Source organism: Zalophus californianus, chromosome 14, assembly GCF_009762305.2.
Source record: "Zalophus californianus isolate mZalCal1 chromosome 14, mZalCal1.pri.v2, whole genome shotgun sequence".
NCBI classification, from domain to species: Eukaryota; Metazoa; Chordata; class Mammalia; order Carnivora; family Otariidae; genus Zalophus; species Zalophus californianus.
Window position 1 is genome coordinate 29892019 of NC_045608.1, and position 132977 is coordinate 30024995.

The 132977-nt window shown below is 38.5% G+C and overlaps 2 protein-coding genes across 5 annotated transcripts; one reads left to right on the forward strand and one right to left on the reverse strand.

Moving 5' to 3' along the window:
* Positions 1-31244: 31244 nt before the first annotated feature.
* On the reverse strand, positions 31245-70652 carry RNMT (RNA guanine-7 methyltransferase). Of its 3 annotated transcripts, none has more exons than XM_027576133.2 (11): positions 70608-70652; positions 67734-68196; positions 66259-66394; positions 62217-62342; positions 59822-59937; positions 58685-58866; positions 58005-58169; positions 54630-54747; positions 40481-40582; positions 39095-39128; positions 31245-34992 (listed from the first exon to the last, which is right to left on the reverse strand). In XM_027576133.2, exons 2-11 carry the CDS (start codon positions 68151-68153, stop codon positions 34919-34921), a joined length of 1473 nt encoding a protein of 490 aa, XP_027431934.1. In that variant the 5' UTR covers positions 68154-68196; positions 70608-70652; the 3' UTR covers positions 31245-34918. The 3 variants fall into 3 exon arrangements, with proteins under 3 accessions (XP_027431934.1, XP_027431936.1, XP_027431937.1); XM_027576135.2 differs by lacking the exon at positions 70608-70652 and adding an exon at positions 69092-69214; XM_027576136.2 differs by lacking the exon at positions 70608-70652 and having other exon boundaries at positions 31245-35868; positions 67734-68153.
* A 125-nt stretch (positions 70653-70777) lies between these two features.
* Positions 70778-121533, forward strand: FAM210A (family with sequence similarity 210 member A). 2 transcript variants are annotated; one of them, XM_027577637.2, is made up of 4 exons: positions 70778-71013; positions 110548-111064; positions 116504-116615; positions 120664-121533. In XM_027577637.2, the coding sequence occupies exons 2-4, from the start codon at positions 110589-110591 to the stop codon at positions 120895-120897; spliced, it is 822 nt and encodes a 273-aa protein (XP_027433438.2). In that variant the 5' UTR covers positions 70778-71013; positions 110548-110588; the 3' UTR covers positions 120898-121533. The 2 variants fall into 2 exon arrangements, with proteins under 2 accessions (XP_027433438.2, XP_027433439.2); XM_027577638.2 differs by having other exon boundaries at positions 70799-70898; positions 120664-120897.
* Positions 121534-132977: the final 11444 nt, after the last annotated feature.

Genomic DNA, 132977 nt, shown 5'->3' on the forward strand with positions numbered 1-132977 from the left:
AAAAGAAAAAATTTAAAGAGAAAAAAAACATAGTATTAGAAGTCCTAGCAACAACAATCAGACAACAAAAAGAAATAAAAGGTATTCAAATTGGCAAAAAAGTCAAACTCTCTCTCTTTGCAGATGACATGATACTTTATGTGGAAAACCCAGAAGACTTCACCCCCAAATTGCTAGAACTCATACTGCAATTCAGTAATGTGGCAGGATACAAAATCAATGAACGGAAATCAGTTGCTTTCCTATACACCAACAATGTAACTGTAGAAAGAGAAATTAGAGAATTGATCCCATTTACAATAGCACAAAAAACCATAAGATAACTCGGAAGAAACCCAACCAAAGAGGTAAAGGATCTATACTCTAGAAACTACAGAACATGTATGAAAGAAATTGAAAAAGACACAAAAAGATGGAAAAACATTCCATGCTCATGGATCAGAAGAATAAACATTGTTAAAATGTCTATGCTGCCCAGAGCAATCTATACTTTCAATGCCATCCCAATCAAAATACCAATGGCATTTTTCAAAGTGCTGGAACAAACAATCCTAAAATTTGTGTGGAACCAGAAAAGACCCGAAATCGCCAAGGAAATTTTGAAAAAGAAAAACAAAGCTTGGGGCATCTCGTTCCCTGATTTAAGCTATATTACAAAGCTGTGATCACCAGGACAGCATGGTATTGGCACAAAAACAGAAACATAGATCAATGGAACAGAATAAAGAGCCCAGATATGGACCCTCAAGTCTATGGTCAACTAATCTTTGACAAAGCAGGAAAAAATATGCAATGGAAAAGAGCCAGTCTCTTCAATAAGTAGTGCTGGGAAAATTGGACAGCTATATACAGAAGAATGAAACTTGATCATTCTCTTACACCATACGCAAAGATACACTCAAAATGGATGAAAGACCTCAATGTGAGACAGGAATCCAACAAAATCTTAGAGGAGAACATAAGCAGTAACCTCTTCAACTTCAGCCACAGTAACTTCTTTCAAGACAAGTCTCCAAAGGCATAGGGAAACAAAAGCAAACATGGACTTTTGGGTCTTCATCAAGATAAAAAGCTTCTGCACAGCAAAGGAAACAGTCAACAAAACCAAGAGGCAACCCATAGAATGGGAGAAGATATTTGCAAATGACACCACAGATAAAGGGTTGGTATCCAAGGTCTATAAAGAACTTCTCAAACTCAACACCCAAAAAACAAATAAGCCAGAAAATGGGCAGAAGACATGAAAAGACACTTCTCTGAAGAAGACATACAAATGGTTAACAGACACATGAAAAAATATTCATCTTCATTAGCCATCAGGGAAATTCAAATCAAAACCACATTGAGATACCACCTTACATCAGTTAGAATGGCAAAAATGGACAGGGAAAGAAACAACAAATGTTGGAGAGGTTTGTGGAGAAAGAGGAAACTTCTTACACTGTTGATGGGAATGCAAGTTGGTACAGCCACTTTGGAAAACAGTATGGAGATTTCTCAAGAAGTTAAAAATAGAGCTACCCTATGACCCAGCAATTGCCCTACTGGGTATTTACCCTAAAGATACCGCTGTAGTGAAAAGAAGGGGCACCTGCACCCCAATGTTTATAGCAGCAATGTCCACAATAGCCAAACTGTGGAAGGACCTGAGATGGCCTTCAACAGAAGAATGGATAAAGAAGATATAATCTATATATGTAATGGAATATTACTCAGCCGTCAGAAAAGATGAATACCCACCATTTGCTTGGACATGGATTGGACTGGAGGAGATTATGCTAAGTGAAATAAGTCAAACAGAGAAAGACAATTACCATATGGTTTCACTTATATGTGGAACATAAGGAATAGCATGGAGGACATTAGGAGAAGGAAGGGAAAAATGAAGGGGGGTGGGAATCAGAGGGGAAAATGAACCATGAGAGACTATGGACTCTGAGAAACAAACAGGGTTTTAGAGGGGAGGGGGTAGGGGGATGGTTTAGCCCCAGTGATGGGTATTAAGGAGGGCACGTACTGCATGGAGCACTGGGTGTTATGCACAAACAATGAATCATGGAACACTACATCACAAACTAATGATGTACTGTATGGTGACTAACATAACATAATAAAAAAATAAAATAAAATAAAAATAGATAGCCTAGCAAAGGTGTATTGTATCCCTTCAGAGGTGAAGGCAAACTGCAGCTGAGAGGCTTTTGAAATATGCACTGAACAAAATATATTAACCAAATCTATAAGAGCAAAATATTTATAGGTTGTTGATTGGATAGCATTAGTCATTTTAATAATACTGTCTATTGAGTATGGGGGCTTTAAGGGCTGGGAACCACAGCACTCAGGTTGTAGTCCTCCACCATGAGGCACCATTTATTTTTTTCCAGGTTTAACAATAAGGCACAATTGGGTTGTCACATAGCAGTGGAGATGATCGCCCCTTTTTTAATGATTAAGAATCAAGGATTAAGTGTGAATACTTGAAGGCCTTGTTTTCTCAAACAACTCCCCTACTTTGGGTCATATTAACTATTTTAACTTGGTTGCGGGAGCAATCCATACTAAAAATCTGGGAAATTTAAACAATGCTGTGAGGTATACCTATTTTTTCCCTTTATTTTATATTTAGCTACTTTCCTAAGATTATATGTGAAACAAAATTTAAATTTCATGGGATTCACAGGTATAATTATAATTTGAACCCCAGGATTGATTTGAGTTTATGAGGTTCTGTCAATTGGTGCATTGTAGCAAATGCTAAAATTAATTTAGAACCTATGTTGTAGAGGCACAAAAGCCAATCAGTGGCCTTTTAATCTTCTATGTAAATTATTTTAGTACATAAATTTTGGTTTCCAATTGAGTCAAATTATGGACCTTTGTTTTAATTATTTTATTATATTTATATTTACATATAATTTATTTAATTACCTTCTCCCCTGTCCCCCTCCCATATTTAGGATTTTGTGTGTGTGTGTGTTTTAGCCACCTGAAGCCTCAGTTTTTAGTTTCTGTCTCTAGCTGATAGAAGGAAAGGAGGGGGTGGCAGCAGGTTCTCCCTGGGAGAGAGAGGTCCCTCTCTCAGAATAATCATTTCAGTCCCTCCACCCCTTCTCTTTCCTCTTAATCAAATCTCTTAGAATGGTTTATGCTAGGTGCTAACACTTTTCCTTCTTTTCCTCTTCTTTTTTGCCTCCTGTCTGTCCCCAAACATTTCATCTCCTTTTCTTCTCTTGGGTATTTACAGGATGAGCTCCTGGTGGGGATGAGTGACCTCTGCTGTGAGCAGCAACCTCCCTTTTTAGGGTGTCCCACTCAACCTGGGCTTTACATCCAAGACAGCAATGGTGGTGTCAGCTTTATCACTCAAATATTTTGTTTTGAGCATGAGACCCTTTGCTGTTGATAAGTAGCAACTCTCAAAAGAGCCCATTAACACTGATTGAGTGTTTGGCAATCTTTTATTAATTGAACCACCTCTTTGGGGGTTTTTTAGGGAGCAGGATTCTGATACTCTTTTCCTTTCCCCTTTGTCATTAAACATTGAGCCACTGGTCCTCAGGGGTGAGACCTCTTGTATCCCACTGGGTTAGGGAAAGAATCTCCATACCAGCAAACAGACAACAGCAGAGAAGTTTGTGACCTGAACAAATAACATTTGTAGGGTGCCATGAGGAGGACTCACACTAACCCCACAGATGCCCGAGACACATGAATGAGCATTTAGGTGGAGCACTCTCCCACTATTCTGCAAACAGGTCTAATTATGGCTCAGCAAACTCAGAGGGAAAGAGGGAAGTGATTTATTGAGTGTTCCTAGTTATAATGTCAGCATATAATATCCTGGATACTAGACAGTCTCATCTGAATGACTCAGATGCCCAGTTGCTTGTCAGTGCCCTGTCAGTGGATCAGACTTGTCCCATGACACTAGGAGGATAGTTATTCCTCATCCCTTTTGGACAAACTTATTCCAGAAATGGACGTTGCCAATTACGTATACACACCAGGTACTCTGTCCTGGATCCTGAGTGCTCTACCAACATGGAGAAAAGTGGAGAAATGTGTTGAATGCCCCTGAGTACTCAGTCCCAGATACTTGACACTCCAGCCTGTGTGACAGCTAGAGGAGGACTCAGCTTTTGGAGCTCCTCAATTTTAGGGTTAGGAATTGATGGCAATATCTGACAATAAGCGCCAGCACAGTGCAATAGCCATCAGGCAGCAAGCACCCCAACAGACAGTCGTGCCTTCCTATATTTAAGGGTGTTTCAATCTTGCTCTTGTGACAATTTGAATAGTGTGAGCACCTTGTACAATACAATATACATGGGCAACCTACAACCTCTGCTTATGAATACTTTTCAGTTTAGGCATTCTCTAATTTTCATCAACAAATGCTCTCCAAAAAAATCACTTGAAGTGTATGGAAAAAATGCATATTCCTAGGCCCCATCCTTGACAAATCCACTCAAAGTGTATTGGAATAGGTCCCCTAGCAAATAAAAAGAATGTTTTCCTTTATGCTATTTACCTTAAATGAGGATTATCTAATCTTTAGACATATAGATCACTAAGTTAGAGGTTTGGAGGCAGTTGAATTATTTTTAGTCATTAAATTCTCTGATATTTCAACACAATTAGTTAAATTGTGAGCAATCCATGGCAGTTGTTGAGGGGCTCTTCATTACATGGGTGTTTCTTCAGGAACATGAATGTTTATGTGTGTTCATGCATGTTTTTTACCACTGGTTTTAAGAAATTTGATTATGATGTTTTCTTCATGTTTCTTGTGCTTGAAGTTCATTGAGCTTCTTGGATGTGTGAATTTATTGTCTTATCAAATTTGGAAGACTTTCATCTATTATTTCTTCAAAAGGTTTTTCAGTCTCCCCAGTCTCTTGTTTCTTTTGGAGACTCCAATTACATATATGACCTGATATTGTCCTACAGCTCACTGAGGTTCTGTTCATTTATTTTCATTCTTTTCTTTTTCTGCATTCCATTTTGGATAGTATCTATAGCTATATCTTCAAGTTCACTAATTTTTCTTCTGTAATGTCTAATTTGCCATTAATTTCATCTAGTACATACTTCAGAGATTCTGTGGGTTCAGTTCCAGAATGCTGTAATAAAATGAATATCACAATAAAGTGAGTCAAATGAATTTTTTGGTTTCCCTGTACATATAAAATTTGTGTATACAATATACTATAGTATATTAAGTGTGCAATAGCATTATGTCTAAAAAAATTTTACATACCCCAATAAAAAATACTTTATTGATAGAAAGTGTTAACCATCCTCTGAGCTTTCAGTGAGTCTAATCATTTTGCTAGTGGAGGGTCTTGTCTCAATGTTGATGGTAGCTGACTTATCAGGTTGGTGGCTGCTGAAGTTTGGGGTGGCTGTGGCAATTTCTTAAAACAAGACAACCAAGAAGATTGCCTCATTGACTCTTCCTTTCATAGATAATTTCTCTGTAGCATGTGACGCTGTTTCATAGGATTTTACCCATAGCAGAACTTTTTTCCAAATTGAAGTCCATTGTCTCAAACCCTGCCACTGCTTTATCAACTAAGTTTATGTAATATTCTACATCCATTGTTGTCCTTTCAACAGCCTTTGCCAGAAGAAGATTCCATCTCAAAAAGCCATATTCTTTACTTGTCCATAAGAAGCAGCTCCTCATCTATTAAAGTTTTATCATGAGATCACAACAATTCAGTCACATCTTTAGGCTCCACTTCTAATTCTAGTTCTCTTGCTCTTTCCATCACATCTGCAGTTACTTCCTCCATTGAAGTCCTCCATGAAGGTTGGAATCAACTTCTTCCAAATCCCTGTTCATGTTGATATTTTGACCTCTTCCCATGAATCACAAATGTTCTTAATGACATCTAGAATGGTGAATCTTTTCCGGAAGATTTTCAGCTTGCTTTGACCAGATCCATTAGATGAACTACTGTTGTAGCTATAGTCTTATGAAATGTATTTTTTGAATAGCAAGACTTAAAAGTCAAAATTACTCCTTGATCCATGGGTTGCAGAATGAATGCCGTGTTTGTAGGCGTAGAAACCACATTAATCTCATACATCTCCATCAGAGCTCTTGGGTGACCAGGGCATTATCAATGAGAAGTAATATTTTGATGGAAATCTTTTTTTTTTTTTTTTCCTGAGCACTAGGTCTCAATAGTGGCTTGAAATATTCAGTCAACCATGTTGTAAACAGATGTGCTGTCATTCTGGCTTTGATTTAGCATAATTCTTAAGGGCCCTAGGATTTTCAGAATGGCAAATGAACATTAGCTGAAACACGCCAGCTGCATCAGTCCCTAACAGGAGAGTCAGCCTAAACTTTGAAACTTTGAAGTCAGGCGGTTTAGCTCTGAAAGTCCAACATAACATCTTCTAATATAAGACTGTTTTGTCTACATTGAAAATCTGTTCTTTTGTGTAGCCACTTTCATGAATTATCCTAACTAGATTTTCTGGATAAATTGCTGCAGCTCTTTTTACTTTTCTTCCCCTTTTACTTTTATGTTATGAAGATGGCTTCTTTCCTTAAACTTCATGGACAAGCCTTTTCTTGTTTCAAACTTTTCTTCTGCAGCTTCCTCACCTCTCTCAGCTTCTTAAAATTGAAGAGAGTAAGGACCTTGCTCTGGATTAGATTTAGTTTGCTAATATTTTGTTTATGATTTTTGCATCTTTGTTCATGCATTTGATTGATTTGTAATTTTCCTTTCTTGTAACACCTATCAGGTTTGGTATCAAGGATATACTGGTTCACAGGGAAGTTTTCTTTCTTTTCCTATTTGGTGGAAAGATTTGTGAGAGATTGGTATCATCCTTGAGATTTATGCATGATTGGCATTATATCTTCCTTAAATGTGTGACAGAATTTCCTGGAAGCCATTTAGGTGTGGTGTGTGTGTGAGCACACCTGCATGTGTATGGACATGTACATTTTGAATTGTTATATCTTTTCCATGAATTAAAACTTTATAATTATAAATAAATTTCTCTATCTTTAGTAATGCTTTTTGCCTTAAAGTATTCTTTGTTTGAAATGAATATAGTTACTATAGGCCAGCTCTTTTAGTTTACATGGTATAACTTGTTCCATCCTTTCAACCTTCCTGTGTCCTTATATTTAAGGTGAGTCTCTTCTAAGCAGTATATCATCTTTTAAAAATCTTGTCTGATAATCTTAGCCTTTAACTGGAGCATTTGTTCTATTTACATCTAACATATTTCCTATGTAAATCTATGTCTGATAATTCCACTATTGGATCCCATGTGTACTGTTTATATTATGTGCTGCTCATTTTTGATTGAGTACTGGACATTGTGTACGAAAATTATGGAGATAATTCAAGGCACCTGCTGATGTTATCTTCCTCCAAGGGGAATTTGTTTTTGCTTCTGGTGGTCTGTTTGGCTAGAGACACTAAATATTCAAAATAATCTTTTTTTAAAGATTTTATCTATCTATCTATCTATTTATTTATTTATTTATTTATTTATTTATTTGACAGAGAGAGACACAGCAAGAGAGGGAAAACAAGCAGAGGGAGTGGGAGAGGGAGAGGCAGGCTTCTCGCCAACCAGGGAGCCCAATGCGGGGCTTGATCCCAGGAACCCAGGATCATGACCTGAGCTGAAGGCAGACGCCTAACCAACTGAGCCACCTAGGCTCCCCTCAAAATAATCTTTATCTGAGTAGGATTTGAGATAATTCGGGTCTAAGTTTAAGATTTTGCTGGTCTATTTCTTTCTAGTTTACCCTTATTCCTAGGCTGTAGCTCTTCAGGGTACTAATGAAAAGTGGGGAGTAGTTGGCTACCTAACACTCATTTTTGGTTGGCCCTAAACTCCAGTTTCCTCCAAGCCCTGTGAATCTTTGAAAGTTCTGCTCAGGTTTTCAGCCTCTCAGTGGCCTAATCCAGAATTTCCAAGTGCTCTGGGGCAAAAGCTATTCTAAATGCAGGGCTTACTTCTCTGGATTTCCTCCTTCTCTCATATCTTGGACCCATAACTTTCCCATGGTTCAGACATTTAAAAAAATATTTGTCCAGCATTCCTAGTTCTCTGTAGAAGAATTGTTCTGAATCTCCTAGTCTGGCATGGTACACATAGAATTCTTCCATCACATTTTATGTGAGATAACAAATCCCTTATTTTTTAATCTATATCTCTTTGGCTTGTCTGTTACTTGCTACAAAACACACCCCAATATGTACAAATGCCCTTTGAAGAAAGTACTCTCAGTTTAATAAGTTTGAGAAATACTATGTATTCATTTCTCCATTTAGAAATTCATAATATACATTACATACTAAAAATCAATGAAAGAAAGTTTGTTTAATACTCTGTTAAAGAAATTATATGAAAAACAATCTTTTAAATAAAATCACCAACTAAATCCCATGGAATTAAGATTATCTTACATTGGCTTGTTAACTACTTTTTTTTTTTTTAAGCATAAAAGTTAACTCTTTCCGGGGAATTAATCTGACTCCCATTCAGAGACTAAACTCCATCTTAGTACTCATGGAACTACATATGATTTTTTCGTGTTTGTTTTTGTTTACTTGTTTGTCTTTTTCATTAGACTAGTGCCCCTGAGGGATTTGGTTGGGGGTGCACCTTATTTAGTGTGGATCCAGTGTCTGGCATTTTAATTTGACATTTAATAATTCTTGACAAATGAATGATTCAGAATAATTATGAGACACAATAGCTCTTTGGACAGATGAACTACAAGGATGTGTTTGAGGTCAATCCTAAAAGAGAGGTTCTTAAATCAGTAAATCCATGGAGAAGCTTCCCCCTGGTCTGTGACCCTCCTCAAATTGCAAGCAGAATTTTTTGTGAATAGGCTATTTGGTCTGCAGGGCCCTTCTCCATCCATATGGCCTTTCCTCAGTTCCTTCATTTGGATTTCTTTTTTTTTTTATTTTTTAAAATAATTTTTTATTGTTATGTTAATCACCATACATTACATCATTAGTTTTTGATGTAGTGTTCCATGATTCATTGTTTGTGCATAACACCCAGTGCTCCACGCAGAATGTGCCCTCTTTAATACCCATCACCAGGCTAACCCATCCCCCCACCCCCTTCCCCTCTGGAACCCTCAGTTTGTTTTTCAGAGTCCATCGTCTATCATGGTTCATCTCCCCCTCTGATTTCCCCCCCTTCATTCTTCCCCTCCTGCTATCTTCTTCTTTTTCTTTTTTTCTCTTAACATATATTGCATTATTTGTTTCAGAGGTACAGATTTGTGATTCAACAGTCTTGCAAAATTCACAGTGCTCACCATAGCACATACCCTCCCCAATGTCTATCACCCAGCCACCCCCTCCTTCCTACCACCCACCACTCCAGCAACCCTCAGTTTGTTTCCTGAGATTAAGAATTCCTCATATCAGTGAGGTCATATGATACATGTCTTTCTCTGATTCACTTATTTCACTCAGCATAACACCCTACAGTTCCACCCACATCGTTGCAAATGGCAAGATCTCATTCTTTTGATGGCTGCATAATATTCCATTGTGTATATATACACCAAATCTTCTTTATCCATTCATCTGTCAATGGACATCTTGGCTCTTTCCACAGTTTGGCTATTGTGGACATTGCTGCTATAAACATCGGGGTGCACGTACCCCTTCGGATCCCTGCATTTGTATCTTTGGGGTAAATACCCAGTAGTGCAGTTGCTGGATCGTATGGTAGCTCTATTTTCAACTGTTTGAGGAACCTCCATACTGTTTTCCAGAGTGGTTGCACCAGCTTGCATTCCCACCAACAGGGTAGGAGGGTTCCCCTTTCTCCACATCCCCGCCAACATCTGTCGTTTCCTGACTTGTTAATTTTAGCCATTCTGACGGGTGTGAGGTGATATCTCATTGAGGTTTTGATTTGGATTTCCCTGATGCCGAGCGATGTTGAGCACTTTTTCATGTGCCTGTTGGCCATTTGGATGTCTTCTTTGGAAAAATATCTGTTCATGTCTTCTGCCCATTTCTTGATTGGATTATTTGTTCTTTGGGTGTTCAGTTTGATAAGTTCTTTATAGATTTTGGATACTAGCCCTTTATCTGATATGTCATTTGCAAATATCTTCTCCCATTCTGTCGATTGTCTTTTGGTTTTGTGGACTGTTTCTTTTGCTGTGCAAAAGCTTTTTATCTTGATGAGGTCACAATAGTTCATTGTTGTCCTTGCTTCCCTTGCCTTTGGCAATGTTTCTAGGAAGAAGTTGCTGCGGCTGAGGTCGAAGAGGTTGTGCCTGTGTTCTCCTTTAGGATTCTGATGGACTCCTATCTCACATCTAGGTCTTTCAACCATTTTGAGTCTATTTTTGTGCGTGGTGTAAGGAAATGGTCCAGTTTCATTCTTCTGCATGTGGCTGTCCAATTTTCCCAACACCATTTGTTGAAGAGGCTGTCTTTTTTCCGTTGGACATTCTTTCCTGCTTTGTCAAAGATGAGTTGACCATAGAGTTGAAGGTCCATTTCTGGGCTCTCTATTCTGTTCCATTGATCCATGTTCCATCCCCCGCTTAGCCACTGGAGCGACATCCCTCAGTGGAGCCGTGTTCTAAAAGTTCCGATTTTGTGCTCCGCTGCTCTATCACTTGCCAGAAGTGGCCGACGGAGGCCCCCTCCCCAGCCATCTGTCCTCCCGAATATCGCCTCGGATTCACTTCTCCGCACGTCCTACCTTCCAGAAAGTGGTCGCTTTTCTGTTCAGAGAGTTGTTGCTATTCTTTTCTTTGATCTCCTGTTGAGTTCGTAAGTGTTCAGAATGGTTTGATCCCTATCCAGCTGAATTCCTGAGACCAGATGAAATCCAGGTCTTCTACTCCTGCGCCATCTTGCTCCGTGTCCTCTAATACTATGTTGAACAATAGTGGTGAGAATGGGCATCCTTGACATGTTCCTGATCTTAAGGGAAAGACTCTCAGTTTTTCCCCATTGAGAATGATATTTGCTATGGGATTTTCATAGATGGTTTTTATGAAATTGAGGAATGTTCCCTCAATCCCTATACTCTGAAGAGTTTTAATCAGGAAAGGATGCTGTTATTTTGTCAAATGGTCTCTCCACATCAATTGAGAGGATCATATCATTCTTGTCTCTTCTCTTATTAATGTGTTCTAGCATATTGATTTGCGAATGTTGAACCACCCTTGTATCCCTGGTCGTGATGGATAATCCTTTTAATGTGCTGCTGGATCCAATTAGCTAGGATCTTGTTGAGAATTTTGGCATCCATATTCATCAGGGATATTGGTCTGTAATTCTTTGATGGGGTCTTTGCCTGGTTTGGGGATCAAGGTAATGCTGGCCTCATAGAATGGGTTTGGAAGTTTTCCTCCTGTTTCTATTTTTTGAAACAGCTTCAGGAGAATAGATATTATTTCTTCTTTGAATGTTTGGTAGAATTCCCCTGGGATCCATCAGGCCCTTGTTTTTTGGGAGGTTTTTGATTACTGATTCTATTTCGTTACTGGTTCTTGGTCTATTCAGATTGTCAACGTTTCATTGAGTCATTAATCTCTCTCAGTATGATCCCTTGGGCTTTATTTTGTTTTTCCCCATGCCTCCTCAGTTCCTTCTTTCTATCATCTTATGTTCTAGCTCACTAATTCATTCTTCTGCCTCGTTTACCCTGGCAGTGAGAGTATCCAGTTTAGACTGCATTTCATTCATAGCATTTTTAAGTTCAGCCTGATTAGATCTCATTTCTGCCCTTAGAGATTCTATATTGTCGCTAATATTTTTCTCAAGCCTACATATCGACTTCATAATTGTTACTCTGAAGCCTATTTCTGACATCTTGCTTATATCCGTATCCATTAGGTCTGTGGCAGAGGCCACAGTCTCTGATTTTTTTCTTTGTTAGGGGTTCCTCCTCTTAGTCATTCTCTTGAGGGGTGGTTGAGGGAATGTACAGAGTCCAAAGTATTAACCACAACCCAAGCAAGATGCATCTGTTTTATAGGGACTTTAGGGTTGTCCTCCTTTTGTTCTTCCAGTCTGTCTTCTGGGGGAGGGGCCTGCCACACTGTTACTCAGGCAACCCTGTTTGGGCAGAGCTGCCCTGCCCCCTGTGTATTGGGGGTGATGGGCTCAGTGAAAACCAGTTTTGGGGTGCTTTTGTTCTCTGGAGGCTTTCCCTGGTGGCTTTCCACATCTCTTCCAAGAGTCAGAGAAGAAGTGACCACATCCAAACTTCTGTCTCAGAACAGAGAGATCTAAGTCTGATCTTCACTGAACTCTCCAGGCCACACTGTCTCCATTTCTGTCTGTGTTGCTAAAAACCACAGTCTCCTAGGTTGTGAACCCCACAGCAGCACTCCCAGATGTCGCTCCCAGGGCCGGGCATGTCTCTGCATTTTGTGTTTCTAAAACTGCAAGCTGTCCCAATTCACATGCACGCACGCACACACACACCTGCAAGCTCCAGGTTCCTGTCTGGGGGTTTGCCTTATAGTCCTTTCCCCCACTGTTACCGGTCTGTGAGTCTGTGCCCGGTCCCCAGCATGGGAGGCTTTTGTGCTCTGGTGTTATCGCACCTTCCCAGTGCAAGTTTATGGAGGCCTCCTCCCCCTTCTGTTTATCTTCCCATATCTCTATGGAGGTTCCCTCCCCATTCTGTTTATCTTCCCATATCTGCCCCAGTATCATGGCTCCCCACTTCATACCTTGAGACCAACTGCTGGAGATATTCTGTCTGTAGAGACACAGATATAACTTCTTACAACTCAGGCTGATTTCGTGGGTGTTCAGAATGGTTTGGTAGATATCCAGCTTAATTCAGGGGACCGGTTGAAATAGGGTTCCTTACTCCTCCGTCATCTTCTTTTCCTCCCTTTTTTTACATTTTCTAGTATAAATTATAAACTTCCTATTAACAAAAACCAAGTCTTTTACTTTTAGAGTAATCTGATCGCACAACCAATTGCTCCACATGGTCCAGGTTGTTGTAAATATTTTAGGTTTTATGGGCCACATATGGTCTTTGTTGCATATGCCTTTAAAATTTTTTAGCAGTGGTTTGCAGACCCCTATCTTGCCCCTCTTGCCCCTTTGCAGTTAGTTACCCACAATTTTCATCTTCCAGCCCCAAGCAACCATTAATCTTCTTCCTGACTCCATAGCAGGGGTCTGCAAACTGCTATTATGGGCCAGATCTGGCCTGTGGTCTGTTTTTGTAAATAGTTTCATGGAAACACTATTTTGTAAATAGTTTCATGCCTGTTCATTTATGTTCAGTCTACAGCTGCTTTCTCCCAACAACTGCAGAGCTTAGTTAAAACAGGTTGTATGGCCAACAAAGCCTAAAATATTTACTACATTGCCCTTTACAGAAAATGTTTGCTGACCTCTGTCCAGGCATTTGCCTTTTCTGGCCACTTCATGTGCATGGAATCACACAAAATATACTCTTCTGCATCTGATCTCTTTGATTCACCATACTGTTTTTGAGGCTTATCCATGTTGTATTATGTATAAGAAGTTCATTCTTTTTTATTGATGAATATTCCATTGTAAGAAAACACCACTTTTAGCTTATCCATAGTTGATAGACGTGTGGATTGTTTCCACATTTCAGCTGCTATGAATAATGCTGTGAATATTGACATAAAAGTCTTTTGTGTGGACATATGTTTTCATTTCTCTTGGGTAGATACCTAGGAGTAGAATTTCTGGGTCATATGGTAAATTCATGTGTGACGTTTTAAGAAATGTCAAACTGGGGTGCCTAGGTGGCTCAGTCAGTTAAGAGTTTGACTCTTGATTTCAGCTCAGGTCATGATCTCAGGGTCCTGGGATCAAACCTTGCATCTGTGCTGGGCACAGAGACTGCTTAGGATTTTCTCTCTCCCTCTGTCCCTTCTAACCAACTTCCCCCACCTGGCAACCACCTCTAAAAAAAAAAAAATTCAGGCTGCTTTCTAAAATGGTTATGCTGTTCTACATACTTACCAGCAACATATTAGGGTTCCCTTTTTACCACATTCTCCCCAACACTTGTTATTGTCTGTTCAATTTGGTAATGCCATTCTAGTAGATGAAAAGTGGTACCATGTGGTGGTTTTAATCAGGATTTCTGAATGACTAATGGCCATTTTTCCTGTGTTTTTTAGCCATTTGTATGTCTTCTTTTGTAAACATCTGTTCAAACATTTTGCCCGTTTGTAAACTGGATTGTTTGCCTTACTGAGTTTTAAGAGTTCTTTGTATATTCTGGATCCAAGTCATTGGTCACAAATATGATTTGCAAATATTTTTCCCATTCTGTAGGCTACAAATTTCCTTAATTGTATCTCTTAATGCACAAAGTTTTTAATTTTGACAAAGTCCAATTTATCAATCATTATTTTAATGGATGTTTTTGGTATCATATCTAAAAAATCTTTGCCTAACTCAGGGTCATGAGGACTTTCCCCTCCGTTTTCTTCTGAAAGTGTTATAGTTTCAGTTCTTAAATTAAGTCTTGAATCCATTTTCAGTTAATTTTTGCACATGGTGTAAGGTAAGTTAAAATCGTCCCATCACCATTTGTCAAAAAGACTATCCTTTTCTTACATGCCTTGGTATCTCTCTTGAAAATCAATGGACTTAAATATGAGTTTATTTTTGTACTCTACATTCTCGTCCATTGATGTGTATGTCTACCTTTATGCTAATGCCACATTATCTTGATTACTGTACATTTATAGTAAATTTTGAAATCAAGAAGTGTACATCCTCTCACCTTGTTCTTTTAAAAATTTGATGCTGGAGGAGGAGGGAGGTAAGATGGTGTAAGAGTAGGGGACCTCGTTTCATCTGGTCTCTTGAATTTAGCTAGATAACTATCAAATCATTCTGAACATCCATGAATTCAACCTGAGATGTAAGAAAAGAATATCTGGAACTCTACAAGTAGAAAAGCAACACTTTTTGCAAGGTAGGAGGTGTAGAGAAATGAATCTGAGGGGAGATACCAGAAAATAAATGGAGGAGGGGAGGGAGCCTTTATAAACTGGCTACTAGAAAGTGATGTAGCTCCAGAAGGCAAAATCAGAATCCTTAGAAATCTGTCCAGTAAGAGCTATCCCTGTCTGAAAGGCACTCAGGGGATGAAATGGGCAGATTTCTAGGTGGGACAGTGTGGTCTCAGGATCCCTGGGAGTCAGAGAATTAACGTGAGTGCCTGCATTGGTAGAGTTTCCAAGCAGGGGAGCAGGGGAAACTGGTTATGGTCAACAGGCCAGGAAGGGCTCTCAGCTCTGTTCACCAGAAACCAGGAGCTGGGCTGATGGGGTGACTGCTCCCTGCCTGGGGACACTGAAGAGGACTGGAATGCCAGGACCCTCATCCATCCCATGGAAGGGACAGATCAGGTGCACACACGACTGGGCAACAACTCTCAAGATGGTGGCCCTGGACAGGACAGTGTGGGGCGACCCTCTGCCATCCTCTGGAAAGGGCAGAGTGGGTAGGCACAAGATCCAGTGTCAGCACACTGCAGGAGTCTGCAGAGACAATCCCAAAATTGTAAAGAAAACAAAACATATACATTCAAAAATAAAATTGAATAGAGTGAACAGAAGCCAAAATGAAGAATATATCTATAAAATGTAAATGTAAAAAAATGAAAGTTAAAAAAGAGACAGACAATCTACAGAAACAGGGACTTTACAGGCAATACAATGACACTAAATTCATACCATTCAATGGTTACTCTGGATGTAAATGGGCTAAATGCTCCAATCAAAACATACAGGGTATCAGATTGGATGAAAAAGCAAGACCCATTCATATGCTGTCTAAAACAGACTCACTTTAGACCTAAAGACGCATCCAGACTGAAAGTGAGGCAGTGGAGACCATTTATCATGCTAATAGACCTCAAAAGAAAGCTGGGGTAGCAATCCTCTTATCAGACAAATTAGATTTTAAACCAAAGACTGTGTTAAGAGATGAAGAGGGACACTATCATACTTAAAGGATCTACCCAACAAGAAGACATAACAATTATAAATATTTTATGCTCCTCACTTGGGAGAAGCCAATTATATCAACCAATTAATAACCAAATTAAAGAAACATATAGATAATAATATATTAATAGTAGAGAACTTTAACACCCCACTCACAGCAATGAACAGATCATCTAAGCAGAAGATCAACAAAGAAACAAGGGCTTTGAATGACACACTGGACCAGATGGACTTCACAGGTATATACAGAGCATTCCATCCTAAAGCAACAGAATACACATTCTTCTTGGGACGCCTGGGTGGCTCAGTCCGTTAAGTATCTGCCTTTGGCTCAGGTCATGATCTCAGGGTCCTGGGATCCAGCCCTGCATTAGGCTCCTTGGTAAGTGAGGAGCCTGCTTCTACCTCTGCCTGCCACTCCCACTGCTTGTGTTTGCTTACTCTCTTTCACCCTTGTTCACTCTCTCTGACAAATAAATAAATAAAATCTTAGAAGAAAAAAAAGAATATGCATTCTTCTCAAGTGCATATGGAACTTTCTCCAGAAGACATCACATACTGGATCACAAATCAAGTCTCAGCCAATACCAAAAATTGAGATTCCCTGAACATTTTCAGACCACAGTGCTTTGAAACTGGAACTGAATCACAAGAGGAAATTTGGAAGGAAAATAAATACTTGGAGGTTAAAAGGCATCCTACGAAAGAACGAATGGGTCAACCAGGAAATTAAGAAGAAATTTAAAAATTCATGGAAACTAATGAGAATGAAAACACAACTATTCAAAACCTTTGGGATACAACAAAGGTTGTCTTAAGAGAGAAGTACTTTGCAATACAAGCCTCTCTCAAAAAATTTTAGAAAAATCTCATATACACAAGCTAAATTTAAACATAAAGGAGCTGGAGAAAGAACAGCAAATAACGGCTAAACCAAGCAGGAGAAGAGAAATAATAAAGATTAGAGCAGAAATCAATGAAATAGAAACCAGAAGAACAGTAGAAAGGTCAGAAACCAGGAGCTGGAAGCTTCAACGAAACCAGAAGCTGGTTCCTTGAAAGAATTAATAAATTGATAAACCTCTGGCCAGACTTATCCAAAAGAAAAGAGAAAGGACCCAAATTAATAAAATCATGAATGAAAGAGGAGAGATCATGACCAACACCAAGGAAATACAGACAATTCTAAGAGAATATTATGAGCAAATGTATGCCAACAAATTAGGCAATTTGGAAGAAATGGATGCATTCCTGGAAACTTATAAACTATCAAAACTGAAACAGGAAGAAATAGAAGATCTGAACAGACCCATAACCTGCAAGGAAATTGAACCAGTAATCAAAAAACCTCCCAAAAACCAAAAGTCCAGGGCCAGATGACTCCCCAGGGGAATTCTACCAAACATTTAAAGAAGAAATAATACCTATTCTACTGAAGCTGTTTCAAAAAAATAGAAATGGAAGTAAGACTTCCCAACTTGTTCTATAAGGCCAGCATTACCCTGATCCCAAAAGCAAAGACCACATCAAAAAGGAGAATTACAGACCAATATCTCTGATGAACATGGATGTCAAAATACTCACCAATATACTAGCCAATAGGATCCAACAGTAAATTAAAGGGATTTTTCACCACGACCACGTGAGATTTATTCCTGGGATGCAAGAGTGGTTCAAGTTTCACAAATCTATCAGCATGACACATCACATAATAAAAGAAAGGACAAGAATCATATGATACTCTCAACTGATGCAGAAAAAGCATTTGACAAAACACAATATCCTTTCTTGATTAAAACTCTCCACAGGGATGCCTGTAGCTCAGTAGTTTAAGCATCTGCCTTCAGCTCAGGTCATAATCCCAAGGTCCTAGGATCAAGTCCCACATTGGGTTCCTTGCTCAGCGGGGAGTCTGCTTCTCCCTCTGCCTCTGCCTGCTACTCCCCCTGCTTGTGCTCTCACACACACCCTCTCTCCCTCTTTCAAATAAATAAAATCTTTAAAAAAAAAACTCTCCACAGTGTAGGTATAGAGGTATAGGTATGTAGGTATATACCTCAATATCATAAAAGCCATCTACAAAAAGTCCACAGTGAATATCATTCTCAATGGGGAAAAACGGAGAGCATTTCTCCTAACATTCGGAACACGACAGGGATGCCCACTCTCGCCTGTTGTTCAACATAGTACTATAAGTCCTAGCCTCAGCAATGAGACAACAAAAAGAAATAAAAGGCATCCAAATAGGCAAAGAAATCTTTGCAGACGACATGAGACTTTATATGGAAAACCCAAAAGAGTCCACCCCAAAATTGCTAGAATCATACAGCAATTCAGCAATGTGGCAGGATATAAAATCAATGCACAGAAATCAGTTGCATTTTTATACACTGTAACAATGAGACTGAAAAAGAAATTAAGAAATTAATCCTATTTACAATTGCACCAAAAATCAAGATACCTAGGAATAAACCTAACCAAAGAGGTAAAGGATCTGTACTTGAAAAAAAGCTCAGGTCATGATCCCGGAGTCCTGGGATCGAGTCCCACGTCGGGCTCCCTGCTCAGCAGGGAGTCTGCTTCTCCCTCTGACCGTCTTCCCTCTCGTGCTTTCTATCTCTCATTCTCTCTCTCTCAATTAAATAAATAAAATCTTAAAAAAAAAAAAAAAACTAATCTCTGGACGCCTGGGTGGTTCGGTTAAGCAACTGCCTTTGGCTCAGGTCATGATCCCGGAGTCCTGGGATCGAGTCCTGCATCCGGCTCCCTGCTCAGCGGGGAGTCTGCTTCTCCCTCTGATCCTCTTCCCTCTCGTGCTCTCTATCTCTCATTCTCTCTCTCTCAAATAAATAAATAAAATCTTAAAAAAAAGAAAAGTAAAACTACAGAACACTTATGAAAGAAATTGAGGAAGACACAGAGATGGAAAAACATTCCATGCTCATGGATTGGAAGAATAAACATTGTTAAAATGTCTATATTACTCAGAGCAATCTACACATTCAATTCAATCCCTATCAAAATACCATTGACATTTTTCACAGAGCTGGAACAAATAATCCTAAAATTTGTATGGAACCACAAAAGACCCTGAATAGCTAGAGGAATGTTGATAAAGAAAACCAAAGCTGGGGCCATCACAATGCCTGATTTCAAGCTATATTACAAAGCTGTGATCCTCAAGGCAGCATGGTACTGGCACAAAAACAGACACATAGATCAATGGAACAGAATAAAGAGTCCAGAAGTGGACCCTCAACTCTACGGTCAACCACTCTGCAACAAAGCAGGGAAGCATACCCAAAGGAAAAAAGATAGTCTCTTCAATAAGTGGTGCTGGGAAAATTGGACAGCCACATGCAGAAGAATGAAACTGGACCATTCTCTTACACCATACACAAAGATTTTAAAAAATGGTTGAAAAGTCTCAATGTGAGACAGGAATCCATCCAAATCCTACAGGAGAATAGGCAGTAACCTCTTTGACATCGGCCACAGCAACGTTTTTCAAGACATGTCTCTAAAGGCAAAGAAACAAAAACAAAAATGAACTACTGTGACATCATCAAGCTAAAAGGCCTCTGCACGGCAAAGGAAACAGTCAACAAAACTAAAAGGCAACCTATAGAATGGGAGAAGATATTTGCAAATGACATATCAGATAAAGGGCTAGTATCCAAAATCTATAAAGAACTTCTCAAACTCAACACACAAAAAACAAATAATCCAGTTAAGAAATGGGCAGAAGACATGAACAGACACTTCTCCAAAGAAGACATACAAATGGCCAACAGACACATGAAAAAAATGCTCCACATCACTTGGCATCAGGGAGATACAAATCAAAACCACAACGAGATACCATCTCACATCTGTTGGGACAGCTAAAATTAACAAGAAACAACAGGTGTTGACAAGGATGCAGAGAAAGGGGAACCCTCTTCCACTGCTGGTGGGAATGTAAACTGGTGCAGCAACTCTGGAAAACAGTATAGAGATTCCTCAAAAAGTTAAAAATAGAACTACCCTATGATCCAGGAACTGAACTACTGGGTATTTACTTCAAAGATACAAATGTAGTGATCCAAAGGGGCACTTGCACGCCAGTGTTTATAGCAGCAATGTCCACAATAGCCAAACTGTGGGAAAGAGCCAAGATGTCCTTTGACAGATGAATGAATAGAGAAGATGTGGTATATATTACTCAGCCATCAGAAATGATGAATACTTTCTATTTATATCCACTTGGATGGAATTGGAGAGTATTATGCTAAGTGAAATAAGTCAATCGGAGAAAGACAATTCTCATATGGTTTCACTCATATGTGGAATATAAGAAACAGTGCAGAAGATCATAAGGAAAGGGAGGGAAAACTGGATGGGAAGAAATCAGAGAAAGAGACAAACATGAGAGACTCCTAACTATGGGAAACAAACTGAGGGTTGCTGAAGGGGAGGTGGGTGGAGGATGGGGTAACTCTGTGATGGGTATTAAGGAGAGTACAAGATTTGATGAGCACTGGGTGTTATATGCAACTGATGAATGGTTGAACACTGCATCTGAAACTAATGATGTACTATGTGTTGGCTATTGAATTTAAATTTAAAAAAAATGATGCTGGAAAAATTTTTGAACCTCGGTCTTTTCATTAATATATAATTTAGGATTAGTTTGTCAATTTCTGAAAAAAACACTCACTGGAATTTTATAGGGATTGCATTGAATCTATAGATCAATTTGGGGTAAGTTGTAATCTTAACAATATTGAGTGTCTCAATCCATGAACGTGGACTCTTCACTTAGGTCTTTAATTTTCCTCAGCAATATTTTGTTGTTTTCAGTTACAAACCTTACAGTTTTTTGTTAAATTTTTTCCTATTTTATTGTGAACTGAATCTTTTTAAATCTCATTTAGTTGTTCATTGCTAGTACACAGAAATACAACTGCTTTTTGTATATTGATCTTGTATCATGTAACTGCTGAACTCAGAACTTTTTTATGTGTGTGAATATTTTAGGATTTTCTCTCTATAGTTTTCTGCAAATAAAAGACAGTCACTCATTCTTTTCCAATGTGGGTGTCTTTTATTTCTTTTTCTTGCATGATTACACTTGTTAGAATCTCCAGTATAACATTAAATAGAAGTGGTGAGAGTGAATATCCTTGTCTTATTCCTGATTTTTATCTATCTTCATTAAGTATGATGTTAGCTGTGGGTTTTTATAGATGCCTTTCATCAGGCTGAAGAGGTTTTCATCAGGCTGAAGAGCTTTATTATGAGGGATGTTGGATTTTTATAAAATACTTTGTCTATTGAAGTGATCATGTGGCTTTGTCTTTTATTCTATTATATGGTGAATTATATTAATTGATTTTCAGATGTTAAGGCATCTTTGCTTTACTGGAATAAATCCTACTTAATCGTGTTGTGTAATTCTTTTTATACACTGCTGGATTCTGTTGGCTAATATTTTGTTGGGGATTTTTGGATCTCTATTCATGAGATGTCGGTCTGTAGTTTTCTTCTGATGCCTTTTACTTGCTTTGGTATCAGGGCCTCATAGTAGATAGGGTGAACTCCCTCCTCCTTTATTTTTTTTTAATTTAATTTAATTTTATTGTTAGTCACCATACAGTACATCATTAGTTTTTGATGTAGTGTTCCATGATTCATTGTTTTCATATAACACCCAGTGCTCCATGCAATACATGCCCTCCTTAATACCCATCACAGGGCTAACGCATCCCCCCAACCCCCACCCCTCTAAAACCCTGTTTGTTTCTCAGAGTCCATAGTCTCTCATGGTTCGTCTCCCCCTCCGATTTACCCCCCTTCATTTTTCCCTTCCTTCTCCTAATGTCCTCCGTGCTATTCCTTATGTTCCACAGATAAGTGAAATCATATGATAATTGACTTTATTTGCTTGACTTATTTCATAGCATAATCTCCTCCAGTCCCATCCATGTTGATGTAAAGGTTTGGTATTCATCCTTTCTGATGGCTGAGTAATATTCCATTGCATATATGGACCACATCTTCTTTAGAAGGATTTGTGAAAGATTGGTATTGTTTCTTAAATATTTTTCATAAAAATCACATTGAACCCTTCTAGGCTTACATTTTTCTTTGTGGGTCGATTTTTTAAGTACTTAATTATTTTACTATTCAGATTCCCTATTTTTAAAGTCAGTTTCAGTATTTTTGTCTTAGTAGGAATTAATTGGTCCTATTGTTCATATTACTCCCTTATAAACCCCTTAAATGATTTTCTCTATGGTTTCTGCTATTTCATTGATTTTCACTCTTATTTCCTTCCTTCTTGCTGTGGGTTTAGTTTGCTTTATCTTCCCATCTCTATGCCCCTCTAGTTACTTAAGTGGAATCTTAGGTTACTGACTTAAGATCCTTTTTTTTTTTCTCTTTCCCAATATAGGTTTTTATAGCTATACATTTCCCTCTAAGTACTGCTTTAGCTTCATCCCATGCATCCTGATGTGTCATTTTCATTCAGCTCAAAATATTTTCTGATTTTCCTTGTCATTTATTTTTTGAGCTGGGCTATTTAGAATGTTTTTTCGTTTAGTTTCCAAATATTTGGGGATTTCCCAAATTTGCTTCTGCTGTTGATTTCTTTTTTTTATAATTTTTATTGTTATGTTAATCACCATCATTACATCATTAGTTTTTGATGTAGTGTTCCATGATTCATTGTTTGTGCATAACACCCAGTGCTCCACGCAGAATGTGCCCTCTTTAACACCCGTCACCAGGCTAACCCATCCTCCCACCCCCCTCTCCTCTAGAACCCTCAGTTTGTTTTTCAGAGTCCATTGTCTCTAATGGTTCGTCTCCCCCTCCAACTTACTCCCCTTCATTCTTCCCCTCCTGCTATCTTCTTCTTTTTTTGTTCTTAACATATATTGCATTATTTGTTTCAGAAGTACAGATCAGTGATTCATCAGTCTTGTACAATTCACAGCGCTCATCATAGCACATACCCTCCTCAATGTCTATCACCCAGCCATGCAATCCATGCAACCCCCCACCACTCCAGCAACCCTCACTTTGTTTCCTAAGATTAAGAATTCTTCATATCGGGCGCCTGGGTGGCTCAGTCAGTCAAGCGACTGCCTTTGGTTCAGGTCATGATCCTGGAGTTCCGGGATTGAGTCCTGCATCGGGCCTCCAGGTCGCCGGGGAGTCCACTTCTCCCTCTGACCCTCTTACCTCTCGTGCTTTCTATCTCTCATTCTCTCTCTCTCTCAACTAAACAAACAATATCTCTAAAAAAAAAAAAAGAATTCCTCATATCAGTGAGGTCATATGATACCTGTCTTTCTCTGATTGACTTATTTCACTCAGCATAACACCCTCCAGTTCCAACCACGTCATTGCAAATGGCAAGATCTCATTCCTTTTGATGGCTGCATAATATTCCATTGTGTATATACACCACACCTTCTTTTTCCATTCATCTGTCGATGGACATCTTGGCTCTTTCCACAGTTTGGCTATTGTGGACATTGCTGCTATAAACATTGGGGTGCATGTACCTCTTCGGATCCCTACACTTGTATCTTTGGGGTAAATACCCAGTAGTGCAGTTGCTGGATCGTATGGTAGCTCTATTTTCAACTGTTTGAGGAAACTCCATACTGTTTTCCAGAGTGGTTGCACCAGCTTGCATGCCCACCAACAGTGTAGGAGGGTTCCCCTTTCTCCACATCCCCGCCAACATCTGTCGTTTCCTGACTTGTTAATTTTAGCCATTCTGACGGGTGTGAGTTGATATCTCATTGAGGTTTTGACTTGGATTTCCCTGATGCCGAGCGATGTTGAGCACTTTTTCATGTGTCTGTTGGCCATTTGGATGTCTTCTTTGGAAAAATGTCTGTTCATGTCTTCTGCCCATTTCTTGATTGGATTATTTGTTCTTTGGGTGTTGAGTTTGATAAGTTCTTTATAGATTTTGGATACTAGCCCTTTATCTGATAGGTCATTTGCAAATATCTTCTCCCATTCTGTCGCTTGTCTTTTGGTTTTGTGGACTGTTTCTTTTGCTGTGCAAAAGCTTTTTATCTTGATAATGTCCCAATAGTCATTGTTGCCCTTGCTTCCCTTGCCTTTGGCAATGTTTCTAAAGAAGTTGCTGTGGCTGAGGTCGAAGAGATTTCTGCCTGTGTTCTCCTTTAGTATTTTGATGGACTCCTGTCTCATGTTTAGGTCTTTCAACCATTTGGAGTCTATTTTTGTGTGTGGTGTAAGGAAATGGTCCAGTTTCATTCTTCTGCATGTGGCTGTCCAATTTTCCCAACACGATTTGTGGAAGAGACTGTCTTTTCTCCACTGGACATTCTTTCCTGCTTTGTCAAAGATTAGTTGACCAGAGAGTTGAGGGTCCATTTCTGGGCTCTCGATTCTGTTCCATTGATCTATGTGTCTGTTTTTGTGCCAGTACCATACTGTCTTGATGATGACAGCTTTGTAAAAGAGCTTGAAGTCTGGAATTGTGATGCCACCATCTTTGCTTTTCTTTTTCAATATTCCTCTAGCTATTCGGGGTCTCTTCTGGTTCCATACAAATTTTAGGATTATTTGTTCCATTTCCTTGAAAAAAGTGGATGGTATTTTGATGGGGACTGCTTTGAATGGGTAGATTGCTCTAGGTACCATTGACATCTTCACAATGTTGGTTCTTCCAATCCATGAGCATGGAACGTTTTTCCATTTCTTTGTGTCTTCTTCAATTTCCTTCATCAGTATTTTATAGTTTTCTGAGTACAGATCCTTTGCCTCTTTGGTTAAATTTATTCCTAGGTATCTTATGGTTTTGGGTGCAATTGTGAATGGGATCGACTCCTTGATTTGTCTCTCTTCTGTCTTGTTGTTGGTGTATAGGAATGCCACTGATTTCTGTGCATTGATTTTATATCCTGCCACTTGACTGAATTCCTGTATGAGTTCTAGCAGTTTTGGGGTGGAGTCTTTGGGTTTTCCGCAACAGTATCATATCATCTGCAAAGAGTGAGAGTTTGACTTCCTCCTTGCTGATTTGGATGCCTTTGATTTCTTTTTGTTGTCTGATTGCTGTGGCTAGGACTTCTAATACTATGTTGAATAGCAGCGGTGAGAGTGGACATCACTGCTGAGTTCCTGACCTTAGGGGAAAAGCTCTCAGCCTTTCCCCATTGAAAATGATATTCAGTGTAGGTTTTTCATAGATGGCTTTTATGATATCGAGGTATGTACCCTCTATCCCTATACTCTGAAGAGTTTTGATCAAGAAAGGATGCTGTACTTTGTCAAATGCTTTTTCTGCATCTATTGAGAGGATCATATGATTCTTGTTCTTTCTTTTGTTAATGTATTGTATCACGTTGATTGATTTGCGGATGTTGAACCAACCTTGCATCCCAGGATAAATCCCACTTGGTCATGGTGAATAATCCTTTTAATGTACTGTTGGATCCTATTGGCTAGTATTTTGGTGAGAATTTTTGCATCCGTGTTCATCAAGGATATTGGTCTGTAATTCTCCTTTTTGATGGGGTCTTTGTCTGGTTTTGGGATCAAGGGAATGGTGGCCTCATAAAATGAGTTCGGAAGTTTTCCTTCCATTTCTATTTTTGGGAACAGTTTCAGGAGAATAGGTATTAATTCTTCTTTAAATGTTTGGTAGAATTCCCCTGGGAAGCCATCTGGCCCTGCGCTTTTGTTTCTTGGGAGATTTTTGATCACTGTTTCAATTTCCTTAGTGGTTATAGGTTTGTTCAGGTTTTCTATTTCTTCCTGGTTCAATTTTGGTAGTTGATACATCTCTAGGAATGCACCCATTTCTTCCAGGTTATCTAATTTGCTGCCATAGGGTTGCTCATAATATGTTCTTATAATTGTTTGTCTTTCTTTGGTGTTGGTTGTGATCTCTCCTCTTTCATTCATAATTTTGTTGAGTTGGGTCATTTCTCTTTTCTTTTTGATAAGTCTGGCCTGGGGTTTATCAATCTTGTTAATTCTTTCAAAGAACCAGCTCCTAGTTTCGTTGATCTGTTCTACTGTTCTTTTGGTTTCTAGTTCATTGATTTCTGCTCTGAGCTTTATTATTTCTCTTCTCCTGCTGGGTTTAGGCTTTATTTGCTGTTTTTTCTCTAGCTCCTTTAGGTGTAGGGTTAGGTTGTGTATTTGAGACCTTTCTTGTTTCTTGAGAAAGGCTTGTATTTCTATATACTTTCCTCTCAGGACTGCCTTTGCTGTATCCCAAAGATTTTGAACAGTTGTGTTTTCATTTTCATTGGTTTCCATGAATTTTTTAAATTCTTCTTTAATTTCCTCGTTGACCCATTCATTCTTTAGTAGGATGTTCTTTAGCCTCCATGTATTTGTGTTCTTTCCGACTTTCCCCCTGTGAGTGAGTTCTAGTTTCAAAGCATTGTGGTCTGAAAATATGCAGGGAATGATCCCAATCTTTTGGTACCGATTGAGACCTGATTTGTGACCTAGGATGTGATCAATTCTGGAGAATGTTCCATGGGCACTAGAGAAGAATGTGTATTCCATTGTTTTGGGATGGAATGTTCTGAATATGTCTGTGAAGTCCATTTGGTCCAGTGTGTCATTTAAAATCGTTATTTCCTTGTTGATCTTTTGCTTAGATGATCTGTCCATTTCAGTCAGGGGGGTGTTAAAGTCCCCCACTATTATTGTATTGTTGCCAATGTGTTTCTTTGCTTTTGTTATTAATTGCCTTATATAATTGGCTGCTCCCATGTTTGGGGCATAGATATTTACAATTGTTAGATCTTCTTGTGGGATAGACCCTTTAAGTAGGATATAGTGTCCTTCCTCATCTCTTATTACAGTCTTTGTTTTAAAATCTAATTTGTCTGATATAAGTATTGCCACCCCAGCTTTCTTTTGGTGTTCATTAGCATGGTAAATGGTTTTCCACCCCCTCACTTTCAATCTGTGTGTGTCTTTGGGTCTAAAATGAGTCTCTTGCAGACAGCATATGGATGGGTCTTGTTTTTTAATCCAATCTGATACCCTGTGTTTTTTGATTGGGGCATTGAGCCCATTTACATTCAGGATAACTATTGAAAGGTATGAATTCAGTGCCATTGTATTGCCTGCAAGGTGACTGTTACTGTATATTGTCTGTGTTCCTTTCTGATCTATGCTGCTTTCAGGCTCTCTCTTTGCTTAGAGGACCCCTTTCAATATTTCTTGGAGGGCTGGTTTCGTGTTTGCAAATTCCTTTAGTTTTTGTTTGTCCTGGAGGCTTTTTATCTCTCCTTCAATTTTCAATGACAGCCTAGCTGGATATAGTATTCTTGGCTGCATGTTTTTCTCGTTTAGTGCTCTGAAGATATCATGCCAGTCCTTTCTGGCCTGCCAGGTCTCTGTGGATAGGTCTGTTGCCAATCTAATATTTTTACCATTGTAGGTTACATATCTCTTCTCCCGAGCTGCTTTCAGGATACTCTCTTTGTCTCTGAGACTCGTAAGTTTTACTATTAGATGTCGGGGTGTTGACCTATTATTATTGATTTTGAGAGGGGTTCTCTGTGCCTCCTGAATATTGAGGCCTGTTTCCTCCCCACATTAGAGAAGTTCTCTGCTATAATTTGCTCCAGTATACCTTCTGCCCCTCTCTCTCTTTCTTCTTCTTCTGGGATCCCAATAATTCTAATGTTGTTTCGTCTTATCGTATCGCTTATCTCTCGAATTCTGCCCTCGTGATCCTGTAGTTGTTTATCTCTTTTTCTCAGCGTCTTTATTTTCCATCATTTGGTCTTCTATATTGCTGATTCTCTCTTCTGCCTCATTTATCCTAGCAGTGAGTGCCCCCATTTTTGATTGCACCTCATTAATAGCCTTTTTGATTTCGACTTGGTTAGATTTTAGTTCTTTTATTTCTCCAGAAAGGGTTTCTCTAATAACTTCCAAACTTTTTTCAAGCTCAGCTAGTATCTTTAAAGTCATGATTCTGAACTCTAGGTCCAACATCGTACTAATGTCCATATTGAGTAGGTCTCTGGCTGATGGTAGTACCTCTTGTTCTTTTTGCTGAGGTGATATTTTTCGTCTTGTCATTTTGTCCAGAGGAGAATAGATGAATGAGAGAACAGAATGCTCACAGGTTAAGAACGTCTCCAGCAAATATACTCTATACAAATCAGAAAAGACCCGAAACCAGGGGACAAGAAAGGGAAAGAAAGAAGAAAGAGAAAAAAAAAAAGGGAAAGGAAAAAGATAAAAACAAACAAAAACAGAACAAAAGAAAACCAAAAAAAAAAAACAAACAGAATATGATCAAATATGATCAGGCTAGTGCATAGATCAGTGCCACACACTAGATTTTGGGAGTATTTTGGTCTCCCAAAGTGCCTGCTAAAATTTTAAAGGAAGAAAGACTTATATATGTACAAAATAAGGGTTGATACAATGAAGGGATGGAAGATGATAGTAAAGATGAAAATTATAAAAGATTTTATAAAAGGAATTGATAAGATAAGAAGTTGTTTTTAAAAAGAAAGATTTAAAAAAAAAGAAAAAAGAAAAAGAAAAGGGAGAGAATGTGATCACGGAGGAGACTAGAACAAAGCCATACACTAGTGATTTAGGGTATATTTTGATCTGTTAGAAGAAACTGTATCTCAAAATTTTAAAGAGAGAACAACTTATATATATATGCCAAAAATAAGGGTAACTACTATGAAGGGATAAAAATATGACTCTAAAAATGAAAAATAAAAAATGTTTTTTTAAAAAAGGGATTGATAAGATATTGGTTGAAAAAGGGAAAAATAAAAATTTAAGAAAGTTAAAAAAATTAACTTTGAAAAACTAATGAATTATGGTAAGAAAGCCATGAATTCTATGTGTAGTATTCCCCTAGCGCTGGAGTTTTCCCATTCTCCTTGATCGGTAAACTTGGTCTTGGCTTGCTGGCTGTTCGTGCTGGTCTTCTGGGGGAGGGGCCTGTTGCCGTGGTTCCCAAATGTCTTTTCCGGAGGCAGAATTGCCCTGCCCTTGTGAGTCCGGGCTAAGCAAGCTGCTCGGCTTTGCTCTCAGGAGCTTTTGTTCCCTGCAAGCTCTCAGTACAGCTTGGGAGGACGAGGGTGAAAATGGTGGCCTCCCAATCTCCGCCCGGAGGAGCTGAGAACTCAGGGCCCCGCTCCTCAGTGCGCCCCCAGAGAAAAGCAGTCACTCCCGACTCCTCGGTCTCCGGCCGCACTCCATGCTCACCCGGCCTGTGACCCAGCGTTTTTATCTCTGGCACCCGACCCCGTGTGGAGTCTCCAAACCCAGCAGATCCCTGCGGTGCGCTCCTGCGCTGCTCCTCCCGGGGAAGGAAGGGGAGTCTCCCCGGCTCTGCCGCCTGTTGGGTCCCTGCTGGGGAGCCGTGCCCCGACTGGGCCGCAGATCACAGTTTGTGGCAACCCCGAGCTGAGAGCCCGCCCCACGGCTCCGTCTCTGCAGCCGGCTTACCCGCTCCGATACCTGGGAGCTCTGGTGCACTCAGGCACCTCCGGTCTTTCTGTGACCCCGAGGGTCCTGAGACCACACTGTCCCGTGAGGGTTCCACCCCCCGCTTAGCCACTGGAGCGACGTCCCTCAGCGGAGCCGACTTCTAAAAGTTCCGATTTTGTGCTCCGCGGCTCTATCACTTGCCAGAAGCGGCCGACGGAGGCCCCCTCCCCCGCCGTCTACCCTCCCGAATATCGCCTCCGATTCACTTCTCCGCATGTCCTACCTTCCAGAAAGTGGTCGCTTTTCTGTTCAGAGTGTTACTATTCTTATCTTTGATCTCCTGTTGAGTTCGTAGGTGTTCAGAATGTTTGATCCCTATTCAGCTGAATTCCTGAGACCAGACGAAATCCAGGTCTCCTACTCCTCCGCCATCTTGCTCCGTCCCCCTGCTGTTGATTTCTAATATAATTCTACTGTGGTCAGAAGAAATGTTTTGTATGATTTTAATCCTTTTAATTTTATTGACATTTTTTCTATGGTCTACTCTGGAGAGTATTTCATTTATCCCTAAAAAGAATGTATATTTTGCTGTTGTTGTGTGAAGTGTTTTATAAATAACATTTAGGTTATGTTGGTTAATACGGCTGTTCAAATCTTTTCTAACTTTATCAGGGTTCTCTTTTAAAAACATAAAATAACCACATTGATATAATCCTCTTGTGGTTTTCCACTGACTTTAGAATATCCAGGTTTCTTCCCACTCCTGCCTATGTCTATGCATTCATCATGTATCATTCTTCACTTTGTTCAACCTAATTAACAAGCTAAAACTACCTTTGTTTCCTGTTACTGATATCAAGATCCATTACAAAGATAATTAAGATAATGTGGTATTGATGCATGCATAAATAAGGTGACCCGTGGAACAGAACAGAATTTAGAAACAAATGCAAACATGTATGATTACCTTAAATGTGACAAAGATGAAAAACTGTGGTTTAGGGGGAAAATATGTTTTTTCTCAGTAAATGATGCTGGGAGAGCTGGAAATCCATAAAGGGAAAACTACTTCAAACCCTACTCACACTATTAACAAAAACAAAACAAAACAAAAATCAGTATGATTTCAGATTTAAAAGTCAACAGTGAAACATAAAAGATTTTAGAAGAAAACATAGAACATCTTCATGATCGTGGAATAGACAAACATTTTTTAAGCAAAACATGCCAACTATGAAAGAGAACATTGGTATATTATATTAAAATAGCTTCTTTTCATATGTTATTTATATATATATATTTCAATACATTCTCTCAATACATTCAACAAATGACATGCATCCAGAATAGATATATTTTTGAAAACCACAAGTCAATACAAAAGATAGTCCATCCAATAGAAAAGTGGGCAAGAACCTGGAGACATGTAACAAGAGGATAGTCAAAAGGCAATAATTATATGTAAAATGCTTGATCTCATTAATAATCAGTAAAATGAAAGCTAAAGCCACAACGAGATACCACTACATGCCTGCCAAAATAAAATGAAAAAGACAAGACACTACCGAGTGTAGGGCAATTGGAACTTTGGAAAACTGGCAGTATCCAGTAAAGTGGAACATATGTACATACTGTGACCCTGGAATTCCACTGTTAGGCAGAAATGAGTACCTATGTGCACCAAAATTCACGTACTAGAATATTTGAGGCAGTACTATTAATAGTTCCCAAACTGGGAATGAACCAAACATCCATGTGATAAATATATGGTTTATTTATGCAATGGAATACTATACAGCCATGAGAAGGAACCACGTACAAATACATGCGACAAAAATCTTACAAACATAATGTACAGCAAATAAACCAGGTACAAGAGAATACATACTATTTGATTCCATTTATATTATGTCCAAAAACAGACAAAACTAATCTATGTTCTTAGAAGTCAGACAGTGGTTACCCTTGGGGAGGTAGTAAGTAGAAGGGAACATGAAGGGGGCTCCTGCAGGGGGTGGTAAGTTTGTTGATTGAAGTGATGACTGTATTTGTGTTCCATTTGTTAAAAGCCAACCTGTGTGTGTTATACTTCAATTAAAAGTTAAAACAAAATGATTTGCCTCTGCCTGGGTAATCAACTCAGACTGAAGAAATGATTCCTTCTCTCTTGGCCTCTCCCTTTGGCTATAGTCACACTTGTGCTCCCACCTCTTGGTACTTCCCAATGGTGAGGGTGGGAAAAGAACCATCCCCCACCCCCTAAGATGCAGATTAAACTAGATTTGCTATAGGACTGCTTGCTAAAGGAGCAGGTCTACCAAAATGTGAAGTCAAAGTCTATCTTTGCCCTTCTGCCTGTTGATACTTTTTACCCTTGGTCCCTAAGTACACTCAGATGCCCTCTTGCTCTCTCTGCCCTAAAGCCTCTTATGCAGGATGGATTCTCCTCTCAGGGGACACTTAAGTATCAAAGGTTGTTTTGGGTTTTTTTTAAGATTTTGTGTGAGAAAGAACACGCATGTACAGAAGCGGGGTGGGGGGGGCAGAGGGAGAAGCAGGCTCCCCTCTGAGCAGGGAGCCCAACACAGGGCTCGATCCCAGGACCCCAGGACCATGACTTGAGCTGAAGGGAGACACTTAACCGAATGAGTCACCCAGGCGCCCCAAAATAAGTGTCAAAAGTTTGAATCAGAAGGTTGGAGCACCAACCAGTTAACATATCAAGTTGTGAGTAGCGAATGGGTGAGAAGAGGGGTATAACGTGAGATTGGATTGCAGGCCTAACTTGTGGGATATGGGTATTCAAATCTTGGCCCTGCCTTGGGCAACTTTGTACTCTCTGTGCTCAGCTCCATTATTAAAACAGGGATAACAGTGCTTAGCTCATATAGTTATAAGGATCAGAATGAATTAACACATATAAAAGATTTAGAAAAATAACTGACCTAAGGAGCTTAATAAATGTTGTCAATCTGGCTTTATCCAAGCAAGGTATGCTGTCCCCCAAGGAAGCATGGCCCAGGATAAATCTAGGGAGCAGAGGGCTGTGGGGCTAACCCAAAAGTCTTCCAAATTGAGGAGGGTACTTTTGGATGTCCAGCACTTGCTTAGTATTGCAGTTAAGGAACAGGAGCCCATGCCTCAGGATTACATGGGAGCAGAAGAGAAATTGAGAAGGTGAAGAGCTGGCTGTCCCCCAGCCTAGTCACATATATCACTAAATAAATAAGTGTAAGAGCCACTACACCAACTGCCTTCAAGGAATCAGGAATGTTGCTCTGTCAGAGGGCAAAAAATGAAGAAACTTATCAGTTATGTAGTATTTGACATAACACCATCTAGGGAGGTGGTAATATCATATACCTATGCTTTCTATTTGACCAAAAGGCCAGTAAATACCACAGGCATTTTGGTACAATTATTATAGGGCCCTGGTCCCTGGATCTGGCCTTACTTTGAAGACCCAGAGATGTTGGCAGTAACTGGCTCACAATACATACAAAGCCTGAAGTGGACAACAAAGTCAGTTTATCAACAATGAAAAATAGTATTCAGTAGCTAGAATATTCACACTGGCAGACCTACACAAGAAACCACATCTTCAATAGGATACTTGAAGACTTAGCAAAATAACATAAATTAAGCTAAGACAGACTGAAGAATACATCCCCATAAGAGCTAATGCGACTGGAGATCTGGACCTCTGATAGCTGACAATGCTTTTTCTACTTCTCCACTGCTGACCAACATTGCACGCTGCCTCAAACCCCATCACTTTGCACACCTCTGATGCCCTATTAATGCTTAGGCAACAATCACATCTCCTCAATTTTCAAGTTTGGGGATAAGGTAGGCTAGGAAACTCTACTGGTAATCTGCCTTTTGGAGTCATTATGCACATTAGTTAACAGAAGTCAAAGTCTAGGCCCAAAGAATTCAACTTGAGCATTGTTATACCACAATCCAGCCATGTTCCCAGACCAAGCCTCCCAGTCCACAGATTGTGTCCTCTCTACAAATGGCTGGTTTGATCTTCATTTTTTTTCATCCTTGGAGGACAAACTGGAGTGCCTGTGTTCACTCCCACAAACTTCACATCATTGACCTGATAGTAAAGAGCCATGCCCCCCTCATAAGAGTTACAAGTCTTGAATGGAAAATTCCCAAACACTGAGACTGTGGGTGTGGTGGTAGGGGGGGGGAGTGTGTATCCTCCCAGCTTTTACCTTGGTGATGGGCAGGATCCACCTTTTCCTAAAAGTTCTTCCTGAGTCATTGCCTAGACACTTAGCTGCAGCAGGAAGGCATCCAGGAGTGAAGAACAGAGGTGGCTAAGAGAACAATAAAGCTCAAGCACAAGGGCAATGCCAGAACTCTGCATCCTCTGGGTGCAGCTCCATATACCTTCTGTACACACAACAGCCTCGCTCGCTGCGAGTGAAGACATTGGCTCAGTCCACTTGGGTTTCCTTTACTCCTTTCCACCCCTTCAGTGAAGGCCCCGGGGGACTCTACCTTCCTTTTCTGCTCTGTACTGTCACCAATCACTCCATCCTTCAGGGGATCCTTCTCTCCCACAAATCATCCATGGGGTGGAAAGAGCAAGAGTCTAAAAATGTTTTATTAACTTGCTTAAAATTGGCTAAGACCATTAAATGAAAATGATGATAGGAAACAATAAAGAAGCCACATCCTCTATCAAAATACTTTCTGGAACTTCCCCCAGAATTAAAATTAACCTGGGTGTGTTTCTAAAACTAAGAGCTCACCATTCCTACCGCCCAGCACCATTACCAAACCTTTGTTAGCTAACGGCAGCCACCATAGTCAGAAATACTATTATTTCCCCAAATGACGTATGGCAAACCACCACTAAGGCTTTAAAAAGACTTAATTTTTGTAAACTGGTAACAGTTTGGAGATTGACAAGTTGCACAAGAAACAAATTAGGTAACCCGTGTTCTCTTGTTAAAAGGTCTATTATTCTAACATCATGAATAATCAACATATATAAACAAATTAAGAAACCTCACGTTTTAAACAAATACTCTGGATAATTACAGAAAGTAATGTCTTTTAAATCCATGCATAAATAAATGATTTTTAGAAGAATATGCAATAACTGCTCTGCTTTCTTCTTTGTAAGTTTTTCACTACACCTAAACACTGGCAAGTTTTTTAAACAGTAATGTAAAGTAAGGACAACAGTTCACCTAGGTGTCAGTTTTGGAAGAGGAGTCAAGCAAGAAGCCAGGGCTGAAAAAACGGTTAACAGTTCTGAAATGGCAAATACAAATTCTGAGTGGTGATGATATGCTGCATCCTACTGCACAAAGTATGATCTTGTAATAGAAGAGCAGGTACTGCTTCTCTCGGGGCTGAAGGGGAGTAAAGGATCTACACAGCACACAGTGCCAGTAAGCTCTAATGTCAGGGAGAATTCATCTGGTCTGCTTTTCGGCTTCCTTTAGTCTCATCCTTCTGTTGCAGTTCCATACATGTATCTGAGGAAAATGTGCAATAGGTTCGTATGGGACAGGTTTTCAGTAAATCGTGGAAAAACAACTATGGCATTTTTGTTCAATGAAGAAAGGGAAATCTGTCTAATTACATTCTTGATAACCAGAAACATTAATTGCTATGGAAGGAAATTCTTAAGATAAAGCCCCTAAAATCCAAAACAATTTTATGCTGGCATATAAAACATTCTAACCTGTTCCAGAATTAGATCATATTAGCAAATAAAGTAGTTAGTATTTATAATGAAATGTAATAACTGGCTAAAATTCTAGGTAAATAACTTTCATGGCCATCTAAAATTTTGTTTTAAACTTACAACTTTAGTGATATATATTGAACACATTCAATTGTACAGAACACAATCCATTTAATCCTGAAAAACACTATATGACAAAACTACAGAAATGAGCACAAACCCCCACAAACCTGTATGCTCCCTCATCAATTCTACAACTGCAATGAATTTAATACTGTAAACAAACACTGAACAAATCAGAGCACTGTGGAAAGAGTTCAGCAGCTCTAACAAGTCATAGTATAATTCTTATGCACTAAGAGAGTAGTGAGGCAAATGGAATTCTTAGAACATTACTTAAAAATAGATTTTTAAAGACAAAGGTCCCAACTCATTCTTATATACACACACAAAAGTTCATCTGTCATAGACAGCAAATGTTGAATTTATACACTGGAGTTTCCGGCAGCATCCTGCACATTTAGAATACTTAAAATAAACAAACAGAAAGTTGTCAAATCTAGGATGGATCATTCAAATCTGTACAGGATGGGACATAGCTGTCCTGGTGCTACTGCATATGTGGCTCACTGCTGCTTCTCAAATGCAAAAACCAAGTAAATACCTAAAAAGAAAATAATAAAAATTAGAGTTTGGTTTCTCATATCCATAGGCTAAACAGAACAATTTCAGTCCTGTTTGGTATTGGTGAAAATTCTCAAGCTTCTGAAGGGAAAAATCCCATTATTTCTAAGAGTTCTCAATTATTTTGAGTCATACTTAAGCAGATATGGGGTCATAGCTGTTTACCTGAAAACAAATATCCACTTACTATAATACTCAGTGACATTATAGCTCTTGAGAAAACCAATTTAACAGCTCTAAAAATCTCTAAAAACAGTTTGAGATAAGAAAAATTAAAAGTATAAAGGCAAAGAAAATTAAAACTAAAAAGTCTTATAACTTAATTCTTTTTATCTGGAGCAAGACAGGTAGAATAACTGCACTACCATGATTACTTCGGCATGGTTATCTAGATTTTCTATTCAGGGGGGAAAAAAACTAGTAAGAATTATAAGGAACATATACAATGTGCAAGTTAAAATTCATCCAATTATCCAACTGCTGTATTGTAAGGACTGATAAGGAAAGTGAGGGAAAAGCTACATGATAATTGTTGCTTAGAGATATTTATCTGGCCCCAACAGTGATATTCCATTCCCAAGAATACTCTCCCTTAAATATGATTTCCTGCTTTGGCATGTGTTCACGCAAAGACATCTAAGTGCATCTATGGTTCCTCATTCTGGATCACCTTGAAGTTCAAACCTATTATATCTTCTAATAAGACACTAATAGATTTTATGGTAAGCAAACACCTGAAACAATGACAAATCCTCAAAACATCACGAGGATGTTCAGTGTGTACGCTAGGACATTCAGTCAGCAAGTCAAGATAGTAGGCCATGTACCTCTGTGTCCTCCCTTCTTGAGTTAACTTTTGAATGGGGTACAGATGAATGACTGCAGACCCTGTAAAAACCTCCCAATCCTCTAGCTTTTTCCTCAACCTGTCCAGGAGTATCACACCAGTCCTTCCAAAATGCTACTTTGGTAATGCTATTGTCTGTTCCTTATCTACCAGTTCCCAATTTCTTTTAGGAGAAATGAAACATTGCTGGCAATAGATAGATGAACAGAGGACAGTCGGGGTGATATCAGCATGGTATATTCTTCTACAAGACAAGAAAGCAAAGCAGTCCAAGACATTCACAAGTATGTTACAAGACTTACAAACAGCCAGCATTATTTAGCTTGGCCCACACTCCAAGCGATCCTTCTGCAGTCTAACCTTGGCAAACACAACCCAAACACATTGGTACCTACTGCAAACAACCCAGCAGTCCTCACCTGCCCTAAATCTAGGGTCACTTAAAACCACTAAGATGCAATGTTTGAATTCAGATCAGCAATAAATTTCTTTTCTTTCTAACTCAAACATTCTGAAAGTCTCAATCATATAAAATGCCTTCCGTGCAGGCATATCAACTGGGATTTAAAGAATTAAATCTTGAACCACTTCTGAAAGCAAATCGGCAACAATTCTCTACTTTCCTTTCACATTTAAAGAAACTTCTAGAGGAACAGCAGGTTCTGGTAATAGGCGCTTAATGATTAGACCAGTAGGAGTTTGAAGTATAGCTTCTTGAACTTGTTAGGCTTTGACACCAGGCAAGATACTCTCCAGTCCAGAGTCCTCCAGCTTAGAATAGTGTAATTCATGAAAGAACACACTGATCCAGACATGCTAGATCCTGGCTGCAATGTGACCACTGTTCCTTTCCTACTGCTTTTCACATCTCTAACCCATCTCCCTCCATGGTCTGGGGGGCATCTAATTCATCATCCGCATGCTACCACTAAGTCCACACTAAGGTACAGAAATACAGTTCTAAACTACAGCTGGTACCACCATCACTACCTGTGACCAAAGCTGTTTTCCTTACATCATACTTTGGGACTGGCAGGCTATCTAAGACAACTGTCCCATCTCCAGTCTAGGAAAAGTAATGAAATGTACAGGTTTAGGCACACATTTCCCGGTCTGTTGGTCCTCTAATCCCATTTCCACTAAGGGTAGCAATATTCTGAGACAGATGGGCTCAACATGTTGGCTCTATTTGTGTTCTTTCCTTTTCCTCTCTCACCAATTCGGCAAGTCCTAAGAACAATCCTTTCACACATGAGGCCATGGTTACTAGTATGAATCACCTGGGTTAGCTCTGTGACCTCAGATAAGTTATTGAAGTGCTTTCCTATCTGTGAAAAGGAGATATTAGAAAAGGTAGTCTACCCCTAAATTTGTGAGGATTAAATGAGTTACAACATATTAAAAGTCTCCAGTCATGCTTGAGCACATGTTAAATACTCAATTATATCAAGTATTACTATTTTCCAGATTTTTACTACTTTTCCTTAGGCTCTCCTTCATCTTTTTTCCCCATTATAGAAATTTCAGCACTTAAAACAGTTTGCCTAGTACTGCATTTATTTGTGTCTGCTTCTTCCATTAGACAGTATACATCTGGAAAGTAGAGATTACAACTGTTTACTTTTTTTTATCCCCCAAAACTCTTTCACAGAACTTTTCACAATACTCAACATGGATTATCAAATGGATTGTCCCTGATTACCACTTACGCCTTCAACACAATCAATAAATACTTAAATGAACAGGGGGAACTACCTTTTATGTCCTCAGGGCAGCCATATAAGGGTATTATCGTCATCTTAACAATGAGGGTCTGGGCTTTCACTTCCTCAACATCCACGGACTTCACAGATTTGCCAGGCCTCTGACTTCTCTTCCAAAGACAGGCACCTCACTTCAGAATGTCTCCATACCAGGCCCTTCCCAATCACACATCCCTCTAAAATATCCTGCTCATTGCTGCTTCACTAAATGGTCCAGTACTTATTAATTATGTTTTTGTTGTCAACATCAGAGTGGCTAAAAACAAAATACATGGTGGTGTTCTATAAGCCAAAATTTCCAACAGAAATCTGAGGTAAATAGCAAATACAGATGGCTACGTAGTAATGAGTAGGCAATGAAAATGTTTAAGAATGCTCACGGAAGTTTATATTAAGGAACATCCTGCATATATTTTCTCTTGGCACTAAACAGCTGTGCAAGAAAGGGGGCGTTAGACATACATAGGGATTCTACGTCAACATAAACATATACACCCTAATATGTGTTGGAAAAATTCCAGAGTTTTCAAATTATAACGATCACTCTGAAACGATCTTTGAAAATGTCAGTAAATCTATACTGATGATATACTCACTTGTGGCTTCCCACTCTGACTTACTTAAGGTTCCCTGAAATTAAAAAAAAAAAAAAAAAAGAACATTTTAGATTGAATATGGAAGTACATAAATGCATATTTTTCAATACTGGACACAAGTGCCCAAACACCCCTACTTCACTATAAATACAAGTTGACCCTTGAACAACACAGGTTTGAACTGTACAGGTATACTTATATGTGTATTTTTTTCAACAAACACAATACTGTAAATGTGTTTTCTCTCCCTTATGATTTTCTTAATAACATTTCTCTGGCTTATATTTTTGTAAGAATACAGTATGAAATACATATAACATACAAAATATGTATTAATTAACTGATCATGTTATTGGAAGGCTTCTGGTCAACATCTGGCTATTAGTAATTAAACTTTCGGGAAGTTAAAAGTTATAGGCTTACTTTTGACTGCACGGGGAATCACCCCCACACTGTCCAAGGGTCAACAATACACACAATTTACAGTTAATATTATTGTGATCTAAATATGTAAAAGAAATCAATGAGATTTTAATGTCATCCTCTGAATTCTGCTCTCCTGCCTAATTCTCTAAACCACTGATTCTCAACCAAAGGGTGAATTTGTGTAAAGGGGGTATTTGTGCATGTCTATAATGGGAAAAAGCATCTATCATATAATTTAACTTGGAAAATGAAAAAATAAAAAAGCCTATCTTGAAACATCCAATAGCATTATAGGAGGAAATAAGATTTTTGTGTTTTTACAAAGGAATCACAAAATCCGTATCATTCAAAGGAAATAAATTCTGTTTAAAATAGTTACCAAAATATTAAAAAACATATTGACATAGTCATATATATGCTGCTTTGCACATGCACTAACAAGATAGAGTAACTAATGTAATTTTGAAGAAGTGATGAATGTAAATGATAGTCTAAGATGTCAGCAGAAATGTTATGTAAATATCTGTAATTTCTATTGATAACAAAGTCACAGCTATACCTAATACCATTGTGATACTATTGCACTCTTAATTAAAGAAAGTGTGAACTTCCATGCAGAAGTCAGTGAAAATGGAGATGTAATTTTTCTTCACGTAAGTTCATGAGCCCGTGAATTTTATCTATGGAACATGATGAGTCAGCAGTGCCTAGGTTAAGACATAATGATATAGACAAAACCTCTCCATCCAAGCTTGTAACCTTCTCCCCACCCTTACTGCCTCAGATATAGCACTCCATTCTCAGTATTGAAATATTTTATTTTCTATTCTATGGTTCTAAAAAGGGGGAAAAGACTAACATATATCTGATTTGTAAACCAATGAAATAATTTCGTAGGTTTCCATATAACATAACCTTTCTTTTCGTTTTCTATAAAACATGCTATACATGAAAACTTACCAAAGGTAACCTTACTTGACTGTTCTTCATGTACTCTACTGCATGTTCATAGTCACCCACCTTCTCGGAGGCGAGTTTGGAATTCTCGTTTGCTGGATACGGCTAGGGAAGCAAGTGAAATTCCTAGTTAGGAAATTAAATGAAACTTGCAATTCAGATATAAAAACACTAAGTCACTAAAATAAAATAATTAAGAAAAAAATCCTTAAGTATTATTTTAGGAATATAACTATACATACTTTTGAAATATGAAAAAAAAAAAGGGAGACAGGGATCCTCTCCTAACAAAGTAGCTGTTATCGATACTCAACTTTGATTATAATCATAGAATATTTACAGTTGCACAAAACTACCATTTATTTAATCACCTCCAAGGACCACTTAGCAGCAAACACTTACATCTCCCTGGCTCCCAGTGAAAGACTTTTTCTGTTATAACACAAAACTGAAGGAAGTTATTATCAAAAGAGCTAAATATTAATTTAAACATTATGGTGATATATTAGCCATCAGAAGCACGAACAGAAATTAAGAATAATACAAATGAAAAACTCAAAATCCTGGGGGAAGATGGTGATGGAGTAAGAGGCTCAGAGGCTCACCTCATCCTGTGAATTCAACAAAATAACTATCAAATCATCCTAAATACCCCAGAAATCAATCTGAAGACTGGTAAAACAAACTCTACAACTAAAGGTAGAGAAGAGGCCACACTGAAGAAGGTAGGAAATGCAGAGACATGGTTTGGGAAAAACAGATTGTGGCCACTCTGGTGGGAAGGAAGCTGTAGTCGCAGGGAAGGGTGAGAAACACACAAACACACAGGGGAGCATACGGGGAAAACAAATCCTCATAGTATTTGGCTTGGAAAGTGAGAGGGCCTGAATTTCCTGAGTTCCTGCAACCAATGGGGCTTAAAGCCTGGTCACTGTGCGTGGCTCTAGGAGAGCACTCGGAGGAGGACATTGGGGCTGCTATTGGACAAAAGGCAGGGCAAACAGTCTGCAGACATATAACATGGAAACAGCAATCTGAAGAATGCCTGGGGCACATAGGGGGAAGGTTAGTTGGTCATCTCGGAGCATGCCCCAGAGAGACAGCAATCAGAGACCCCCTCCAAGAATAAAGGAACTGGCTGGCACCATTTCCCTTCATGGTTCCTCAGCATAAACACCAGCCATCTGCAGGAACCAGTGCTCGTGAACACTCACTACCTAAATTGCTTAAGACAATCCCGACCCTGCTTACACTCTGGTGGAATGGCCCTTCCCAGGCACCCTTGCCTCAGTCCCAGTGTGGTGGGCCTCCTTCCACAGAAGATGGGCCCAAACCCCTACCCACACCACATCTCCCTACCTAGGAGTTTTGCAGGGCCTCAGTTCCAGCAGCAGTGGCAAGAAGTCCCATTTCACAAGCAGACAAGAGCACACCTTGATAAAATACACATTCAAGCCAGGGAACAAACACTGCTCACAACAGGCAAAAGCAGCCTCTACAGATGACTCACCTAAAGGACAGAGAGACCAGGACACAATAGCAGAGCACACAAAGCACATGCTGGAGACACTACTGGACACACCAGGCCCTGGGGACCAAAGGGCACTACATGGCAGAGTACTACAGGACCTCTCTTCATACAGCCATTATCCTCAAGAACAGGAGATGCAGCTAACTTTCCTAACACACAGAGACACAGACAAAATGAGAAGACACAGGAATCTGTCCCAAATGAAAGAACAGGACAAGCCCATGGCTGGAGATCTAAGAGAAAGAGATATAAGTACATGCTTGATGGAGAATTTAAAGTACTGATCATAAGGATACTCACTTGACTTGAGAAAAGAATGGAGGACATCAGTGAGACCATTAACGCAGATAAGGAATAACACAGAGATAAACGACTTAAGAAACGAAATGAGAAATATGCTTGATGGAATGAACAGCAGGCTGAAAGAAGCAGAGGAACAAATTAATGACCAGAAGACAGAGTAATGGAAAATAATCGAGCTGAACAAAAGAGAGAAAAAAAGAAATATATAAAACAAGAATAAACTTAGGGAACTCAGTAACTCCATCAAACATAATAACATTCATATTATAGGAGTCCCAGGACATGAAAAGGGGCAGATAATTTATCTGAAGAAATAATAGCTGAAAACTTCCCTACTCTGGGGAAGGAAGCAGATATGCAGATCCAGAAGGCATGAAGAATCTCCATCAAAATCAACAAAAACAGATCCACACCAAGACATGCTGTAATTACACTTGCAAATACAGTAATAAAGAAAAAATATTAAAAGCAGCAAGACAAAAGAAGTCATTAACTTACAAGGGAAAACCCATAAGGCTAGCAAGGAGATTTTTCAACAGAAACTTTGCAAGCCAGAAGGGAGTGGAGTGACATACTGAAAGTACTGAATGGGAAAAATAGGCAGCCAAGAATACTCTACCCAGCAAGGCTATCATTAAGAACAGAAGGAGAGAATAAAGAGTCTCCCAGACAAACAAAACTAAAGGAGTCTGTGACCACTAAACCAGCCTTACAAGAAATATTAAAGGGGACTCTTCAAGTGGAAAGGAAAGACCAAAAATGACAATGAAAGTAGAAAACACAAAAGCAGTAAAAATGAATGTTTCCGTAAAAACTCAGTCAAGGAACTCACAAAATAAAAGGATATGAAATAGGACACAATATACCTAAAACCTGGGAAGAAGGGGAGTAAAGAATGGGTTCAAACTTAAACAACCTTCAAATTAATATAGACCATATATGCAGAAGATGTTATATACACACCTAATGGTAAGCACAGATCAAAAACCACTAATATGCAAGGAATAAAGAGAAAGAAATCCAAATATATCACTAAAAAAACCCAGCAAACCATGAGAGGAGGAGGAGAAAGGATCAGGGAAAATCTGAAACAAGCACAAAACAAGCAACAAAATGGCAATAAATACCTATCAATAATTACTTCAAATGGAAATGGACTAAACATTCCAATCAAAAGACATAGGGTAACAGAATGGATACAAAACAAGACCCATCTATATGCCACATATAAGAGATTCATTTTAGACCTAAGAACACCTACAGACTGAAAATGAGAGGATGGAGGGGCATCTGGGTGGCACAGTCCATTGAGCGTCTGACTCTTCGTTTTGGCTCAGGTCATGATCTTGGGGTCCTGGGATCAAGCCCTGCCTCAGGCTCCACACTCAGCATGGAGTCTGCTTGGGATTCTCTCTCCCTCTCCCTCTGCCCCTCCCTGCCGCTCATTCTCTCTCTCAGTAAAATAAATGAATAGATCTTAAAAAATAAAAAGTGAGGGGACAGAGAAACATTTCTCATGCAAATGGATGTAAAAGGACATGTCCAAAAAGGACAGTGAGGGCAGTAGCAGTACCTGTATCACACAAAATACATTTTAAAACAAAGACTGTAACAGGAGACCACAAAGGGCAGTAGATAATAATAAAGGGGATAATGCAACAAGAAGTTGTAACAATTGTAAATATTTAGGCCCCCAACATGGGCGCACCCAAATACATAAAACAGTAACAAACATAAAGGAACTCATTGATAACAATACAATAATAGGTTACTTTAACACCCCACTTATATCAATGGACAGATCATCTAAACAGAAAATCAACAAGGAAACAATGGCTATGAATAACACACTGGACCAGATGGATTTAACAGATATACTCAGAACATTCTATCCTAAAACAGCAGAATACACATTCTTTTCAAGTGTACATGGAACATTCTCCAGAATAGACCACACAGTGGGCCACAAAACAAGCCTTAACAAATTTAAAAAGATTAAAGTCATACTATGCATCTTTTCTGACCACAATGCTATGAAACCAGAAGTCAGCCACAAGAAAAACTCTGGAAAGACCACAAATACAGGGAAGTTAAGTAACATGCTACTGAACAATGAATGGATCAACCAGGAAATAAAAGAAGAAATAAAAAAAGTACATGGAAACAAATGAAAATGAACACACAACAGTCCAAAACCTTTGGATGCAGCAAAAGCGGTTCTAAGAGGGAAGCTTATAGCAATACAGGCCTACCCCAAGAAGTAAGAAAAATCTCAAATAAACAACCCAACCTTACATCTAAAGGACCTAGAGAAAGAACAACAAATGAAACCTAAAATCAGCAGAAAGAAGGAAATAATAAAGATCAGAGCAGAAATAAATGATGTAGAAACTAAAAAAAAAAACAAAAAACAAAAAAAACTGAACAAAAGGCAATGAAACTAGGAGTTGGTTATTTGAAAAAAAATCAATAAAATTGATAAACCTCTACCCAGACTCATCAAGAAAGAAAAAGGACCCAAATAAATAGAATCACAAATGAGGAAGGCAAAATAACAACAAACACCATAGAAATACAATTATAAGAGAACATTATGAAAAACTATATGCCCACAAATTGGACAACTCAGAAGAAATGGATAAATTCCTAGAAACATACAACCTACCAAAACTAAAAAAGGAAGAAATAGAAAATTTGAACAGACTGATAACCTGCAAAGAAACTGAATCAGGAATCAAAAGACTCCCAACAAACTAAAGTCCAGGACAGATGGCTTCCATGAAAATTCTATTAAACATTTAAAGAAGAGTTATATCTATTCTTCTTCAACTATTCCAAAAAATAGAAAAGGAAGGAAAACTTCCAAATTCATTCTACGAGGCCTGCATTGCCCTGATACCAAAACCAGATAAAGATACCACAAAAAAAAAAAAAAAGAACTACACGCTAATATCTCTGATGAACATAGATGCAAAAATCCTCAACAAAATACAAGCAAACCAAGTTCAACAGTACATTTAAAAAAATCATTCACCAGGATCAAGTGGGATTTATTCCTGGGCTGTAAGGGTGGCTCAATATTCATGAATCAGTTCTGAAACATTACATCAATAAGTGAAAGGATAAGAAACATATGATCATTTCAATAGATGCAGAAAACGCACCTGACAAAGTACACCATCCACTCATGCTAAAAACCCTCAACAAAGTAGGTTTAGAGGGAACCTACCTCAATAGACTAAAGGTCATATATGAAAACCCAAAGCCAACATCATCCTGAGGGGAAAACTGAAAGCCTTTCCCCTCAGAGCGCAGGAACAAAACAAGGATGTCCACTCTCACCATTTTTATTCAGCATAGTACTATGAATCCTAGCCACAGCAATCAGACAAAAAGAAAGAAAAGGCATCCAAACCACTAAGGAAAAAGTAAAACAAGAAACAGACTTTTAATTATAGAAAACAAATGGATGGTTACCAGAGGGGAGACGGGTGGGCGGGATGGGTAAAACAATGGATGGGGATTAAGGAGTGCGCTTGTCCTAATGAGCACTCAGTGATTAAAATGAAACTTAAAAAAAAAAATACAGATGAAAAACTTGAGTCAAAAGAGAAACCTGTGAGTTCAAGAAGATAAGGAAAAAAGGGGAGGAGCAAGATGGCGGAGGAGTAGGAGACCTGGATTCCGTCTGGTCCCAGGAATTCAGCTGGATAGGGATCAAACCATTCTGAACACCTACGATCTCAACAGGAGATCGAAGAAAAGAATAGCAGCAACTCTCTGAACAGAAAAGCGACCACTTTCTGGAAGGTAGGACGTGCGGAGAAGTGAATCCGAGGCAATATTCGGGAGGATAGATGGCGGGGGAGGGGGCCTCCGTCGGCCGCTTCTGGCAAGTGATAGAGCCGCGGAGCACAAAATCGGAACATTTAGAACTCGGCTCCACTGAGGGACGTCACTCCAGTGGCTAAGCGGGGGTGGAACCCTCGCGGGACAGTGTGGTCTCAGGACCCTCGGAGTCACAGAAAGACCGGGGGTGCCTGAGTGCGGCAGAGCTCCCAGGTATTGGAGCGGGGAAGCCGGCTGCAGAGACGAAGCCGAGGCACGGGCTCTCAGCTCGGGGTTGCCATAAACTGTGATCCGCGGCCCAGTCGGGCCACTGCTCCTCCAGCAGGGACCCAATAAGTGGCAGATCCGGGGAGACTCCCCTTCCTCCCCCAGGAGGAGTGGCACGGGAGCACACCGCAAGGATCTGCTGGATTTGGAGACCACATGGGGTCAGGTGCCAGACATAGAAATGCTCGGTCACAGGCCGGGTGAGCACAGAGCGTCGCCGGAGACCAGGGAGACGGGAGTGACTGCTTTTCTCTGGGGGCGCACTGAGGAGCGGGACCCCGAGTTCTTGGCTCCTCCGGGTGGAGATTGGGAGGCCACCATTTTCACCCTGGTCCTCCAAAGCTGTACCAGAACTTGCAGGGAACAAAAGCTCCTGAGAGCAAACCCGAGCAGCTTGCTTAGCCAGGACCGACAAGGGTGGGGCAATTCAGCCTCCGGCAAAGACATTTGGGAACAATGGCAACAGGCCCCTCCCCCAGAAGATCAGCAAGAACAGGCAGCCAAGACCAAGTTTACCGATCAATGAGAACGGCAGAACTCCAGCGCTAGGGGAATACTGCACATAGAATTCAGTTTTTTTTACCATGATTCTTTAGTCTTTCAAAGTTAATTTTTTAAAACTTTTTTTTAAGTTTTCTTTTTCCCTTTTTCAACCATCTTATCAATCCCTTTTTTAAAAAATGTTTTATTTTTATTTTTCATTTTTAGAGTCATATTGTAGCCCTTTGTAGTAGTTACCCTTATTTTTGGTGTATATATATATATATGTTGTTCTCTCTTTAAAATTTTGCCTTCTAACAGATAAAAATATAACCTACATCTCTAGTGTATGGCTTTGTTCTACTCTCCTGCCTGATCACATTCTCTCCCTTTTTTTTTGTTTAAATTCTTTTTTCAACCAACTTCTTATCAATTCCTTTTATAAAATCTTTTATAATTTTCCTCCTTACAATCATATTCCATCCCTTCATCGTATTAACCCTTATTTTTGCACATATATAAGTTTTTCTTTCTTTAAAATTTTGGGAGACACTTTCTTCTAACAGACCAAAATACGCCCAAAATCTAGTGTGTGGCACTGATGTATGCACCAGCATGATCATATTTGATGATATTCTGTTTTTTGTTTTGTTTTGGTTTGTTATCTTTTTTCTTTCTTTCTTTCCCTTCCTTTTCCCCCGGTTTCAGGTCTTTTCTGATTTGTTTATGTATATTTTCTGGGGATGTTGTTACCCTGTTAGCATTCTGTTCTCTCATTCACCTATTCTCCTCTGGACAAAATGTCAAGACAGAAAAAATCACATCAACAAAAAGAACAAGAGGCAGTACCGACTGACAGGGACCTAATCAATATGGACATTAGTAAGATGTGGCAACTAGTTCAGAATGATGATTTTAAAGATACTAACTGGGCTTGAAAAAAGCTTGTAAGTTATTAGAGAAACCCTTTCTGGAGAAATAAAAGAACTAAAATCTAACCAAGTCGAAATCAAAAAGGCTATTAATGAGGTGCAAAAATGAAGGCTCTCACTGAGGATAAATGAAGCAGAAGAGAGAAATAGTGATTAGAAGACCAAATGATGGAAAATAAAGAAGCTGAGAAAAAAGAGAGATAAACTACTGTATCATGAAGGCAGAATTCGAGAGATAAGCGATACCATAAGATGAAACAACATTAGAATGACTGGGATACCAGAAGAAGAAGAAAGAGAGAGAGGGGCAGAAGGTATAGTGGAGCAAATTATAGCAGAGAACTTCCCTAATTTGGGGTAGAAAACAGGGATCAAAATCCAGGAGGAACAGACGACCCCTCACAAATCCATAAAAATAGGTCAACACCCCGACATCTAATAGTAAAACTTACGAATCTCAGAGACAAAGAGAAAAATCCTCAAAGCAGCTCGGGAGAAGAGACAGGTAACCTACAATGGTAGAAACATTAGAATGGCAACAGACCTATCCACAGAGACCTGGCAGGACAGAAAGGACTGGCATGATAACTTCAGAGTACTAAACAAGAAAAATATGCAGCCAAGAATACTACATCCAGCTAGGCTGTCACTGAAAATAGGAGAGATAAAAAGCTTCCAGGACAAACAAAAAGTAAAGGAATTTGCAAACATGAAACCGGCCCTTCAAGAAATAATGAAAGGGGTCCTCTAAGCAAAGAGCCTAAAAGCAGCATAGGCCAGAAAGGAACACAGAAAATATACAGAACAGTCACCTTACAGGCAATACAATGGCACTAAATTCATATCTTTCAATAGTTACCCTGAATGTAAATGGGCTAAATGCCCCAATCAAAAGACACAGTCTATCAGACTGGATAAAAAAACAAGACCTATTGATATGCTGCCTGAGAGAGACTCATTTTAGACCCAAAAACACCCCCAGATTGAAAGTGAGGGAGTGGAAAACCATTTACCACGCTAATGGACACCAAAAGAAAGCTGGGGTGGCAATCCTTTTATGAGACAAATTAGATATAAGAGATGAGGAATGACACTATATCCTACTTAAAGGGTCTATCCAACAAGAAGATCTACAATTGTAAATATCTATGCCCCTAATGAGAAGCAGATAATTATATAAGCCAATTAATAACAAAAGCAAAGAAACACATTGACAGCAATACAATAATAGTGGGGGACTTTAACACCCCCCTGACTGAAATGGACAGATCATCTAAGCAAAAGATCAACAAGGAAATAAAGACTTTAAATGACACACTGGACCAAATGGACTTCACAGATATACTCAAACATTCCATCCCAAAGCAACGGAATACACATTCTTCTCTAGTGCCCATGGAACATTCTCCAGAATTGATCACATCCTAGGTCACAAATCAGGTCTCAACCGGTACCAAAAGATTGGGATCATTCCCTGCATATTTTCAGGCCACAATGCTTTGAAACTAGAACTCAATCACAAGAGGAAACTCAGAAAGAACTCAAATACATGGAGGCTAAAGAGCATCCTACTAATGAATGGGTCAACCAGGAAATTAAAGAAGAATTAAAAAAATTCATGGAAACCAATGAAAATGAAACACAACGGTTCAAAATCTTTGGAATACAGCAAAGGCAGTCCTGAGAGGAAAGTATATAGCAATACAAGCCTTTCTCAAGGAACAAAAAAGGTCTCAAATACACAACCTAACCCTACACCTAAAGGAGCAGACAGAAGAATAGCAAATAAAGCCTAAACCTAGCAGGAGAAGAGAAATAATAAAGCTCAGAGCAGAAATCAATGAAATAGAAACCAAAAGAACAGTAGAACAGATCAACAAAACTAGGAGGGGGTTCTTTGAAAGAATTAACAAGATTGATAAAACCCTGGTCAGACTTATCAAAAAGAAGAGAAATGACCCAAATCAACAAAATCATGAGAGAGAGGAGAAATCACAACCAACACCAAAGAAATACAAACAATTCTAAGAACATATTATGAGCAACTATATGCCAGCAAATTAGATAACCTGGAAGAAATGTATGCATTCCTAGAGATGTATCAACTACCAAAATGGAACCAGGAAGAAACAGAAAACCTGAACAGACCTATAACCACTAAGGAAATTGAAGCAGTCATCAAAAGTCTCCCAACAAACAAAAACCCAGGGCCAGATGACTTCCCAGGGGAATTCTACCAAACATTTAAAGAAGAATTAATACCTATTCTTCTGAAACTGTTCCAAAAAAATAGAAATGGAAGGAAAACTTCCAAACTCATTTTATGAGGCCACCATTACCTTGATCCCCAAACCAAAGACCCCATCAAAAAGGAGAATTACAGACCAATATCCTTGATGAACACGGATGCAAAAATTCTCACCAAAATACTAGCCAATAGGATCCAACAGTCCATTAAAAGGATTATTCACCACGACCAAGTGGGATTTATCCCTGGGCTAAAAGGTTAGTTCAACATCCGCAAATCAATCAACGTGATACAATACATTAACAAAAGAAAGAACAAGAATCATATGATCCTCTCAATAGATGCAGAAAAAGCATTTGACAAAGTACAGCATCCTTTCTTGATCAAAACTCTTCAGAGTATAGGGATAGAGGGTACATACCTCAGTATCATAAAAACCATCTATGAAAAACCCACAATGAGTATCATTCTCAATGAGGAAAAATTGACAGCTTTCCCCCTAAGGTCAGGAACACAGCAGGGATGTCCATCACCACTGCTATTCAACATAGTATTAGAAGTCCTAGCCACAGCAATCAGACAACAAAAAGAAATCAAAGGCATCCAAATCGGCAAAGAAGAAGTCAAACTCTCACTCTTTGCAGATGATATGATACTGTATGTGGAAAACCCAAAAGACTCCACCCCAAAACTGCTAGAACTCATACAGGAATTCAGTCACGTGGCAGGATATAAACTCAATGCACAGAAATCAGTGGCATTCCTATACACCAACCAGACAGAAAAGAGAGAAATTAAGGAGTCGATCCCATTTACAACTGCACCCTAAACCATAAGATACCTAGGAATAAATCTAACCAAAGAGGCAAAGGATCTGTCCTCAGAAAACTATAAAATACTCATGAAAGAAATTGAGGAAGACACAAAGAAATGGAAAAACGTTCCATGCTCATGGACTGGAAGAACAAATATTGTGAAGATGTCAATGCTACCTAGAGCAATCTACACATTCAATGCAATGCCCATCAAAATACCATCCACTTTTTTCAAAGAAATGGAACAAATAATCCTAAAATTTGTATGGAACCAGAAGAGACCCCGAATAGCCAGAGGAATGTTGAAAAAGAAAAGCAAAGCTGGCGGCATCACAATTCCGGACTTCAAGCTCTATTACAAAGGTGTCATCATCAAGGCAATATGGTACTGGCACAAAAACAGACACACAGATCAATGGAACAGAACAGAGAGCCCAGAAATGGACCTTCAACTCTATGGTCAACTAATCTTCGACAAAGCATGAATGTCCAATGGAAAAAAGGTAGTCTCTTCAACAAATGGTGTTGGGAAAATTGGACAGCCACATGCAGAAGAATGAAACTGGACCATTTCCTTATACCATACACAAAAATAGACTCCAAATGGTTGAAAGACCTAAATGTGAGACAGGAGTCCATCAAAATCCTAAAGGAGAACACAGACAGCCTCTTCGACCTCAGCTGCAGCAACTTCTTCCTACAAACATCGCCAAAGGCAAGGGAAGCAAGGGCAAAAATGAACTATTGGGACTTCATCAAGATAAAAAGCTTTTGCATAGCAAAAGAAAACAGTCAACAAAACCAAAAGACAAGTGACAGAATGGGAGAAAATATTTGCAAATGACATGTCAGATAAACGGCTAGTATCCAAAATCTATAAAGAATTTACCAAACTCAACACCCAAAGAACGAATGATACAATCAAGAAATGGGCAGAAGACATGAACAGACATTTTTCCAAAGAAGACATCCAAATGGCCAACAGACACATGAAAAAGTGCTCAACATCGCTCGGCATCAGGGAAATCCAAATCAAAACCTCAATGAGATATCACCTCACAGCAGTCAGAATGGCTAAAATTAACAAGTCAGGGAAGGAGAGATGTTGGAAGGGATGCAGAGAAAGGGGAACCCTTCTACACTGTTGGTGGGAATGCAAGCTGGTGCAGCCACTCTAGAAAACAGTATGGAGGTTCCTCAAAAAGGTGAAAATAGAGCTACCCTACAATTCAGCAATTGCACTACTGGTTATTTACCCCAAAGATACAAATGTAGGGATCCGAAGGGGTACGTGCACCCCGATGTTTATAGCAGCAATGTCCACAACAACCAAACTGTGGAAAGAGCCAAGATGTCCATCGACAGATGAATGGATAAAGAAGATGTGGTATATATACACAATTCCATCAAAAGGAATGAAATCTTGCCATTTGCAACGACATGGATGGAACTGGAGGGTGTTATGCTGAGCGAAATAAGCCAATCAGAGAAAGACGTGTATCATATGACCTCACTGATATGACGAATTCTTAATCTCAGGAAACAAACTGAGGGTTGCTGGAGTGGTGGGGGAGGGAAGGGGTGGCTGGGTGATAGACATTGGGGAGAGTATGTACTATGGTGAGTGCTGTGAATTGTGTAAGACTGTTGAATTACAGACCTGTACTTCTGAAACAAATAATACATTATATGTTAAAAAAAAAAAAAGATGAAGATAGCAGGAGGGGAAGGATAAGGGGGGGAATCGGAGGGGGAGACGAACCATGAGAGACAATGGACTCTGAGAAACAAACTGAGGGTTCTAGAGGGGATGGGGGTGGGGGGATGCGTTGGCCTGGTGATGGGTATTGAATAGGGCACGTTCTGCATGGAGCACTGGGTGTTGTACGGAAGCGGTGAGTCATGGAACACTACATCAAAAACTAATGATGTAATATATGGTGATTAACGTAACATAACAATAAAAAAAAGAAGATAAGGAAAATAATCCAGCCTCCAAATTATGGGCAGTCTCCATCATATTTCACACACACACACACACACAGCACTTTGTTTTTAAGGCTATGTTGGCCAAATGTTTATTCAGATTACATCAAGCACTATTATTAATCCATTTCAAGTAGCATCCCCTTATGTATTAAGTGCACTGCTTTGTAATACATGTAAATCAAAACAGAATGAATTACATAGAATAAATATTTTTAACAACCATCTACTCTACAAAGGTTATATATTCTTTGCAATTCCTTTGTCTTTTTATAGCAAACCAGGTATCAAGGAACCACTTTAAACCTAGATCTTCCTGATGAATTTTTAAGAAAATGATCCCGAAATGTGTATTTCGTTATCTTCTCTTTTCTTTCTTTATATGTATCCTACAGTAAACTCAGATATTAGAAATTTACCTGTTTGCTGTTTAAGTACATGTTTTTGTACATGCAAGGCACCAAGAATGACAACCTACAGGCATGTGTGTGTGTGGTGATTTGTACACACACACTTTTTCTAGTTTTTTCTTCTCCCTCAAAAAAACAAGCTTCTCCTGCTAATATAAAGCAAATACAAATATTCTTAATTCTAAAATACAGGAAATACAACCAATGAAGAATGTAACATTTTAGTGGTTTCAAAAGATAATTTAGGATTTAAAAAGGACCCTTCCACTCCAAACTGAGAAAGTTGTATGGATGCAACTACAGCAGGAGACTTTTGTTAAAAAACCACCTATAAAAAGTAAAGAAAATATGAAGGTTAATAGCTTTGTGACCTTGAACCAGTCATGTATCCTCTCTGGGCCTCAGAATGCCCATTTTAAAATACGGAAGGTGACTGTTCTGCCTACTTTGTGGGGTAATTAGCAAAATAAGTAAACGTATGCTTAAAGTAGTTTAAAAAATATTCTAAGTTGAATGAACTCTCTAAAGAAGTTTAATGATCATTTGATTAGTATGACACTGTTGATCAAGAATAAAAATGTTCACTATTTTAGACCTAATTAAATACTGAAAATGGACATAAGGAAAACAAACTAGTCAATGGCTATCCACTATATTTAAAACTTCTCTTGAAGCTGTCATTGCTGCAATTAGGGAAAGCAGGAAGGAGTCCAGAAGCAGGTCCCAGCAACAATGTAGTCTAAAAGACCAGAATCTTGCTAGATAGCAAAGAACAAAATTAGTCATGGTATGAGCTCAACTAGGACCCTGGCCAGAAAGATTTTAAATTACTAATGTGTAACGAAAGGGCAATATTGTGAGGAAGTAGTGCAATAATATACCCCAGGGGACATTTGGTAATACTGTCTGGAGTCATTTTTGGCTGTCACAACTGGGGGCAGGGGTGGTACTAAAATCTAGTGCATAGAAGACGGAGATGTTGTTGAACATCCTAGTGTGAATAGAACAGCCCCTCACAACAAAAAAATTAAAGTCCCAAATGCCAATAGTCCTGAGGTTAAGAAATCCTATTAAAAAGCCGTGCTATCTAGAAAATAGAATTTGATGACAGCACCACTCATTCATTCATTCATTCAAGTTTTTCCTGAGTACCCACCAAGGTAATGTTCCGTAATGAGCTCTGTCCTAGGTGCTGAAGAGTCTAGAGTGGTTCAAAATAATGTGTGATTTATATAAATACTGAGCATCTAGATAGCCTTAAAAGGAATCTCAGAAACAGTCAAGCAAGTTTACCAAGATATGGAATATTTATACCTTTTCTAAATACCAACCTCCAGGGCCTGCATTCGTTTTAACAGCATTTTATTTTCGTTGTTCTTAATCTTTTCTTCATAGAATTCCAGAAATGTTTTTTTGTAGACTAGTTTCATATTGTACTTCTTCGCCATTCTGTCCAAAACAGATTACTTAATGAAAACATTTCCAAAATATTTATAATTCCTCTAAAGTTTACTTTCACACAACAGTGACAATGTCTGGGCATCACCAAAAAAGCTCATTATAAATTCACAACAGGATGATACAAAATGAATGAAGAGTAACATACCAATAATTACATCTATACATAACATGCATCCTAAATCTCAGTGAGTCACAGAAAACTCTATTACTGTAACAAATAGGTCAGGAAGTAAAATGAAAGGCTATGAGATGGGGATGAATAGCTATAAGGAACACTTTTCTATTAATTCCATTTTATTTAACTTGATCCCTCACAGTGGCATTAAAAACAGCTGCCATTCCTTCTTAAAATATTCTCTTTCATCTCTTGGGTTCTCTGGCAAGATACACTATTAATTTTTATACCATATCTTAGGCTGCTTCTTCAGTTTTACAAATTTCTTTTACCCTTCTAAATTTTAATATTCTGAAGAGTTCGGCCCAGAGCATTACTCATTTTCCCTTCCCTGACTTCACACAGCATGCCAACAGCTATCTGTAGCTCAGCCCTTTCATCACACTCATTTACTCCACTGCTAGATATCTCCACCAGGATGTGTCACAGGTATTCTCTACCTTTCCAAATCAAGGCTGAACCCCACTAGATTGTTCTGCCAATCTTTGCTATTTCAGTAAATCTATCTAATGATTCATGCCAGAAACCTCAGAGTTCTCCATGCCACCATCCTCTTCCCAATGTTCCACACAACACTACGTCCTCTGTTTACCTAAAAATATTCTTCAAATGGTTCTTCTTAACCGTTCGTTGGCCACCATCTTGCTTTAATTACCACCACCACTCAGCTATACTACTTCGCTTGTTTCCCTACTTTCATTCTTACTCTCCCCTCAACGAATTTTCCAACTGCAGCCAGACTGAGCTTTCAAAAAATACATACATGTCACTTCCCTCATCTACACCTTTCACTGGCTTTCTAGCACACTTAATAGGACACAATTCAAAAGCCTTTTGCATGGCCTCTAATGAGGTCATCTATAAAGAAATGGTTCGTTGAAGCGCCCGGCTGGCTCAGTCCATACAACCATACAGCATGTGACTTGATCTCCAGGTCATGAGTTCAAGCCCCACACTGGGCATAGAGTGTAATAATAAAATAATAAATAATAATAAATAATAATAATAATAATAATAATAATAATAATAACAATAATAATGCTGCCTCATCTTGAGCCACTTGGGCCCTGATTCCTTACAACCCACACAATGGTTTTCCTTCAGCTCATTCACATATACTGCCCCTATACCTGGAACATTCTCCCTTCTAGTCTACTGGCAAACTTCTTTTCATCCTTTAGATGTTGACTTAAACATCACTTCTTCACAGATGGATTCCTTAAATACTCAGTTATCTTAGGTCTCCCTGTTATACTCTTTTTTTTCTACTGCATTTGCCAAAGTTTATAGTATCTGTATCTGTTGACAACATAAGGGGGCTGGGGATGATCTCAGGTAGCAGGTAAAGGAGATGAGGGGAAAATAACTCTGAAAGGGTCGATGAGAAGGCTTATGAGGTGATAATGGGGAAAGGACAATGAAAAAGAATATATCTGAGAGCCACTGGGATATGTATGTAAGAGGCATATGTAAGGCAGTGCTCCCCATGATTTGAATTAGCCCTTCTTGGAAAGACAACATGAGTAGAGTCTCTTTTATTCTAGGGAGTTCATTTTCTACCATCTCCAAAATAAGCCTTCAGAAATAAAATCAAGTTTTACACCTGAGAAATACCATAATTACAAAGAACTAAGACTCAATTTGACCAATTTGAATAGGTTTGCCACATAAAAGCTAATTATGTATTTGCTCAGTTTCTTAATAAAAATGCAAAAGGGCATCTCAAAATCCTATGCATTTTCAGATCCTGTCTCATTGAACGTATAACTGTCTTAGTAAATAATTAAAAAAAAATTTAGATATTATAGTGATGACTTGTAACTTTACATGTGCATCACCATCAAGCAAATTAAGTAGAAAAGATTGCTAGTGCTTCCTAGCATTTAAAAAAACTTTCATTATGGGGCACCTGAGTGGTTCAGTTGGTTAAATGTCCAACTTCTGATTTTGGCTAAGGTCATGATCTCAGGGTCTGCAATCAGCAAGGAACCTGCTTGAGATTCTCTCACTCTGCCTCTCCACCATGGCCAATAAATAAATCTTAAAAAAAAGAAAAAGCTTTCATTATATCCTTTATCTTTTTGGGCCTACTCAAATTACCAACTTTGTTAACCAAAAACACCAAGCTAACATACTAAACACATGTTAGTTTAATTTAGAACATTTAATTTCTCCTTTTATAAAGGTGAAGAGCAGAAACATTTCATAAGTTTACTAATGTTAAGGGGAAAAATGATTTAAATTTTTAAATTTTATAGTTTATTGTATAAAATTTTTATATATTGTAGAATCCTAAAAGTCTTTTATCTATAATTTTATAACCTGACTGAGGCACAATTCAAATAATCACAAACTCAAAATAAGCAGCAAATAAAGCTCTTCTCTTTCCTCAGTTAATAAAAGACTTCTGTTTTTAAAAGTAGGAAATCAAGTCTGGTCAACTGTGACATGGCCTTATGACTCTTCCATTTTCCCTCTAAGGGAAACCCTAAGACCCAGGGGTCTCATAAGGCCTTGAAGCCTTATCTGATGAAGCCTGGTACCCCAACTTTCCCTGTGTCTGTAGTCTACTAGGACACCTAGAACCAGGTGCATGAGTGAATACATTCTTTTTGAATCAGGATTTTATTATCAACACTGCCTATGAGACACAGGCAAGTTCAAAGCTACAGTAAAATGTAAAACAACTTTTAATACCTATCCTCATCAAAGGAGGAGCTTTGCTTTATGAAGACTCATCTTATATTACCAAAGTTACTAACTGCTTAAAAAAACAAAACTTTCACTATTTGCAACGTCAGGTATTTTCTGCCACAAGATGAAGGCAACAGACTCCCTTTCTTACCTACAGGATAAAATAATTCCAAGGATGAAAGAAAACTAAATAAGCAAGGCTGTAAGAGGCTATGGCATAAACCTGAATTTGAGGTTAGTCTTTTTTTTTCTTTTTACAAGGCTACACTTTTTCTTTGGGTTGCATTTAAAATAAGGAATGAGCAGAAATACTAATTTTTTTCTTTATTTCTCTTAAAGCATAAAGAGAAGAGTAACAGATTAATGACATCCTTACTCATTTAGCAATGGAAAATAGACCAAGAATTCAGGGACATCCACAACACCTTCCAAGTTGAAGTCATATTTGCAGCCAAATAAAGGATAATCTCCTTTCTTCTGAAACTTCACAGTATATATCTCATTCCCAAATGATTCTGTTTCTGAGGCTTCAAGGCGTCTTCTATTAAAGGTTATCCCCAAACCAAAATAAAAAGATTAGTTATTAGCTTAGACTTATTCTGATCAGATTATGCATGTGAAAAAACTACAGGATGCAATTTTTAAAAGATACCTGATCAGCTTTTTAACTGGATTTGAGCTACTTTTAAGAAGCAGTACATTAACAGATCATTAACAATCTCCCAACTAAAATTAGGCTGGAAATAGGTTTCACTATCATGACTACTGGCTAAGTCTTTGAGTATCTGATCTGGAGTTTGTGTAGCACTATAACCTCTGGCTGCATATAGCATCGGTCTCCAATTTACCAGTAAAAATGTTTTAAAGATTCATCTGTAAATCTATCTTTTGACCTTAAATGTTGAATATCTACTGAAATATATTATCAAAGTACTTCAGCCCTTATAAGATCAACATGACATGTTTTATAAACTCTATTTCTGATAAACATTTGCTACTTTAAAATAAGCTTAATTCTGAGTATCTTATAAACCACAATATATTAAAAGCACTTACATCAGTTCAAAGCTATTGGGAGTGGTACCAATAAAATAGCCTCCAGGGCTCAGTCTCTCACAAGCATTTCTGAGCATCATGTCAGCCTGCTCATAGGATTCAAATGAATAATGACAGACAAACTGACAACTGCAGATGTCAAAGCACATTTCTGGGTCACGAAATTTGTTAATCAAAAGTTCCTGAAACAAAATTAAATATTAAAAAGGGTCAAAATTTTGAAGTTCACTGCAATATAAAAACTTTTTACTAAGTTAATTTCTAGAATTAGGGTCCTTAAAATAAAAGTAGACATGCCCTCCCAACCACCTATCCTTTCTCTCATTATGTATAATGAGGTCCACAATGAAATGATCTTTTCTTTCTGGTTCAACAGAATTTGATTTCCATCTTCACAGTAATTTAAAAACTAGGATGAAATCATGTTTCAAAATTTATCAACCAAATATGACATTTAAGAGTTGATGCTTTTATTTGGCTTTACTTCAAAGCTTAAGTAAAATGTTGTCGAACAATAACTTTGATTAAAAAAAAACAAAACACAAACCTGGCCTTTGGGACACTTTTTAAAAGTGCAAAAGTGTTTTTAAAGGTTTCCAACATTCTAGCAGTATACTACCACTTTTCCGCCTCACTTTCACAACTACAAACAAAATGCGTAGGATTAAAGATATCCCTAATAGTTTAACGAGTTAATGAGTCAGACAGAGCATTAAAGCTTAAGGTGAGATTTTCATTATTAAGTGCCTCCGTAGTTCTTACACTTCATAGTTGTTAAGAAATTCAGAAACAAGTGGAAAATTCAAAACATCAAATCCTAATAAATTACAAGGTAAACAAAATGTAAATTCAGTTCTATTTTAAAACAATGGAAAATAAATCTTGTCTGAACAGAAAAGCAACAAATGATTTATAAAGTTCAAATTATTAAAAACAAAAAACTCCCAGAAGTACTCAGTGGGTCATTTAAGGAAATTTATCATTAATAGAATTTCTAGCTGAAACTGAAAGTGCGTGTCCTGAGGTTTCTAGTCTTTCAAAGTACATTTTAAAAGAACTAACTGCTTTTTAAAACGCATTATTCACCTGAACTAAAAATATTAAACATAAATTGACAAACTGAAAAAAATTCTGTACCTTTGAACAATCAGCAGTTACAAATTCCGCATTGAAAATATATTCATTATCACGACAACGATTTTTCATGTCCTCATACCGTTGCTGACACTGTTTGACAGAAACATCAGCAATATCTGGAAGGGGGACAGGAGTTAGTAACTGGCGACAAAGACCCACAGAGATAAAATGTAAATGCAAAGATGGCTCAAATCTAGACAATAATCCTAACTGATACACTTTAGCATGAAATCTATCCTTAGTAAAAGCAAAAAGGTTCTATTTCCTTCAAAAGAAAGTATCTGTTCCAATGCAAATGCTGTATTATTTTTCAAAAGGATTAAAAGCTTTCTCAAAAGGCACGGATAACAGAAAAGTTATATCATGATTTTTAAATGCTTATTCCAAGTTAAAAGCAGAAAGTTTAGACTCCAATTTGAATTATAAAACTTAAACTATATGGCCAACTTTGAAAATATCAAGTTTATTTTTTCTTAATAAAAAGTTATTTGCTTTTTCCTGTATTGAGATTTGCAACGATGGTACAAAAGCAATGGAAACCAGAACTGCCACCTTATCATGCATACAAGGTAGTAGTGCACCAAATGATACAGGTAATACTTGATATCTTCTTCACCATTATAAACTAGCATGGGAGAAAAAAAAAGAACCCAATTTCATTTAAAAATGTTCTTGATAAAGCAGTAAAACTTGATTTTAGTAAATCTTGGCTCTTTTTCAATATTCTGTGTAATGAAATGGGAAGTAACAGAACATCTGTGCTACCTAACAAAGTCTAAACAGGACTGGTGTGACTGTGCTGTGAGCTGTACTAGCCACTTTTTTTCACAGACAACTGTTTTCACTTGAAAGAACGACTGAGAAACTGGTTATTCAGACTTTGTAATTTGGCAGACATTTTCTTGAAAATGAACAAAGTGAGCCTCTCACTTCAAGAAAAATAAAAGACAGTATTTGTTACCAATGATAAAACTTGAGATTTCCAGTGAAATTATAATTTGAAACACTTGCATCTACCACCATGGGCTGGGCATCTTCCCAATACTTAAAACTTTTCTGACTGGTGGGAACATTAAAAAAATGTGATTTCTTGATGTCAACATTTAGAAGATCTGCATAACTTTAGTGAGAGTTATTTTCTAAATATTACAAAATCTTGCAGGACAGAAGATCCATTCAAAGCACAAGACAGACCAATGGATTTAAATATAACAATACAAAAATTTCACTGACACAGATTCAGATGCCACACTGTAACTACCTTTAAGGAACTACCACCTGTTGTGTTTGGATACAGTATGAAAGATGAATCTGCTCAATTATCTGAAAGGACTGTTAAAATAGACCTTCATTTTAAAACTACTCATCAAATAACACACCTCAACACAGTGAATGCAGACACAGGTGTGAAAACCCAGTTGTCTCCTATTATTCCATACGCTAAAGGTATTTGGAAAAATATTTTTAAAGTGCCAGTCTTCTCGCTAAACTTTATTTTTTAATGAATAAAAATATTTTTTTAGTTCTCAATTTTAATTTCTATAATCAATAGCTATCGCCACATACACAATAGCTTTCTGTGATCCTCAGTCTTAAAAATAAGGGTATATAGTGTTCATAAAACCAAAAAATTTGAGAAGTGCTAATTTAGGTAACTCACAGGTGGTGCTATGCACTTCACCTCACTGGAAGAATATAACATCTGCTTGTCCCACTTTAGTGTTAAGCCTGACCAGTGGGTTCAGGTGCTTGATTCATTCAGTTATTAAATTCCTATCAACCTTTCTCACCTAATACTTTTAGCAACTTTTTATGATTGTTGCTTAGATCTATTATTTCATCACGGGTGAAAAATAGTGATTTTCATCATTCCTACTGCACTTACTCATTTTGATTTTTTAATAGAGTGGAATTTCCCTTTTCAACCATTTGGTCACCTTGAAGTACAGTTCACATAGAGTAAGGAAGATACCCCAACCCTTACTTTATGAATTTCAGAATGATGAGTAAGTTTCCTAGCAACCTCCAAGGGTGAACAATGAGTTTTTTTCCTTTATTTGATATGTTTCAATCCACTGAAATCACTATTCTTTTTCATAATGAAACTGTCCTATCTTTGGCCAGTGGAAGTTTCAAGTTTGTGCTTTAGACATGACCCCATCTTTGATTACCTCCTTCCTTTTAGGGAGGACAGGTTATCCCAGGCTAATTAACTATATTGTGTAACACCATCAGTAAAGTCTCAAAACTTGTTTAAAAAAACACAAATCTCACACATAGCCCCAGATACCTTCTTATAAGATATTTTAGTGTCACGTGATACTGAGATTCTGTTTATTTTCCAATTACCTGACTGATCACAAATTATTCTTGCCCATATCATTATTTATCTTACCTGTACAAACTAGCTTGTTAATTCTTCCCTTTTTCCATTTGAGCAAATCGCCACCTTTACCACATCCCAGGTCCAAAACAGTGATATCACGTTTTTTCTTCTGTCGTACCTTTTCTAAAAATTCCCCTAAAAGAGAGAAATATAATAAAAAATTACTATTTCTCCATTTTTACTATAGCATAAACTGTTATACCTAATAACCTACTGACACCTGTCTGACACTTCCTATAAGCTATTACATGTTCATTCATATAGTTAATTCATAACTTTTGGTGAACATTTCAAAATATGACTAAGAGTTAGTTGACCTGATCCTCTAGCATTATAGATTAAAGAGTATATGTCTGATATTTTAGAAAGTTCAGACAGGTTTTTGAAGGTTACTTTTAGAATTTGACTCAACATTGAATAGCAGACATTTTAAATTCTAATTAATACAAGATTCAACAATTGTTCATAAGAAAAAAAATTACTCATAATTTTTGTAGTTTTCTCTTCCTAAAAACTAAACATTTAGTTTATAATATACCTAACTAAATCAAAATGATTATGGGATCATAAGATTGCTTGACTTTTATAAAACATGTCAGGCTTACCACCAAAACCAATACAAGAACTAGTCTAAAAAATATACATACCTCTTAATTTTACTGTGACCAAAATTCTTAAACACTCTAAAATAACAAATGAAATCTTTCATCCCAATCTAACAATCACATTAATAACCAACGAATAGTATCATAGGACCCCGTACATCAATAGCCAAATGGTTCAAATATTAGCTAAAGGCATATTAGTATTCTTAGACAACTGAAGTATTCAGCAATTCTAAAACCTGATACAATACTGAATCGTAGATCTACTCTTCCCGTCTTTATTACTATGAGTTTAACACTTCCTATTTCATGTGTGTACTATTTTGACTGCTAAAATATTCACGGTGAGCATGGGTGGCTCAGTTAAGTTAAATGTCTGCCTTTGGCTCAGGTCATGACCTTGGGGTCTTGGGATCCAGACCTGCGTCGAGCTTCCTGCTTAGCGGGAAGTCTGTTTCTCCCTCTCCCTCTGCTCTGCACCCCCGCCCCCACTCATGCTTTCTCTCTTAAAATAAATAAAATCTAAAAAAACACAATTCTGTATGAATATTTCTGCCTTTCACTGTCCATAGGATCTTAAAGTAATTTCAACAGAAGCACAAGTGTTCTATATTTAACATTCTGCTATAAATCTTAAAAAAAAAAAACCGGCATAACCAGAGTGCCCGGGTGGCTCAGTTGGTTAAGTGGCCAACTCTTGATCTCAGCTCAGGTCATAATCTAGGGTCCTAGAATCGAGCCCCACGTCAGTCTCCATGCTCAGTGGGGGATCTCTTGAGGATTCTCTCTCCCTCTGCCCCTCCCCCACCCATGTGAGCGCACACGCATGTACTCTCTTTCTAAAATAAATAAATCTTAAAAAAACCCCAAAAACAGCATAACAAATAATATGGAGTAAAAAAACATTGTAAAATCTCTCTATTTCCAAACAGTAAGACTAGTAAGAGGGAAAATCATGAAACATTATTCAAAGATATCTTTATCACATTCAAGAATAGTACTCAAGTAGTTACTAAGCTGTAAGTACCAACAAGAAAGAGAAAATGAATGACAAAGAATGGGCACTGAGAAGAGAAAGGGAAAAAAAGCCAGAGAGGGAAGCTGGCACAGACCACACCGATTACACAAGGACCAGAAAGACAGGTGCAGATAGCAAAGCGCCCAATAAGAGAGTTGCTGGAACAGCTGAAGGAGGAAAGAATAGCACAAATATGTGGAGAGAAAAATTTTTTGCTAAGTCTGACTTAAGACTTTTTTAAAAATGACCTGTTACCCTGATTATAAAAATAATACAACTAATGATGTGAAAAATATGGTTGAACTTAAAATATTTATTCAATGAATAAACACATGAATAAATGACCCATCAGAAAAAATACCCTAGAGGCGCCTGGGTGGCTCAGTCGTTAGGTGTCTGCCTTCGGCTCGGGTCATGGTCCCGGGGTCCTGGGATCGAGCCCCGCATCGGGCTCCCCACTCAGCGGGGGGCCTGCTTCTCCCTCTCCCACTCCCCCTGCTTGTGTTCCCTCTCTCGCTGTGTCTCTCTCTGTCAAATAAATAAAAAAAAAAAGAAAAAATACCCTAGAAGTTATCTACATTACTGAGGATGATGAGAAAAACAAAAAGAAATTAGGACTAGGGTCCATAGATTACCTTAAAAGTATAGACTAAAAATGCCATAATACTAACCTTAAAAATAAAAGGGGAGAGGTTGACAAGCCAACATTCAATTACCCTAGCTGAAAACTAGCAGAGACAAATAAATCATATTTCTGTAATAAAACATGAATATTAAAAAGTGAGACAGAAAATATTAATGTGTTCGAAATAATGAGCCTAGTTCCCACTCCCAATACTATTCAGAATGAATAATGTATCTTTAAAAATTAGTCAATTATTGGGGCACCTGGGTGGCTCAGTCAATTAGGCAACCAACTCGATTTCAGCTCAGGTCGTGGTCTCAGGGTTGAGGGATCGAACCCTGTGTGAGGCTCTGCACTCAGCAGGGAGTCTGCTTGAGACTCTCTCTCCCTCTGCCTCTCCCATTTGTGCTCTCTCTTTTCTCTCACCTTTGCTCTAAAATAAATAAATAAATCTTAAAAAAAAAAAAGGCATATTATTAGGGCACTTGGCTGGCTCAGTCTGCAGAGCATGTGACTCTTCATTTCAGGGTTTTAAGTTCAAGCCCTATGTTGGGTGTAGAGATTATTTTTAGAAAATCTTTAAAAAAAATAAGTAAAATAAAAATTAGTAAATTATCATCAAAACTAGTAGAAAGTACCCATAACTAGCACTTTATTCTTTCTAGTGTAATCACAAAAGCATTCTCACTTTTTCTGAGGCTGACTTTTAAAAAAACAAAACCACCCAAAATCTTACTGTGAAAAACTTCAAAACCCACTGGCTTTTAAAAATTCTCTAAACTCGGGATGCCTGGGTGGCTGTCGTCAAGCATTCGCCTTCCGCTCAGGTCCCACAAGGGGCTCCATGCTCAGTGAGGAGCCTGCTTCTCCCTCTGCCTGCCGCTCCCCTGCTTGTGCTCTTTCTCTCTCTGACAAATAAATCAAATCTAAAAAATAAAAAAGAAAAATTCTCTAAACTCACATAAGGAATCCGACTACTTAATATAAGATATACAGAGCAATAAATATATTCTGAATCATATTTCCACCACTGACTTCCATTTTAATTTTAAAGATGAGTTTCCATAAATAAAATGTTGGCTCCAAAAAGTTGAATGTCTTCATCAAGCCTCAAAGTAAACTTTTATTTCTCCCTAGACACTTTACAAGAAAAACAAGTTCAATGAAAAATCACATGACCTTCTGCCTCATTAAAGGCCTAGAGATGAAAAATCATGACACTGCCCATTTTCTTGACTTAATAGAAGCTGAATACTTAATCCAACATTATGTCACTGTTCCAAAACTATTAGAGTAAAATAGATTACTTAATAGCACTAGATAATCTTAAGTATAAAAGGAGCATACTTTTTTTTTTAAAGATTTTATTTATTTATTCATAAGAGACAGAGAGAGAGAGAGGCAGAGGGAGAAGCAGGCTCCCCGCTGAGCAGGGAGCCCGATGCGGGACTCGATCCCAGGATTCTGGGATCATGACCTGAGCCGAAGGCAGATGCTTAACCAACTGAGCCACCCAGGCGCCCGAGCATACTGCCTTTTGAAAGCCTAATTAACTTATGAACTTAATATCAATTAAACTCTCATAAATACCTTATGTAGTCCAAAAGTAAATATGAAAAGAATTATCTCAAAGGTCTAGTTTTAATTTTTGCTCCAGTTTTACGAAGTCAAGACTTGATAATTAAGTGAATAGGAATTAAAGACTTAATAGTTTAACATATGAATAAGCATTTGGGGAAAAAAATGAAACATAAGCTGAAATAAAAAACTCCAAACTATAAATCAAAAATCAATCAATCATACCAATGAGGACGCTTTTCATCCAATTATTAAAGTTTCTTAGGTAAAAAATACGACTCTGGCTACGCTTCTCCAAACCAACTTCTTGTAGTTCATTATAGTGGGCAGCCACTGCTGAACTATGTCCCTCTTCTAAGTTCTGAAAATAAGAGAATGGAACAAAATTAAGGATCAGAATATGGCAAAAATAAGCCTAAAAGACCATCTGACCTATATAAGGATAAAATACTAATGAAATTGGTAAACTTCAATAAGCAATGGCATTGATGACAGAAATCCTACTAATTATAATCACACGTAAGATTGTTCTCCCCTGTTCCCTATTTTTAAAAACATCTCTTGGTTTAAAATTTTCATCTCGATCTTTCATCTGTATAATTTTGGTGTCAATATCTTAATAAAACCAGTACTCTTCCAGAGTTCTGATTTATTCAATTCAATAAATGTCAGTCAGTGCATTGGGTTCCTACAAGAGAATAAAATAGGAATAAGTTATATTATTATATAAAACTGATGTAAGCACTAAATGAGAATACACACACAAAGGAATGAGAGCTCATTAAGGTATGTTCAGGGTCGATGTTTTTTGTTGTTTTTTCTTTTAATCTATTCCAACAGTTTCCATTTGTGTTACCTACCTAAGACACCAAGCATTCTGCAAAAATGCCACGGTAGGTAAAGGGCTTCAAATTCCCACACTTATCTGTTCAACCGAAGTGCTTCATCATTTACCCATCTTACTTATCAGGTTTAATATTTTTACTTGGAAAAAAGGGTTCTGCTGCTAGTAAAGTTTGAAACTGTGTGTCTAATACAAGCTCCTCTCTGTTACAAGGATTCACACCCTACCAATGACAAAGGCCTGGCCTAACCCTTTACTCTTTAGGACTGATGCCAGAATTTTTACTCATTCACTTAAGTACTCCTTCCATCCAAATTCATATTCTGCCTCAGATTCCTTCATAATATGGTATTGCCAGATGAAAATAACTTGCTGTTCCTTGTTCTATACTCTCCATCCTAAATATCAGGCTTAAAATTGTATGTAACTACCCCAATGAGAAGCTGGAAACAATATAGTTAAAGGAATCACATTAAAGCTGGGTGTAATGTTGAAATTTATCTTTGAAATCATAATCTCTATTATTTCTGACACAAGAAAGTGATGAACACTAATAAAGGGAAAAAAGTATATCAACTGGAACTTACACTTGTTTTTAAAACACTGAAGAAAAGCAAACTATAAAAACTAGCTTTCAAGTTTCTAGTCAAATAAGAGTTCTTAAATAAAAATTATCTCGATTAGAAGTTTCACCTAAATAAAAGCAACTAAATTGCAAGAGTTAAAAGCCTACTCTATCTTAAGACATTATCTATTACAAATAGAACATTCTTAAGGTTTAAGATTACGTAAAAAACATTATTTCACAACTGCTCCACACATTCCATTAGAAATAAAAAAAATACATTCAACATACTTTTTGCTTTTCAGGAACATCTTCAAGTTCTATTTTTCTCTTTTTCTGTGTGCCATCTCCAGTAGAAGGTTCATCTTTTGGAAAATCATCAGTTTCCATTCTTCTTTTCCTTGAAATGCCTTCATCATCACCAGAACCTTTTTCCTCTGAGACAATTTCAGCATCAAGTTTTCTTTTCTTGGTTGGAGTATCTTCCCCACAACTAGAACTTTCCTTTATAAGATCATCTTCAAATTCCATTTTTCTCTTTTTTGGTGTGTCTACTTGTCCACGGATAGGAGCCTTTTCAGAAAGCCCAGTCCCAGGAGTGGTTGTGTTTTCATTAATACTGAATGAAGACTCTGTTTCCAAATCTATTGATGCTTTTGCCTCTTCAAGAGAGATCTTTTCACACTCCTCTGCTTTTGCAGAATTTTCCATTTTTTGATTACTTAAATAGATGGTAAAACTTCATGAACTAACACTGGAATGGCAAAAATTTGATGTGACTTGTAAACACTAATGCTGAAACTTCAAAACAATTTTAACCAGAAGCTGGCCATTTAATTTCAGTAATCAACTAGGAGTTTAAAAAAATCTCATTATAGAGAGAACACTGAAAACATTAACTGACATACATTACAGATGAATCTCTGAATATGTTAATATGGAAGTACTAATTATAATCCCTAAACACACATAAAGATCCTATCCATAAAAGTCATTACTGGCATTGAAACTGACAGATGAGGTGGGGGGGGAGGGTGGAAAGGTATTACACTAGCACTAGTTCCATTTCTATTCTAACCCTTACTTTATAGCCTTGGAGCCCCAAGCTATAATTTTATAGCCCCAAATTGTGAGCTGGACACTATAACAAACTTGTACAGACACAGCAAGATATTTTAAAATTTTAAGGGAAACCCTGATATTTGACATCTGGAAGATATCACAAATACAGCTTCAAATAGAGCACAGTTTCAACTGAGTAGATTACACTACATTCCTTTCAATGATACCAGAACTTTGCAAAGCTGAGATTTTGGTGGCACCACATGAAATCAGTGTGAAACAGGAAATGAAGTTGGCAATGTCAAATCTGATTTCAAAGCTTGAGAAATTGTACAGTACCCAACAGATGTACACATCCCATTAGCAAGCACTCATGGTTAACTAAGAATTAAACACAAACATTATTTTTTCCTTTCAACTTGTGTATTATTTTTAAATAAAGTTATTAAGACATAAATACTAAATTCTTTGGACTAAACTATTTACTAAGTGGAACCTGTTGGGTATTTCTTCTGACCTAATGATGCTTGAAAAAAAAAAATTCAGAGACTAAAGGCACCAAGAACAGGAAAAGTCTGGGAACCTACAGTTAACTTCTGGAATCCTTATTTCATAATGGGTGCCAGAATTAGAAAGTGAGGACAGTAGACAGCTTTGGACACGAAGTTTCAAGACCCAGTCTGCAACTTAATGACTATTAAGTCTCCTTCAAATGTTCACAGGCCTATGTGTAAAACGGAAGGGAGAGAGAAATAAGTGAACTATGGGACAGGAGCTTATTAAGTCGTTTGACAATTTTACTATACTCCTACTACAGAGGATCTCAAAAAGGCACTATGTGGTTAGTCTTCAAGAAGGTTACAATCTATATACCACTTCTAAAATGTTAGGCTGTATTAGTCAAACCAAATGGAGAAGGGAGAGCAAAAGTCCAAAAATTGGTGAGATTCAGCAAATTCAAAACCTGAAACTTATGAAGAGGTGAGGGGAAAGTCTTTTGAGTGAAAAAATAGAATAAGAAATAAAGTTGCTTAAGGGAATGGGTAAAAACAAGTCACTATAAACCAGGAAGGATTTCAAGGGCTATTAGCTTTCACTACCCAAGGTGTAGGTAACAAAATACCAAGACATGCCAAACTAGGAAGAACTGAATCAGAGGGGGGTAAAAAAAAAAACACCCAGAAATGTAATTTTCAGAATAACAATTTAAAATGATTATGTAATAATACTGGCCACCGAATTATCAAATGTCTGGACAACTCTATTACCACAGATGGGATGCCGTAAAAAACATAATCGATTCGTCAGAATAAATCTCACAGAATTTCAAAGGACCGCAGAAATGGGTAACAAGGATAAAAACTGGGCATCAAAGTGCAAAAATGAAGAACTCCAAACTAAAGAGAGTTGCCCCTCAGAATCCTCGAGGAAGGAGCTTAAGGTAATGATTAAACTGACACAGAGATTGTAATACATTAAATATCCAAATAGGCATTTCGACCCGGCTTTCCAGTCACACCTCTGAGGCAGGCCCCGTCTCCATTTCAGTTTCTCAAAGAACGACCGAGCCCCTAGGACCCCCAGGCTTAACCTCAAGCAGGATAACCTCTACACCCTGAGCCGCCAGCTAAACGGGGGTCAACTCGGGAGGCCTAAGAGAACGCAACAGAGGCGAAAAGGGAAATCTTCAGCCAAGATCACCCTCTTCCGTCATTGGCGCGGCCTAGCTCTTACTAAACCTTCGGCTCACGTTTCCAATCCGCCACTCAAGACTCAAGACAACACAGACGCTTCTTCGGATCCGACAATCCCTCCCCCAGCCTGCCTTCTCGGCACCGCTGAGGTGCCTGAGACAGTTCTTAGGGCTGCTCCAGACTCCGGCTCCCTCGGTCTGAATGAGCAACAGAGCCCGCCGACTCCCACAAGTACTCCCCACTTTGCTTCGGGTTGGGTGCACAATAAACCTCGAGCGACCGGTACTGAAGGAACAGGACTAGCGCGAAGTGAGCCCATGATAGGAGCTGGAGTGCCCCTTCTATCGCGACGGCGACGGAGGGCCTAAAAACAAAAAAGAATGGCCAGAGTTCCAGACACCACACTTACCGACACAGCCATCCACGGTTCTGTTTGCGGAAGCGGCGGTCGGCGCCACGCGTGTGTTGTTACGCCACTTCCGGGGAGGGGACGGGTCACGTGACTCCACTCTCGGCTGCGATTGGAGGGTCTCTCGACCTTCGCGCCGGAACTACGAGTCCCGTCGTGCTGCGCGCTGGGGGCCTACTGAGGGACGCGCGGAGCCGCACGGGCAGTGGCAAGCACGTTGTTAGTGGGCGCGGCTGGCGGGCCCGGGGGTGCCGGCGGTGGCGGGGGTCAGCGAGCGTTCGCCTGAGCCCCGTGAGTTCCGGCACCCTGACCCACGCTTGATCAGGTCACTCTGCTGAGTGAGCATCAGAAGAGCTGTCTTTCGGCCTGTGCGGCGAGAAACGGCGTGGCCTCAATTTCCTAAGAGGTAGCGAAGGCCCAAGACCTCTAAGGAACTGCGCGGGGGGGAGGAGGGTGGAGGGATCGAGAGGGCACCTTCAACCCGGTGCACGTTGGGGAGCAGAACCAGGGCGCGAACCCGACACGTGCCCCGCGCCCCCCGCTGCTCAGGCTACGCCGGGGAATCCGTCTGCGGGGCCGGGGTTCTCCACACTCGCCCGCCCGCCACCCCTGGCAGCCGAAAGAGGTCACCCCCGCCCTTCTCTGGCAGGCCTGTGGCTCGGCAAATACTGTTTGGGGGACTGTTTTTCAGCTTTCTGCTTTGTAACCCTTCACCCTCTGCTCTTCCCTACGTCAGAGGATGGCTGAGGAGGGTCCTGGGAGCCCCCGCCCTGGGAGCTGTTTTAAAATTGAGTAACATCTTACTTCTTAGGAGCTGGCAGGTCATTCTTTATTGCTGTATTTGGGAATCCCTGCCATACCTCCCTTCAAGAAGGCCATTTTCATCTATCAGATTCTGGAGAGAGGGGGCAGCCCATCACTATTCTTGAGAAACGCTATAGTATTATTATTGTGTTGGCTGGACTTTGGTATGGGATGGCTGGGGGAGAAAACGCACTTTGTCCATCCCCTCAGATTTCCACTAGAGAGTCCAAGGCATTTACTGTACTGAAACTCGGAAGCTCCATAGTTCAGGCCTTTCATCCCGAGACGTAGGGTCAGAACTGTAACTGTGAACTAAGGTTATTGATGCGTGTATATTTTAACGTTGTTGTGCCTCAGCGCCTTGCCACCTTCTTGGCGTAAAAACAGCGTGATTAGATTTACCGTTCATTTTGAATTCTTTACCAAAATTGATCCCATTAAAAGCAGTTTTGAAAACGTGTTTCACTGGCCTTCCTACTTCTCAATAGGTATTTATATTAATGAGACTTCGCGTTGGGAATGGCAACATTTGCAGCCTGTAGTTTACAATCAAGTCACTTCCAAATTGTGGGAATTAACATTTCTGAGGTTCTTGACCCTTTATAACTTTGGACCAAGAACGAGGCCTATTTTTAACAAATGAGGATGAGCCGTCAATTTCAGATGACTGTGCCTGTACTTTTTATTAAATGCAAAGAGCTGTGTTGAGAATTAATTTCAGTTCATGAATATTGACAACTGCAAAGAGGTATAGGTCCTAGAGATTGAATGTACTATATACATATCTATCCACTAGAACTAAGCAATGACAGCACATATTTGCTGGTTCTGATGCTAAAGTTTCTTGAGATAATTGCTGTGGTAATTTTAGGAAAAATGAATCTAATTTTGACTTTTTAAGAAATTTTTTTCATTAAGTTAAAAGCTTCTTAACTATGTGTTTATATAAACTCCACCATGGATTAATATCATGCATGAGATGTATAGAGATCACATCTTATGATTTTTATCAAACTTAAAGTAATGCAATTTGACTTGAGAATTGAAGAACTCTTGAATGTAGTGGTAGTGGAAGGAGTGAATGGGCCAGATAAAAATGTTTTAAAATTACTGTTGATGTTATTTTTCCCTATTACTTGAGTAATATCTGGTTTTCTGAAAATTGAATTAAAATAATAACAAATGTTTTGATACCTTCTGTGTGCCAGACTAAGTGCTTTACATATTGGAACTCATTTAATTCTTACGTAATCCAGTGGGGTCGTTGCTATATTATTATTATTATTATTATTGTTATTATTTTATAGATGAGGGGTAAGTAACTTGGCCAAAGTCAAGCAGCTGGGAAGTAGTGAACGAGGATTTGGACCAAGGCAGGCTGGCTCCAGAGACCAGACTCTATGCCAATAATGAAATAGTGCCTGCTGGAAGACCAGCCTTAGAACTGGAAGTTGGCTGCCATATAATAGATTTTCAGAAAATTTCTTGATACTTTCTGATGCTTGGGTTATTATGTTCAGAGAGAAAATAACTCGATAAAGATGATACCGTGCTAGAATGTGAGTTCCAATAAGGCAAGGATCATCATTTTGTTCAGTGAGTGCCTTGAACAGTGGCTGGGATACCTGGGTGCTTACTGAATGAATGAATTGCCAAGAAAAGTTTTAAAAATTCTTTTTTTTTTTAAAGGACATAGAGAATTTATTTCAGTCCATTTATAAGATTTCTTTATGCACTGTTTTCATTATATGGCTCATTATTCGCCCAGCCTGCTTTGGATTCTCCTGATTTGGATTATACTTTTGTCAGTGAGAGAAAATGGAGTGGTAACTTGCAAGTTTTCTAGTTAAAGTAAAGGTAAGCAACAGAATCAGTAGACACCATCCCTCTTTTAAAGTCATTAGTTTCCAAAGTGACAGCACTCAGAAGTGTAATTTTAAAGTGTGATTTCTGTTGTGCAGTTGAAGATCACATTTTTTAAACATAAAAATTTTTTAAATGTAGATACAATCTTATAGCTTCCTAAGCATGATGGTATTCTTGGAGGTAGGAGAGGTGGTTTATGGAAGGTTTGTATCTCCAGTCTTGGAGGAAGGGCTGTTCCTCCAGTCCACTCACCAAAGTGGTCCTACTGGAATTTTACTGCCTTTTTGGAGCACATAGGTATTCTTGGTCAAAAAGTTTTTGGTATAGTTGAAAGTAAGATTTATTTGAGAAATCTAACTTCATTATGTGTGATGGTTAGTTTTATATGTCAACTTGACTAGGCTATACGACGTAGCTATTTAATCAAACACTAATCTAGGTGTTGTGATGGTGTTAGAAGATGTGGTTAACATCTGCAATCAGTTTGCTTTAAGTAATGGAGATTACCCTCAATAATGTGAGTGGGCCTCATCCAATCAACTGAAGGCCTGAATTTTAAACTGAAGTGTCTCAAGAAGAAAAAATTCTTCCTCAAGCCTATAGCGTTGATTTCTGCCAGTTTCTAACCTGCAAATCTGCCCTACACATTTCAAAGTTGCTGGCCCCCACGATTTTGTAAGCCAATTCCTTAAAATAAATCTATTTAGATAAGTAATCAAATAACAGTTTTCTAAGACATAGAAATAAATATCCATTTACCTAAATATAGATCAACCTAAAGACAGATAGAGATATATGTATATATTTTTTCCTGTTGGTTTTGTATCTCTGAAGAAACTTGTCTGATTCAGAGTTTGGTGCTCAGAGTGGTTCTAGAGGAACATATTCTTAAAGATTAGTTTTCTTAATTGGTTATGGTGTTCTTGGACTGGTTCCCTAATCAGATTAGATTTAAAGGCACTGATTAATGACTATTTCCAGTGGTGAAAAGGGCACTGATAGCCCATGATATGATGTGGCAATAGAGATATGCAAAGTGCAGAACATTACCATCTTATGCCAAGTATATATAAAAGATAAGATTCTTGATGGGATGATCACATATTTGATGACTTAAAACATTTTGTCGAATTAACAAGTGTAATGAGACTGACTGGTTGCTGACTGCTCACTGCTAACTATGCTGGAGAAAGGGGGAAGAAAATGATGAACTCAGGTCTTCAGATTCCCAGCTCAAGCTCTGCGTAAATAACCTGAAAGTCTTTATGTCTGCCCTAAAGAAACTCATCTCCTGTAGATGCAGAGCTGAGATTGCTGAAAACCAAACCCAGAGTCTCATCCTGCAGAATGGTTGAGTTACAATGCAAAATGAATTCCCCATCCAACAGAGTATCTGCTGTTAAAATAAGGACATTGATTGAGAAGGAATGCAAACCTCAAATTTGGAATGGGGTACGGAGCCCCTAAATTTTTTTAAATTTTATTATGTTATGTTAATCACCATACATTACATCATTAGTTTTTTTTTTTTTTTTTAAGATTTTATTTTTTGACAGAGAGGGAGACAGAGAGGGAACACAAGCAGAAGGAGTGGGAGAGGGAGAAGCAGGCTTCCTGCCGAGCAGGGAGCCCGATGCAGGGCTCGATCCCAGGACCCTGGGATTGTGACCTGAGCCGAAGGCAGACGCTTAACGACTGAGCCACCCAGGCGCCCCTCATCATTAGTTTTTGATGTAGTGTTCCATGATTCATTGTTTGCGTATAACACCCAGTGCTCCATTCAATACGTGCCCTCTTTAATACCCGTCACCAGGCTAACCCATCCCCCCACCCCCTCCCCTCTAGAACCCTCAGTTTGTTTCTCAGAGTTCATAGTCTCTTATGGTTCGTCTCCCCCTCAGATTCCCCTCCCTTCATTTTTTCCTTCCTACAATTTTTTTTTTTTTAACATCTAATGTATGATTTGTTTCAGAGGTACAGGTCTGTGATTGATCAGTCCTACACAATTCACAGCACTCACCATAGCACATACCCTCCCCAATGTCTATCACCCAGCCACCCCATCTCTCCCACCCCCCACCACTCCAGCAACCCTCAGTTTGTTTCCTGAGATTAGGAATTCCTCATATCAGTGAGGTCATATGACACATGTCTTTCTCTGATTGACTTATTTCGCTTAGCATAATACCCTCTAGTTCCATCCCTATCATTGAAAATGGCAAGATTCCGTGGGGGTTTTTTTGATGGCTGCATAATATTCCATTGTATATCTGTACCACATCTTCTTTATCCATTCATCTGTTGATGGACATCTTGTGAGCCCCTAAATTTTAATCCATTGTCTTTGCCAGCAAAAGCAGCCCTTCCACTCCTCTTTGACTATTTAACCCTGCTTTGTGTGAAGTACCTATAATGGCCTTTCTAGAGATATTTGCCTTGTAGGACATAGCTGATTCTCCCTAGGAACTATCCCTACTACCCTTCTTTGCTGCTCTCTGTTTCTTTTTTCATAGCAGTTATCTTCTAACATCCTATATAATTTACTTATTTATTGTGTTTACTACTTAGTGGTCCCACAGGACGGATGAACCTATCCCCCTCTTCCCTTGAAAATTGAGCCAAAGTTATTAGGGGTGAGTTTTCTCAACTTTAGCCTTCCCACTTCCGAAGTTACCTGCATCCACACCCATTTCAGAATCCCTTAACTCCTTTCTCAGAAAGGTCCTAGCAGGCCCTCAAAGGGTGGCTACAGAGTGTGTCCCATGAGGAGGTGTGCTGCACTCTAAAACCCACTTTTTTTTTTTTTATTTATACACACAGAAATCTGGGAAATTTTTGTGGGGTTGGATATTAAAGGTGTGGGATAATGGTGGAAGGAACATGTTGGACCAGGCCAAATTTATTGATATAGGAACCACTAAGCAAAGATTCTGGATTCACTGTTATAACTTGAGGGATTAGGAAGGGCTTCTGACAGTTTGGTTGGTTGGCTGAAGCTTGGACCAAAAGGTGACCCATGCTTCATGAAGTTAAAATACCAGACCTGCCTTGGTATACTATAGAGGAAGGGATCCAAAGGCATAGGGAGATTGGAATGGTAGAGTGGATTTATCATGTAAGCCCAGCTCACCCACTCTGGGAGGGTCTAGAGGAGATACCTTTCACCATGACAGTGAGAAATAAATTTATGAGGGGAGCCCCAGCATCCATGAAGAACTTTGTGATTGCTCTTCTCTGGGTCAGAAATTACAGCAGAAACTGCTGCCACTGAACTAGGGATCCTTAAATACAGTGAGGTTAATAGGAAATTGAGCAGATATTACAGAAAGACCTATTTTCTTAATGGCATATCTTATATGCTGGAGGAAAGAAGCCAGAGGGAAGGAGAATAGCAGTAGAAAAATACAAGGAAAATGTGGTTGAGCAGAGTCTTGGAAAACAGAAAGAGGTTAGATCTAGAACACAGGTGGAGGACTGAGTTTCTTTTCTGAGGAAGGAGTTAAGGGATTCTGAAATGGGTGTGGATGCAGGTAACTTTGGAAGTGGGAAGGCTAAAGTTGAGAAAATTCACCCCTAATAACTTTGGCTCATTTTTCAAGGGAAGAGGGGGATAGGTTCATATGTCTTATAAGTCTTTACTTACAAGTCTGTCTTTACTAAGTAGTAAACAATAAATAAGTGAATTATATAGGATGTTAGAAGATAACTGCTATGAAAAAAAGAAACATATAGAGCAAGATAAGGATGATTGGGATGTTGGGCAGAAAGGATTGGAAGTGGTATTGTGATTTTAAATAGGGTAGTCAATGCCATTTGAAAAAAGACTCATAGGAAGTGAAAGAATAAGCCAGGCAGACATCTGGAGAAAGACTATTCCAAGCAGAGGGAACAGCTAGTGCAAAATTCTTACAGTGGCTTTTTTAGCATGTTGGAAGAGCTGCAAAGGGGGGCCAGTGTGGCTGGAGCAGAGAAAAAGATAGTAGGCAATGCATTCAGAGAAGAAAAGGGAAGAGATATGTGGGGTATTGTAGATGATTGTAATTACAGACTTAAACTTTTACTCTAAGAGAATTTGTAGAGTTTTAAACAGGAGAGACATGATTTTATGTATCTTTTATATTTTATCATGGGCTGAAAATAAAACATAAGAGATTTTAGGACATTGGGAAAGGTATGGAATGGTCATTGAAAGGAAAGGGGAGAGGAAGCTGATTGGATCAGGAACCACTGTGAGTTGTCATATAACATTCACAGCCTTTCTGAAATAAGATGTACCCTCGATATATGTTGGGTACTAATTTACTCAATTGTGTGATTTTTGTTAGTGCTCGGCTACGAGATACAGTTGTAGGAAAAACAGATAGATGGACTAGCTCAAGATTAGATATTGTGGGCTGGTATTTGCAAATGGACAAAGTAGTCATGCAAGTAATGCACTGGAGAATTGAGGCTGGTTAAAGACTTCTGAATAAACCAGGAGGAGCTGTTAGATTTTAAAGAAAAAGGAAGGTAGGGTGGAGTAAGGCCCTGGAACTGGAGCCCAGAGTCTGAGGGAGTGAAGGCTGTAAGTAGAAGAGGCTGCAGGGAGTGGGATAGCGTGGTTTCAGGATTTCAGTTGTGGAAAATATCAGATGACTTCAAGGTGGAATGCATTGCTAAAGAAGCTGGAATTTTGCCTGGGTCACCCAAGTGGAGTAATGATAAAACTTTAGATGAAGGAAGAATATGAATTTGGTTTGGCCAGGTCAACAGATGAGAAGGTAAAGAAGGAAAGCTAGAACTAATTATTGTTATAGCATCCTAAATGCTAGACACTTAACATTTTATCTTATTTCATCATCATAAATACCATAGTATAAAAGTGTAATTAACCCCACTTTAAGGATGAAGAAAAAAGCTAAATAAAGTAATGCCAGAAAAGGCTGGAACTCAGATCTTTCTGACTGCAAAGGCTGCATTTTTCCCATTGCAATGTAATAACACCTGCCAGACCCAGAAAAGAAGGGAATGGAGGTGGAACCATGTAGATTCTGGACCAGTGTTACCATTAGAGATCACCCTGGCTTGCCTTATGAAATTTAGATCCTCTGAGAAGACAAAAAGACATAAACATTTTGTGTAAATGAATATGTTTATGTAGTAATTTTGGAAAAATCATTGATTTTCTGTATCAAATAAATGATACATTTGACATTTAAGACTGCTCTGGAATCAGTGAATTATTAATGAAATTCCTTGGGAATTCACTAGGGGGCATAACTTAACCTTTCCTGAAGATTAAGAATTTAACAATGGCTCCATCATTGCCACAGCTTTTATATATATGTTGCTCAGTTCTTGTATTAGCGCAAAAGCAGAATAGGTTGAAGGAGGTGGATTATATAATAGAAATTAAATTGAAGGTATCAAACTTGTTGAGTAGGAAAATGCTGTACTATGAACTTGCATGCGTTTACTTTTTCTAAGCATCAGTCAAGGTGTGATTAAGGCAGATTGAAATGAATAAATTAGAATATTTAATCTGTTGAAAGAAGAAAATTTGGTGGTAATTGAGAGTTTATATAACTAGAGGCAATTCTTTTCTTCATTTATCCCTTTAATTATGTTCCAACCTAATGAGTTCTACAATTTACCCCTTCCTCATACCTGTGATTCAAGTTAAAGCTATATTAAGTATCAGTTGTATTTGGCAAGGCCACAGTGTACTTTAAAAAAAAAAAGTTAATGGATTTTATTTTTTAGAGAAGTTTAGGTTTACAGAAACATAGAACAGAGATAGTACAGAGAATTCCCATACTATCCACCCCTACCCCTAGTTTCCCCTGCTATTAACATCTGGTAATAGTGTTGTACACTTGTTAGAATTGAAGTACTGGTATTGATACATTATTAGTGTACATAGTTTACATTAGAGTTCACTCTTTGTGTTGTACAGTTAGTTCTATGGGTTTTGACAAATGTATGGTGACATTTATCCACCATTACAGGATCATGTAGAATGTTTTGCTGCCCTAAAAAGGCCTGGTGCTCCACTTAATCATCTCTTCCCTCCCCTACCCTGCAGCCTCTGGAAACCACTGCTATTTTTACTGTCTCTATAGTTTTGTCATTTCCAGAATGTCATATAGTTGGAATAATGCAGTATATAGCCCTTTCAGACTGACTTCTTTCACTTAGCGACATGTTTCCCTCCATGTTTTTTCATGGTTTCATAGATCATTTCTTTTTATCACTAAATAATATTCCTTCGTATGGTGGTACCTCAGTGTGCTTATCCATTCACCTATTCAAAGACTTCTTGGTTGTTTCCAGGTGGGGACAGTTATGGATGAAGCTGCTATAAATGTTTGTGTGCAGGTTTTTGTGTAGACTTTTCAACTTACTTGGGTAAGTACCTAGGAGTGCTATCGCTGGAGCATACAGTAAGCCTATGTTTAGCTGTCTTTGAAACTGACAAACTGTCTTTCACGTTGCCTATTACCATTTTGCATCCCCACTAACAATGAGTGAGAGTTCCTGTTCCACATCCCCACCAGCATTTGGTGTTTGTTAGTGTTTTGGATACTAGTTATTCTAATAGGTGTGTAGTGGTATCTCATTATTCTTTTAATTTGCAATTCCCCAGTGACAAATGATGTTGAGCATCTTTTTTTTTTTTTTAATTTTATGTTATGTTAGTCACCATACAATACATCATTAGTTTTTGATGTGGTGTTCCACGATCCATTGTTTTCATATAACACCCAGTGCTCCATGCGGTACGTGCCCTCCTTAATACCCATCACCGGGCTAACCCATCCCCCCACCCCCCTCCCCTCTAAAACCCTGTTTGTTTCTGAGAGTCCATAGTCTCTCATGGTTCATCTCCCCCTCTGATTTCCCCCCCTTCATTTTTCCCTTCCTTCTCCTAATGTCCTCCATGCTATTCCGTATGTTCCACAAATAAGTGAAACCATATGATAATTGACTTTCTCTGCTTCACTTATTTCACTTAGCATAACCTCCTCCAGTCCCATCCATGTGGATGTAAAAGTTGGGTAATCATCCTTTCTGATGGCTGAGTAATATCCCATTGTATATATGGACCACATTTTCTTTATCCATTCATCTGTTGAAGGGCATCTCAGCTCATTTTGGCTATTGCGGACATTGCTGCTATGAACATTGGGGTGCATGTAGCCCTTCTCACTACATCTGTGTCTTTGGGGTAAATACCCAGGAGTGCAATTGCTGGGTCGTAGGGTAGCTCTATTTTGAATTTTTTGAGGAACCTCCACACTGTTTTCCAAAGTGGCTGTACCAACTTGCATTCTGGCCAACAGTGTAAGAGGGTTCCCGTTTCTCCACATCCTCTCCAACATTTGTTGTTTCTTTCCCTGTCCATTTTTGCCATTCTAACTGGTGTAAGGTGGTACCTCAATGTGGTTTTGATTTGTATTTCCCTGATGGCTAATGATGATGAACATTTTTTCATGTGTCTGTTAGCCATTTGTATGTCTTCTTCGGAGAAGTGTCTTTTCATATCTTCTGCCCACTTTTTGACTTGATTATTTGTTTTTTGAGGTGTTGAGTTTGAGAAGTTCACTATAGATCTTGGATACCAGCCCTTTATCTCTAGTGTCATTTTCAAATATCTTCTCCCATTCTGTGGTTTACCTCTTTGTTTTGTTGACTGTTTTCTTTGCTGTGCAGAAGCTTTTTATCTTGAGGAAGTCCCAAAAGTTCATTTTTGCTTTTGTTTCACTAGCTTTTGGAGATGTATCTTGAAAGAAGTTGCTGTGGGCGATGTCAAAGAGGTTACTGCCTATGATCTCCTCTAGGATTTTGATGGATTCCTGTCTCACATTGAGGTCTTTCATCCACTTTTGAGTTTATCTTCGTGAATGGTGTTAGAGAATGGTCGAGTTTAATTCTTCTGCATGTGGCTGTCCAATTTTCCCAACACCATTTATTGAAGAGACTGTCTTTTTTCTATTGCATATTTTTTCCTGCTTTGTCAAAGATTATTTGACCATAGAGTTGAGGGTCCATATTTGGGTTCTCTATTCTGTTCCATTGGTCTGTATGTCTGTTTTTGTGCCAGGACCATGCTGTCTTGGTGATCACAGCTTTGTAATATAGCATGAAATTGGGCAACGTGATGCCCCCAGCTTTGTTTTTCTTTTTCAGCATTTCCTTGGCGATTGAGGGTCTTTTCTGATTCCATACAAATTTTAGGATTGTTTGTTTCAGCACTTTGAAAAATGTCATTGGAATTTTGATCGGGATGGCACTGAAGGTATAGATTGCTCTGGGTAGCATAGACATTTTAACAATGTTTATTCTTCTGAGCCATGAGCATGGAATATTTTTCCATCTCTTTGCGTCTTCTTCAATTTCTTTCATGAGTGTTCTGTAGTTCCTAGAGTATAGATCCTTTACCTCTTTGGTTAGGTTTATTCTGAGGTATCTTATGGTGTTTGGTGCTATTGTAAATGGAATCGTTTCTCTAATTTCTCTTTCTACAGTTGTGTTGTTAAAGTATAAGAAAGCAACTGATTTCTGTGCGTTGATTTTGTATCCTGCCACATTACTGAATTAGTGTATGAGCTCTAGTAATTTGGGGGTGGAGTCTTTTGGGTTTTCCACATAAAGTATCATGTCGTCTGCGAAATGAGAGAGTTTGACTTCTTCTTTGCCATTTTGAGTACCTTTTATTTCTTTTTGTTGTCTGATTGCTGTTGCTAGGACTTCTAGTACTATGTTGAACAATAGTGGTGAGAGTGGGCATCTTTGACGTGTTCCTGATCTTAAGGGAAAGGCTTTCAGCTTTTCCCCATTGAGGATGATATTTGCTTGGGTTTTTCATAGATGGATTTTATGAACTTGAGGAATGGTCCCTCTATCCCTATACTCTGAAGAGTGTTAATCAGGAAAGGATATTGTATTTTGTCAGATGCTTTTTCTGCATCAATTGAGAGGACCATATGGTTCTTCTCCCTCCTCTTATTAATGTGTTCTATAACATTGATTGATTTGCGAATGTTGAACCACCCTTGCATCCCGGGGATAAATCCCACTTGGTCATGGTGGATGATCCTTTTGATGTATTGTTGGATTCTATTAGCTAGGATTTTGTTGAGGATTTTGATATCCATATTTATCAGGGATATCAGTCTGAAATTCTCCTTTTTGATGGGGTCTTTGCCTGGTTTGGGGATTAAGGGAATGCTGGCCTCATAGAATGAGTCTGGAAGCTTTCCTTCTGTTTCTATTTTTTGAAACAGCTTCAGTAGAATAGGTAGTATTTCTTCTTTGAATGTTTGGTAGAATTCCCCAGGGAATCCATCAGGTCCTCAACTCTTATTTTTTGGGAGGTTTTTGGTCACTGCTAAAATCTCGTTACTGGTTATTGGCCTATTCAGGTTGTCAGTTTCTTCCTGTTTCTGTCTTGGCAGCTTATAGGTTTCCAGGAAGACCTCCATTTCATCCAGATTGCTCAGTTGATTGGCATATAGTTGTTGATAATAATTTCTAATAATTGTTTCTATTTCCTTGGTGTTAGTCGTGATCTCTCCCCTTTCATTCATAATTTTATTAATTTGGGTCCTTTCTCTTTTCTTTTGGATAAGTCTGGCCAGTGGTTTATCGATCTTATTAATTCTTTCAAGGAACCAACTTCTAGTTTTGTTGATCTGATCGACTGTGTTTCTGGTTTCTAATTCATTGATTTCTGCTCTAATTTTAATTATTTCTCTTTTAATGCATGGCTTAGGCATTGTTTGTTGCTTTTTCTCTAGTTCTTTAAGGTGTACAGTTAGTTGGTGAATTCGGGATTTTCCTATTTTTTTGAGTGAGGCTTGGATGGCTATGTATTTCCCCCTTAGGACCACCTTTGCAGTATCCCATAGATTTTGGACCAATGTGTTTTCATTCTCATTGGTTTCCATTAATTGTTTAAGTTCTTCTTTGATTTCCTGGTTGACCCAAACATTCTTGAGCAGAGTTGTCTTTAGCTTCTAAATGTTTTAATTTCTTCCAAATTTTTTCTTGTTATTTGTTCAGTTTTAAAGCATTTTGGTCTGAGAATGTGCAGGTAATAATCTCAGTCTTTTGGTATCAGTTGAGACCTGATTTCTGAGCCAGTATGTGGTCTATTTTGGAGAAAGTTCCATGTGCGCTCAAGAAGAATGAGTATTCTGTTGTTTTAGGGTGGAATGTTCTGTAAATATCTATGAGGTCCATCTGGTCCAGTGTATCATTCAAAGCTCTTGTTTCCTTGTTGATTTTCTGCTTAGATGATCTGTCCATTGCTGAGAGTGGAGTATTGAGGTCTCCTACAATTAACGTATTGTTATCAATATGACTCTTTTTTTTTTTAAATATTTTTTTTATTTATTTATTTGAGAGACAGAATGAGATAGAGAGAGTACATGAGAGGGGGTAGGGTCAGAGGGAGAAGCAGACTCCCTGCTAAGCATGGAGCCCGATGCGGGACTCGATCCCGGGACTCCAGGATCATGACCTGAGCCGAAGGCAGTCGCTTAACCAACTGAGCCACCCAGGCGCCCTCAATATGACTCTTTATTTTGGTTAACAGTTGGCTTATGTAGATGGCTGCTCCCATGTTGGGGGCATAGATACTTAGAATTGTTAGATCATCTTGTTGGATAGAACATTTAAGAATGATATAGTGTCCTGTGTCTCTAACTACAGTCTTTAGTTTAAAATCTAATTTGTCTGATATAAGAATTGCTACCTCACCTTTCTTTTGAGGTCCGCTGGCATGGAAGATGGATCTCCATCCCTTCACTTTCAGTCTGGATGTATCTTTAGGTTCAAAATGAGTCTCTTGTAGACAGCATGTGGATGGGTCCTGTCTTTTTATCCAATCTGCAACCCTCTGCCATTTTATGGGAGCATTTAGGCCACTCACGTTGAGAGTGATTATTGAAAGATATGAATTAATTGTCATCATGTTGACTGTGAAGACATTGTTTTTATAGATTGTCCCTGTAAATTTCTGTTGTATATCACTCTTGGGGTCTTTCTCCTTTTATAGAACCCCCTTAAATATTTCTTGCAGGGCCGGCTTAGTGGTCACATATTCTTTCAGTTTCTGCCAGTCTTGGAAGCTCTGCATCTCTCCACCCATTCTAAATGACAGCTTTGCCAGATAAAGTATTCTTGGCTGCATGTTCTTCTCATTTAGTACTCTGAGTATGTCTTGCCAGGCCTTTCTGGCTTGCCAGGTCTCTGTGGATAGGTCTGATGTTATTCTGATGTTCCTCCCTCTGTATGTAAGGAATCTCTTCCCCCAACTGCCCTTAAGATGGTTTCCTTGTTTCTAAGATTTGCAAGTTTTACTATTACATGCCAGGGTGTGGCCTGTTTTCCTTGATCTTGGGAGGCGTCCTCTCTGCCTCTAGGATGCGAATGTTTCATTCCCCAGATTAGGGAAGTTCTCAGCTATGATGTGCTCAAATACATTTTCTAGTCTTCTCTCTCTCTCCATTCCCTCCGGGATTCCAATTATTCTGACATTGGTACGCTTCATGGTGTCACTTACTTCTCTGATGCTATTTTCATGAATTCTGAGTTGTTTTTCCTTGGCCTCCTCTTTTCCCTTTTTATCTATTATATTGTCTTCCAGGTCGCTTATTCATTCTTTCGCCTCACTTACCCTAGCTGTTAGATTATCTAGATTGGATTGGATCTCATTGATAGGATTTTTAAGTTCTGCCAATTCAGCTTTCATTTCTCCCCTTAGAGACTCTATGTTGCCATTAATTGATTTCTCCATTCTAGCCATTGTCTTCACAATTGCTCGCCTGAATTCCATCTCTGACATCTTAGTTATATCTGCATCCATTTGTAAATCTGCAGCATAAGTCATAATCTCTGAGTCTTTTCTATTTTGGGGGTTCCTCCTCCTAGTCATTCTGTTGATGGGTGTTTGAGGGAAGGAATAGAGTCCAAATTATTGACCAGAACCCAAGCAAATGCACCTGTTTTCTTGGGACCTTAGGGTTGCTGGCCTCTTGTTTTCCCAGCCTGTCTTCTGGGGGAGGGGCCTGCTGCGCTGTTACTCAGGCAACCCTGTTTGGGCCGAGTTGCCCTGTCCCCCTGTGGCAGAGGATGGGCTCAGCGGGGATCAGTTTTGGGGGCTTTTGTTCTCTGGGGGCTTTCCCTGGCAGCTTTCCGCGTCTCTTCCGCGAGTAAGAGCAGAAGAGACCGTTTCCAACCCTCTGCCACAGAGCAGAGAGACCGCAGTCTGTTCTTCAGTGAGCTCCCAGGCCACACTGTCTCCGTTTCTGTCCGTGCTGTTATAAACTGCAGCGGCCTGGGTTGTGCACCACTTCACAGCACCCCCAGTCCTGCCTCCAGGTCAGGACACATCTCTGCCCTTTGTGCTTCTAAAACTGACAGCCGCTCCCTGTTCACACGCGAGACCCCGCCGCTCCGGGTTTCTGCCCCAGGGGCTGCCCTAGAGTCCTTTCCCTGCCTCTACCGGTCTGCGAGCCTGTGCCCCATCCCCAGCAAGCGTGGCTGTCGCTCACCAGCGGTGTAGGATCCCCACGGATAGGCTCCCTCCCACTGCCGTTTATCCTCCTATATCTGCCGGCAGAATCAGGGCTCACCGCTTTGTACCTCAAAACCAACCGCCTGCGATATTCTGTTTGTAGAGATCCAGATCTTCTTACATTACAGGCTGGTTTTGTGGGTGTTCAGATTGGTCTGGTAGATATCCAGCTCAATTCCAGGGACCAGTTGAAATAGGGTTCCCTACTCCTCCACCATCTTTCCTTCCGCCCGAGCATCTTTTTTTAATTGAGATATAATTGACATATAACATTATTTTCAAGCGTACAACATAATGATTCAACATCTGTCACCACATATGTCTTTCTCCCCAGCCTCTGGCAACCATCAGTCTGTTCTCTATACCTGTGAGTTCAGATATCTTTCTTTTTTAAGATTCCACATATAAGTTTTATCATATAGTATTTATCTTTCTCTGTATTTCATTTAACATAATGCCATTAAGATCCATCCATGCTGTTGCAAATGGCAAAGTTTTATTCTTTTTATGGCTGAATAATTTTCCATTGTATTTGTATACCACATTTTTTTTTAAAGATTTTATTTATTTGAGAGAGAGAGAGGGAGAGAGAGAGAGCCCAAGAGGGGGTAGGGTCAGAGGGAGAAGCAGACTCCCTGCTGAGCAGGGAGCCTGATGTGGGACTCGATCCCCGAGCCAAAGGCAGTCACTTAACCAACTGAGCCACCCAGGCGCCCTGTATACCACATTTTTTAAATCCATTCATCCACTGATGGACACATAGGTGGCTTCTATGTCTTGGCTATTGTAAATAATGCTGCAGTGAACATGGAGGTGCATATATCTTTTTGAGTTAGTGTTTTTTTTTTTTTTTTCCTTTGGATAAATACCCAGAAGTGGAATTGCTGGATCATATAGTAGTTCTGTTTTTTGAGGAACTTCTATACTGTTTCCTGTTGTGGCTGCACCAATTTACATCCCCACCAACAATGCACCGCACTTTTCTCCACATTCTCGCCAACACTTGTTTTTCTTTCTTTCTTTTTTTTAAATAATAGCCATTCTCACAGGTGTGAGGTGATTGAACATCTTTTCAGATGTTTATTTGCTGTGTATCTTCTTTAGTGAGATGTCTGTTCATATCTTTAGCTCATTTTGTAATTGTTGAGTTTAAAGAATTATTTTTGGACTTTAGATACAAGTCTTTTATCTGGTATGTGCTTTGCAAATGTTTTCTCCCCATTTTATTCTCTTAATAGTGTCTTTCATTAGAGCAGTTTTTAAGTTTAATAAAGTCCAACTTACCTTTTTTTTTTAATGGATCCTGCTTTTGGTGGTGTATCTAGCAAGTTATTGCCATACTCAAAGTCACTTAGACTTTATTCTGTGTTTTCTTCTAGAAATGTTATAGTTTTGCATTTTATATTTATGCCTATAATGCATTTTGACTTAAATTGTGTGAAAGGTTTAAGGTCTGTGTCTATGTTCACTTTTTGCATGTGGACATCTGGTTGCAGTACCATTTGTTGGAAAAACTATCCTTTCTCCATTGAATCTCTTTTGCACCTTTGTCAAAGCTCAGTTGACTATATATGTGTGCATCTCTTTCTGGACTCTGTTCTGTTGGTCTGTGTCTTTGCTTTCTCCAGCACTACACTGTTTTGGTTATTGTAGCTTTATAATAAGTCTTAAAATTGAGTAGTGTATCAGTGTTTTTTGTTTTTTGTTTTTTTTTTTTTTTTGGTCTTATTGCACTAGCTAGGAATTGCAGTACAGTGTTGAATAAGAGTGGTGAGAGAGGACATCCTTACCTGGTCTTAGAAGGAAAGTGCCCAGTCTCTTTCCTCTTAAGTATCACATTAGCCATGGATTTGTTGTAGATGTTCTTCATCAGATTGAGGAAGTTTCCCTGTACTCTTAGTTTGCTCAGAGTTTAAAAAATCATGAATGGGTGCTGGGTTTTGTCAAATGGTTTTGTTGCATCGATCCATATGATCATATGATTTTTCTTTGGCTTGTTGATATGATGCATTACATTGATTTTCAACTGTTCAATCATTCTTGAGTATCTGGACTAATTTCACTTGGTTTGGTGTATAATTTTTTTAAACATTGATGGATTGGATTTGCTAATATTTTGTTGAAGATTTTTACGTATATATTCACAAGAGATATTGGTTTATAGTTTTCCTTACTTGGATATCTTCATCTGGCCTTGGTCATAGGCTAATGCTGGCCTCATAAAATGAGTTAGGAAGTCTCTCTTCTTCCGTTTTCTGGAAGAGATTGTAGAGAATTGACATTATTTCTGCCATAAATATTTGATAGAATTCACTAGTAAAAACACCTGGGCCTGGTGCTCTCTTTTTTGGAAAGCTTAATTCTTATTCAATTTCTTTAAAAGATACAGGACTATTCAGGTCATTGTTTTCTTCTTGTATGAGTTTTGGTAGTTTGTATTTTTCAAGGACTGGCTCCATTACAGCTAAGTTACCATATTGGTGGGCATAAAGTTGTTTACATTATTCCTTATCACTTTCTAAATGTCTGTGGGTCAGTAGTCAAGACTCCTGTTTCATTTCTGATATTAGTAATTTGTGTTTTCTCCCTTGGGAAACCTAGGGAGATATTTTTCAGAGAACCAGATTTTGGTTTTGTTATATTTTCTATTGTTTTCCTTTTCAGTTTCATTGATTGTTGCTCTGATGATAATGGTGATGTCTGCTTGCTTTAGGTTTATATTCCTCTTCTCTTTCTAGTTTCCTAAAGTGAAAGCTTATCTTATTAAGTTTACATCATTTGTTTTTTCTAATATGTGCATTCAGTGCTACAAATTTCTCTGTAAGCCTGCTTTACTGCACCCCACAAATTTCAATAAGTTGTATTTCCATTTTTAATTCAAAATATTTTCAAACTTATTTTTAGGCTTTTTTGACCTATGGATTATTTAGAAGTATGTTGTTTAATTTCCAGGGGTTTTCCAGCTGTCTTTCTGTTAGTGATTTCTAGTTTAATTCCATTATGGCCTGAGAATATATTTTGCATGATTTTTATTCTTTTAAATATGTTAAGGGGTCTTTTATGGCTCAGAATGTGGTCTGTTTTGTTGAACGTTTCATGTAATAAGCTTGAGTAGAATGTATATTCTGCTGTTGTTGAATGGAGTATTCTATAAATGTCAATTAGATAAAGTTGATTAATAGTTTTTAGTTCAACTATATCCTTAGTGATTTTCTGGCTGCTGGATCTATCAAGTACTGACAGAGTGTTGAAATTTCCAATTATAATAATGGAAATGTCTGTTTCTACGTTCAGTTCTGTCAGTTTTTGCCCTGTACTTCAATCTTCTTTTATCAGACATATACATGTTTAAGATTGTTATGTTTTCCTTATGTTATCATTGCATTATTATTTATTATTAAATACCTCTCTTTTTCACTGATAAACAAGGAATTTGCAAAGTCTGCTTTGTCTGAAATTAATATAGCTACTCTATCTTTAAAGAAAAAAATCAGTGTTAGTATGGTATGTTTTTCTCCATCCCTTGACTTGTAACCTAACCTGAGTCTTTATATTTAAAGTGGGTGTTTTTTTAGACAAAATGTAGTTGGCTTTTTTTTAATTCTCTGACAATTTGTCTTTTAATTGGCTTAATAACCTACCATGTTTGCAAATGTTTTTTACTCATTGCCATTGTTCTTTCTTTTTCCTTTTTTTTGTCTTCTGTGGCTTTAACTGAGAATTTTATATGAATCTATTTTATCTCCTCTTTCAGTGTATCAATTGCACTTAAAAAAATTTATTTGAGAGAGAGAGCGTGTGCTCAAGTGCGGTGGGAAGGGGGCAGAGGGAGAAAAGGCTTAAGGACCCTGAGATCATGACCTGAGCTGAAACCAGGAGTCCAACGCTTAACTGACTGCACTACCCAGGCGCCACTCAATTGCATTTTTAAAATAAATTTTTAGTGGTTTCCCTAAATTTTATAATATACTTTTATCTCATCTAAACCACCTTCAAATGATACTAAAATATTTCATGTGTAGTTGGAAGTACCTTACCATGGAGTATTATCATAGAGTATTCTCAACTCCTTGTAACAGTGCTATTATTCACTTAATGTGTTACTAGTATTATTAAACAGTTAATTCTAGATCAATTAATAATTTAAAAAGATCTTATCTTTGTTGAGCCTTCCCTGTCAATCTTTCAGGTTTTTTTTTTAATTTAAATTCAATTAGCCAACATATAGTAGTACATCATTAGTTTCAGATGTAGTGTTCATTGATTCATCAGTTGCTTATAACACCCAGTGCTCATCACATCTTGTGCCCTCCTTAATGCCCATCACTCAGTTGCCCCATCCCCTCCAACTCCCCTTCTGTAACCCTCAGTTTGTTTCCCAGAATCCAGAGTCTCTCATGGATTGTCTCCCTCTCTGATTTCTTCCCATTCAGTTTTCCCTCCTTTGCCCTATGGCCCTCCACGCTATTCCTTATGTTCCACATATGAGTGAAAGCATATGATAATTGTTCCATCCATGTTGATGTAAATGGTAGGTATTCATCCTTTCTGATGGCTGAGTAATATTCCACGTGTATATGAACCACATCTTCTTTATCCATTCATCTGTTGAAGGACATCTCAGCTCTTTCCACAGTTTAGCTATAGTGGACATTGCTGCTATGAATATTGGGGTGCAGGTGCCCCTTCATTTTACTTCATCTGTATCTTTGGGGTAAATACCCAGTAGTGCAATTGCTGGGTCATAGGGTAGCTCTATTTTTAACTTTTTGAGGACCCTCCATACTGTTTTCCAGAGTGGCTGTACCAGCTTGCATTCCCACCAGTACTGTAAGGTTTCCCTTTCTCCACGTCCTCACCAACATTTGTTGTTTCCTATCTTGTTAATCTTCATCATTCTGACTGGTGTGAAGTGGTATCTCATTGTGGTTTTGATTTGTATTTCCCTGATAGCAAGTGATGTGGAGCATTTTTTCATGTGTCTGTTGGTCATTTGTATGTCTTCTTTGGAGAAGTGTTTGTTCATGTCTTCTGCCCATTTCTTGACTGGATTATTTGTTTTTTGGGTGTTGAGTTTGATAAGTTCTTTATAGATCTTGGATACCACCCCTCTATCTGATATGTCATTTGCAAACATCTTCTCCCATTCTGTAGGTTGTTTTTTGGGTTTTTTGACTATTTCCTTATCTGTGCAGAAGCTTTTTATCTTGATGAAGTCCCAGTAGGTCATTTTTGCTTTTGTTTCCCTTGCCTTTAGAGACCCATCGTGCAAGAAGTTGCTGCAGCCGAGGTCAAAGAGGTTGCTGCCTGTGTTCTCTAGGATTTTGATGGAGTCCTGTCTTATATTTAGGCCTTTCATCCATTTTGAGTTTATCTTTGAGTATGGTGTAAAGAATGGTCCAGTTTCATTCTTTCACATGTGGCTGTCCAGTTTTCCCAAACCATTTAATGAAGAGACTGTCTTTTTTCCATTGGATATTCTTCCCCACTTTGTCAAAGATGAGTTGAACATAGAGTTGAGGGTACATTTCTGGGCTTTCTGTTCTATTCCATTGATCTCTGTGTCTGTTTTTGTGCCAGTACCATGCTGTCTTGATGATCATAGCTTTGTAATATAACCTGAAGTCAGGCATTGTGATGCCCCCAGCTTTGTTTTTCTTTTTCAACATTCCTCTGGCTAAATGGGGTCTTCTGTGGTTCTGTACGAATTTTAGGATTGTTTGTTTCAGCTCTGTGAAAAATGACAATGGTATTTTAATAGGAGTTGCATTGAATGTGTAAGTTGCTCTGAGTAGCATAGATATTGTAACAATATTCTTCCAATCCATAAGCATGGAATGTTTTTCCATCTTTTCGTGTCTTCTTTAATTTCTTTTCATAAATGTTCTATAGGTTTTAGACTACGGATCCTTTACCTTTTTGGTTAGGTTTATTCCTAGGTATCTTATGGTTTTTGGTGTATGGTAAATGGGATCGATTCCTTAATTTCTCTTTCTTCAGTCACATTGTTACAGTGTATAGAAATGCAACTGATTTCTGTGCATTGATTTTGTATCCTGCCACATTGCTGAATTGCTGTTTGACGTTCTATCAATTTTGGGGTAGAGTCTTTTGGGTTTTCCACATACATATAGTATCATCTGTGAAGAGTGAGAGTTTGACTTCTTCTTTGCCAATTTGAATGCCTTTTATTTCTTTTTGTTGTTTGATTCCTGAGGATAGGACTTCTAGTACTATGTGGAACAACTGGTGAGAGTGGGCATCCCTATCATGTTCGTGACCTTAGGGAAAAAGCTCTCAGTTTTTCCCCATTGAGAATGATATTTGCTGTGGACTTTTTGTAGATGGCTGTCATGATATTGAGGTGTGTTCCCTCCATCCCTACACTCTGGAGAGTTTTAATCAAGAGAGGATGCTGTGTTTTGTCAGATGCTTTTTCTGCATCAATTGAGAGGATCATAGGGTTCTTGTCTTTCTTTTATTAATGTATCACACTGATTGATTTACAAATGTGAACCACCCTTGCAACCCAGGAAGAAATCCTACTTGGTCGTGGTGAATAATCCTTTTAATGTACTGTTGGATCCTATTGGCTAGTATCTTGGTGAGAAATTTGTCAGCCATGTTCCTCAGGGATGTTGGTCTGTAATTCTCCTTTCTGATGGGGTCTTTGCCTGATTTGGGGTTCAAGGTAATGCTGGCTTCAGAGAATGAGTTTGGAAGTTTTCCTTCCATTTCTATTTTTTTTTTAATTTTTATTGTTATGTTAATCACCATATATTACATCATTGGTTTTTGATGTAGTGTTCCATGATTCATTGTTTGTTCATAACACCCAGTGCTCCATGCAGAATGTGCCCTCTTTAATACCCATCACCAGGCTAACCCATCCCCCTACCCTCCTCCCCTCTAGAACCCTCAGTTTGTTTTTCAGAGTCCATCCTCTCTCCTGGTTCGTCTCCCCCTCTGACTTACTCCCCTTCATTCTTCCTCTCCTGCTATCTTCTCCTTTTCCTTTTTTCTTAAAATATGTTGCGTTATTTGTTTCAGAAGTACAGATCTGTGATTCAACAGTCTTGCACAATTCACAGCGCTCACCATAGCACATACCCTCCCCAATGTCTATCACCCAGCCACCCCATCCCTCCCACCCCCAACCACTCCAGTAACACTCAGTTTGTTCCTGAGATTAAGAATTCCTCATATCAGTGGGGTCATATGATACATGTCTTTCTCTGATTGACTTATTTCACTCAGCATAACACCCTCCAGTTCCATCCACGTCGTTGCAAATGGCAAGATCTCATTCCTTTGGATGGCTGCATAATATTCCATTGTGTATATATACCACACTTTATCCATTCATCTGTCGATGGACATCTTGTCTCTTTCCACAGTTTGGCTATTGTGGACATTGCTGCTATAAACATCGGAGTGCACGTAGCCATTCGGGTCCCTACATTTGTATCTTTGGGGTAAATACCCAGTAGTGCAATTGCTGGATCGTATGGTAGCTCTATTTTCAACTGTTTGAGGAACCTCCATACTGTTTTCCAGAGTGGTTACACCAGCTTGCATTCCCACCAACAGTGTAGGAGGGTTCCCCTTTCTCCACATCCCCGCCAACATCTGTCGTTCCCTGACTTGTTACTTTTAGCCATTCTGACGGGTGTGAGGTGGTATCTCATTGAGGTTTTGATTTGGATTTCCCTGATGCCGAGCGATGTTGAGCACTTTTTCATGTGCCTGTTGGCCATTTGGATGTCTTCTTTGGAAAAATGTCTGTTCATCTCTTCTGCCCATTTCTTGATTGGATTATTTGTTCTTTGGGTGTTGAGTTTGATAAGTTCTTTATAGATTTTGGATACTAGCCCTTTATCTGATATGTCATTTGCAAATATTTTCTCCCATTCTGTCGGTTGTCTTTTGGTTTTGTGGACTGTTTCTTTTGCTGTGCAAAAGCTTTTTATCTTGATGAAATCCCAATAGTTCATTTTTTCCCTGGCTTCCCGTGCCTTTGGCGATGTTTCTAGGAAGAAGTTGCTGCAGCTGAGGTCGAAGAGGTTGCTACCTGTGTTCTCCTTTAGGATTTTGATGGACTCCTGTCTCACGTTTAGGTCTTTCAACCATTTGGAGTCTATTTTTGTGTGTGGTGTAAGGAAATGGTCCAGTTTCATTCTTCTGCATGTGGCTCTCCAATTTTCCCAACATCATTTGTTGAAGAGACTGTCTTTTTTCCACTGGACATTCTTTCTTCCTTTGTCAAAGATAAGTTGACCATAGAGTTGAGGGTCCATTTCTGGGCTCTCGATTCTGTTCCATTGATCTATGTGTCTGTTTTTGTGCCAGTACCATACTGTCTTGAGGATGACAGCTTTGTAATAGAGCTGGGAGTCCGGAATTGTGATGCCGCCACCTTTGCTTTTCTTTTTCAATATTCCTCTGGCTATTCGGGGTCTCTTCTGGTTCCATACAAATTTTAGGATTATTTGTTCCATTTCTTTGAAAAAAGTGGATGGTATTTTGATGGGGATTGCATTGAATTTGTAGATTGCTCTAGGTAGCATTGACATCTTCACAATGTTGGTTCTCCCAATCCATGAGCATGGAACGTTTTTCCATTTCTTTGTGTCTTCTTCAATTTCTTTCCTGAGTATTTTATAGTTTTCTGAGTACAGATCCTTTGCCTCTTTGGTTAAATTTATTCCTACGTATCTTATGGTTTTGGGTGCAATTGTGAATGGGATCGACTCCTTAATTTCTCTCTCTTCTGTCTTGCTCTTGGTGTATAGGAATGCCACTGATGTCTGTGCATTGATTTTATATCCTGCAACTTTACTGAATTCCTGTATGAATTCTAGCAGTTTTGGGGTGGAGTCTTTTGGGTTTTCCACATACAGTATCATATCATCTGCAAAGAGTGAGAGTTTGACTTCCTCCTTGCCGATTTGGATGCCTTTGATTTCTTTTTGTTGTCTGATTGCTGTGGCTAGGACTTCTAATCCTATGTTGAATAGCAGCGGTGAGAGTGGACATGCCTGCCGCATTCCTGACCTTAGGGGAAAAGCTCTCAGCTTTTCCCCATTGAGAATGATATTCGCTGTAGGTTTTTCGTAGATGGCTTTTATGATATTGAGGTATGTACCCTCTATCCCTATACTCTGAAGAGTTTTGATCAAGAAAGGATGCTGTACTTTGTCAAATGCTTTTTCTGCATCTATTGAGAGGATCATATGATTATGTTCTTTCTTTTGTTAATGTATTGTATCACGTTGATTGATTTGCGGATGTTGAACCAGCCTTGCAGCCCAGGGATAAATCCCACTTGGTCGTGGTGAATAATCCTTTTAATGTACTGTTGGATCCTATCGGCTAGTATTTTGGTGAGAATTTTTGCATCCATGTTCATCAAGGATATTGGTCTGTAATTCTCCTTTTTGATGGGGTCTTTGTCTGGTTTTGGGATTAAGGTAATGGTGGCCTCATAAATTGAATTTGGAAGTTTTCCTTCCATTTCTATTTTTTGGAACAGTTTCAGGAGAATAGGTATTAATTCTTCTTTAAATGTCTCATAGAATTCCCTTGGGAAGCCATCTGGCCCTGGGCTTTTGTTTCTTGGGAGATTTTTGATGACTGCTTCAATTTCCTTAGTGGTTATAGGTCTGTTCATGTTTTCTATTTCTTCCTGGTTCCATTTTGGTAGTTGATACATCTCTAGGAATGCACCCATTTCTTCCAGGTTATCTAATTTGCTGGCATAGAGTTGCTCATAATATGTTCTTAGAATTGTTTGTATTTCTTTGGTGTTGGTTGTGATCTCTCCTCTTTCATTCATGATTTTGTTTATTTGGGTCATTTCTCTTTTCTTTTTGATTAGTCTGGCCAGGGGTTTATCAATCTTGTTAATTCTTTCAAAGAACCAGCTCCTAGTTTCGTTGATCTGTTCTACTGTTCTTTTGGTTTCTATTTCATTGATTTCTGCTCTGATCTTTATTATTTCTCTTCTGCTGGGTTTAGGCTTTATTTGCTGTTCTTTCTCCAGCTCCTTTAGGTGTAGGGTTAGGTTGTGTATTTGAGACCTTTCTTGTTTCTTGAGAAAGGCTTGTATTGCTATATACTTTGCTCTCAGGACTGCCTTTGCTGTATCCCAAAGATTTTGGACAGTTGTGTTTTCATTTTCATTGGTTTCCATGAATTTTTTTAATTCTTCTTTAATTTCCTGGTTGACCCATTCATTTTTTAGTAGGATGCTCTTTAGCCTCCATGTATTTGAGTTCTTTCCGATTTTCCTCTTGTGATTGAGTTCTAGTTTCAAAGCATTGTGGTCTGAAAATATGCAGGGAATGATCCCAATCTTTTGGTACCGGTTGAGACCTGATTTGTGACCTAGGATGTGATCAATTCTGGAGAATGTTCCATGGGCACTAGAGAAGAATGTGTATTCCATTGCTTTGGGATGGAATGTTATGAATATGTCTGTGAAGTCCATTTGGTCCAGTGTGTCATTTAAAGTCTTTATTTCCTTGTTGATCTTTTGCTTAGATGATCTGTCCATTTCAGTCAGGGGGGTGTTAAAGTCCCCCACTATTATTGTATTGTTGTCAATGTGTTTCTTTGCTTTTGTTATTAATTGCCTTATATGATTGGCTGCTCCCATGTTCGGGGCATAGATATTTACAATTGTTAGATCTTCTTGTGGGATAGACCCTTTAAGTAGGATATAGTGTCCTTCCTCATCTCTTATTACAGTCTTTGTTTTAAAATCTAGTTTGTCTGATATAAGGATTGCCACCCCAGCTTTCTTTTGGTGTCCATTAGCATGGTAAATGGTTTTCCACCCCCTCACTTTCAATGTGGGGGTGTCTTTGGGTCTAAAATGAGTCTCTTGCAGACAGCATATCGATGGGTCTTGTTTTTTAATCCAATCTGATACCCTGTGTCTTTTGATTGGGACATTCAACCCATTTACATTCAGGGTAACTATTGAAAGGTATGAATTTAGTGCCATTGTATTGCCTGTAAGGTGACTGTTACTGTATATTGTCTATGTTCCTTTCTGATCGTTGCTGCTTTTAAGCTCTCTCTTTGCTTAGAGGACCCCTTTCAATATTTCTTGGAGGGCTGGTTTCGTGTTTGCAAATTCCTTTAGTTTTTGTTTGTTCTGGAAGCTTTTTATCTCTCCTTCAATTTTCAGTGACAGCCTAGCTGGATATAGTATTCTTGGCTGCATATTTTTCTCGTTTAGTGCTCTGAAGATATCTTGCCAGTCCTTTCTGGCCTGCCAGGTCTCTGTGGATAGGTCTGTTGCCAATCTAATATTTTTACCATTGTAGGTTACATATCTCTTCTCCCGAGCTGCTTTCAGGATTTTCTCTTTGTCTCTGAGACTCGTAAGTTTTACTATTAGATGTCGGGGTGTTGACCTATTATTATTGATTTTGAGAGGGGTTCTCTGTGCCTCCTGGATTTTGATGCCTGTTTCCTTCCTCACATTAGGGAAGTTCTCTGCTATTATTTGCTCCAATATACCTTCTGCCCCTCTCTCTCTTTCTTCTTCTTCTGGGATCCCAATTATTCTAATGTTGTTTCATCTTATCGTATCACTTATCTCTCGAATTCTGCCCTTGTGATCCTGTAGTTGTTTCTCCCTCTTTTTCTCAGCCTCTTTATTTTCCATCATTTGGTCTTCTATATCACTGATTCTCTCTTCTGCCTCATTTATCCTAGCAGTTAGTGCCCCCATTTTTGATTGCACCTCATCAATAGCCTTTTTCATTTAGACTTGGTTAGATTTTAGTTCTTTTATTTCTCCAGAAAGGGTTTCTCTAATAACTTCCACGCTTTTTTCAAGCCCAGCTAGTATCTTTAAAGTCATGATTCTGAACTCTAGGTCCGACATCGTACTAATGTCCGTATTGAGTAGGTCCCTGGCTGACGGTACTACCTCTTGTTCCTTTTGCTGAGGTGATTTTTTTCGTCTTGTCATTTTGTCCAGAGGAGAATAGATGAATGAGAGAACAAAATGCTAACAGGTTAACAACGTCCCCAGCAAATATACTGTATACAAATCAGAAAAGACCTGAAACCAGGGGAAAAGAAAGGGAAAGAAAGAAAAAAGAAAGAGAAAAAAAGAAGAAAATAAAGATAAAAACAAAAACAGTACAATACAAAAAAAGCAGAATATGATCAAATATGATCAGGCTAGTGCATAGATCAGTGCCACACACTAGATTTTGGGCGTATTTTGGTCCTTTATAAAAAATTGCCTCCTAAAATTTTAAAGGAAGAACGACATATATGTACAAAATAAGGGTTGATACAATGAAGGGATGGAAGATGAGTGTAAAGATGAAAATTATAAAAGATTTTATAAAACGACTTGATAAGATAAGTTGTTTGAAAAAAGAAAGAAGATTTAAGAAAAAAAAAGAAAGAAAAAAGGGAGAAAATGTGATCAGGCAGGAGACTAGAACAGAACCATACACTAGTGATTTAGGGTATATTTTGATCTGTTAGAAGAAACTATCTCAAAGTTTTAAAGAGAGAACAACTTATATATATATATGCCAAAATAAGGGTAACTACTATGAAGGGATAAAATATGACTCTAAAAATGAAACATAAAAAATGTTTTTTTTTTTTAAAAAGAGATTGATAAGATGTTGGTTGAAAGGGAAAAAGAAAAAAAAAACAGTTAACAAAAATTAACTTTGATGAACTAATGAATCATGTTAAAAAAAAGCCATGAATTCTACGTGCAGTATTCCCCTAGCGCTGGAGTTCTCCCGTTCTCCTTGATCGGTAAACTTGGTCTTGACTTGCTGGCTGTTCGTGCTGATCTTCTGGGGGAGGGGCCTGTTGCTGTGGTTTCTAAATGTCTTTGCCGGAGGCTGAATTGCCCCACCCTTGTCGGTCCGGGCTAAGCAAGCTGCTCGGGTTTGATCTCAGGAGCTTTTGTTCCCTGCAAGCTCTCGGTACAGCCTTGGAGGAACAGGGCAAAATTGGTGGCCTCCCAATCTCCACCCGGAGGAGCTGAGAACTCCTGGCCCCGCTCCTCAGTGCGCCCCCAGAGAAAAGCAGTCACTCCCGTCTCCCTGGTCTCCGGCCGCACTGCGTGCTCACCCGGCCTGTGACCGAGTGTTTCTATCTCTGGCACCCGACCCCGTGTGGAGTCTCCAAACCCAGCAGATCCCTGCAGTGCGTTCCCGCGCCACTCCTCCCCGGGAAGGAAGGGGAGTCTTCCCGGCTCTGCCGCTTGTTGGGTCCCTGCTGGAGGAGCAGTGGCCCGACTGGGCCGCGGATCACAGTTTATGGCCACCCTGAGCTGAGAGCCCACGCCTCACTCAGCTCCGTCTCTGCAGCCGGCTTCCCCGCTCCGATACCTGCTTGCTCTGGCGCACTCAGGCACCCCCGGTCTTTCTGTGACCCCAAGGGTCCTGAGACCACACTGTCCCGGGAGTATTCTACCCCCCGCTTAGCCACTGCAGCGACGTCCCTCAGCGGAGCCAACTTCTAACAGTTCTGATTTTGTGCTCCGCGGCTCTATCACTTGCCAGAAGCGGCCGACGGAGGCCCCTCCCCCGCCGTCTATCCTCCCGAATATCGCCTCGGATTCACTTCTCCGCACGTCCTACCTTCCAGTAAGTGGTCGCTTCTCTGTTCAGAGTTGTTGCTACTCTCCTGTTCGATCTCCTGTTGAGTTCGTAGGTGTTCAGAATGGTTTGATCCCTATCCAGCTGAATTCCTGAGACCAGACGAAATCTAGGTCTCCTACTCCTCTGCCATCTTGCTCCGCCCCCCCCCATTTCTATGTTTTGAAACAGCTTCAAAAGAATATGTAATAACTCTTCTTTAAATGTTTGTTAGAATTCCCCTGAGAAGCCATCTGGCCCTAGACACTTGTTTGTTGGGAGATTTTTGATTACTGCTTCAGTTTCTTTGCTGGTTATAGTTCTGTTCAGGTTTTCTATTTCTTCCTCTTTCAATTTGGTAGTTTATGAGGTTCCAGGGATGCATCCATTTCTTCCAGATTGATTAATTTTATGTTGAGCATATATATGTTGAGCAACTATAGTTGCTCATAATATGTTCTTAAATTGTTTGTATTTCCTTGGTGGTGGTCTTGATCTCTCCATTTCATTCATGATTTTATTAATTTGGGTCCTTTCTCTTTTTTTTTGATAAGTCTGGCTAGATGTTTATTGGTCTTATTAATTCATTCAAAGAAGGAGATTTTAAGTTCATTGATCTGTTCTCCTGTTCTTTTGGTTTCTATTTCTTTGATTTCTACTCTAATCGTTACTATTTCTCTTCTTCTGCTTGGTTTAGCCTTTATTTGCTGTTCTTTCTTCAACTCCTTTTGTTTTAAGTTTAGCTTGTGTATGTAGGACTTACCTAATTTTTTGAGAAAGGCTTCTTTTGCTATGTACTTCCCTCTTAGGACTGCCTTTCCTGTATCCCAAAGGTTTTGAACTGTTATGTTTTCATTTTCGTTTGTTTCCATGATTTTTTAAAATTCTTCTTTAATTTCCTGATTGACCCATTCATTCTTTAGTAGGATGCTCTCTAACCTCCAAGTGTTTGAGTTCCTTCCAAATTTCCTCTTGTGACTGAGTTCAAGTTTTAAAGCATTGTGTTCTGAAAATATGCAGGGAATAATACCAGTCTTTTGGTACTGGTTGAGATCTGATTTGTGACCCAGTATGTGATCTATTCTGGAGAATGTGCCATGTGCACTCGAGAAGAATGTATATTCTGTTGTTTTTAGCATGGAATGTTCTATACAGATCTACGAAGTCCATCTAGTCCAATGTGTCATTCAAAGCTCTTGTTTCTTTGTTGATTCTCTGCTTAGAGGATCTGTCCATTGCTGTGATTTGGGTGTTAAGGTCCCCTGCTATTATTCTGTTATCAATGTGTTTCTTTAATTTGGTTATTGTTTTATATAATTGGTTGCTCCAAAGTTAGGAGTATAAATATTTATAATTGTTAGATTTTCTTTTTGGATAGACACTTTAAGTATGACATAGTGTTCATCTTCATCCCTTACTACAGTCTTTGGTTTAAAATCTAATTTATGTGATAGGAGGATTGCTTCCCCAGCTTTCTTTTGAGGTCCATTAACATGAAAAATGGTTCTCCCTCACTTTCAAGGAAGTGTCTTTAGGTCTAAAATGAGTCTCTTGTAGACAGTATATGGATGGGTCTTGTTTTTTTATCCAGTCTGATACCCTGTGTGTTTTGATTGGAGCATTTAGCCAATTTACATTCAGAGTAACTACTGGAATGTATGAATTTAGTGCCATTGTATTATCTGTAAAGTCCCTGTTTCTGTAGACTGTCTCTGTTTCTTTCTGATCTCTGTTACTTTTGGACTCTTCACTTAAAGGATCCCCTTTAATATTTCTTGCAGGGCTGATTTAGTGGTCACAAATTCTTTTAGTTTCTGTCTGTCCTGGAAGCTCTTTCTCTCTTCTTCCATTCTGAATGACAGTCTTGCTGGATAAAGAATTCTTGGCTGCATGTTTTTCTCATTTAGTACCCTGAATATACCATGCTAGCCCTTTCTGGGCTGCCAGGTTTCTGTGGCTAGGTCTGATGTTAATCTGATAGTCCTCCCTCTGTAGGTTAGGAGCCTCTTGTCTCGAGCTGCTTTCAGGATTTTCTCTTTTTCTCTGAAATTTGCAAGCTTCAGTATTATATTTTGGGGTGTTGATCTATTTTTATTGATTTTGGGAGCAGTCCTCTCTACCTCTTGGACATGAATGCTTGTTTCCTTCCCCAGATTAGGGAAGTTCTCAGCTGTGATTTGCCCAAATAGACCTTCTGGTCATTTCTCTCTGTCTTCACCCTCAGGCACCCCAATAATTCTGATGTTGGTATGTTTCATGACATCACTGATTTCTCGAAGCCTGTCTTCCTGCACTATTAGTCATTTTTCTCTCTTTTCTTCAGCTTCCTTCCTTTCCATCAACCTGTCTTCTAAATCACTCTCTCTTCTGCCTCATTTACCCTGCCTGTTAGAACATCCAATTTAGACTGCATCTCAGTTATAGCATTTTTAATTTCGGCCTGATTAGGTCTCATTTCTGCACTAAGAGATTCTCTAGTGTCTTTTATGCTTTTTTTAGGCCCAGCTATTAACTTTATAATGGTTATCCTGAATTCCAGCTCTTACATCTTACTTATATCCATATCAATTAGATCTGTGGCAGAGAACATTACCTCTGGTTCTTTGTTTTGTTGTGAATTTCTCCTTCTAGTCATTTTGCCCAGAGAAGAATGGATGAGCAAATGAGCAGAATCAAAAATATTCACCATGACCCAATCAAAATACACACTAGACAAATCTGAAGAGATCAGAAACCAAAACAGAAGAGCAAACAAAAACAAAACAAAAAAGGGAGGTGGAATCTAATATCACAGGGTGGACGAAACAGGGTGATCTACTTGTTCCTGAGAGAATTTTGGTCTATGTGTTAGAAGACACTAAATCCCAAAATTGCAAAGAAAGCTAACTTGTATATATACAAAAATAAAATAGAAGAGTGAAAAAAAGGTCAATAATAAGCATATATCTATAAAATGTAGGTGTAAAAAGTTAAAAAGCGACTTAAAAACAAAGTGTTGATAAAGTAAGAAACTAGTTGAAAAGGGAAAAAAGAAATGGGAAATTTTAGACTGAAAGATAAACGAATCATGAGAAAAAACCTTGAGTTCTATATACTATTTTCTCCTAGTGCTAGAGTTTTACAGTCTTGGATCTATAACCTTGTGCACTTGTTCTTCCAGTTGGTCTTCTTGGGGAGGGGCCTGCTGTGCTGCTTCTCAGGCATCTGTACCTGGGTGGAGTTGCCCTGCCCCTTGCCAGGGGGCTGGGCTCAGTGTTAGTTGTCCTCAGTGTGGCTTTTGTTCCCTGAAGGCTCTCTGTACCTCTTTAGAGGATCAAAATAAAAATGGTCGTGCCTGATCTCCAGCCCCAGAGCCAAAAGATCACGGTCCCCTCTCTTCAGTAAACCCTCTGAGATAAATGATCTTCACTTTTGTGTGTGCCAAACTCTGCAGACTCCTGTGGTGTGTGTTGACAGTGATCCTCCCGGGGGCTGTCTGAGGGTCCCCAGTTACTGTCCTTTGTGGGGTCCTGCTGCTGAGAGTGGTCAAGGGATCATGCGTGGACCTGCTCCACCCCTCCTGGGGGACAGCTAAGTGTCTCCATACCGTCCTTTCTAGGGCTGCCACCCTAAGAGCTGTTGCCAGGTTGTGGGCGCACCCATTCTGCTCCTCCCAGGGAATGGCAGATGGTCCCTGCATTCCAGTCTGTTGCAGGGTGCCCAGTCAGCGGTCACCCGATCAGGCCTGGGTCGCAGTTTATGGCAACTAGAGCTGAGAACCCCCTTCTGGGCTCCCTAACCGTAAACCAGTTTCCTCATTTCACTGCTTGGGTACTCTACTGGCTCAGGCACCCCCGTTAGTTCTGTAACTCCTGGAATCCTGAGATCACACTGACCCACTTAGAATTCTGCCCCTTTCATCCCCTGAACACCTTTCAGGCAGGGATATCTCTCACTGGAGCAGATTTCTGAGAGTTCCAGTTTTGCCTTCTGGGGCTATATTACTTTCCTGTAGCAGGCTTATGGAGGCTACCTCCCCCCTCCATTTATCTTCCAATATCTGCCCTCAGATTCACTTCTCCACACCTCCTAGCTTGCAAAAAGCAGTCGCTTTTCTACTTGTAGAGTTCCAGGTATTTTTTCTTACATCTCCAGCTGAATTTATGGTTTTCAGAATGGTTTGATAGTTATCTAGCTAAATTCAAGGGACCAGATGAAACAAGGTCCCCTACTCTACTGCCATCTTGCCTCCTCCTCCTGCAATTTCTAACCTCAGTCTTTCTTTTTTTATATAGAGCCTAGTTTCTATGTTATTTCCTTCTTGAAAGTCAAGTCTACTGGCAGTGAATTCCTTCCATTTTTTTGATAGAACCTTTATTTCTTCTTTTGATGGATAATTTTATTGCATATAGAATTCAAGTTTGATGGTTTTTCTGTGCACGCTTTAAATATTCGCTTTATTCTCTTGTGTGCCTGGTTTCTGTTGAGAAATTGCCTCTACCTTAATCCTTGTTCCCCTCTAGGTAAGGTGTTTGTTTTTTGGGTTTTTTTCCCCCCCTAGCTTCTTTCAAGGTTTTCTTTTTGTCTTTGATTTTCTGCAACTTGAATATGATATGCTCAGATATAGGTTTTAGATAATTATCCTACTTGGGTCTCAGAGCTTCCTGGACCTGTGGTTTGGTGTTTGTTAGGAATTTGGAAAATTCTCTTTTACACTTCTTTCTCTGTTCTCCTTTTGGCATTCCTGTCGTGTGTGTTACACCTTTTAAAGTTGTCCCATATGCTTGGATGTTTTATTCTGTTTTTATATGTGTGTTGGTCAGGAGAGAAGGGTTCATTTTTTTTTTCTCTTTGCATTTCAGTTTTGGAAGTTTCTGTTGGCATCCTTTCAAGCTCACCAATTCTTTCCTTGGCTCTGTGGATTATGAGTCCCTTAAAGGCATTCTTCATTTCTGTTAGACTGTTTTTGTTTTGTAGCATTTCCTTTTGATTCTTAAGAATTTCCATTCTGCTTACATTCTGTGTTGTTTACTTTTCCCATTCAAGCTTTTAACATATTATAGTTATTTTAAATTGACAGGGTTAATTTTTAAGTCCTCAAAACTTCCGAAGTTGACGATGCTACATTGATTTTAGAAGTCATTTATTCGAAATAAATTAAGTCTTTTAAAAACTAACAAGTTGTTGACATTCATGGAACTGAATTAGATTGAACACCCACTGGATGTCAGGTTTTGCGCTAGTCCCTATACCTACTGGGAATTAACACAGACTTCTTGCTCTCCAGGAACATAGAGTCCACAAAGAAAAAGAAGATTCCAATATCTGTGTTTTCAGTGGAGTTTCTTCTCTAGCTCGCAGGGCCCAGGGACTTCAGAAGGAATTAGTGCCTGTGATGTGACTTGCAGGAAAATGGCAATTGAAGTAGGACCATTATTTATAGAGAATTTGTCCACTTTGTGATTTTGTTTTCACAGTTAGGGCATCTGTGGTGCAGTGGCCCATGGGCTGGAGGAGGTGAGGACAAACCAGAAGACTTTATTCCTCTTATTCCTGCTTTAACCTGAGCAACTTTGCTTTTCTTTATTTATTTTTATTGAACTTCCAAATTAGATTTTGTTTGAGAAGAGTTTTTTGGATTCATACAATAGAGAACTAAATCTTGCTGTTGGAATTTGTTGTTTCAACTCTCTTTTTACCTAGTGTGTTTTTATTTCTTTTATAAGAATGGCTTATAAATTATTTCATTACCTGTACACTCAGCCATTGTATTTCTCGTGCTGCTTGAATGTCTTAGGCTTCCAGTTTGTGAGGAACAGAAACGTGTTCATATAATCTTGAGGAGTGGGGGTTTGGTTAGGATATAGAGGGAGGAAAGGAATCTCATGAACTAATTCATTTGCCTCATAGAACTGGAAATTTAGGATATAGCTTCTTTATAATTCCAACAGCATTTTAACATTTGTGGTTTCTCGTTAACATTTGTTCCAGTCCCTCTTCCCTCTCCGTCATTCCTTTAATTTGGCTTCTCTTCTTTTGGTTCCCACTGCTTCCTTATACCTTTACTTTTTTCTTTCTTTTTTTTAATTTGAGTATAGTTGACATACAATGGTACATTTGTTTCAGGTGTGTAAGGTAGTGATTTGACAAGTTTATACATTATGCTAGGCTCAACACGAGTGTAGCTATCATCTGTCATCCTACAAAGTATTACCATATCATTGACTGTATTCCTTATGCTGTGCCTTTTATTCCCATGACTTACTCATTCCACAACTGGAAGTCTTATACCAGTTATACTTAAACTTTACTCTTGACCACTATGTCTTCACCTCTTTGCCTCAGAATTGCTGTGGAGAGGCTCCTAACTCTCACACATGTGTGTTAACTGCTTTTTCATGTGTGGTCTTGGGCTGGATATTATTGGATTGATTAGATACAGTTTCATGTAGTTTTTCAAGTTTTGTGCCAGAGCCATCCTAGACAACTGTTTATCCTGTGTAATCTCCTTTCAGCTCAGGCACTGATCCTTAGGCTGTTTCACTGTGAAGAAGGGCAACAGACTACTTTGTTTACTTACACACTTGCAATAATAACTTGTAACATTTTCTGAGCACTTGCTACATACTCATCATTTTCTGAACATTTTACATGTATTTATTTTAATCTCATAACAATCTTATGAAGTAGGTGCTATAATTAACCCCATTTTACAAATTGGAAACCAAGGCACAGGGGTTGGGGGAGCTAATTAACTTGCCCAAATGGTACATAGTTTATAGCATTTTCAGGATGTGAACTTGGTCAGTCTGACCTTGGATTCCAGGCTCTCGGTTGTTAAATTCTGCCTGCTCATGAAAATTATTCATGACAGAATCAGGCTTTACTTAGAAATTATTCATGATGCCCCTACCATACAGGGTAGGGTTGTATACTCAGAATTAGGTACCATTAACCATATGCCAACCACTTGAAGTGTTAAAGGCCTTTATGACGTAATTCTAACGTGGAAAAGGATAGCCACAACAAGCAGTGGAACCTTGTCACTTCACTTGGGTCTAATAATGCATTTCATCATTTATTTCCATAACTGAAACAATAAGCAGTTTAGAACACTGCTTCATCTATACATATGAAAATTTCATACTGCTGAGGCAGGAAAATAACAGGCAACTTTTGGTATAAGCTAAGTCTCATGATTTAAAAAATGTATTACTGAAATTACTGTATTTCACTGGAAGAAATTCAGGTTTAATTTGTTCATCACTCCAGGTCTCCATTTATATCAGAAATAGAGGCCTGTTCGTTCGCAGCTTCTTCAGGTCCACTCATCCTGTCCACATATAACTAATCCAATCTAAGTAGAGTTTATAAGGAATGACACCTCCACCATTTACCAATAACCAAAAACTTTTATCTTTCATTGAAAAGACGAGCAGACTAATAAAATCCAGAAATGGAAGCTGCCAGTGAGCTGAGGGCATTATACACAATGCTAGCTGTGAGAGATAACTTCTATCTTGCCTAGGTTTTATTGTTCCTGAAGCCTGTTCATTCCAGAATATGTATGATACTACTCAGTCTGTGCTTGCTATCTACTTTTACTTGTATTCATTTGAAGTAGGTTTGTTCCTTGAAATCTAACGAGTCTTACTGTGTATGTCATCAGTATTGTGATTGATTACCTTTGGAAGCCTAGAGTTACACTGTCAAATATTGTAGCCATTGCCCATATGTTGTTATTTAATTAGTTTTAATTTTTACTTTTAATTTAAAAGTTAATTTTAAGTTAAAAGTTAATTTCTTGGGGCCTTATGTTTCCTTAGGGCACTTTTATCGTGTGTCTTATGTGTCTTATGTATCTTAGTCTACTGAAAATTGGCACTGTTGGGGTGCCTGGGTGGCTCAGTCGTTAAGCGTCTGTCTGCCTTCGGCTCAGGTCATGATCCCAGGGTCCTGGGATCGAGGCCCACATCGGGCTCCCTGCTCAGCGGGGAGTCTGCTTCTCCCTCTTCCACTCCCCCTGCTTGTGTTCCCTCTCTCGCTGTGTCTCTCTCTGTCAAATAAATAAATAAAATCTTAAAAAGAAAAAAAAGAAAATTGGCCTGTTTGTTTCTTCTGGAAGTGGCCCTATAGCTTAGTAACATTTTCAGAATCCCAGCTTCTCCACTCACCAGTTGAGTGTATTTCCTCTCTGTGTTTCAGTGTCCTAAACTGTGAAATGATGACAGTAGTCCCTCCTTCATTAGACTGTTATGGGAATAGTATGAGTTAATATATGTAAAGTGTTTATAACACCTACCACATAGTAGGGGCTAAAAAACATCTTACAATGATGATGATGGATAACAGCATTGCTACCACTCTAGACTTCCAAAGGTAATCAGTCACAATACTGATGACATACACAGTAAGACTCATTAGATTTAAAGGAACAAACCTACTTCAGATGAAAAAGTAGATGGCAAGTACAGACTGAGTAGTATCATACATATTCTGGAATGAACAGTGCCTCTGGCACTGAAACCATTTGCTGGCCCTAGAGAAATGACCCCCAAATTCATATTGTCAGGTGTGACCTGGCTATAGAAGATTCTGATTTATTAGGTCTGGATGGAGGCCAGGAATCTGGTTTTTCAAACCACCTCTCCTTTCCCCTCAATATCTGCAACCTGCCATGATTCTGATGCATAGCCAGTTTTGGAAACCACTAGCCCAGAGATTGGTTTCTAAGGGAACCAAGGTAAATACTAGCCCAAGAGGTAATACAGGGGTGACTTGTAAACGTTATGTGAAGTGAAAGAAGCCAGTCACAAGAGACCACATACTGTGATTCCATTTAAATGAAATGTCCAGAATAGAGAAATATAGAGAGACAGAAAATAGTGTAGTGGTTACCTGGGGCTAGGAGGAGGAGGGAATGATGAGTGACTGCTCATGGATATGGGATTTCTTTCTGGGGTGATGACAATGATCTAAGCTAAGACTGTGGGGATAGTTTCACAACTGTAAATATACTATAAGTCATTGAACTCTACAGCTTAAATGAGTGAAATGTATGTTCATTATATTTCAATAAGGATATTTTTAAAAATAGTCAATAAGTGAGAGAGGATAATTTTTTTTTTTTTTTTTTTAAATGGGAGCGGGTAGTTGGGGAAACCAGGGAAAAGGGTGCAAACTGGTTGCTTGGAAGAGGCTTTTTTTTTTTAATCTTTTTTTTCCTTTATTTTATTCACAAACACAAACATAATAATTTAATTATCTGAAAGCCTTCTGGGAACTTCAACTCCTGGAAAACCGCCTTGTAAAGGAAATATGTTTAAAAGAAAAGAAAAAAAAAAAACCTTTGAGTTCAGAAAACACCAGGATTAAAGCCATGGACAGGAATAAATCAAAGATAATGGTGCTAAAAAACAAAAACAAAAACAAAAGATAATGGTCCTGAGAAAATCCTCAAAATAAATCCAACTAAAATAGAGACCAAAGATTCATAGTAAAATACTCGAAAGGAATTTTTTGTAAAATTCAAGCCAAATGTTATATTTGACAAATCTTAGGTTATAATTCCAAGTCAGCTAATTCTTAGAATAAATAACCAATTGATGTTTTTTTCCCTCTTGGAATAGACATAGCATAGATTTGTAGGAAATTGTATGGGTTGTAAGAAAGCACAATAAGACCTCCTTTACTTAATGTTTGACTTTCACAACAAATAAGTCAGTTTTGTAAAAATAATTAAGGACTTAATCATTTTTCTCTATGGCCTTTCTTAGTTGTTTAAGTCATTATATGAAGCACCTGTTACCATTCCTGTGGTTTTTCTTTTTGGTTGTTAACTGGTCTGATTCTTCAGATTGTTACTTGTCATTGACTTTGCTTTTCATTGCAGCAATCTCCAATATCACCTTTAAAGGTTTCCTGGGAGCCTATTATTTTGCAAGATGTGGCAGTTTCTTTTCATAATTTGTTTGCATTGTGTTGTTGGATTATTTGTGAGAGCCTGATAAGAGCTGATGTTAACTGTTAATCAGGGAGGGATGAGTCAGGGGATTAATTTTATATAGGGACAATTCATTAATGGGGTTTTTATATAATGACAGACAACTTTGTACCCCAGATAACAAATATTCATGTAAAATGGAGTACCTGTATTTATTGGATTGCTGACTTATTGGGGTGCTAACTCATATTAGTGTACAGTTTAAAAACGAAATCATCTATTCACAATGTAGTAGAAGTAGTAGGTAGCTGATGTGGGGTAGGGGTGGAGATTGTGGTTAGGTGGCACTGCCTGGTATTGAGGGAAGGGAAATGATTTCCTACATAGTAATGCATACTATAATTCTGTTTTACTAGTGGGGAAACCTACGTCTAGAGAAGCTAAGTAATTTGCTCAAAATAATACCACTGTTAGCTCAGTTGGGGTCTATCTTATTCCAAAGTCTGTATTCTTTTAAAATACTGTCTTTTGACAAGAAGTTTAGATATCTGGAAAAATCTGTCTCCTCACCAGCCAAAAATATATGTGATTTAAAATTTTATATAATTTAGTCAAAAGGCATTATAGAAAAATTGGTACTTGTATCAACTATTTATCAGACCTTAACAGTTGTAATAATAACTTACTTGATACTTGTTAGTTTACAAAAGCACTTTTACATCAGAAATTTCATGTAATTTATGTAACAGTCCCTGTGAAGTAATCATTTTACTAGTAGACTTGGGCTTGAAGTCTACAACCCAATTACATGAGGGCCCAGTTTTTTGGCTTCTAGATCTTATTATTTTCCATTATGCTACACAGCTTCCTTGTAGAATAACAGAAGCCCTAGAAACATCCCTTTTGTAGCAATAAAATAACCTCAAAACATTACCCTTCGTGATATCTGTTAGACTGGTTTACTATATCATATTTAAATATATTTTATTAACATTTTAAAATTATGGTATGTTCAAACTATATACCTTAACATTAATTTCTATGGATTTGGTAGCAATGTCTGTCCTTTACTTCCTAAACAGTTAATGATTTATTTTTAAGTGGATTGGTTTTAAAATGGAAATCAGTATAATCTAATTTTTTTTTTTAATCTAGTCTCTGTAGAAGCTGAAATCCATCAAACACCGTTCTTCAAAATGCAATGGAATGTACCAAGGTCTGTATTCCGACTGGCACATAGGACATGCATGGAACCACATAAAGCCAATCTTTTTGGACGCTGTCAAAACCTAAAGGGACCATTACTTTTGTATAAAGCTGAATCCAGAGTAGTTTTGGTACAGGGCCCTCAAAAACAATGGCTACATTTATCTGCTGTCCAGTGTGTTGCAAAGGAAAGGAAGCCATTCACTGCTCATCCACCCCAACCAGGGGTCCTTCACCATAAACAGTGGGAGCAAGATATTTTATCCAAGAGGATTATGTCATCCAATGCCACATCCCCTGGAACTCCTTCGGAAAAAAAGGAAGAACCTGATCCTTTACAAGACAAATCTATTAGTCTTTATCAACGATTTAAGAAAACATTTAGACAATATGGAAAAGTTTTGATTCCAGTGCATCTAATAACTTCTGGTGTTTGGTTTGGAACATTTTATTATGCAGCCATAAAGTAAGTTTTTGCTTCGTTGAGCACCTTTCCCTGCTTTATCAGAATGTTAATCTTCTTAATTGTACTAATCAAAGCTTTAAATAGTTTTTTAAATGCTTTAATGTCTATAACTGTTGAGTGTGACTGCTTTCATAGCTGTTTTTGACATTTTCATAGCTAAATTCGCTTACCATGTATAGCAGGCATTATACGAAAATTTTAAACTATCATCTCATTTAATCCTCACAACTATATGAAGTAGGTAGTGTAATTATTCCCATTATATTAATGAGATTAAGGAAGAATAAGTCAAAATAACAGCTTTTTCCCAATATTTTGGAGTCTTATTTCAAAGCCCGCTCTTTATCACTATGCTCATCTATCAACATTTAGCATGACACAGAAATAAAATAATAGATTTCGGAAATTTGGCAGCACTATTGAGTTCTATACTTATATATTTCTTAAAGTGTTCACAAATGTGAAAATATATCTGTTATTTTGCCATATGTATGATTTTGGTGGGAAATTAGCATGATGTTTTTGCCAAAGCCTGGCTAATATCTGTTACAGATACGAAAATGAACAAATTGCAGGCTTACGTTTTAGTGAAACCCACATCTGATATGTGTCAAGGTAAGGTCTTTTGTTCTGATCAGAAGTCAATTTTTTGTACATTTAAAAGATTGAGTGTAGATCTCATGATAGGTGTTCTTACCACAATTAAAATAAACTTCTAAATAAAGTTAATTTGGTGGCCCTAGCCTGCAGGTATTGTAAAACACAGATATCTAAATGCACCCTTTTTTGTTAATACTCTTCCTTTCTTTTAAGGTAAGTTATATTATTTACAATGTTTTAGGAGCAGGGTACACATTGAAGCAGATCCCAATGATTTCCAGTTTGTTTCTGCCACTAGCAACTAAGGCGTTCCGACGTGTGCCTATTCCTTTGAATGTGCTGTGTGGGCTTTTTTTTAATATTAGCCTGGGCGTGGCAGAGTTGAATGAGCTCACCATCCTGAGGGCAATGAAATGGCACAATGGACCCCACTTTGAGTTTTAGTAAACTCAATCCTTATGGGGCTAGAGTTATTTTATTCTTTCCAGAAGTCCATTGATTTTCAGTGTTTGGTTATATTTAATGGCTCGATAGTAAGGTATTAATTAATAAGATATGTCAGTTTTGTATGCAAAGCTCACTCCTTGGGATAAAGGTTATTTTTTACTAAATTAAAAGATAATGAAATGAAGACTTACTCTTAGAAAACACAGGATTAGAAGTGTTTCTTTACAAAAGTTCTGAAAGGATGTTTTTACCTTGTGTAGTTGATGCTGTTCTGATTCTCTTCACATCTTTTTCTCCATTATCTTCCTAATATTCAATTATATCCTTCTTTGTTATGTATCATTATCCTTTAAGAATTGTCCCTTTCTTTATAGAAAATCCTTGTATGTACACTTTATGGAATTATCTTTTTCATTAATGACATTTTTCTGGACATGTATAATATTTATAGAAGTCTTCAAAACTGCCCTTAGTTTTTTAATACAGCATAAAATCCTGTGCCATTTTGAATAAAAATTATTATTGGCCTTCAGCTCTAATTAATGGCTATCTATATGTCAAATGTTCTTTTTTGAGCTATTGAGGATTTTCTGATGGAATACTGTGAAAATGATATGACTGATAGTTCTGCCCTCCTTAGTTTGCCCTTTGTAAGCATTTGGCCAGAAGGCCTTGGAGGGAGAAATCTAAGTTTTTCATTATCTCATTTGGTCTGTTAAAAAGAGCACCTTTGTCCTTTTACTTTCCCTTGCCTTCTTAAGTAAGAGTTCTGTAACCGAAAAAGCAGACCCCAAGTAACCTAGTGATATGAATTATACTTAAGATTTTTTCAGTCTGTCTGGCACCTAAGGCAGTTGTGGTGACATTCTGCCACCCCCTGTGGAATGCACCCTCATTTTATTCTTCCCCCTCTTTTTCTGGAGAATACTTGTGTGTAAACATGGTGGTAAGACTGTCCCCTTAATGCCACGTCCCTTTATCCATCACAATTTGCCTATTGGCTGTTTGTCAGCACGGGACTTTGGTTTCCACACCCACCACCCCTGCCCAGCCATGACCAATTGTATTATGTAGGATGTGTTGCTTCCCAGAAACAGTTCTTCTTAATGTTTTTATTAAATCCTATCCCTTCAGAAAGTTGATTTGTTCTAAGTAAAGATCTTATCACAAGTAATACTTACAGAGCAAGTAGGATTTGTTCTAATGGCAGTGTATCTTTCACTGAGATGTGGTCTTATTATCAAATTGGAGTTGAGTGTATTAAATACAGGTTTTCAACTGAACTGGCAAGAGGCTAGCTTTATTTTATTTTGTTTTTAGGTGGGCAAAACTCTTTGTTATTTGTTACCTATTTAACTATTAAAAGAAAGAGAAAAAAATAGTTTGTAACTTGAAAGATGGGCTTTTGACATCACACCGCATTAGTGACCAGTGTTTGTTTTAGTCACTCTGACAACTAGCATTACTGCCTTTCTAGACATGATAGAACAGTACGCCATTCTGTATTTATTTAACTCGGTGATAAAGATCTCGGCTTTTGAAACATTTTATCTCAGGGAAGATCTGAATTGTACATGTTAATAGATTTTATTTTAAACTAAGCCTTGTTGCCCCTTCTATCTGGCAAAACCTTGCAGAGATCTTACCTCTAACCAGAAGTGCTCTGTTTGATAATTGTAGCTTTGTGATGATGGTTCTGTTCCTACAGTTAGATCCTTGTGTTTTAGGCCTCAAGTTTCTAAAGTTACAGCTCCATTCTGAGGCAAAATCCTACCTGATTTTTACTGCATTTTATCCTTACTGTGAGTGTGCTTTTGCCCTTGTGTATTTCTGCATCAGTTGAAACATCCATAAAGCTGGCAGTTTGAAAAGCACAGATTTCTGTCAGGCCATGGAAGCTTCAGAGTAAAAAGTGACAAGTGGATATTACTGTTGGAATCAGTCACTCAGTCCCTCACCAGTGTTTCATTTTTAGCAATTCCAAAGGAAATGAAAGTTATTTTTACTTTAAAATAATCAAATTGGTATTTTAGAAATAAATAGAACCAGGGGCGCCTGGGTGGCTCAGTTGGCTAAGCGTCTGACTCTTGATTTCAGCTCAGGTCATGATCTCAGGGTTGTGAGATAGAGCCCCCGTGGGGCTCCATGCTCAGTGGGCAATCCGCCTGAGATTCTTTTCCTCTGCCCCTTCCCCCCGGCACACATTCACTCACTCACTCTCTCTCTCAAATAAATAAATAAATCTTCAAAATAAAGAAAGAACTAGAACCAGTTGTTTGCTTCTTTATTTTATAAAAGATACTTGTGCAAGGTGTCTGAGGTAATTATTTGATCTTTATGATAGTTTTTTTTTAAATCACTCAATTTTGTCTTATTTTTGGCCAAATGTTTGTCTTTTGTTTCCCCTTCATGACTGCAATTAAATATGTAGATTTTACATACTGGGCTAGGATATGATTGATAAAATAATTTTATAGTTGTATTGGTTCTAGAAGATATAATTAGCATATCATGGTAAGATATTAATGGTGCAAAGTGACTTGATTAGATCCATAGAATAGCTAAGGCCTTGTAGTACTAAGTTTTGCTTTAATGGGATTCTGTTGTTATCTAAGAGACTTGAAAAGGAACTGATGGTGGAGAAAGAAGAAACCAGGTTGGATTTACAGTCAGTTTTGTAATTTAACTTTTTAAAGATCCTTCAGTTATCTGCTTTCCTCTTGTGGATGATAGGTAATTTTCCTTGATGATGACCAGCCATAGTTCTTGAGAGTAGTCCCTGATTTCAGAGTATTATAGTGCAATCATAGAGGGACAACTTCCCAATTAACCAAATATATTTTAATATTAAGAATAAATTAGTTTATAATGATGAATGTATGGTGATTAACATAACAATAAAAATTTTAAAGGAAAAAAAATAAAAGTACCCTAGAGACCCTGTCCTAAGCAAGAGTCACCCATACACCAGCAGTGGGACAAACTGATGTCATGGGGCTTCTGTTGTGATGTACTGAGACAGAATTAATTGTACAGTTTTCCTGTTGAAAAATGTTTAACCTGAACCTGATCAGGAGGAAAAAAAACAGACAAATCCAAATGGAGGGGTATTCTCCCAGGCTAACTGGTCTGGAAGCTTCAGAAATCTCAGTGTCAAAGACATCCTGCCCTCCTTCTCAAAAAAGTTCTGAGGATCACTTCTAGAGGAAAGGAGACCAGAGAGAAATGACAAGATAGTGACAAGGGACATACTGGAACAATTCAGGAAATTTTAATATTAAATAATATATTGTGTATTAACTATATACTCTCGTGTACGTTAAATTTCCTGAATATGGCGGCGCCTGGGTGGCACCATCAGTTAGGCATCTGACTCTTGGTTGCAGCTGAGGTTGTGATCTCAGGGTAATGAGATTGAGCCCCACATCAGGCTCCACGCTTAGTGCAGAATTACTTAAGATCTTTTCCCTCTCCCCCACATTCTCGCTCTCTCTCAATATAAATAAATAAATCTTTAAAAAAAATTCCTGAATATGATAGTTATGTTTATGTAGGAAAAGCACAGAACAAGAACCTTGTTCTGAATGAGGGGCAAAGGGTTACAATGTCTATAAAACAACACACAGAAAGGGAGAGTGTGAGAGAGCACATGCCAGTAAAGCTAAATGTTGATAATCATGGAAACTAAAATAAATTAGGGCTTAACAGCTCGTATTAGAGACTTTCTGCCTTCTCTCCTTCCACCCAAAAATTTGTTGTAATTTATGGTAATTGCTTCTTCACCTGCCTTCTAAGCCTGCTAATAGAATAGAGGCATCCATTTAGAATAATTGAAGTTTTCCTCAAACCCATGGAATCATTTATTCTTTGCATAATAACACAATAAGTACTGTTATAATGTTGCTTTTACAACAATATAGTTTGACATGTAATTTTAGAGGTGAAAAGCTTAGGTCTTGAAGTCTGAATTAGAGCATTCTGAAGAAGTAGTCTTTGGTTGGGGAAACAAAGACCAAGTAAATGATTCTGATCGTTCCTTCTCTCTTAAGTCATTTAAAGCTATTAATTTTACTCGGCTAGATCCTTCTATTTTTTAAAATATGGTAATTAGGGATGTATGTCCATGTGGAGAAGCAAAGCAGAAGCTGCAAACAGTAAGATACAGTATAACACTAATATTTCTGTTCTTCTAGAATTAAATCACAGTTCTTGACAATGCATAAGTGATTTTTAAACAAAATTTGGTTTTGGTGTTTTCAGAAAAATTTTGAAGATATTTATCCCTTAAAGTTTGTGTGTATACATACATAAATGTGTGTGTATATATATGTTACTTTGTTCCTTAGAGGAGTGACATATATATATATATAAATCATTTTGTTTCTTTCCTAGAGGCGTGAATGTCATTCCTTTTCTAGAACTCATTGGGTTACCAGACAGCATAGTAAACATTCTGAAAAATTCCCAGAGTGGAAATGCACTAACAGCATATGCCTTGTTTAAGGTAAGTACTGTTATAAATGAGTTGTTCTTCACACTTAACCAATAACCTGCTCAGTTCCTCATAAAACTCCATGTTAGTTCCCAGTAGTTATTTTTTGTAACTTAAAATACCATATACAATACCATAGTCTAATGGCTAAGGTTTCTATTTTTTTAAGTTTAAATTTTAAGTATAAATAAAATGATGGTTTAGGAAGAAGTGACTTGAAAATAGGTAGATCATTCCTAACGTGCTGTGATCAGACAAATGTGAGACTTTCCGAATTTTCAGAAGTCATCTTTTTGACATTTCTCCCACTTACAGTATATTAATTTTCCTTTTTCACAGATCCATGTGCCACCTGACTTGTTGGTTATATTTAGCATTTAGTTTACTGTTTATAATAGTTCATCTACTTGATAAGTAAAATAGTAAGGTTTAGTTCAGATTGTTTTATGGGATAAACCTTAGACTTAGTAGCTGTTACATACATTTCATTTTAGAAGTTTGCCATCTGTAGCTGTTCTGTGGAGTTGAGACACCAACACCTTTATAAGCTGAGTTTCTATGTCTATGGGTCTTTCTTTTGGAAGAGGAGCCTCTGTAAATTGTGGAATTTAGCCATATTAATCTTATTTTTCTCAGTTGACAAATAATTTGAAGTTCTATATCTTTCTCCTAAGAAAGAAAACAGGTAGAAAACATTCAGAAGCTAGATTTTTATTTTATTTTGCTTCTGTTGTAATAAAAATACTTAGAAGTATGGTTTTATAGTAGTACAGGTCACGTTTTATGCTGACAGCCTCATTAGAATCCTCTGAGATCTTGGGAGATTTCCTTTTTTATTATGATTTTGACTAGAGCGCTAAAGCTTAATTGCTGAGTTTTTAAAACATTAAAACTTAATAAACTCATAAATTACCAAGTTATAGTGGGTGTAATTTACCTTAATAAGTCAAAGTATCATGATGATTTAAGCATTTCCCTAATTATAATTGCTCCTTATCCTATGCTCCTATAACGTGAATGTAGCTCTTACAGTTCATATCATGGTCTGGTGTTGGTTTTGTGGGGCTTTTTTGTTTTTTTAATATTTGGCTTCTTTATTTGATTTTAAGTGTTTAGGAATTCAAAGTCATGTCTTCTTTCTCTGTGTTTTCACTATGCCTGATACTGTGCTTTGTAGGCACATCGATGCTCAGTGCGTGTTTGTTGGGTGGGAATTGAAACATGAACCTGTACACGTAGGTAGGTTAGTGTCAGCAGTGTTCCTTCCCACTCACTGTTCCTCTGTGAGGTGGGGAATGTGCAAGGATTCTCCTGGGTATTTTCTGTAACCCATAGTTTCTCAGGTGGAGCAAAAAACATTGAGATTTATTGCTTCAATATGGCAAAGCCTCAAAAAAGAGGTGTGGCCAAGAGGAGAAAAACCACCTGAGTGTGACCTTGTGACACAGAGTAGGACACACTCCTCAGCCCCCTTGCACTGTCCTGGAAGTGAACCTTCGTTTGAATTGACAAAAATTTGTTGAGCTCCTACTCTCTGCCAAGTGCCATTCTAGGTACTGGGAATACTGTAATTAAATAAAATGGTACAAAATACATGCCCTCGTGGAACTTACATTCTAGTGGTGGGAGCCATTTAGGTAAAGAAAGTAAAGTTAAAACACAGACACACACACACACACACACACACACACACACACACACACACACACACACATATACTATGGTGTTTAGATGATGTTAAGTGCTAAGAAGAAAGAACAGACCAGCAAGGGATATGTGTTTGTGTTGGAGACACACACACACACACACACACACACACACACACACATATACTATGGTGTTTAGATGATGTTAAGTGCTAAGAAGAAAGAACAGACCAGCAAGGGAGGATGTGTTTGTGTTGGAGTGGTTTTTTTAGTATTTGGTTTTGTTTTGTTTTTTTTAGAGGGAGGGTTGCCAGAAGGTGAGGGAGTTAATAGGCAGTTGTATGGGAGAAGAGCATTCAAGGAGGGGAAATGCAAGTGCAAGGTCCTGAGGCTACAGGATACCTGGTATTGGAGGGAACAGGGAGGATGCCATTGTGGTTGGGATGAGTGAACCGCAGAGAGGCAACAGAGCGGCCAGATCAGGGTGGCCTTATGGGCCATTATGAGCCCTTTGGCTTTTACTCAGAGGAGATGGAAAGCCACTGGGCAGTTTTGAGTATCTGACTTGTGTTTTAACAAAAATCATTTTGGCTGCTCTGTTGAGAACAGTCTATTATATATAAGCTGGGCAAGGTAAGACGCCCAGAGACCTATCTGGAGGGGTTATTGCAATGGTGTGGGTAAGAGCTGGTAGTGGCCAGGACCCAGGTGGTAACAGGAGAGCCCATAACATGTAGGTGATTCTGGATGTGTTTTGAAGATGGAGCTGATGGAATTTTTTAATGGGTTGAACGTAAATTATGCAAGAGAAAGGAGTCGAAGCTATCGTGTAGGTTTTTGGCTCGAGCAACTTAAGAAAGAGTTGCGAGGCACCTGGGTAGCTTAGTCGGTTGAGCCTCCAGCTCTCGGTTTCAGCTTAGGTCATGATCTCGGCTCATGAGATCAAGCCCCACATCAGGCTCTGCGCCCTGGTGGCTCAGTCCATTAAGTGTCTGACTCCTGACTGCAGCTCAGGTCATGATCTCAGGCTCGTGAGATCAGGCCCCACATGGAGCTCCCCGTTCAGCAGGGAGTCTGCCTGGGATTCTCTCTCTCCCTCTCCCCCCACGCTCTAATAAATAAATAAAAGAATAGCGTTGCCATTTCCTGAGATGCAGACAGCTTTGAGAGGAGCAGGTTTGGGGTGGGACCATTGAACATCATGAGATCAGTTTTGAACAAATGACATTTTGAGATCCTATTAGACATGCAGGTGGAAATAAGTCAGAGGTTGTATATACTGGAATTTAGGGAAGAGGCTCAGTCTGGAAATCTAAGAATCATTAATGTACCGATGGCACTACAGACTTGAAATTGGATAAGACCACCAAAGGAAGGAGGTAGGTGGAGAAGGCGTGCAGGGACTGAATGCTGCCCCACAGTGTTCAGAGGTAGACAACAGGAAGAAGAATGGGCAGGAAGGACTGTAAAGGGGCATCCTCCAAAGTGGAAGGAAACCAGGGAAGTGGGGGCATGGCAGCCAGGGCAGGACATGCTCCAAGGAGTAGAGGGGGAAGCTGTCTCCATAGTTCTGATGGTTCACAGGCCTCTTCAGTGACTATGATGAGAGTGGGGGTGAAGGCTTAGAGTAAATTCAAGAGAAAATGGGAAGTTGGAGATGGAGAGCATAGGCGGCTCTTTCAAAGAGTTTTGGTACTGAATTTTAACACAGAAGCTATCAGAATGTGATACAGATGCTATCCGCTTTTGTGTGGCTCTTTGACCAGTTCGTCTAGTATTCAGCTTTGGTCCTTAAATCTGTGGTCCAAGTTAAGCCTGTGCATGCCTGCCTGGATTTTTTTGGCCTCATGGAAGTTCCCAATTGGGATTCCAGACCCAGGGTGGATTGTAGCGAGAAGGTAGCATAAGGCCTGGGAAAGTCAAAGGGATTTGGAAGTGAAACTAAACTAAATTCAGTAAAGAGTAAACACTTGGCCCATGTTTACCTCTCACCATTTGAAGTAGTTTGGTTCTGGTTTAGTTCTAGATACACAGTGTCCACAGGTTAGCAGGGTTTTAGGGAATAGAAGCATGTGCATGTTTGTTGTTGGTCCTGAGCCATCTGTCTCATCTCCCAGGGTGCCTGTCTGCAGGTTCCCTAGCACATGGTTACAGCGACCAGTGCTTCTACTGCGAATATTCTGTAATCCATGGGTCAGTGTCTAAGTGACAGATATTTGTAAAATGCGTTTACAGAAGAAGATCCCTTGCTAGGAGGGAAGACCATAGAGGCCTTAACTACATTAGCCTTGTGAAGCAATAAAGTAATTTATACTGTTGGGTTATTACTAAAAATTTTAATTTCAGATTGTTTTTTGCTTAAGATGATAGTCATGATCAGCTGTTGATCTGCCTGTGTTTGCTTTTCTCCTCAGATTGCAACACCTGCCCGATATACTGTGACTTTGGGAGGAACCTCCTTCACTGTGAAGTACTTGCGTAGTCGGGGCTACATGTCGACACCGCCTCCTGTTAAGGAATATCTACAAGACAGGATGGAAGAGACCAAGGAGCTTCTCACAGAGAAAATGGAAGAAACAAAGGATAGACTCACTGAAAAATTACAAGAAACCAAAGAAAAAGTTTCTTTTAAGAAAAAAGTGGAATAGGGTGCCTTTTATAACAGGTGATAGACAATTTCTGCACTTTAACCCTTTAGAAACTATGGACAAAGATACATGATCCTGGTGATTTTTTTTGGTTAGTTGCCTAAATATACCAGTTCTCTGAGGGTTAAAGACCTAAGATACCTTTTTAAAGTTAAATATTACTAGAAAAATCAGTGTTTTTTGAAAAGAAAAAAATGAACCCAGTATAAGAATTTAACAGCAATAGCAGCATTAAGCAGTGGTTAGTGTCGCATAAGTCAGAGCTCTTTTTTCGGGGTCTTCAGAATCATACTTGCTTTATGTTTTGTTGCAGCTATAATTTATGCAGATGAAGCAGTTGACTCCTTGGATAACTGATGTGGCCCTAGACAGGGTGTTAACACTGGGTTTTCATCTTTATGTTATTCATTGAGCTTTTAACTATATTCATCTCTTAATGTGGAAACCAATATTACCATCAAAACTGCCAGTGAATAAGAGGTTACTTAGTGTTTCTGTAAAAACAGTATATAACAGTTATATACCAGTTAAAATACACATTTTATATGAAGGAACGCGAATAAAAACGGAGTCCTGTATATGTAAGTAAGATGTATTGGTTACATGTAAATGAAAAATTGACCCTTTAAAAATGATTTTTACCTGAAGCTTGTCAGTTTTTTTAAAGCAAATATATATGGCTATGGTACTTTTTCACCTAATACATAAATCTCTACTTTGAATCATTTGTGTTCTCTTCAACTATATTTCGGAGGAAAAGTGAAAATAATATGATACCTTAAGTTTATTGTTGAAATCAAATATTCTTAAGCCATGACTCAGGTTTGTGGTTCTTGAGCAGATACAGGTGTGGGAGGATGGAAAGTGCCATCAGGTTGTTCCAGAGCTGACCCCCCCTCCCCGCCCCGCCACGTGGCAGGTTTGTCTCCACAGGCCAACACTCCCAGTGTCTGTTTCAGAGTTAATGTTGATTTCATTGTGCAGTAAATTTTTAAATTGTAGCTGCTTTTTTCCTTGGACTGAAATAGAGCTTTTCCCTTATATTGAAATATGCTTGAGCCTTTTACTTGAAATTTTTTTTAATAGCAAAGCTATCATTAAATTATCTGCTTGGAATGAAATTCAGCCATTGTCAGATATGAGAGTTGCCATGATTGTGTGAGTGTGTTTGAAGATGTTTGTGTCTCTTTTGCTCTAACTGCTTTTACTTCAGTTCTAACTCTTGAGTTGATATTCAGAGGACAGGATGGCCTTTCATTGTTTTGAGCGATGTGATAAGGCAAGAGAATGTCAGAGGGACTTCCAGAAGCAATCCTGTGGGGATCACTGCTGTTGGGCAGGACTTTTGTATTAAATATTTAGCTTGGCCAAATTTGGGGAATAATTTAAAGGAGAAAATGGTTGCATTTGATACATCTAATCATTATATTGGAACATTTGGTAAGTTAATATGCTGTGATTGGAATCTCTAACTTTTTCGGATGAGGGCAGGGCAGAGCAGTGACGGGGCCCACTGTGGTTCTGCCACACACACTCACGATCAGGCAGAATGGTTTGGTCTCCTGACACACAATTGAACACATAATTTCAGATTGACAGCGCATTTCAAATCTAAACACCGTTTCCGTGTTTTAGTTTGCTTACTAAATCACATTTTTGCAGATTATTAAATGCTATGATACTAACAAATTTCTTCTTTCCTTTCTTTTTTTTTTGACCGCTTGAGACTATGCCTGTGTTTCAGCATCTTATATGAAACTCTTCTAAAACAATTTACTTTTCGTATTACACAGGGCATATTTTCCAGTAGGGATAAAATTTGGTTTCTTAGAAGTCACTAATAATCCTGAAACTAAAATTTACTTTTTCTGACTCTCCACCATTTGAGTTTTGTTGCCATCCAGTTTTGTTATTCTGTTTATCCAGTTATAGAAAGTGAGATACTGATGAGTGCTTTGAAATTCTCTAGTAAAATGTTCTCTGAAGAGGTGAGTGCTTTTGTCATTATTTGGCATCAGGAATATCTGTATCTTATCAAATGCTGTTGCTAGCATATCGCTAACCTAGTCTTTAAGGCAAGCTACAAATGGCTTAAAAGGGGACACCTGTAATATGTCGTTTGAAATATTAATAGCAGGCTAACAGAATATAGTAATGTGTATTAAGTTAAATAAATTACCGATATATATAGATCTATCTATATAAATATCACAGTGATATATATCACAGTAAATACATATAGTTTGCTATATATAGTAAACTCCATTTCATTTACAGTCAACCTTATACTTTGGATTAATTTGCCCCTACCTTCTCTGAGCAGTGAGTCAGAGCAGTGTCCCAAGTCCGATACGCATATCTGTCTTTAAATAGGATGTGTTGATAGGGTAAAGAGAGCTATGACCGAGATTTAACTTACATAAAGTGATGAAAAGGGTTTGCTCAGCAAACTCACAATTGAAATGAAAAATAGATTAGGCAAGAGACTTAGTTTATTCAGGAATAATAGCAAAACCAGCCTTTTAATGTACCAAAAATAATCTTTTACTGAATCTTTTGCATACAGCAGGGTGCTGTTTAGATTTCAACAAAGGAGAAAAAGAATGGATATATTGAGATTCCCTTTCCCCCAGTATTGAACATAATAAAATTATGCCTTCAAATGTAATCTTCTATTTATTTTTTTTGTTACAAAATATACCCCCATTTATTTACAAATGAAAGATACCGCTGTAGTCCTCATGCCCCAGGGTGAAGTGGAGCTATTGATTGTCCTACTTTAGTGATTTTAGACGGTAATTCCAGGAATTTGAAAGATCTTAATAGTTTGGGCAGAATGTGTTGGGCGAAAAGCATATCTAGCTTTACCCTGTGTTCTTTCCACTGGGTTCAGGTCAAGTCTCAGGATTTCTTTTAAACATTTTAAACAAGGCCTGTGTGTGGTGGAATATGGTGATGGTAATGAAATGGACAGAAGGTGATTTTAACAAATGAGGCAGGAAAAATGAGTGCATCTTTCCTGATATTTTTGAAATACCATTTTTGTAAATTGTATTTGTGACATTATTTATTTGAGAGAAAGAGAGAGGGCAGGAAGGAGGGGCAGAGGGAGAGGAAGAGAGAATCTCAAGGAGACTCCCCACTGAATGTGGAGCCTGACTCAGGGCTCGATCTCAGGACACTGAGATCATGACCTGAGCCGAAACCAAGAGTTGGGTGCTCAGCCGACTATGCCATCCAGGCACCCTGTGATATGTTTCTGAAAAATACTTTTTTCATGGTAATGTAGACACATATGTCTTCTGTTGGCTACAATTCATTTTTTGAAATGGGTATCTTCATTTATTTGAAATTTTCCAAAATTGGGCCTTATAAGGCCTAAATTAAAACAGGTTAAATGTTACCAAAGTTGAAGTTTTTTCCGTATTAAATGCTAACTGCGCAATTGACTATCCGTGCCATAGCCTAAAATCAGCATCAAATCATATTGGCCTAGAGCTGAATTAGCACAGGAGCATTCAAATAGGAGAGTATGAGCCTCTCTGCTGCCTTGGAATTGAACAACCTCAACCAGAAATCTATAGAACTAAAGGTGGTTACTTTTAATTATTCACTCTGCAAATAGGACCTTTGTCTAGTCTCTGTTGTCCATCTCTATGTCATGTGGTATGAAGTTAGCATTAAATGGGATTCCATAAGATGCTGTCCTGTGATCCTGAAGGTAACTCCAGATTTCATTCTCCCTTAGATCCTTGAATGACCTACGGTCCCAGTCCTTTCCAGAACCCATCTTCAGCCATGAATTTTGGCCTAGACTTCTGATTCTTGAAAGATCCTGCAGTTTGAGCTTCTAACTTATATTTGAGAAAAGCTGATTCAGGCCAATTGGATATATTTTTCCCCTCTGTGAGATTTTTCTTTTGTGACTTCTGTGTCACATTGGTTCATTTTAACTAGTCAAAACAAGTTTTTGATTGTCTTGCTTCTTCAGGGTTAGGCTTTGAAAATCAAGCTGTATTCTTCCCTGTGCATCATCGACAATCACCAACAATAATAATTACAGATCATAATTATCTTGTGGCAATTATCTGGCTATTTTCATAAGCATGATCTTAGTAGGAAGAATACGTCTTGATTTTGGAAACCTTCAGGGCAGAGTATAATGTTTAGCCTGTTCTTTATTCTGATGACTTGATCGGACAACAGGCAGCCGGAGACATTCTCAGAGCATGTAGTTTCTGTTCACAGATGGGGTGCTCACAAAGAGTAATACGAAAGAACACCTTTCACATGGAGTTTTCTCTGGGACAACATGGTCTATGAGGGCAGAAGCCTCAGGACAATTAAAAGATGTTCCACATGCTGCCAAAGTATATCCTCATTCTTCCTGAAAGTGCAGATTGCATAGAACCTTTCTTTCATTCCCTCTCCTACCCTCTGTCCAGCATTTTTTGTTGTTGTTGTTTTGAATTTTGATCAATTTAGAAGTTAGAAAACTTGTGAGAAAGGAAACGGAGTGTGCACACGAGTTTGCCTGCTTCTCTGTGTGGTACAGACCAGTTCTCCCTATCTGCGTCTCGTGGGCAGGTCCACATGGCCCAACTTCAGAAAGAGTGGGACGGTAAACTCGCAGTTCCCTGACTTTTTAATCAAATACATGGTCGAAAACCTTTTACTCTACTTTGGTGACTCCATAAATGTTATTCTGAGCATATGACATATGAAATCATGGCAAATCTGTATCTTCCCTTTCACCAATTAGATGTTTTAGTGCCTGAAAACTAGAACATATAACGTTTTCTCCATATACACAAATATTTCAGTTGTAATTACCTTTTAGGAACCTCTTAAGTACTAGATTTAAGATTCTGTAATGATTGAAGCACATTTTGCTTAATTTGTGTTTTAATGAATCTGAGTCAATATTTTCTTTGGACACTTAATATGGTGACTTAATTGTCACCATTGCTTTACTTCTCTTAAGAACAGTGGCTGCTTTCGTTCCCCTTATGCTAAGGGTGCTAAACGCGTATTTGAAGTCCTCAAATACGGATGGCTTTGCCTGCCCTTCAGCTACCTCTGGAGATAGAATTGTAGGGCTTGGTTACCATGGTACTCCACCAACTGGAAACTTTTTATTCTCCTATTAAAGAGGATGCAGGATATGATGGGTCATAATTCACATTATTACTTCTTTTGGTTCAGAAATAAGGGACAAGTCTCAGTGGTTTCCCCGAAAAGTTGGAAGTACCATCAAACACTTTGGTCCACAAAATCTAATGCAACTTTTGTTGAGGAATCTAGACCATTTAGTAACTGCATTATTTTAGAAGCATTTTAGATTAATAGGAGTTTTAAGTCATATACCCCAGGCTTGCAGAGAATTTATATAGAATTTTGCCTTTAATGGATCATTTTAGAACTGAAACCATTATTTTTAGTTGAAGAAAGGCGCAGGAGAGCCGGGTCTGGAATCAGATCCCAACTTCCAGTCTATTTGATTCATCCTCTTGTGCCAGGCATGAAAATAAAGTAAGTCCCAGCTTTGGGTCTTTTGAAATTCTTTATATTTTTGGAGCTGAAGCCAATTTATTAACATTCTTTGCCTCTCTTCTGCTGGTGCCTTCCATCTTCTTTTGGCTTTTAACCTTATAATTTTTCTTTAATTTGTTCACAGTCTACTATTTTCATCCTTTTCTCTTTAGTAGGAGGGGGAGAAAGTAGCTATCCTCTGATTTCATATATGGCTATAGAACGGAGATATTGCCTTATTTCTCATGTTCCAGCTTCATTTCCCTCAGCCTGCAACATAGGAAGGTTTACCCAGGGCCAGTCAATGCTGGCGTCTCCTTGCTATCCGGGTTCACCTTGGCAAAGCAGTTAATAGCTGTTTTCAAACACCTAAATCCATACTGGAGAGCAAATAATCAAAACTTTGGTAATTAGATCTAGTCTTTATATATCTGCACATTTAATATTTCATGTATCCAAAGAGGATTTGATCTCGGGAAATTCTCCATTGCCTCCTTGGCAAAAAAGGAGTTTGCATTTTCCCGTTGCTTCTATGTGGAGCCTGTATCTGCAGCATACTTGAAGCCAGCTCAGATTGGAATTTTCCATTTACTTGAGGCCAACCACTGGAAACGTCTGAAGCGATCAGAAGCTGGCATTTATGGAAAATTTTAGCACTGAGAAGTTCAGTATATCCCTGGTTAAGGATTATCAGGTTTCGCCAAAGGACAAAGGTTGGCTTCACTGAGTCCCAAGAAAATGACAAAACTTAAACCCTGGCACATCACACACTGGTGAGCCACTGTATGATATGGTGATGTGTCACAGAGAAAAGCTGTATTCTTCACAGTGTCATCTTACTACACACGTTCTGTGCAGGGGGACATGTCTCGTGGACCTGACAGGCTAAAACTTGCTTTGCTGCATTTGCCTTGCCTCTGTCATTCAGGTAGCTTGCATGCACAAGCAGCAAGGATGGTGAGAACAAAATAAGCTCCTGTTTGTGGGCAGCAGCCCCTCCATCTGAATACAGAGCCCCTCCATCTGGGTGGGTTGCCACATCTTGCCTCGTCTCTCCTGTATGTGCCTGGCTGAAACACTCGCAGGCAGACTGGCTGATGGAAAAAGAAACATCAGAGTGAGAAATGGAGAACACACGTATCCATCTGAGGTTTAAAGGAGGTTGACAGTAAGAGAAAAGCCTGAGTCTCATGGGTAGCATTCCAGAGGAGTGTGATCATGCCAGTGTTAGCAAAGAGAAATGAAGAACATGGCACGGGTTCTAGATGCAGAAAGGCAGAGGTGCCTGAAGTGCAAGGTCCTGGCACTTGGGGCCTGCCGCTCATCCAGGCTCTCCTTCAGGACAAAACTGGGGAAGTTGTAAAAATGCTAAGTAACAGAGCTCAAATCAGCATTAGCTGCTCCCCCACATAAGAAGAAAGCCAGAGAAGGAAAAAGAGCGAGGTGAAGGGCGCAAGACAAGGAGGGAAATTATTAAACTATTCTATTCTTGGATTTTCACATTGTTTCTTTTTTTTTTAATTTTTTTATTGTTATGTTAATCACCATATATTACATAATTTGTTTTGGTGTACTGTTCCATGATTCATTGTTTGTTCATAACACCCAGTGCTCCATGCAGAACGTGCCCTCCTCAATACCCATCACCAGGCTAACCCATCCCCCCACCCTCCTCCCCTCCAGAAACCTCAGTTTGTTTTTCAGAGTCCATCATCTCTCCTGGTTCGTCTCCCCCTCTGACTTACTCCCCTTCATTCTTCCTCTCCTGCTATCTTCTTCTTTTTCTTTTTTCTTAAAATATGTTGCGTTATTTGTTTCAGAAGTACAGATCTGTTTCACATTGTTTCTAAGACTAAGACACACACACACAGCCAGCTCCCCACCCTGTAATGTGGTTCTTTAACCAGAAAACCTGTAGATGGCAACAATAATGAAGAAACGTATTTTACTTAAAACCTATGGGAAGGAAGTTTTAGGCCTGGTGATTTAGTCTTTAGCTTGACATTGGATGCTTCAACCCTAAGTTGTACTAATTGCTGGAGCATTAAAATCTGTGACAATTTTTTTCCAGTTTTATTGAGAAATAATTGACATACATCACTGTATGTTTCAGGTGTACAGCATGATGGTTTGACTTGCATATATTTTAAATCATCCCCACGAGGTTTATTTAACATCCATCTTCTCATATAGATATAAAAAAAAAACAAAAAACAAAAAACAACTTGGTAATGAGAACCTTTACAATTTACTCCCTTAACAACTTTGCTACGTATCACACAGCAGGGTTAGCTACGAGTCTTCCCTAGTACTTATTTATAACTGAAAGTTTGTACCTTTTTAAAATATTTTATTTTATTTTATTTACACTCAACTAATTAACATACAGTGTATTATTAGTTTCAGAGGTAGAGTTCAGTGATTAATCAGTTGTATGTAACACCCAGTATTCATTACATCACGTGCCCTCCTTAATGCCCATCATCCAGCGATCACATCCCCCCCCAACTTCCTCACCTCCAGCAACCCTCAGTTGTCTCATATGGTTAAGAGTCTCATGGTTTGTCTCCCTCTCTGATTTCATCTTGTTTTATTTTTCCCTCCCTTCCCCTGTGCTCCTCTGTTTTGTTTCTCTAAATTCCACATATGAGTGAAATCATATGATAATTGTCTTTCTCTGATTGACTTTTTTCGCTTAGCATAATATCCTGTAGTTCCATCCGTGTCATTCTTTTTTTATTTTTTTGATGGCTGAGTAATATTCCATTGTGTGGGTGTGTAATACCACATCTTTATCATTCATCTGTCGATGGACATTTCAGCTCTTTCCATAGTTTGGCTATTGTGGACATTGCTGCTATAAACATTGGGGTGCAGGTGCCCCTTCAGATCGCTACATTTGTATCTTTGTGGTAAGTACCTAGTAGTGCAATTGCAGGGTCAGAGGGTAGCTCTATTTTTAACTTTTTGAGGAACCTCTATACTGTTTTCCAGAGTCACTGCACCAGCTTGCACATCCTCACCAACATTTGTTGTTTCCTGTCTTATTAATTTTAGGCATTCTGACCAATGTGAGGTGGTATCTCATGTGGTTTTCATTTGTATTTTCCTGATGACAAGTGATGTGGAGCATTTTTTCATGTGTCTGTTGGCCATTTGTATGTCTTCTTTGGAGAAGTGTCTGTTCATGTCTTCTACCCATTTCTCTCTCTCTTTTTTTAAGATTTTATTTATTTAAGACACACAGAGAGAGAGAGAACACCCAAGCAGAGGAAGCAACAAGCAGGAGAAGCAGGCTCCCCACTGAGCAGGGAACCCAATGTGGGACTCGATCCCAGGACCCTGGGATCACAACCTGAGCCGAAGGCAGACACTTAACCGACTGAGCCACCCAGGCACCTCCTTCTGCCCATTTCTTGACTGGATTGTTTTTTGGGTATTGAGTTTGATAAGTTCTTTATAGATTTTGGATACTAACCCTTTATCTGATAAGTCATTTGCAAATATCTTCTCCCATTCTGTCAGTTTTGTTTTGGTTTTGTTGACTTTCCTTTGCTGTGCAGAAGCTTTTTATCTTGATGAAGTCCCCATAGTTCATTTTTGCCTTTGTTTTCCTTGCCTTTGGAGACATATCTAGCAAGAAGTTGCTACACCCGAGGTCTTAGAGGTTGCTGCCTGTGTTCTGTTCTAGGATTTTGATGGATTCCTGTCTCACATTGAGGTGTTTCATCCATTTTGAGTTTATCTTTGTGTATGGTGTTAGAGAATGGTCCCGTTTCATTCTTCTGCATGTGGCTGTCCAATTTTCCCAACACCATTTGTTGAAGAGACTAACCTTTTTCCATTGGGTATTTTTTCCTGCCGTGTTGAAGATTAGTTGACCACAGAGTTGAGGGTCCATATCTGAGCTCTCTATTCTGTTCCACTGATCTATGTGTCTGTTTTTGTGCCAGTGCCATACTGTCTTGATGATCACAGCTTTGTAATATAACCTGAAGTCAGGCATTGTGATGCCCCCAGCTTTGTTTTTCTTTTTCAACATCCCTCTGTTTGTCTTTTCTGGTTCCATATAAATTTTAGGATTATTTGTAACAGCTCTGTGAAAAATGTTGATGGTATTTTTATAGGGATTGCATTGAATGTATAGATTGCTCTAGGTAGCATAGACATTTTAACAATATTTGTTCTTCCAATCCATGAGCATGGAATGTTTTTTCCATTTCTTTGTCTTCCTCAGTTTCTTTCATGAGTATTCTATAGTTTTCAGAGTACAGAAACTTTACCTCTTTGGTTAGGTTTATTCTTAGGTATCTTATGGTTTTTGGTGCAATTGTAAATGGGATCAATTCCTTAATTTCTCTTTCTTCCATCTCATTGTTAGTGTATAGAAATGCAACGGATTTCTGTGCATTGATTTTATATCCTGCCATGTTGCTGAATTCCTGAGTTCTAGCAATTCTGGGGTGCTGTCTTTTGGGCTTTCCACATAGAGTATCATGTCATCTGTGAAGAGTGAGAGTTTGACTTCTTTACTAATTTGAATGCCTTTTATTTCTTTTTGTTATTTGATTGCTGAGGCTAGGACTTCTAGTACTGTGTTGAACAACAGTGTCGAGAGTGGAAATCTCTGTTGTGTTCCTGACCTTAGGGGAAAAGCTCTTATTAGTTTTTCCCCATTGAGAATGATAATTTGCTCTGGGCTTTTTGTAGATGGCCTTGATGATATTGAGGTATGTTCACTGTATCCCTACACTGTGGAGTTTTAATCAAGAAAGGATGCTGTATTTTGTCAAAACTTTTTCCGCTTCAATTGAGAAGATTATATGGTTCTTGTTTTCTCTTTTATTAATGTAGTGTATCACATTGATTGATTTGTGGATGTCGAACCACCCTTGCATCCTAGGAATAAATCCCACTTGGTCCTGATGAATAATCCTTTTAATACATTGTTGGATACTTATGGCTAGTATTTTGGTGAGAATGTTTGCATCCATGTTTAACAGCGATATTGGTCTGTAATTCTCCTTTTTGGTAGGGTCTTTGTCTGATTTTGGAATCAAGGTAATGCTGACCTCATAGAAAGAGTTTGGAATTTTTCCTTCCATTTCTATTTTTTAAAACAGCTTCAGAAGAATAGGTATTATATCTTCCTTAAATGTTTGGTAGAATTCCCCTGGGAAGCCATCCAGCCCTGGACTCTTGTTTGTTGGGAGATTTTTGATTACTGTTTCAATTTCCTTGCAGTTATGGATCTGTTCCAGTTTTCTATTTCTTCCTCTTTCAGTTTTGGTAGTTTATAGGTTTCTAGGAATGCATCCATTTCTTCCAGATTGCCTAATTTATTGGCATATAGTTGCTAATAATATGTTCTTATAATTATTTGTATTTCTTCAGTATTGGTTGTGATCTCTCCTCTTTCATTCATGATTTTATTAATTTGGTTCTTTTATCTTTTCTTTTTGATAAGACTGGCTAGGGGTTTATCGATCTTATTAATTCTTTCGAAGAATCAGCTCCTAGTTTCATTGATCTGTTCTATTTTTTTTTTTATTTCTATTTCATAGATTTCTCCTCTAATTTTTATTATTTCTCTTCTCTTGCTGGGTTTAGGCTTTATTTGCTGTTCTTTCTCCAGCTTCCTTAGGTGTAATGTTAGGTTGTCTATTTGAGACTTTTCTTGTTTCTTGAGAAATGCTTGTATTGCTGTGTACTTCCCTCTTAGGACCACCTTTGCTCCATCCCAAGGGTTTTGAACAGCTGTGTTTTCATTTTCATTTTTTCCATGAATTTTTTAAATTTGTTAATTTCCTGGTTGACCCACTCATTCTTTAATAGGATGCTCTTTAACCTCCATGCATTTGTTTTCCTTCCAAATTTTCTCTTGTGATTGAGTTCAAGTTTTAAAGCACTGTGGTCTGAAAATATGCAAGGAATAATCCCAATTTTTTGGTACTGGTTGAGACCTGATTTGTGATCCAGTATGTGATGTATTCTGGAGAATGTTTCATGTACACTCAAGAAGAATTGTATTCTGTTGCTTTAGGATGGAATGCTCTGTATATATCTGTGAAGTCCATCTGGTCCATTGTGTCATTTGAAGCCCTTGTTCCCTTGTTGATCTGCTTAGATGATGTGTGAGTGGGGTGTTCAAGTCCCCTACTGTTATTGTATTCTTATCAATGTGTTTCTTTAATTTTGTTATTAATTGGTTTATATAATTGGCTACTCCCAAGTTAGGGGCATAAATATTTACAATTGTTAGAACTTCTTGTTGGATAGACCCTTTAATTATGATATAGTGACCGTCTCCATCTTTTTTTTTTTTTTTAGAAGATTTCTATTTATTTGAGAGAGAGAGAGAACAAGCAGTGGGGAGGGGCAGAGGGAGAGAGAGAGAAGCAGACTGCCTGCTGAGCAGGAAGCCCGACATGGGGATCAAACTCAGGACCCCCAGAGATCATGATCTGGGCCAAAGGCAGCTGCTCAACTGACTGAGCCACCCAGGCACCCCCCTTCTTCATCTCTTTTTACAGTCTTTGGTTTAATAT

Excerpts from the sequence above, each read along its gene's own strand:
- RNMT (XM_027576133.2), bottom strand. The coding sequence starts at position 68,153 with ATGGAAAATTCTGCAAAAGCAGAGGAGTGTGAAAAGATCTCTCTTGAA. Across the intron at positions 66,395-67,733 it reads ATGTTCCTGAAAAGCAAAAA|AACTTAGAAGAGGGACATAG; the intron begins GTATGTTGAATG and ends TCTTATTTTCAG. Across the intron at positions 59,938-62,216 it reads TAACAAGCTAGTTTGTACAG|ATATTGCTGATGTTTCTGTC; the intron begins GTAAGATAAATA and ends TCCCCCTTCCAG.
- FAM210A (XM_027577637.2), top strand. The coding sequence starts at position 110,589 with ATGCAATGGAATGTACCAAGGTCTGTATTCCGACTGGCACATAGGACA. Across the intron at positions 111,065-116,503 it reads TTTTATTATGCAGCCATAAA|AGGCGTGAATGTCATTCCTT; the intron begins GTAAGTTTTTGC and ends TTTCTTTCCTAG. Across the intron at positions 116,616-120,663 it reads CAGCATATGCCTTGTTTAAG|ATTGCAACACCTGCCCGATA; the intron begins GTAAGTACTGTT and ends TTTTCTCCTCAG.